Raw genomic sequence first — 140,668 nt, 5'->3', positions numbered from 1 at the left:
AGGCTGGGGTGGTGGCTGGGGTGGTGGCTGGGGTGGAGGCTGGGGTGGTGGCTGGGGTGGTGGCTGGGGTGGAGGCTGGGGTGGTGGCTGGGGTGGAGGCTGGGGTGGAGGCTGGGGTGGAGGCTGGGGTGGTGGAGGGAACAAAAAGTATGAATGAGATTTCCTGGTCTGACAGCGCCGTTAACATTGGAGAGGATAATTATGTCGTCCTATGACAGTGGTAATATGGACTGTGCAGTTCAACACAGTCTCCCGTCTGAACCAGTTCCTCTTGTTTTTTGAATGATGCAAGCATAGTACAGTACGCGCTATTTACTAAGCTTCATTCTGCACACGCATACATGCAAATACACCCTTCCACACATTGCTCACATTCTGTTCATCAGAGACATGAGCCAGAACACATCATTATTTCGGCTACTCCTGAGTCTAACCCTTCCCTTCAACCAAACTCCTCTCCTTGCTCTCATCATCTTCTCTACCAGACTCTTTTTCCCTCCCTTTTCCCTCCCTCCTTCCCCACCTACTCTATCTACTCTGTCTTAGTCCACCCCCCCCCCCCTCCTCCACACACACAAACACACACACAGAATGAGGCGTGTGTGATGTGCGACAGCGGCTCCTCTGTCAAACAAGATGTAATCGCTGCCATGTGAGTGACAGAACAATCCCTTCCCCCTCTCACCCCTCTCTCCCTTTCCCTGACCCCCCCCCCCCGGTTAATAACAGCTCTGAGCATTCCGTGCATTACCACAGGGAGTTATGTTGAGTTATGTCTCAATTAGGCAGAGGAGGTGAAATTTCTGGAGGTCCACAAAGTTTGCCAAATGATGGAGTGTGTCCATGTGGAACATCACGTTTCAGCTTGTAACAGAGTTACAGAGCCGAGGTCTAAAATGAGTCAGGATGTTCTCTCTGTGACAGTTACCCATGTCAGTGTTCACAGTTGAGCTGCTCAATCACTCACGGCGTGTTGTAATCAGAGAGAGGTGTATTTGTGTGTGGCCCAAATGGGAAAGCTGCATTTCAACAATCAAAATGTTTGATATTTGGACAAGACTACTTTATTGCAGTGTTTTAACTATACACAGATAGATGTACAGTCCCTTCCATGGCGACTTTGATTTGCAAGGAGAAGGAAGGATCAAGAAATCATCAGTGTGGTTCTAGTTAAAGGTGTGTGTGGGTGTGTGTGTGTGTGTGTGTGTGTGCGTGTGTGTGGGTGTCTGTGCGTGTGTGCGTGTATGCGTGTGTGTGTGTGTGGTGGTCTAAGGGGATTTAGTGGAGTCTGTGTCGTCCGCCCTTCTCATGTCGTTAACCCCCTCGGGGATGCGCAGAGTGATGCCTTCCAACTCCTCCGTCAGACAAACCTGGCAACCCAGACGAGACCTGCGGAGGGGAAGAGGAGGGGGCAGCATAGCAGAGTAAGCATATTCACTCACCAGAGCAAAGCAATACACTCCATGTCACTTTACACTTTACGGAGCACTCTGGCCTTGACCTGGTAACACAACCCCTTCGATCCTGCACACACACACTCATTCTCTCTCTCACATACACTCTCTCTATCACACACACATCCGGACACACACAAACGCTCTCTCACATGTACAGTCAGAGGCACGTCCGTGTCTTGGGGGAATTCCTTCAGTAACTAAGCTGGACCTTTGAGTAGATCCTTCCAGGGGATGAAGCTCATTCATGCATTCAGTCACTCCAGCTGAGACCACAGTCACGTTTCTAATGACACGCATCATCATCTTCATCCCCTCAGGCGCTATCAGGAACTCTAACTAACTTCACAACGGACCGAATACAGGCTACATTTGAGCTCAACCAATGGCAGAGGACCATTGCTGTACCATTAGGTCTGTTGTGATTGGCAGGGTTTCCAGTAAAGCTCTCTAATCTCACATGGCAACTCTTACCTTTTAATTACTATTGGCTCTGACCCTTGCAGAGGTCAGGTGACCTGTCACTCACATGGCAGTTAGAACCTGGATCCTCCACATGCTCACCTTACTGTGTCTGTAGAGGGGGTTGGTGTGTGTGAATGTGTGTGTTTGTTGAAATGTGTATTTATGTGTGTTAATGTGTGAATGTGTACGTGTGTGTGTGTATGTGCAGGAAATCCGGGATTTCTAATGTGCTTATGTTAATCATCTTCAGTAGATCAGCTATTGCCTTATTATCTGTTCATGTAATCTGTTTTACAGTAATATTTATTCAAATGCATTCCTACTGTAACCTATATTGTGTACAGTGAGGACATACACAGGTCTATGATGTAATATCCGCCTGACTGGATAACAAACATCTGTTTGCTGTGAGTTATCTTTGTTTTTCCCTATTTCCCTACACATACCGACCTCTGACCTCCATGCCGCAGAGGGAGTGACCCTGCTATATCACCGTTTCTCTGTAACTGGTCGTTTTTCTTGTTGGGGTGTCCGTTAACTCTCTCTAATCAGCTGATTTCTAAATACGCTGTTCCAGCGAAGACGAACAAAACCTTTTTTCCACATTGTGTGTGTGTATGTGTGTTAGTGTGTGTGTGTGAGTGTGTGTATGAGAGCGTGTGTGTATGTGTGTGAGTGTGTTAGTGTGTTAGAGTGTATGCGTGTGAGTGTGTGTATGTGTGTTAGTGTGTGAGTGTGTGAGTCTGTGAGTATCTGCATGAGTGCGTGAGTGTGTGTGTGAGTGTGTGTGTATGAGAGCGGGTTAGTGTATGTGTGTTAGTGTGTGAGTGTGTTAGTATGTGTTAGTGTGTGAGTGTCTGTGTGAGTGCGTGAGTGTGTGTGTGTGAGTGTCTGTGTGATTGTGAGTGTGTGAGTGTGTGTGTGAGCCTCACGTGTCTGTGAGTCCATAGGCCAGATCCAGCATGTCCATCTCCTCGTCAGCCACGTTCCCTAGCTGGTCATACACCTGCTGGTCCAGAATCAGGTGACAGGTGGAGCAAGCCAGGGTCCCCTCACACGCGCCTGGACACACACACACACACACACACACACACACAGACAGACACACACACACACACACACAGAAAGACACACACACACACAGACACACACAGACAGACAGACACACACACACACACACACACAGAAAGACACACACACACACACACACAGACACACACACACACAGACAGACACACACACAGCCACACACTCTCTGTTATTTTTCTTTTATCAGTTGAAACTCCTCAACTCCCAGCAGCAGCATACCTGATCTACCCAGTTGAAGCAGTGTTGCCTGTAGGAGGATTAGACACACAGGTGACTGCAGTGTTATCTGCAGTGTTATCTGCTCAAACAGAGTAAACATGACAGAATCCATCCAATAGGAATGTGCTTCCTGTGTGCGAAAGTGAAGTGTTGCCATGCTGAGAGAGTTCAGCCCGTTGACTTCACAATCACAACATTCTGAATTACGACGATGTGTAAGGCTCTCATAAAGCGTTTGACGTCATTCAATAAAATAAATATAAACATTTCAGTGGAAAAGCCACAACCAAGTTGTATCTGTTTCCTGATTGGTCTGTGCTTTCGTGGCGTCTGTTTTTCTCGCTGGTAACGTTCTACTTGAGAGGGATGAGCCCCACTGGACCCAGGATCCCTCTACTGCTGACTTCCTGTCAGGTCGGCCTCGGAGAACAGGGAGCTCTAGAACACTACAACATTCTAGATGGTTCTAGAAGCACGCCTGGACGTATTTGAAGATGACGGGTTCATACAGGCAGCTAACCTGCCTTCTCCGGACAGTTCTTCACATTTGCAAACGCTTGTGGTGAACATGGCACACTGCAACGATTTGGCTGCAGGGACAAGAGGCAATTGAGAAGAGGGCAGGAGGGGAGAACAGGAAAAGGGGAGAGGAGAGGGGAGGGTGGTGAAGCAGAGGAGAGGTAGGAAGGGGGAGGAGAGAAGAGAGTAAACGTGTGGAAGCGAAGGTGTGAGCGAGGGAAGAGAGAGGGTAAGTGATGGTGAGAGGAGAGGGTGTAAGTGGGGAGGAGAGGAGATGGGGAGGAGAGGGGAGGGAGGAGAGGGGAGGGAGGGAATGAAGGGGGAAGACAGCAAGTCCAAAAAACATCCAACTCATGCCTTGACCCGGCCCAAGAACAGGCTGTAAAAATCACCTCAGTCAAACAAACATGTTACATTCCAAACCGTTTCCCAGAATTCCACCAGACTGAATGTGGAGAATATTATCTGAATGGTGTGGTTTCCAAATGGCCTCATGGAGGTCTGAGGGAGATGGAGGGAGAGCAGAAACCCTCTCACACCTTGATTCTGATTCTGACCACCCCGACATTCCTCTCACTAATCAGCTGGTCCTGGTAGGGCAGCTATGTTAGCTGGGAATGCTAGGCTAGCGGCTGTAGGTTAGTTAGCTTAATTAGGTTAGCTAGGTTAACTGGGTTAGCCGAGTTTGCTAATGTGCGTTAGCTGAGTTAGCTGACGTATGGCTGAAAAGGTCACAATTCTGTTGCCTTGTTCGTCATCAAGTCACAGCCTTTTTAAACATTGATTTTATTCATTAAAACCTGTCCGCTCTGGATCTGGTTCTGTCCTGTTTAAGAAACATCTAGATACTTCTCATGTGCAGGAGAGAGATCTGATCTGATCCTAAACCCTAACCTAACCCCCTAGAGGACAGATAGAGAGGGAGATAAAGAGACGGAAAAAAAGACAGAAAGGGAGAGAGACTGAGAGAGAACGAGAGAGAGATATAGCAGTGAGACAGTCAGGTCAAAGGTGTAATTTGTCATGAAACAGATAAAAGCTAGCAGGATGGGGTGGTGTGTGTGTGTTTGGGTGGGACCTGCATATAGAATCACACATTTTTTCACCTCTTTGTCAAGTGAATTATTTAATCTAATTTGTCAATAGGCAATGTTCAGAACAATAACATTGTGTGTCGGTACAAAATTGACAATGGCAAACCTTCCAGACTGAGATTTATAGACTGGCAAGTCATAAAAGGTGGGTTTTGTTATTGTTGGCTAGAAACCCCAGATAAACTGGCAAAGAAACACTGTTGATATTGTGGGAAGAAGTATTGCCTAGGAAAGAATTGGACTAGTACTGACTCAACAAACTCCTCAAAGCAAAACACTCAAACACACACACACACACAGGACTGTAGCAGGTAGCTTCAGATAACCAAATCCACCTTGACATCCCCTGTAGCAGTCCTGTAGCTCAGTCTTGAAAATGTTGCCAAGTCAAACAAGGCAGGACATTAGAAAACAAAACATTTGTGTCAAAGGCCAGGCCAATGAAAATCTGTGGAGGGCAATGTAAGGTTAGCACGTAAAATACCATCTTCATGAACAGAATTCTGTTCATTATTTTATTGGCGTTAATTGGTGTTTATCTTGTACATGTATCATTGAGATAGCTATAAAACTGTCCAAAATGTTGGAAATAACAACACATTTCTGTATTGAGTTCCTACTGGTCATCGTATGGAATGAGACCAATCCTCCTATTGGTCAGAGTCAACCTATCAAGTATTCTACAGATACACCTATCATGGGGATGTTTTTACACTAAGTTTATCTACACAAATACGAAGGCATGCCCACACTTTCTAACCCATTACTGCTATGGACTTAGATTTGGTCCACTTGGCTAGCTAGTAATCTATTTATTACAGTAAGGTAACTAACTAGTAGCTAACCAACATTACTAAACTATCTATATAAACTATTTAAAATAACAAAGATGTTTTGGCTGATGTATCAGACATACCTGCTTGATAACAGGTAGAAGGTAAACCAGGTAAACTGAACGTTGGCACCTTGTCAACAGAGCAAGAAGGTGCAAACAGGACCATGGTCTCCGAGCAACAACAGCTTTGCCCTGAGGTCCTAGAAGTGCCACTTTTCAGCTCAAGTTTGCACTTCTATGTGTTGGTTGCACACTTTTATTTCTGAGTACACAACAGGCTTTTATAGCATAGAGATGTGTGTATCTATTGCTAATACCCAACATTACTCACTTTGCTACTATGTAAACCACACACGGAGGGATCAAGTAAGACATCATCTTTGATGCTGTATCATTTGTTAATATTTATTTATGTTCCCACACACTGTAGATTTGAGAGACTCGGGTTATAATCCCTGTGCCAGACCCATAGAGATAGAGAGAGAGACAGAGAGGGAGGGAGAGAGAAAGGGAGAGAGAGGGGGGGGGGGGGTGGAGAGTGAAAGTGAGAGAGTGTGTAAGAGAGAGAGGGAGAGAGAGAAAGAGGGAGAGATAGAAAGAGGGTGTGTGTGTGAGAGAGAGAGAGAGAGAGAGAGAGAGAGAGAGAGAGAGAGAGAGAGAGAGAGAGAGAGAGTGTGAGTGTGAGAGAGAGAGGATAGAGAGAGAGAGGATAGAGAGAGAGAGAGAGAGAGAGAGAGAGAGAGAGAGAGAGAGAGGGGGGGGGGGTAGGGCTAACCCTGGGCAGGCTCCGTTGAGAGTTTTCTCCAGGACTCTTTATCCCAGTACAAAGGGTTATGGCACCCGTTCTGAGAAAGCTTTAGAAGGCCATGTTGACCAACGAGAAACCTCTCTTATACATTTCTACATGTGTCTACTATATCACCTTAACCAGCACTTTCTGTTCTTAGTTCTTTTCTCTATCACTCTCCCTACCTCTCTCTTGCCCTCCCCCATTTTCTTTCTTTCTCTCTTTCTCTTACACCCTCTCTGATGGATCCCAGGACTGCAGATATTATCAACCCAATACCAAAATAGGAGCGACATTCAGCAGGGGAGAGGAGAGGAGAGAAAAGGAGAGGAGAGAGAAAAGGAGACTTTTGGGAGCATCTTGGATACACCTTTTCCTCCCACCCCAACTCTCTCTGTCTGTGTTTCCACAATGTTCCCCTGCTCTCTCTAGCTCCATCCCCCCTCTCTCTCTCTCTCTCATCCCCCCCCCTCTCTCCCTCTCTCATCCCCCCCTCTCTCTCCCTCTCTCATACCCCCCTCTCTCTCCATAGCTCCATCCCCCCTCTCTCTCCCTCTCTCATCCCCCCTCTCTCTCACTCTCTCATCCCCCCTCTCTCTCACACTCTCATCCCCCCCTCTCTCTCCCTCTCTCATCCCCCCCCCTCTCCCTCTCTCATCCCCCCCCCTCTCTCTCCCTCTCTCATACCCCCCCTCTCTCTCCCTCTCTAATCCCCCCCTCTTTCTCCCTCTCTCATCCCCCTCCTCCCCCTCTCAGCCATGGAACCACTGTAGACCAGGGCAGCATTTTAGTACATTCTAGAACCCCATTCTGACTGACACCAGGTCGACCTCACCACTAGACCTAATATGGGCATTACCTAATGGCTTCCTATGATATCTATATCAACTCCTGATTTCCTGTTGGGAACTGTGTCACCCTGTCCCCTTCCATTGCAGACACTGCGCCTTCTACTTGAAAACGACAGAATGGAACTACAGAAAACAATAATGAGTATAAACTGGAATTATAAACTATATTGCAGATGTTCCTTTGAACTTGAGTCTTCACTAAGTTAACAGTAGAGGAAAGCTGCCTTCATGGTTGGATGATCATGGATGCAGAGCCTTCTTACCAAAGCCATCAAAGTCCAACTTCTGGTTGACCACCACATCCAGCAGTGTGTCGCCAGCGTTGCCCGAGCCTGACATCTTAAATCCGGCAGGGGTGACGAACTGAACTGTCACTTTTTTTGCAGACCTGCCAGCCAGAGAGAGATGGTCACACACATAACTCAGCCAGAAAGCTCATTTAATCAGGTATTTCTGAATGGATAGAATTCTCTTTATCTCTCTATCTCTTACTCCCTCTCTCTCACTCTCCCTCTCTCTCCCGGTCCTGCTCTGTCTGCCCCTTTCTCTCACTCTGATTCTCTCTCTCCCTTTCACCTCTATCTCTGTCTCTCTCTCTCTCCCTCTCTCTCTGTCTCACACTGTCTCTGTCTCTCATATAAACACACACAACACAATTGTGACTTTTACAAGGACAGTGTTTCTGTGTGGAGAGCAGAGATTGTCTGTCTGGTTTACAAAGCTGTAGAGTATACCCTCTCACTCAGCAGATACCTTCATGGGGTTTAATGGAGTTCATACTGAGAGTTTAATAACGGGCATTACTCATGTCCCTTCCCCTAAAGCTAACACTGCCCCCTTTGTGAACAAAATCACAAGCTATACAATACCAATGTGCAATCTGCAGTTAAGCAATCTCAATGTTTCTCAAACCCCAATTTGTATATATTGGCCAACAGATCTATGAGTTAAACAACATGAAATAAACATGAAAACTTCATGAAATCCTTCATCGTTTCTTTTCTCAACAGAGCAAAATTGGAATGAAGCATCAAAGTGATGCTTTGCTGCCCTCTTGTGCCCATTAGTTAGAACTACACTCTGACACGTGACGATGTTGGACAGAGATTAACTGTGCATCGGAAGCAGCGTCTGGTACATTACACTACAAATACTATGGTAACAACATATCAAATCTGTATAATTTGACTGTACAAGCCAGTGTTAATTTAACACCAGGAGTGTTTATAGAGGTCAGTATGGACCTCCAGTATATTTACATTTAGTCATTTAGCAGACGCTCTTATCCAGAGCGACTTACAGTAAGTACAGGGACATTCTCCCCGAGGCAAGTAGGGTGAAGTGCCTTGCCCAAGGACACAAGGTCATTGGGCACGGCCGGGAATCGAACTGGCAACCTTCTGATTACTAGCCCGCTTCCCTCACCGCTCAGCCACCTGCATGACTCCCTATATAAACACTCAGGCCCAGTTTCCCACACATGGATTAAGCAAAGTAAGAGAACATGAAGATCATTGAAAACGTTTTTAGTCAAGGAGAAGGCTTGATCCATGTCTGGGAAACTTGGCCTCAATGAGTAAAACGAACACTCCTGGTTGTAAATGAACAATTAGAAATGTTCCGTGTGCTGTCTGTTGGTATGTGTGTGTGTGTTTGTTTCTCTGTCCTAGAAACTGCAAGTGGCAGCTCGGATCTAAGATGGATTCGAGAGACCGCAGATAGAGTGCGGCTAGTTTGGTTTGTTAAACGTTTTAGATCAACACTTGTATTATTGTTTTTGTTGATTTTATGTAAAGCACTTTGAGCTGCAATTCTTGTATGAAAAGTGCTATATAAATAAAGTCTTATTTACCTACTTACTTACTTACTCCTACTTGCCCTACTCCTACCTGTCCTACTCCTACCTGCCCCTGTAGAGTTGTGTGCACCATGTTCAACAGTGGAGCTTCTCAATCTAAAGAAGGCATTACAAGTGCCAGTCTCCACACAGCCATGCAAAACCTACACAGAACTCCTCCCAGGTTAGGCAGATCATCGTCACATCAGGTAGCAAAGGTGGGGCATTAATCCTAGCATTAACTTGTGCAACCTAACCTTAAACTGAGAAGATCATATAACCTAGAGTGACTCTGTGCTCTGGCCTTGGAACAGCTCAAAGTCCTCAACAGGATGTGTCTGAACTGCTGTTCGGCAGGTCATGATTAAACAACCTATTTTCAATAATATAATTGGTATTTGTCTTTCTCCGGAATGATTTGAACCAGAAAACCCAGTAGAATACTAATTTTACAGGAACAACACGGGTTACATCAAAGTCTAATGGCCTACATAATGAATTATCGAAATATCCCAATATTTCCCAAAGTATTAGCTAAACTGTATCTAGTAGTGTAAATATGTAGGCTATTGCAGGTTAAGTTCAAAACTGATATTTCAAAAGGGATGTGCTCTCTAGTGTGGTATTTTTACTTTGTTTGAACTTTGTCTGAGTTTCCCCTGTGCTCCGCACCTGACGAAGTATTCATGAACTGCGCTGGATTTCTTTATTTCACCCTTGCCCGACGGAAAACAGCTTAGCTTTCAATTCAATTAGATAAAATGTACTCAATTCAAAGAGTTAGCCCACACCAGTATCCAGGAGGTAGGTATTCAAGGGTTTATTGTTCTGTTTGATCAACACTCTTGAATGAGCTCTCTAGAATTGTAGTAATGACTTCTGACCTTGACCTTGGGCTAGATAAGTTTTCATCACAGCTGTAATTAGACGATAAGATTTAACTTACAAATAAACTGTGATATGAAGACCAACGCTTTACAATCCTTGTTTAAATACAGTTGAAAGCGGACTCTGTTTTGGAAACGACGAAATAAAGGCGTCTTTGTCAGATTATCTAACATGTGCACAAAAAAACTGATTAGCGGGTTTAATCCAAGCTTTCACTGCTGAAATTCCAGAAAACAGAACAATGCATGGGTTAGGCTATTAGGTTCACATACTGCATCATCTCAATTCCATTTTAAGGGGAAATTTAACGAGGCCAAATTGCCCCACGCTTGCCGCAATATGAACACTGCTTCATAACATCTGGTGAAATTCCCAAATGCCGAAGTCATACTACTAGCCTATATGTTTGTGAGATGCTCATTATCGGCCAACTACTGTCACTAAACACTGAGGACAAAAAGATGAGAATGGTGAAAGTGGCGCGCCTTTCTGAATTCTATGAACTGTACTCGCGCCTACACTGAGTCCATGCCTGACATATGCTGTCATGACTAGCTTTCACATTCGTACATCTCAAATGGATTATTGTAAACATCGTATACTATAATACTATACAGTGTACACACCATACCTCATAGGATGAACGGATGTGCTTAACAGCACTTGGTTCCCGAGGAAAATTGATTGGAAGTTTGGAGACTTGCTGGAAACTCTAGGCGAGACATTCATAGCTGCGCATTTCCTCCGGCCGCGAAAGAAACCGTTTAAAAGAGGTGAAAGTTTACGTGTAGCTGAAAAAACTGACATTTTGTCACGACTCGAATGATAAATTAAACAGACACATAAAAAAGTCAGAAGTTGTTGCTCTGACTAGAAAGTCTCTCCCGGTGCGTGCGTAATGACGGCGCTGTTATCACTGAGGAAAAAGTTTACTTCTCAGAGTTACTCAACAGATTATATGACGACGCTGCAGTAAATTGTACACTCTGCCAAAACAGGGCATCGGTGCTCCCTCTTAAACCTCTTTGGCATCAAACGGCAGTGTAGGTCTCCATCAGCTAAATCTCGCTTTTACGTAATGCTGAGCACGACCCTGTTCTCTTACGCTCTCATTGTATTTATAACATATCTGCCATGTTATGTATGCTGTTATCACATTTCTATACATAACATGTACTTATTTCCATACCGCTGTGTACCACTACATTTCTATATAGGCCGAGTGTCGGGCACAGGGTAAACCACTACCCTGCCCAGGAATTGGTGTGAGTAAGTGTACCCTTACTGTTCCACATCATGTTTGTAACTCTGTATCAGTTTGTAACTCTGTACTAGTATCATTCATCTGCTTTATAATCCAACAGTTTGGGGATCAAGTGAGCAAAATCTTAGTCTTAAGTGTTGACCTTTGGCACCGTTGTCTAGCCACAGGCTGGGAAACTACGCTAGGATTATACTCGGCATGTTTAAGATTAGGACCCAAAGCCAATTACCTGCAGATGGAAAACTGCCATAGGGGTTAGAGAATTGAAGGAATTATAACGTGTAGTAGGGTAACTTGGAGCTAGATAGTTTAGTAGAGTAGAGCAAAGTAAAGTAGAGTAGTAACACTTGGTTGAGAGTTGATATGGGAACCAGGTTCCCATATCATATAGGGAGCCAGGAGGAGTTAACCCACGGTCCAGAGCAGATTACAGACCATAATCCTCCACGCCACACCCCCTGTTAAGACTACGGGGGTACAGGACTTTACCAGGAACTGGATGTGAGCCAGGCATAAATCAAGGATATCAAGACCTTTTTTCATCAGTATTTCTGAAAGGGTTCAGAAAAAAAGACTGTAATCGTGTACTGTGGTCATTTGCACTGTCCAGTCAACATTCAACAGTAAATTGGGGTGATAAAACTCTTTCTTTTGTATTTGATTTGAGCATGGTGTCCAATATTTTAGTAATGAGGCCAGTGAAGGCCAGAGTCCTCAAAGCCTCACAAGCTTCCTGAGAGAAACAATCTCTCAGTCACAAAGACCAAATTGTTTACCAAAAGGAGCATAGACAAGCATTGACTTTGTTTTCAATGAAATGGTTCAACTGCCATGCTGTGCAGTGCTTTCGATAAAAGCATCAGCTAAACGAATACATCAGGTTACACATTCCTGTGCACCAATAGGTTGATCCCTGCTGTTTTGGGAGTGTTGACTATTTCTGCTCTCACCTGTTCAAACCACCATCACTGCTATATTGGTCCAAACCAGTAAACAGTTCAACAATTTCACATTTTCCATTCAGTTCATATAATTAAATGTAATAATTTGCACGAGTCTTATGGAAGCAATCATGTAATTATTTGATCAAATTACCTATTTGTAAATGAAGTTTCAATGTGTGAAAAGACTGGTCATATGGAAACTGGAGAATGTGTTGTGGCCAAGTGGGGCATAATAACGGCTTCACCGCTAGATGGCGCTGTTAAATCACCTGTATGAGTCACGGCGATGAGAATACGGTGGTCTCCGTGTGTGTGAGTCAGCCACTTCATTACAGTATGGTTACAAGGTGTCAGATAACGCACCACACATGTGGCTTTCAGTCATGACAGTTATGTAGCCTTGAGGTGAAATAACTACGTGAAACCCGTAGACCACAGTGAGTGAACAATGAACCACAGCCAACACCTGGAGATGTGAGTCAAGCGTGAACGTAAAAGCATGAGTAACCCGGTGACAGAGAACCTTGAAATGAGATAAGAGCTCTTTGGTTTGATAAGACACATGGCAAGTTTGGTCATTTGGTTTAACTGCTTCGTCAACTTCATTTGTCTACAATCATTAAGGCCAGTTCATCAATCACTGAATTCATGTGGAGAAAACAGGTTGCGTGGTATAAATAGATCATGATTCAGCAATGTCGTCTGTAGCTTAATCTACATAAAGTTGACAGACATGTAGAGTGCGATGACAAAAACTGCACTCTGCGCACGTGGGGATATCTATCTGGGCATTGACTCATTACATGTAGGCCTATATATATTCTATGTCATGTTTAATGTAGGCTACGTCTAGCCTATGTCTAATTGTAAAAAAAATTTAAGCTTCAGACATTCCTTTATTCATGATATTTGAGTTATCAATAAGCAGCCATCAATGATTCAGTAAATGTATTTCGACGCAAGATGTTTAGGTGATAAACTGTTGTGTAGGTGTGTGTTCCATTCCCAACCAGTGTATAGGTGAGCTGGGTATAGATAAGTCGGACTCACCCCCCCCCCCCCCCCCCCCCCCCCCCATCAAATGAGCCACGCCCCGTACGGTAAGAGTCCGACGGCCATATTGACTATATGCACCTCTTCCCCCGGTGGTGGAACGAGCAGTGGAGTCTCTTCTAACATAGGTTACATCAAGGTGCATACCTTGCCCGGGAATAACGGAGCAGCCTATCTAACGGGAAACTAGGCTATATTTGTTTCGTTGGATATAAAAGTAGGTGCGTCGTTGACCGGGGAACATTTCCCGTTATATCAAGGGAGCTTCGTCTGAGGTGAGTTTGTGGTGCTTTTCGATGGTCTTATACTCTTATAATCTTTAATGTGAGGAAGGTTTGCTGTGGGTTCGGAAGTGTAAAGTCTAGTGGACATTACGATTGTCTCTTACCAGACCAACCATTTGCATGAATGGAGATAGCCTACGCTTTGCGTTAGGCTACAATTATCTACCATGTGAAAGCAAATGTAAAACATTTGACGGATTTACCGCAAAATGACAAACGGTGCCCACAGGTTATTTAGCTTGACTATAATTTGGTATATACACTAAAATACCATAAAAGAAATAGGGGCAATGCAGTGGACGCTGCTTCACGAACGCTAAAATGACCCGTGTTTAATTTTAGCCGACATGGTTAGTTCCCTAATTAATTAGACATATGCTACTTATAGCACAAAGCTATGACTTAGGCTACCACTGTTGCCCTCCTACGGTGCTCACAACAAAAAAACTCATTTGCATCTCATTATTTTTAAACAAGTCATTCTTCCTACTAAACTAATTACTGTTTTTTTAATGACAGTTATGGGTTGTCTCCAGATAAAGCATGGCGGAAACTGTTTTCAGGGTGGTCTGCAACTTTGTTACAAGTGTAGTCAACGCGCCTTTTTTGAGCAAAGTTATTACAGCAGGACGGCACCAGGCCAGGCCCATTAATGTGGCTCATTTGACTAAAGAATCCTTCGAAATGTCCTAAGGTTGTTATAATAGCCAACTGCTAGTAATTGAGGTCGCTTCATCAGAAGCTAGCACACATCCATTCTTCAACTTAAAACGGTTTTGTTAACAACTTTGAGGCAAATTATTATCACCGCTACGTGCGCTAGTGCGCGTCGTGGACTGTCGGGTTCTCCGCGTCTCCATCTGGCAGAAACAGATGCTGTGATGACGTTTGATATTTAGGCCTCTTGATTGGCCCGGTTTGAGGGAGATTCTGTTTTGATGGGCCACTTGCCTAGTCACTCACACCGCCTGTTGCTCAAAGTTCATTCCCCCAGAGCACAGGACTGTCAATGAGATTCTTTCTATTCCAAGTCTTATATTTATATTTTATAAGACCCACAGTTTATACCCAGGAACGCCTCTCCTATAGATGTGTTGATCTACGTGCATTAATTAAATTACTCCCAATATAAATTGTGTGCCTTGTCATAATTTTATCGACATTTAGCCTACCTTTCCAATTCTATTTTCACGATGTTATGAAAGAAGGTTTAGGTGTTGCGTTAGATAATATGCTATGTAACACTGGGTCCGTTATACGCCGAAGTGTGACCCACATTGCAGACAGTGTCACAGACGAATGCTATCTGGTTACGGTGGCGTTGCCTGGTTGGGTTACTCCCGCGGTACGGCCTCGGCCCCAGGGGAAGCCCATCTCCGTGGCTGCGTGCGGAGCGCCAGCTGAAACGGAACAGCGTTCACTCAGGAAATTACTAAGTGTAGGAGGACAGCACCAAGTCAGGCCCAGGTCTGGAGGCTGTGTAGAAGCCGAGTTTGAAGGATGTGTAGAGGCAGAATGGAGGCTGTGTATGCAAGTTGGAGGTTGTGTGGAGGCTGAGTTTGGAGGCTATGTAGCGAATGTGGAGGCCCAGTTTGTAGACAGTGTAGAGAGAACAACTGCAGCATGATGTTGTCACAGCTGCTAGTGGAGGTGCGAGCACACGCACGCACACACACACACACACACACACACACACACACACACACACACACACACACACACACACACACACACACACACACACACACACACACACACACACACACTGACCCTAGTATTGAGAAGCAGTGAGAGTGTGAATGGAGAGTGTGAAGGAAAACAGGATTATCCCGATGCCTGCTATGTGAACTGAGGCCTCATATAACCAGCCTGCTAGAGGTGTGTAAAATACTGCAAAAGGCCAAACAAGTAAGAAAGGAGAAGGAGAGGAAGAAGAGATGAATGAAAGAGAAGCAATGGATGGAGAGAGGGGCGAAAGAGAGGTAAGAGAGCTGAGTGAAAGAGAAACGAGGAGAGAGTTGTGAGCGAGAGTAATCTGTGCTGAACAAAGCCTGTTTTCTTCTGCATGAACGATAACCTGAAAGCCATATCCAATTGAGAGTGAACCTCCGACACACACACACACACGTGCACACACATACACACACACACACACACACACACACACACGTGCACACAGCCTCTCAGCGTTATTAGTGTGAGTGTGCAGTACCTGTGTCCTATTGACTGGTTCTGGATGTTATCAACAACCTGGAAGGTTACAATGGCCTGTAGGTGGGTGTGGAGGCTGTTCCCCCATCCAGAGGTCATTACCTTCCATCCAGACTGAAGCTTCTTGTTCGATAAGGGAGGTTAACAGCCAGGTGATCATCTCTGAGGTTGGATCTAAGTGTGGATCTGTGGGCATCTGTGAAGCCCTCTGACATTGCTTGTGTGTGAAAAATACTTCACAGATAAAATGTTATTGGATTTGAAATAGCCAGTCAGCAGGTCCCTTCTCAAATGCCCTCTCAAAGTTTCTTGTCTTAAATATTGAGAAACAGAGGCCCTCTCAAGTAAATATAGAGCGAGGAGCTAAAGTGGTGTTGTCTATTTGAGACGCAGAGATAATGCACGCCATGTTCCCACCAGAATGTCCTGTATGCTCACTATAACATGAGCAGTGATATCTAGGTAGGGGACGGTGCAGGGTGGAGAGGAGCCTGGTGAACTGACAGCATGCTCCCTAGCTCACAGCATGCTGCAACACCAGGAAGGTGGACAGAAATACTGGAGAGAGAAAGAGACGAGCTGTAGGTCTCACACTGTGACCCGGTATCACATCAGAAGGAGCTTCTGATCTCTCCCAGGCTCAGTGCTTCGTCTGCTCAGGGGCTGGTATTGTTACAGACCTCTGGTATCGCCTCCGCTCAGGTCTATAATGGGGTATCTCTCTCTCGCTCTCTCTCGCTCTCTCTCGCTCTCTATCCCTCTCCCTCCCTCCCTCTCTCTCTCTCTCTCTCTCTCTCTCTCTCTCTCTCTCTCTCTCTCTCACTCACTCTCTCACTCTCACTCTCACTCTATCTCTCTCCCCCACTCTTTCTCTTTTTGTCTCTCTTACTTTCTCTGTTTCTCATCCCCTCTCTGATTCTTCCTCTATCCCCCTCCCTCTCAAGCTTTCTCCATCTCTCTCTCTCTCTTGCCTTTTTTAATCTCTTGCTCTCCCTCTTACTCTTACTCTCCCTCTCACTCTCTCGCTCCATATCTTTCTCTCCTTCTGGAGTCTATTTCCCCAGCCTTGCCAGGGTACCAGTGAGAGTCATTTTACCTTCCCTCAGCTAAACCGGCACCTCATTTCCTTAACACATGCACACGCACACACAGGCTTGCCAGAGCCCTAAGCAATGGTACAGGCTATCACATCGCTGCACAGCCTCCTCTCATTACTGAATTAGGAGACACTATTTCTGGCTCTGCTAGTCTCAGAACTGTTTGAGGGAGGAATACTTCATCCATCCTCCATCCAACCATGCTCTGTCTCTTACTCACTCACTCATTCACCCACTCACTCTGTCTCTCTCTCACACACACACACACTCACACACTCACACACAGGCCCGGGCACAGCGCGTGTTACAGTAATAACACTTCAATAAAAGAAACCTTGGTGAAGTGTCCTTCTCTCTCTCCTTCTCACTCTATCTCCCCTTATTGTTCACTGTTGTTCACCATGTTGACTCAGGTGTTGACAGTGCCTATGTTGTTGTCACCAGCCTGTTGTTGTTGTTGTTGGCAGGCGCTGGAGCCCAGAGGAAGGGGATCGAGACGGAGGACGACTTTTTCTTTTTTTCTCAAAAGGGGACGGGCGGAGAGAGGAGGAAGATGCCCAAACCGGTAAGACACTCTCCCCTCCCTCCTCACCCTCCCTCCTCATCCTCCTCACCCTCCCTCCTCACCCTCCCCTCCCTCCTCACCCTCCCCACCCTCCCCTCCCTCCTCACCCTCCCCACCCTCCTCACCCTCCCCTCCCTCCTCACCCTCCCCTCCCTCCTCACCCTCCTCACCCTCCCCACCCTCCCACCCTCCTCACCCTCCCCTCCCTCAGCACATCTAAGTAGACACCACACACACACACACACACATTATTGCACTTCTTTGTATGGATGCACTGATTAATCGGTCAGCAATTGGTATTGGCAGATTACAGGCCAAAAAAACAATGTTATCTGCCAACAAAATTGCAGAATTGCCAATTGTAAAATATGTTGTACAAAAAAATCAAAAGGAGGCAGTTCATTAAAAACTTTAAACACTCACAGAGGTAAGTTTTCCATTGCAGGAAATAAATGTTTCAGCTTTTTAGACGGGTTTCCCTTTCAGTAAAAACAATAATACACATATGTCCAATTGGTTGCTTTTTATCCTATGTCTGCATGAGGTACAAGTATTTTCTCATTCAAATATATGGAAAAATAACCTGTCTTATTAAAATGGAAGTCTCATCAAATGCAACATTTGTATAAAGATTTTGACATGGTAGAAAAAAAAAATGGTATCGGCCAATCATTTCCTTACTGGGGATCTCCTACTTTTTGGTTTTGCGTCTAATATTTAAATATTTTAGACTTGCAGAAACTGACATCACTAAGACACACACACACACACACACAATGCCTGGCCAGTCGGGAGCTGTACTGAGAACTACTTCTCTGCTTACGGTCGGTTCACGGAAACCATACAAACAAGTCCTTGTTGTCTATTTCTGGGATGAAAGACACATGCATTGTGGCACTCTAGCATGAACACAGGGAGACAGTGAGAGGGCAACCAGGCAGCCCTGCTTAAGTAAGGGCTTTAAAGCCAGCACTGGACACACACAAGCAAGCTTGGCCCTGCACACTCAGACATGTCGAGCTCGGCTGCCCGGGGCCACTTCTCGGAAACAGGGTGATCATGTGACCAAAATCAAAGAGAGGAAGAGGGATGAAAGGGAGAGAATGATGAAAAGCAGGAGTGTGATTGAGGTGGATGGGGGTTGGGGTGTGTTGTGGTAGGGTGGTGTAGGGTGGGGTGGTGTGGTGTAGGGTGGGGTGGGGTGGTGTGGTGTAGGGTGGGGTGGGGCAGGGTGGGGTGGTGTAGGGTGGGGTGGTGTAGGGTGGGGTGGGGTGGTGTCGTGTAGGGTGGGGTGGTGTAGGGTGGGGTGGTGTCGTGTAGGGTGGGGTGGTGTAGGGTGGGTTGGGGTGGTGTAGGGTGGTATAGGGTGGGGTGGTGTAGGGTGGGGTGGGGTGGTGTAGGGTGGTGTAGGGTGGGGTGGTGTAGGGTGGGGTGGGGTGGTGTTGTGTAGGGTGGGGTGGTGTAGGGTGGGATGGTGTCGTGTAGGGTGGGGTGGTGTCGTGTAGGGTGGGGTGGTGTAGGGTGGGGTGGGGTGGTGTAGGGTGGGGTGGTGTAGGGTGGGGTGGGGTGGTGTAGGGTGGGGTGGTGTAGGGTGGGGTGGTGTAGGGTGGTGTAGGGTGGTGTGGGGTGGTGTAGGGTGGGGTGGGGTGGTGTGGTGTAGGGTGGGGTGGGGTGCTGTGGGGTGGTGTAGGGTGGGGTGCTGTGGGGTGGTGTAGGGTGGGGTGGGGTGGGAGGATAGCTGGTAGGAGAAAGCCCCTGAATGGCACACTGTGAAAAGGCTTTATTCCTATAGGGTGTCTTGTGCATGCTGGATCGCAGGTCCGAATCCCACACAGCCCAAGGAAGTAAATCTCCGTTGTGATACTGTCCAGTGTGTGCATTGTTTCATGACTTTGGATCCCAAAACCCCCCTTGCAAATTCGATGCACATACCAAGCACCAGCTAAGATCCATCTGGTTGTTAAAGTACAATGAGATAGTACCAGTTGAGTACCAGGGGTGATAAACCCCTGTGGTGGTCAGGGGCAGGTATAGGTCACGTTCCCTTCATCCAGGCCCCCAGGGGTGGGCTGTTAAAGCAGGCCCGCAGCCTCTCCTCCTCCTGGGCAGGTTATAATGAGGGAGCTCTGGTCCTCCTTCCCTACCCTGGCTGGATGCCCCGAGCTGGGCCTCTCATCCTTTGAGAGCTGCTGCTAAGCACCAGGTCCTGGTGTTTCTCAGTAAAATACCGTTCTCTCAGGTGTGTGTGTCTTAAGTTTGAGTGTTTGATAGCACCTTTTCCTTGTTACTTTGAGTGTGTCCACATGTATCAGTCTGCTTGGCCACGGTGAGAGGCGTGGTTAGAGGCACAGTGGGACTTGATGCATTATTGATTTATTGAGCCGTGTTGCACATGTCGACCCCACCCCCCACCCCCCCACCGCCCCTCTGGACCACAGCGCTACAACCTCTAAATATTTCAGAGCCCAGTTTTCATTAATATAATGGGAATTATCCAAGTCACTAAATCTAATTATAGGGTGTGAACTTCACTAACCCCCAACCTGCCCTGACCACACACACACACACACACCTGCATTCGCTGGCATGCACACACTCTCGTATACACACACGCTACCTCCCTCCTTCTCAATTTTTTTGTTTCTCTCTCGCACACACACACACACACACACACACACACACACACATGTACACACACACACAGACACACACACACCCTAAAGCGAGTGAATTCCCCACGTTCTTCTCTCTTTGACAGTTTTCTTTCTTCTGTTCTCTTTGTTCACCTATCTCTTTCATCTGATCCTTCATTCCCCTTTCTCTACTTTACTCCCTCTCCTATACCCTGTGTCTGTGGGCTGTGTCTTGTCTTGTCTCAAGATACTCTCTCATCATCACTCTCCGAAACTAGAAGCATGGAATTAATTAGCTGGTCTCTCAATGCTATTGACACCATCTTCTCGAAGAGAAGCTCGGGTTCGGGGGAACCCAACTGTCCGGACGGGACGTTTGCAGCTGGCTACACGATGGACGCGTGGGAGAATTGGCGTGTCGTGTGTCTAGCGGCGCTTTCCGTGGAGGACGTTGAAGACATCTTCATATTCGAAACCATGATTACAGGCTTTCTGCTGTTTGGAATAGGCGCTGGCTTTGTATATCGGAAAATTAAGGAAACGGCTGCAGCCATCAAAAGCCCCGTTAGGCTGCCCGATATGATTGATGCGGTGGGCAGAGTTGTTGGAGCTCAGACTGTGAACTTACAACGCAGCATTGATTACAACAGGGATAAGTTTGCGGCTCTGCAAAGGAAGATGGAGGACATGGAGACCTTCCTGAAGGGTGGACGTGAAAATTGAGTTGCGGCTACTCGTCAAAACAACTACCCCAATCTTATCCACTTTCGGCCCCGTAACCAGCACAGGCCTTGGCCAAGGCCGTCGCAGGGAAACAACTCCCCTGGAGAGCGCTGAAGCGAGACTATCTTGCTCCTCCCTTCCTCCCCACCGACATCTGTGGCTTGGTCTCTGCCCGGGTCATGACCAAGGATGTCTCCTGGCCAACACAATCTGCATAGGGAGAATCGGACTGATTGTGGCCTAGGTCGAGGGCGCCAACCCAGACCTACTCACACATTAACTTTCACCTACTACAGATATCACCACCCCCCCACCCCCATCCAACGCCTTCGCCTGCTTGTTTCCCCACGTGTTTTTGTAAATGTTGTTGTGCTTATGTGCTGAGGTTTTTGTCTGTTCCCACACTGTACTCCTCTAGGAGCATTGTCTGGGTGTTGCCTTTTTCTCTCCTCCTCTCTCCTCATGTTATGCTCGTCCTGTCTACCCCCTTGTCATGTTTGTGTATTAGAAACTGCAAGTGGCAGCTCGGATCTAAAATGGATTCGAGAGACCGCAGATAGAGTGCGGCTAGTTTGGTTTGTTAAACGTTTTAGATCAACACTTGTATTAGTGTTTTTGTTGATTTTATGTAAAGCACTTTGAGCTGCAATTCTTGTATGAAAAGTGCTATATAAATAAAGTCTTACTTACTTACTTACTTACTTACTTACTTACTTACTTACTTACTTACCCCTTCATCTCTCTCTCCATCATCCCCTTCTCCTCCAGCCCTCCTCCTCTTTTTCACCACCTCCTCCTCTCCTTCACCTCTTCCTCTACATTGTCATTAATCTGCGCCTCCTTCCGTCCACCTCCTCTCCTTCACCTCCTTCACACACACCCGCCTCTCCCTCCTCCTCTTTCTCCTTCTCTTACCTCTACTGTACTTAATCCCTCCCTCTTTCTTCTCCACCTCAATCTCCGCCGTCTCCTCTTCCTCCTCCCCCAGGTTGTCTGTGCTCCTGGAGAGGAAGGGTTAAGGGGGATTATCTCTCCCGAGGCCCTGGACACAGACTGTCTGTCTGGGGGAGGTGAAGGGGGGATAAGGATGGAGGATGAGGGAGGAGGAGAGAAGTAAGGAAGGTGAATGGAGGAGGGAATGGAGGGAGCAGGCCAGAGGAGGGAGGGAGGGTGGATGGACGAGGAGGAGTGGGGGGTGGGCTGGGGTAGAGGGGTTAGGGGGGGGTGAAGACCCAGACAGGCCCTCTGTGCCCTAAAGCCCCTGCTAAACGGCTTAGCTACAAACAGCTGTGCATTTAATTAGGCTTGTCTGGCTAAACAGAACACACAGGCTCTGCTCGCTGAAACACACACGTACGCACTCACACCCTCCAGTGTTGGGAGCATTCGTCGTATGACGAAAAAATCGGCAATCGAGGGTGGGCTGAATCCATCGCAGTGTGTTGTTTCCTGCTGGCATTTTGCCGATTTAATGTCCTTTGTTTTGGTTATTTAAATGTAAATATATATTATTTTGTAAGTATATGATTTGCTTTTGCTAAATCGTTTACGGTTGATGACTGGGTAACTTGGCCTCTTGCAGTTGAGGTGGCTAATGCTGTTGGTACTCAAGTAGCTTGTTCAGTCGAATGATGTACCTGCATGTAGTTCGGCATCAGATCACTAAATTCACAATTCGGATTGAACCGCGGATTTGAGTCATGGATGGGATCATTGTCCGTATCATCAAATACATTTTACAAATTGAACACTTTGCTTTCCATTTACTTTAATATAATTATTAATAATTATGCGATTTAAATGATGCTAGTGGCGTTTCAAGTTCATCTGCTACATCAGCTAGCCATGACTGTCACTGCTCTTTTTATTTTGTATTCTTATTAGCTTTTTGCTAACTTTTTGGTCGTAACTAATTCACGCTTGTTAATAATCAAATGAACCTTTAGCACTTCAGAGTAAAATACAGCACATACAAGATATATTAATATATCATGTGTAGTCTGTATCTTTTCACTGCAACTCTGCATCGAAATGTTGGGGAATTACAGGGATCCGTATGGGTCACAGATCAACCACTGTCTGTTACTGGCAAATTGTCAAACACCGAATTAGGAGTGCCGAATGCCGAATGCCGAATGCCGAACGTCAAACCCACACAGCTGGTGTGAGTTTGACAGTTGGTGAGGAGAAGTTATCAGTTTGACCACATCTTGCTCTGTCTGCTGCTCTATCTATGTCAGTCTGTCTCCCGCTCTCTCTCGCTCTCTCTCTCTCTCTCTCTCTCTCTCTCTCTCTCTCTCTCTCTCTCTCTCTCTCTCTCTCTCTCTCTCTCTCTCTCTCTCTCTCTCTCTCTCTCTCTCTCTCTCTTGCACACACACTTCACACTTCACACACAAACACTAACTGTCCCTCAAGTAAGCTATTTTGGGTGCAAAGGACATCACAACAGCACAAATACACCAGATTCAACCCATTAGTAATACAGTTCATGGAAACTAGTCTAGTGAACAGGCTGTAGGAGGTCAGAGTGGATTTAGCCTGACCGTTAGCTCCCAGTTAGCTACACTATGTACTGTACATGAGCTACATGACCACGGGCCTTCACTCAGTCTAAACAGGGTTAATCCTGGTTGGTTTATTTTCCGGCCCTTCGGCGTTTAAATCCCTGTGTAGAACCATCACCAGGCTTTTTAGGAAATTAGTTGTGAGGCGTTAAACACTCATCCACCAAGCCACTGGGAACACACTCTCTTTCTCTCTTTCCCTAAATACACACATAATAACGTCAAATCTGTTTTCCGAGTCACAAGTGACACAACAGTGTTCCTTGCTCTTCTAAAAGCAGACGGTTCCATGTCGACAAGCCTTCCTTGGGATTGTGTGGGGCTTTCCTCCCGGAACACACACACACACACATTTAGCCAACATACTCTGGCGGTCAATAAGGTTTGGAGGAATCCCTGATGTAATAGTTATTTTAAGGAACTTGGAAAAGGAGCTTGTTTCTGTCGAATGTCCTTTGAGCCAGAGATGGATTGTGTTCATGGTGGCTATTACGGACACTCTGAGACCATGACAGACCTTTGAGGACATCACAGACACTCTAATGTCTCCTTCGAGCAGGAGGTTGATGCACTCTCCTCTGTAGGGTGGGGGTGGGGCGGGGGGGGGGGGGGCACTCTGCTCACTAAACAGGATTAAGATGGCGGTTTAGTTTATATTGACTGTTGAAATCCTGATGAGGTGGGATGACTTTGAGGCAAAAGAAATTAGGGGCAAAGTCTGAACTGAGGGAAAGGTTGCATGTTATTCCAGTATGGTAGACATTGAGACACTATTGCTCTCTCTCTCTCTCTCTCTCTCTCTCTCTCTCTCTCTCTCTCTCTCTCTCTCTCTCTCTCTCTCTCTCTCTCTCTCTCTCTCTCTCTCTCTCCCTCCCCCCCCTCTCCTATCTGTCTCTGTGTCTCACTGTCTGCCTGTATTTCTTCATTCTCTTTCTATTTTTCTTTATTTATCTCTCTCTTTCTCCCTCCCCCTCCCCCTGTTTTTCTCTATGCCCTGTGTCTACTGAACGTGAAAATTAGCTTTGACCCTTGACTTAGAACCAGCTAATGAAACTTCTCCTCTCACCTCTCCTCCCCCCCCCCCCCCCCCCCCCCCCCCCCCCCCAATACGTAGGTACCATATACAGCACTATGACTTCATTGTATGTAAGCGGGGCACTGCAAGCCTGTCACACTAAAAGTGCAGGGTATTTATAGACATCTGATAGGAAATGGAACACACACACACACCCACACACCCGAGTCAGCTGAGACCTTTACGGTAACGGTATGTTCCTCGAATCACACAGCACATATGGCAGTTCCAATCAGGAGGCAGTGTACATACAACACATCTAACTCAACACAGCACACTAGGTGACACTAGGACACGCTCTGCTCTCTCTCTCTCTCTCTCTGTCTGCTGTCTGTTTTGAGGTGGAGCTGGTTGAATTAGACAGCCAGCTGAGAGGACTGATAGAGCGAGAGAGCGAAAGAGAGAGGGAGATAAGAGGAGAGGACGAAGGGAGGGGCCAGAGGAGAGGGGGGGGCGAGAGAAGCGCACCACGCAGAGTGTCTATGTGTGACGTAGAGGAAAAGAGAGAGTGTGTGTGACGTGAGCATTGCGTGTCTGTTTGGTGTGGTAAAGATGGGTATGTAGATGTGTGTTTGTGTAGGAAAACACTGTTGCACACGGCATACATTGTGTGAACTGGGTGAACTTAGATTAGTAACATTGTAGACATTATGACAACACGAACAACATGATCCATATGTGACTAATATTAATATGCCTCTGTCTTTGTGTGTGTGTATGTGTGCCTCCAGATAAATGTGAGGGTGACCACCATGGATGCTGAGCTGGAGTTTGCCATCCAGCCCAACACCACAGGAAAACAGCTGTTTGACCAGGTAGGATTCTGACCCTGCTTACTGACCTACACTACTGACCTACACTACTGACTTATACTACACTACTGACCTACACTACTGACTTATACTACACTACTGACCTACACTACTGACTTATACTAAACTACTGACCTACACTACTGACTTATACTACACTACTGACCTATACTACTGACTTATACTACACTACTGACTTATGCTACACTACTGACTTATACTACACTACTGACCTACACTACTGACTTATACTACACTACTGACCTACACTACTGACCTACACTACTGACTTATACTACACTACTGACCTATACTACTGACTTATACTACACTACTGACTTATGCTACACTACTGACTTATACTGCACTACTGACCTATACTACTGACTTATAATACACTACTGACCTACACTACTGACTTATGCTACACTACTGACCTACACTATGCTACTGACTTGTGCTACACTACTGACCGACACTATACTACTGACTTATACTACACTACTGACCTACACTACACTACTGACTTATACTACACTACTGACTTAATACACTAGTGACTTATACTACACTACTAACTTATACTACACTACTAACTTATACTGGTTTTGGAATCATTTTCTTTTCTTTCTTCACTGAACTGAAGTGGACTGGAGGGCTGTCCTGGTTAGGGAGTGTGGAGGGACTGGACTGGGCTGAGCCGAGCTGGCCTGGACTGGGTAAAGGACAGAACAGTCATTGTCCCCATGTCAGTGACAGAGAGACAGATGAGCACAGAGAGAGGCTGGTGGAGAATGGTAGGAGGTGGGAGGCATGTGTGTGTGTGTGTGTGTTTATATTGTTTGAGAGGAGAATGGTTATCTTTCAGTTCGCAGTGCTCAGAGACAGCCTGCTGAGAAAAGGAAAAAGCATAGAGCAGTGTGTGTGAATGAGAGGAGGGTACAAGGTGTGTTCTGTTCCTTCAGAGGAGGGTACAAGGTGTGTTCTGTTCCTTCAGAGGAGGGTACCAGGTGTGTTCTGTTCCTTCAGAGGAGGGTACCAGGTGTGTTCTGTTCCTTCAGAGGAGGGTACAAGGTGTGTTCTGTTCCTTCAGAGGAGGGTACCAGGTGTGTTCTGTTCCTTCAGAGGAGGGTACCAGGTGTGTTCTGTTACTTCAGAGGAGGGTACAAGGTGTGTTCTGTTCCTTCAGAGGAGGGTACCAGGTGTTTTCTGTTCCTTCAGAGGAGGGTACCAGGTGTGCTCTGTTCCTTCAGAGGAGGGTACAAGGTGTGTTCTGTTACTTCAGAGGAGGGTACCAGGTGTTTTCTGTTCCTTCAGAGGAGGCTACCAGGTGTGTTCTGTTACTTCAGAGGAGGGTACAAGGTGTGTTCTCTTCCTTCAGAGGAGGGTACCAGGTGTGTTCTGTTCCTTCAGAGGAGGGTACCAGGTGTGTTCTGTTACTTCAGAGGAGGGTACAAGGTGTGTTCTCTTCCTTCAGAGGAGGGTACCAGGTGTGTTCTGTTCCTTCAGAGGAGGGTACCAGGTGTGTTCTGTTACTTCAGAGGAGGCTACCAGGTGTGTTCTGTTACTTCAGAGGAGGGTACCAGGTGTGTTCTGTTACTTCAGAGGAGGCTACCAGGTGTGTTCTGTTACTTCAGAGGAGGGTACCAGGTGTGTTCTGTTCCTTCAGCCGGTGGAACCAGGTCCATCCACTGCTTCAGAGAGGTTTTGACTGGAACAGTGTTGGACCACAGCCCAGAGTCTGACTCTGGGACGATCCTCTTCTGCTGACTCCTCTGGGGCTTTCCATCACACACACACACACACACACACACACACACACACACACACACACACACACACACACACACACATACACACACATACACAACCTTTAATGCACTCGCTCACATAAGCTCTCACACCCATATAAAGAAAACGGTACATCTCTCTCTCTCTTTAAATATGATAAGGGCCATCATGTGATCTCAGATGTTCTAGATAGGGGAATCATCTACATGCAGTCTATTTATGATCCCCATACACACGCATACGCACACACTCACACACACACACAGGTTCGTACAGCTGAGTCGGGCCAGGAGCAGACCGCTGACTCACCACTTGTCGATGTCTGATGCCTGATGCCTGTGCCCAGAAGTCTCCATAGCAACCAGCTCTCTGCCAGTAACTGATGCACGCTGGCTGTGGCTAGACATTCATGTGAACCGCTGTGTGTGTGCGTGTTACTGAATGAGAGAGAGTGATAGGGTGTTTGTGTGTTTGTGTGTATCTCATTCATAAAAGCCGTCAGTTCATTTTTCCTCATGCTGATTTTCTGATCACGGGAAGATTACATCACAGGCTGCTTGCAGAAGTATGATTGGAAGACAAACACACATGCACACACACACATGTACACGCACACATACACGCACATGCACACACACACACACGTGTAGCAGTGATTTGTGCCACCATACTGGGATCACGCCACACTGACACGCGTGTGTGTGTGTGTATGCGTGTGTGTGTGTGATCCAGGTGGTGAAGACCGTGGGGCTGAGGGAGGTGTGGTTCTTTGGCCTCCAGTATACAGACAGCAAAGGATACAGCACCTGGCTGAAGCTCAACAAAAAGGTCAGTGCGTGTGCGTGTGTGTGTGCGTGTGTGTTTGTTTATGTATGTCTACTCTGTGCTCTGTGTTCACTTGATGTTCATATGACAGTGTGATGTGTCTGTGCCTGTGCGAGTGTGTGTATGCATGTTTGTATGTGGATGCATGTGTGGATTTGTGGATGCATGTGTGGATTTGTGGATGCGTGTGTATGTATGTGTGTGTGTGTGTATGTATGTGTGTGTGGATGTGTGTGTGTGTGGATGTGTGTGTGTGTGGATGTGTGTGTGTGTGGATGTGTGTGTGTGTGGATGTGTGTGTGTGTGGATGTGTGTGTGTGTGGATGTGTGTTTGTACTCCAGGTGACCCAGCAGGATGTGAAGAAGGAAAACCCGCTCCAGTTTAAGTTCAGGGCCAAGTTCTTCCCCGAGGACGTGTCAGAGGAGCTGATCCAGGAGATCACCCAGAGGCTCTTCTTTCTGCAGGTACACACACACACACACACACACACTCATGCACACACACACACACATAAACACACACACGCCCATCCTTCCTTCAGCCCTGAGTTGGACCTCTACGTTGTTTCTGCAGGTCAAAAATATATTTTCAGCACCTAAATATGTCATGATGTTTGTAACAGGAACTCCAGTGTCAGTGGAGGTTTCCCTGCAAGTGGAGAACAGGGCTGAGAGTCGAGATGGAGCGTAGAGATAGAGAGTAGAGATGTAGAGTAGAGATGAAGAGTAGAGATGTAGAGTAGAGATGGAGGGTAAATATGTAGAGTAGAGATGGAAGGTAGAGATCTAGAGTAGAGATATAGAGTAGAGATGGAGCATAGAGATAGAGAGTAGAGATGTAGAGTAGAAATGTAGAGTAGAGATGAAGAGTAGAGATGTAGAGTAGAGATGTAGAGTAGAGATGGAGGGTAGAGATGTAGAGTAGAGATGGAAGGTAGAGATGTAGAGTAGAGATGCAGAGTAGGGATGAAAGGTATAGATGTAGAGTAGAGATGGAAGGTAGAGATGTAGAGTAGAGATGGAGCGTAGAGATGCATAGTAGAGATGCAGAGTAGGGATATGGAGATTTAGAGTAAAGCCATGCTGTGTGTTCCAGGTGAAGGAGGCCATACTGAATGATGAGAACTACTGTCCTCCAGAGACGGCCGTGCTGCTGGCTTCCTACTCTGTCCAGTCCAAGTACGCTGACTACAGCAAGGACCTCCACAAGCCTGGATACCTCACCTCAGACAGACTGCTGCCCCAGAGGTCTGCAAGCCTGTCTGTCTGTCTATCTATCTATCTATCTATCTATCTATCTGTCTGTCTGTGGGGTAGAACACTGGGTAGAACGCTGGCTAGACGAGGAGAGATGTTCTCTGCTAGGTTTAACTCTGAACTGTCCTGATGTCATTCTAATACTTGTTTCCAATACATGTTTTGCTGTGGATCAAATCAGCAGCTATGATTGTTTCTCATAGTTTACTAGTCAACGGATCGCTGTAAGTTCACCACGTTAAAACCTCCACCTCAGCCCCAGCACCAAGCGCTAGTTTAGCCTGTCCACTTCCTGCTCGAGTGGGTGCCGTGTTGTCATAGTAACTGAGAGGACCGGCCCCCAGGACCTTTCTGTGTGCTGCTCGTCTCCTCCCCGCCCCCCTCCTCTGAGAGGGGGCCTGTCTGTGTGTACGTGTGTGTACGTGTGTGTACGTGTGTGTACGTGTGTGTGTACGTGTGTGTGTGTGTGGTGTGTGTGTGCTCGGACGGCCATTATTCATGTGGATGGAGACTATGCTCCGCATAGACTAAAATATGCTTTAGGTGCAAACCAAAGGTGTCCCTTTTACAGTAGTGGTATGAGACTTTGTTAGTGTTCTGTGAGTGTGTGTCTCTAGTCGGGTCTAATCTGTGTGTGTGTGTGTGTCCTGCAGAGTACTGGAACAGCACAAGCTTACCAAGGAGCAGTGGGAAGACAGGATACAGAGCTGGCACGAGGAGCACAGAGGCATGCTGAGGTACGTGTGTGTGAGTGTGTGCGAGTGTGTGTGTGTGTGTGAATGTGTGTTTCCTTTGTCTGGGTCTCTCAAGGTATGCGTTGAGATCTTTTGACATCAGGATGTTTATACATGGTCAGAAGTGTGTTTGTGTGTGCGTCACTATCCTGACTTATACACTACATACTTGCTTGTGTGTGTGTGTACGTGTCATTCATCTGACACATACGATGCCTGTGTGTGTGTATCTGTGCGAGCAGGGAGGACTCCATGATGGAGTACCTGAAGATCGCCCAGGACCTGGAGATGTACGGGGTCAACTACTTTGAGATCAAGAACAAGAAGGGCACTGAGCTGTGGCTGGGTGTGGACGCCCTGGGCCTCAACATCTACGAGCACGAAGACAAGTCAGACACTCTCCTACTGCTCCTCTACCACGCCACACTGTCCTACTGCGCCTCTACCACGCCACACTGTCCTACTGCTCCTCTACCACGCCACACTGTCCTACTGCTCCTCTACCACACCACACTGTCCTACTGCTCCTCTACCACGCCACACTCTCCTACTGCGCCTCTACCACGCCACACTGTCCTACTGCGCCTCTACCACGCCACACTGTCCTACTGCTCCTCTACCACGCCACACTCTCCTACTGCTCCTCTACCACGCCACACTCTCCTACTGCTCTTCTACCACGCCACGCTCTCCTACTGCTCCTCTACCACGCCACACTCTCTCACTGCTCCTCTACCACGCCACACTCTCTCACTGCTCCTCTACCACGCCACGCTCTCCTACTGCTCCTCTACCACGCCACACTCTCTCACTGCTCCTCTACCACGCCACGCTCTCCTACTGCTCCTCTACCACGCCACACTGTCCTACTGCTCTTCTACCACGCCACGCTCTCCTACTGCTCCTCTACCACGCCACGCTCTCCTACTGCTCTTCTACCACGCCACGCTCTCCTACTGCTCCTCTACCACTCCACACTCTCCTACTGCTCTTCTACCACGCCACACTTTACGTTAAGGTTACATTAACTACCATGTCACTACATGGCAAGACCTGAAGTCAAAACCATATGCGTACATAGGAATTGCAATGTAATGAAATTGTATTAGCCGTTAGCGGTGTGGATTGCTGCTAAGATGGAAGAAGGCACTGTGTGGGGGAGGGATGGAAGGAGGATGTGGATGTTGTACAGGGGCAGTTGAAGGTTGTTACCGAAACAAGATCAGTGTTAACATCCTCTTACCCCTGGAAAGCCTAGCCGGCCCCATACCAAATTTCACGCAATAACTTGTACTGCTAACACAGCGCACTACATAAGCATTGCAGTGTTTCTACAATGTTAGTACTATAGACATTGCTATGTAGTTACATGGTAGTTCATGTAACCTTAATGTAAAGTTAATAACTGAATCGCATTAACTCTAGCACCTGCTCCTAGTACCTTCCCCTAGCCCCTCACCCTAGTACATTCCTCTGACACCTACAACTATCCCATAAACCTAGCACCTAGCACTAAGTCTACCCCTTCTTCTTACATCTGGTCCCTAATCCTAGTTCCCAGTTCCTGAAGCTAACCCAGCCAGACTACTGTATGTGTATGTCAACCAGATCCTGTGCTTGATCTGTGTTTCTGTGGTAACAGACAGTATCAACCAATCAGAATGCTTCATCACATGCCATGAGGCAGCGTCAGGCTTGCTACCATGGAGACGGCTGAGCACGTTCAGGCCAGAGCAGCTGTGTGACACTAGCGCCCCCTGCTGCATGACAGCAGTACAAACTGGTCCATTCTGCTTAGTAACACAGGAAACACACCACCCTTACATTAACCCTGAAGGGCTGTTGACAGGATTTAAATCATCTCTCTTTCTCTGTCTCCCTCTTTCTCTCGCCTTCTCTCTCCCTCTCTCTGCTGTTCTGTCTCTCTCTGGATCTTCCTCTCTCTCTTTCTCCCTGTATCGCTCTTTTTCCCCTTCTCTCTGTCTCTCTCTGTCTCTCTCTCTTTCTCCAGGTTGACACCAAAGATCGGCTTCCCCTGGAGCGAGATAAGAAACATCTCCTTCAATGACAAGAAGTTTGTCATCAAACCCATTGACAAGAAAGCTCCAGTGAGTCTGCTGTACTTTCTCTTTCATGCTCTGTCTCTCCTGTCTCTCTATGTCTCTTACTCTGTTTCTCTCTCTATGTCTCTCTCTCTCTCTCATACACTTACACACAGAGCGCATAAAACACCACACACACGCTAACGAGAGGCCATCTCCCCAGGACTTTGTGTTCTACGCTCCCCGGTTGCGGATCAACAAGCGCATCCTGGCCCTGTGCATGGGCAACCACGAGCTGTACATGAGGAGGAGGAAGCCTGACACCATCGAGGTGCAGCAGATGAAGGCCCAGGCCCGCGAGGAGAAACACCACAAACAGATGGAGAGGTTACTGGAAGCACACACACACACACATACACACACACACACACACACACACACACACACATACACTCACAAACACACACACATACACATACATATTCACACACACATGCACACACATACACATTCACACACACACATAGACAAAGCACATATGGTGTGCATGCATACACACAATACTGACACACATACACAGTACATACAGAGCCTACGCACGCACACACACACTCACATACACAGAACAGACTAAGGCCGAATCCCAATACTCTGTCTTACCTCTACCCCTAGCCCTTAGTTTACCCTCGCCCTTGTCCCTCGAAACTGAGGGGTAAGGGCTACATAGCCCTATGAAATGAGACACCACTTGGTAACAGTTACGTATATCTGATATCAAACGAAATTTGCTGCTAATGGAGTTTAGTTAAAACTGTAGACATGCATGGAGTCCATTCAAGGCTAATCAGAGAAATGCGGGACTGTTGTGCAAATTAGCACTGTAACGTTAGTGTAGCAAACTACCAATTATACTTCTCCGGCCTTAAGGGGTAAGACAGAGTATTGGGATTCGGCTTCAGTCAAGCTCTGTGATGGAACTATCATGACCAACAGGGGGCAGCATTGTATTTGTAAAACTGTCAGGGACATCCAAACACAAAAGGATCACAGTAGTACACGAGGCCCAGTTTCCCAGGCATGGGTTAAGCCTAAAGTAAGAGAAATATTCTATGAAAATCTCCATTGAAAAAGGTTTTTAGTCTTGGACTAGGCTCAGTCCATGTCTGGGAAACTGGGCCACAGTGTCTGAGCTGTAGAATGGAGAGGCCCATCACACACACATAGATAAGCCAGGTTACATCTGGGTCCTGAGGCCCTCGTTAGATTCCTCTCACGCAGTTGGACATCACGACACGCTTGTTTTGATCACTTGGATGCTTCCGCCCGGCAGAGCCCAGCTGGAGAACGAGAAGAAGAAGAGAGAGCATGCGGAGAAGGAGAAGGAGAGGATAGAGAGAGAGAAGGACGAGCTCATTGAGAGGCTGAGACAGATCGAGGGGCAGACACTCAAGGCCCAGAAAGGTACAGTATATTATATATATACTATATATATATATACATATATACATATATATTATAGAACAGTAGAGGTTCTGTATCTGTGAACATAGCTGAGGTCCCACACGACGGACTGGTGGATCAGGAGTTGCAGAATGGACATGAACATGCCGTTGTTAAAATTCCATCTGAAAGATCAATTGATGTCAAAATGTATCTGTGTGTCTGTACATGTATGTCTGTGGTGACTGTGTGTGTGCCTAAACATGTTTGTCTGTGTATATGCCTACACATGTCCTATATATCTATTAGTGGTGGGCATAGATTCATTTTTTTAATCTAGTTTAATCTCACTGTAATCTTGGCGTTAATCTAGATTAATCTAGATTAAAATGGCTCATTTGAATTCCGCCGAAGGCATTCAGAATATGTGTGCTACCCAAATAATGACTAAAAGTAAGTCTTTGAGAACGGGTTTCTCAAGCCAGGTGGCGCATAGACCAGGAGCTCATCTCCTGTTTAAAAATGCATCACAAACTGCTTGAGAAAGCTGTTCTACTATGATAATTGGTGATGAAAATAAATTATGTTCAATAAGATGTACTTTTGTTTATTAACTGTTTATTAGATTAGTTAGCTTGGCTGATAGAGCTGTGCTGACGGGCTTGCCTCGGTTGCACTCAAACAAAGTAGTTTGAAGACGACTCTTCCCCTGCGCTACATCAGTGCTTGGCCCGGCATCTTCCGCATTAGCTAAGGGATGCTTTGCGTTTAGGTGGTATTTGAGACTGGAAGAACTCCTACAGTAAATTAATTCCGCATAGCACAAGGTGCAAACAACCTTAGTGTTGTTGAGGTTTCCATTGGGAAGCTTCTTAAAAATACATTTTCCCTGAAACAAACCAGGCGGCTTCATAGCTGCATCCATGTTAGCACGTCACGTTTGATGTGATAATTTCATACACAAGGCATACATTTAGTCATTTAGCATTTAGCAGACGCTCTTATCCAGAGCGACTTACAGTAAGTACAGGGACATTCCCCCCGAGGCAAGTAGGGTGAAGTGCCTTGCCCAAGGACACACCGTCATTTGACACGGCCGGGAATCGAACCAGCGACCTTCTGATTACTAGCCCGCTTCTCTAACCGCTCAGCCACCTGACCCCCGCATACACACAGGTTCGAAGACTCGTTCTCGCCCACTACAGTGCAATTCGGCTAGGTATACATCCGCGCTAAAATATCAAGGTGAAAGTCATCATAGCTTGCGTAGTATAGACCCAGCTCCCAACCCAACTTTGAGAATAGATTAACGGCAATATTATTTTTATCGCCGATAAGAGTCGCAGCGCGTTAACACCGATAACGGCCCACCACTAATATCTATATGAACGTGTGTGTCCTGGGTGTGTGTGGGTCCTCAGAACTGGAGGAGCAGACCCTGAGGGCTCTGGAGCTGGAGCATGAAAGGAAGAGGGCGAAGGAGGAGGCCGAGCGGCTGGAGAGGGAGAAGCAGGCGGCGGAGGATGCCAAGGCAGCGCTGGCCCAGCAGGCTGCAGACCAGATGAAGAACCAGGAGCAGCTGGTAACAGCACACACCTGGAGGGGAGAGGGGAGGGAGGGGGTCGTACCTGGTGGAGACACCTGGAGGGGAGGGGGGGGGGGTTGTACCGGGTGGAGACACCTGGAGGGGAGGGGGGGGGGGGGGTCGTACCTGGTGGAGACCACTGGATGGGAGGCGGGGGGGGGTCGTACCTGGTGGAGACACCTGGAGGGGAGGGGGGGAGGGGGGGGTCATACCTGGTGGAGACACCTGGGGGGGGGTTGGGTGGTTCTCATACGTCATACCTGGAGGGTCACACTTGGGGGGGTTGGGGGGGGGACATGGGTCAAAAGTGGGGGTTATAACTGGGGGAGGGGTTATACCTGGGGGAGGGGTTAAACCTGGGGGAGGGGTTATACCTGGGGGAGGGGTTAAACCTGGGGGAGGGGTTATACCTGGGGGAGGGGTTAAACCTGGGGTCCCAATTTAGCATCTAGATAAATAACTTAATAAAGCGTCCAGTAATTGATAAACTCTGACAGCCCAACCCCACCATGGAGCTCCAGCCTTGGGCAAGTTATGTGTGTGTGTGTGTGTAACACTAATAATAACAGTAGTGTGTGTCACAGAAGAGGTAAGTGTGTGTTACAGAGGAGTGTGCCCTGTGCTTGTTGCTTGCAGGCTGCTGAGCTGGGAGAGTTCACAGCCAAAATCGCTCTTCTTGAGGAAGCCAAGAGGAAGAAGGAGGAGGAGGCCAGCGAGTGGCAGCACAAAGTAACGGTTACCCCCCCTCACACGCATGCTGCCCTCTCTACCTTCTCTTCCTGTATCTTTATACATCCCTAGCATGACTGGATGTGTGTGTGAATGTGTGTCAGTGTGAGTGTAAAAACAAAGTTTTCTTTGTTACTTATGTTTAGTATCACCCCTGCCTAGTGTCTGACCTGTGATTGGCTCCGCCCCTGCCTAGTGTCTGACCTGTGATTGGCTCCGCCCCTGCCTAGTGTCTGACCTGTGATTGGCTCCGCCCCTGCAGGCGTTGTCAGCTCAGGAAGACCTGGAGAAGACCAAGGAGGAGCTGAAGACCGTGATGTCATCGCCGCCGGCGCTGGAGCAGGACGAGCAGGACGAGACGAACGGCGAGGCGAGCGCCGAGCTGCGCAGCGACGGGGTGAGCAGCCATCGCAGCGAGGAGGAGCGCATCACCGAGGCCCAGAAGAACCACCGCGTCAAGAAGCAGCTGCAGGTAGGAGGAGCCAGCCCCCTAACCCCTCCCCTTCCAGCTCCCTGTATCTTCCTCTGTGCGTTTTGGTCGGTCTCTCTCTCTCTCTCTCTCTCTCTCTCTCTCTCTCTCTCTCTCACTCACTCACTCACTCACTCACTTCCATGTCATTCCTCCATCTTTGACATCTGTCCCTCTCCCCCTCTCAGGCGCTGAGCTCAGAGCTGGCCGAGGCCCGAGACGACTCCAAGAAGACCCAGAACGACGTTCTGCACGCGGAGAACGTCAAGGCGGGCCGCGACAAGTACAAGACCCTGAGGCAGATCCGCCAGGGCAACACCAAGCAACGCATCGACGAGTTTGAGTCCATGTGAGAGAGAGGGACGCTCGTTCAACATGACGACCCTGCCCCGTCCCCAAACCCCCTGCAGAATAAAGGTCAGAGGGGCGGGGCTCCGGTGTCCCGCCCTCTACGCCTTGCCAAAGCTCCGCCCTCTAGCAGGTGTCCAAGCAAACAGCATGTGGCCTGTAGCCACGTCGGGAAACCAGCTGCAAACTGCAGACGAGGTATCCTGTTCAAATTAACGGGCCCTTCGGACAAGGCTGCTTTAACGCTCGTACTGTCTTATGGAAGAACGGATAAGAAGAAGGAACTGTAGCTGGTTGATAATCTCGCTTTTATTTGAAAATGGCCATTTGTAGCTTTTTGATGTCACTAAGCTTGTATGTAAAGCTTAATTATGCATACCTATTTTGTTTGTCAACAGTTGAAGGATTTAAACAATGTTCTTGTATAAACAGCCTTGTCTCATTGTGTTTCCATGGTTTCACCATCAATAGGGGTTTCCATGGTTTCTCCATTAGGTGCATAGTTCCCAGGGTGAGCAGTATTTTGTCAAGCAAGATGGATCAGATGCAGTCATGTCTGATGTGTCATCCTAACTCTTCAGCCTAACCAGGCTTCTCATTTAGTCCCTGTTTTGGGGTCTCTTCAAATACAGGGCTAAGTAGGACCGATACATTCATGGTCCTTTCAGGACTGACTAATGATATATACATATACAGTATGTGTGTATATATATATAAATGATTTGTACTATAGGCTATATTTTCATCAAATTGTCTACTAAATACCAACCGTCATGACTTCCTGAGGAATACTTGTGTTCATTATTAGCTACCCTCTTTCTGATTGGATGTTCATTGTTCATTGTTAACATTTAAATATTGGTTCTCAATAAAATTTCGATTAAATTTTTTCACTGTCATCCGATGCTTACTAGTAGGAATAATGTTATGAATCAGGTCATTCTTCTGTGAAGCAGATACAGTGTTCTACTGGTTATTTAACTTTCAAGTGTCACATTTATCAACAATAGACATGCTTCTGGAGCAATATTTCCCCACGTGAGGATCAAGAAAGTCTATTTAATCAGTGATACTCCTGAGTCTATCCTACCTGTGACATTATTCCCAGAAAACGTAAGACTCAAGTGCGTTTAAACAATAAACATTATTAATGGAAAGTAAGTGTTTAACACGTTCTTAAAAAAAATACGACCTCTGGCACTATTTCGGAGGGTTTTCTTGGAAAGGGGTGGAAATCAGCACGCTATAATTTCCAGGCCTGGCTAGACTAGCCAGTTAAAGGTTATAGCTCAAGAGGGAGCTTTCTGTATGACATTAAGCTATCAGGGTGCTCGTCCCACACAAGAATGCATTAATTAGACCTTCTGTAAATGTCAGCGTCATGGCCTGTACTCACACGCAACTGCGCTTGGAGCGTCCACACAAAGCCACTCCTTACATCTACAAAGTTATACTCGGTGATGACTAGTTGACTATGTTACTAGTTGGAGGCAACGGGGGACGGGTTGCTTCCATCCTTATTCTATAAGTATAACTTATTTTAGAGTTCTCTTCCCCTGGAACAGATTTCATGTTCCAAATGGGGGGGGCTGTCGCTGTCTTGGTGTGTGGGGTTGCATCAAATTCCCCTTTTTTGCTCCGTTAAATTGCTGCACCAGTCCACACTTGACCGGTGGGGATCTCATTCTATTATGACTGTAACTGTTAGCTGCTCCTGGCATTCTCTAATCCCTGCTCTCCTCTCTCTGTCCCCCCCCACACACATCCCTTGTGGTGTGGGGGGTTTGAGTTGTCAGCACCTGCCTGGTCGTCGGTCAGCCAACGCTGGACCTGGTCGCGAGTCTCCCGGTCCTGTCCTACATCTATAAAGTTGAACAATGGATTTTGGTGTTTTAAAACCCACCGACACTGTATGACTATGTTTAGCCTGTGTTCTGCTCCTCTCTCTCACCAACCGTCTCTGGAGGAGGGGATCCCTCTCTGAATTGCTCCTCCCAAGGTTTCTTTAATTTTTTTCTCCTGTTGAGAGTTTTTTGGGAGTTTTTCCTTGTCTTCCTTGAGGGTTTAGGTTGGTTGAGGGGCAGTTCTATGGGCATATGTGAAGCCCTCTGTGACATGCTTGCGTGTAAAAAGGGCTATACAAATAAATTGATTTGACAGGATTAAAATTAAAATACTAAATATGCTAAAACAAGGAGTTTTTTGTTAGATTTGTGTTCTACAGAGAAATCACGGTACTTTACCATATATAATTCAAATAAATCATTATATTGTTAGCCTCACTAAAATCCATTAAAAACAATCGTCACAACGTCTGAAAGCTTAAGTAGGAATTTATTGCGTAAATAATCACAACACTAAAACAAGTCAACATTTTGGCCCGTTTCCCTGAATGGTCCTATGCTGAACACAGGCCTGTCTGAGAAAGGCATGGCTTTGGGTTGCAGTGCCTAAAGTTTCCCCAGAACATGTAGGAAGAATCCAAACATCCAGTCTGGTCAGGACGTTTTGGTCTTCCCTCCACCCTATACAGGCTAAACTGTGGAGAAGAACCTCAGAAAGCTACAGAATAACTATAATTATCTTAACACAGTCATGTTGCCCATTTGCTTTGGTCTCTGAAAGAATACTACATCCCACCTTTGTCCAGGTTAAACTGGTTTCAAACATTTCTTTCAATATTTAACCTGGTTAAAAAAAAATTTGAAGCTTGACAGACAGCACATTTCAAGTGTGATGATAGGACAGCAGAAATAAACAGCAATGTGCTCTAGTGAACACGGGATATGTTCCTGACTGGGATGTGTATGCATTCCACTGAACTACACTGATATAACGCAGACATGCTGACAATGAAAAAGATTCTCTATAAAGCTGACTCAGCAAAACCAAATTACAACTGAGCTTTCAAACATGACAGGTTTATACCCCAGCACCAACCGTCCCAACATGCATTTAAACAGTACATAAACTGAACACAAAATATCAACCAGATGTATACTATTTTCCAACAGGGTGGACACCCTCAGATGAAATATTTCAATCTCTCAAAAAATACAAAAATAAAACGTTAATGTGGAAAGCTTTATCTTTGACACATCCACATGATCCGCTGGTTGAGATTACAGTACAAAATCAGCCATGGCTGCCAAGACATGGCTTCAGCTGCCCCCCCTCCCCCCACCCACCCCCCCCCCCCCCCCCCAACCCCACCTCCACCAACCTGTCAGCTCACGCTGGCACACAGTGCCTCTACCAGGGGCTCTCCAAGCTTGGTGTTCAGAAAAAAGGCTTATTCCACCAACCCTGTCATCTCAACGCAATCAAACCAGTTTCGGGGATGATGAAACTCAACATGTAACCAAGGGCCATGTCACGTGATACTGTTACCATGCAGACAGACAAACTATGGAAAAGCCTTTTTTAAATCATTGAAAAGTGAATCAGGCAGATCTTTGTGACAAGCTGTTAGTAAACTGGTTCCTGAGATGCCTGAGCTTCTCCCCTGAGCAAGCATCTTTCCTATGTGAGAGGAAATGTGCTACATTCACAAAGCTGACCTCACTGGCATCCCCAAGCAGTGACAGGTTAGCTTGGAAACATGTCAGGCTAAGGTGTATGTAAACTGCCTAAGACTTTTATAAAAGCACCCACAGGCTTCTCACGAAGCACAAGATAACTAACCAGTCCTAACAATCCCTTATGTTCTGAGCACCCAGCATACACACCTCCGGGTCAACGTTACATTTCAATTATGCTGACAGGCTCTACTGGCACCTCCTCGTAAACTGTCAGACAACCCTGCTATTGGAAGAAATAGCATTTGATGCTCTTTTTTTCTCCTCCAACTCAAATGACGTCCTGTATCCTTATACAGAACATGGAAGATATATTCAAATACTTTCTTGTATAAATATTTTCTTATAAAACAATTATCTGGATAAGTAAGAATACAATTTGTATCAACGATAGGAGAGGTGTTTTCTGGAGTGCTGAGCTGGTCACCCTGACAACAGCTCTGTTCTGTAAGGACAAAATAATCCCTTTTGTATGTGTGCCAGTGTCTACACGCAAGTATAATTTGCAGTTTAATTTACAGTTTGCTTGCCGTGAGAAGGTTTTAACTTGGAACGTGTTCCAAACCAGCAAGTCCTTCCAGGAACTGACAGATCTTGTCTGTCATTGAAGTTACACCTGACTAGATGGAAAGACTCTTTTTCTGCAATGGTACTCAAGCCACAGACACAAACATTTACATACGTGACATAATTAACAATGTTAAATTAACAAATTTGCACATCTCCCAAAACCATCCTGATGTGATTTCAATGGCCAGGATGGTTTGAGGACAAAGAATTCATAAATAAAAGTAAAACTCTATGTAGAAATCCCCCAGATTCTGAAGGGGGCAGGGTGCTAGACCAGGAGGGGAAGTCAACTCAGTAAATAGATCTGAAGGGTTTTTTCCTAAAACATTGAAGGGCTTTTTTTGTAGTTTAATTCGGTTTCACTTCTCTAAAGGGGAAATTCATAAAATACATTACCACCTTGGTCAACACAACACCTGGTAAGAGAAATCTAAGGGCTGAAACTGAAACCGGTTCATACTGAGGCCAGATTGGTACATGACAAATTAAATATTTTCAGGAAACGTTTCAAAAGCTATTAAACTAATCATCCTTCCCCGGAAGTATGATTGCCAAAACTAAAATGTTGATAAGAAAGCAACAAAAAGTGCCAGAACAGAATGCTAGCTATTAAAATAACTTAAGAATAATGAAATACTTACTTAAAACATCTGTAAAATATAAATAAATTAAAGCAATGGATCCCAACAACAATAAGTCAACAAAGAACACAATAAAATACATTTTCTGCACACACTTAAACCACGTAGACATTTCCCCATTGTTACACCAAAACATTTCCGCCCATGGAGAAAGAAGTGCTGAAGGTACTCTGAACAGTTACAAAAAAATCAACAACATAGAAAAATAAGGTAGCTAGGATTTTCCTTTACACAGTATCAAGTAACAGACACACCACTTTGATGAAGCATATTATTTGGAAGCTAAGCTAACATCAGTGCTCCTGATGCATGTTTTTCTACAGTCAGAAAAAGTGAGAATGCTTCTGCTACACACAAGCAGATCCGCTTCTCCAGTGTTGGGGGTAGAGAAGCCCGAGTCATCCACCAAGATGGCTGCCGCCAGCATCAAGACCCATTCTGGGTCTTCTCCACCAAGATGGCCGCCGCCAGTTGCTGGGCATCGATCACATGGGGGTTCCTCCCCATCACCACCCTCACCTGCTCCGGAGGAAAGATGTTACACAAGTTGGTGAACACTTTCTCCCGCAGCTCGATGTAACGGCTCTGGTCTGGGGATTCCTTGAGCTGGGTAGCCATCATGGAGGAGTGGGTGGGGAGGGCTGGGGGGGCAGGGGGCAGGGAGGATGGAGGCCCACGGGGGGAGTGCGTTCCCCTGGCCCAAGGGGAGTACCAGGGCTGTGGGTGTCCCTCTGGCAGGCTGTGAAAGGAGAAGGGTTCGTAGCAGTGTTGGGAGGGCAGCTGATAGTGGGGGTCCCAGCTGGCCAGACGCGACTCCTGCCCAGAGCAGCCCCTCCTGGGGCGGTGGGGGGAGTGCTCGTACAGCCGAGGTTCCAACAGCCCATCATCCTGCCAGGCTGTGCCCAGCAGCGTGCGCCCCAGAGGGGATCCCTGTGAGCGGGCGTGGGGGCTGGAGGTCTGGGGTGGGGGGTGGGGATAATCCCCTGGGTAGCCCGAGCGGGCCTGCAAGTGGGACGGCAGGTAGGCCAGGGGAGCGTTGAAGTGGAGGAGGGAGGAGGGAGGATCCTCCAGGGTGTATCCATGCATCCTCCCCAGGCCCTGGGAAAGAGGGTAGCTGTGGTGTGGGTGCTGGGACATGCCGGTTGGGGCGTGAGAGGGCGGTTGGGGGTATCGTCCGGGGCAGGGGTGATGGTGGTGATGGTGGTGGTGGTGGGGATATCTGAGGCCCTCCTCCAGCACTGGATCAGGGGAGAAGGAGTCCGAGCTCATGCTGCCCTCACTGCTACAATCCGAAGGCAAGGAGCCGGGCCCCAGCTCTGCAGGGAAGAACCTTTCTGGGCTCTGAGGCACCACCAGGCTCAGGCTTGAGTAGGCCCTCATCAAGGAGGGGTAGCCCAGCTCTGGGGATTCACACCTGGGGTAAGACTCCCCTGGACCCAGGCCCACCGCTGCATGGCCCCTGGAGGCACCTCCTCCCTCAGGCCGGTCTCTCCGGTCCCGCTGGCCCGAGGGCGTCGCAGCTGGAGGGAGGAAGCTGCCACTGCTGCCCCTACGAGCTTCTATCCTGGTCCGTACCTCCAGCTGCTCATCCAGGAGGTCGTTGTAGGAGTCTGAGCGCCTCTTAGGGTGCCCGCCCCGGGACTCGGACAACGAGTCTATCCTGGAGCTTGCTTGGCTCTTTCCCGTGATGGAGTCACCCAGAGTCTTGGAAGAGGAGGGAGAGTAGAAAGAGAAGGAGGAGGAGGAGTTGAAGAAGGAAGAGGAGGAGGAAGAGGAGGAGGAAGAGGAGGCCTTGGCACTTGCCCGAAGCTCGTCAGCCACAGAGCGCTGTGGTAGGGAGCCCCTCTCAGGGTGGTAGAACTTACACTTGTGCCCGTAGGTGCACTTCTTACCTGAGGAGTGAACAATAACAACAGCCATGAAGCTACCCAAACTCATAATCTTACATTACATTGCTTTTATAAATGGGATGAATATAGCTTAGGGGTATAGCATTTGTCTTCAGAACAAGAGAAACCACCCAGTGACTGACAGGTTTATCCAAAGCGACACTTTGGATAAAAGTGTTTGCTGAACCGATACATTATTACAATGCATTTTTAATGGGATGACATAAGAAAGTTTTATTGTTTTGTATGTTTTTTTCATTATGTTTCATTGTGTATGCCAGAACTGTTTTTATGCTGGTCTATTTGCAGAACCAACTGCCAGACATAAAGAAATTAATGAAATGAAAGAGGGAGGGAGGAAGAAGTGGTTACCGTAGGGACAGGGCTGCTTCCTGTTCTCGGGGATGACAGGTCTTTTCCGCAGGAAGTTCTCCAGACTGGGGCCATGGCGACCCAAAGGGTCATCAGGGGGCATGAACCTGTACACAGGAAGTGTGAGCTTTGTTCTGAAACAACACAACTCAACGAGACCTGGGGGGTATTCCAGAAAGCAGGTTATGCAACATAACCGGGTAAGTTAACCCACCAGCTGATTCACAATGTGGCAGCAACCTACTGGCAATGTTGCTACAACGCTGGGTGTCAGCTGAGGAGTTAACTTACCCGGGTATGTCACATAACCTGCTTTCTGGAATACCCCCCTGGCAGCAGACAGCAAGGATAACCATGACAACAACAACAGTTGCATTGTTGATGTGGAATCAGCCGGAAATCAATGACCCGTCTCTGACAAAGTGGGCGGGGCTTCCTTACTTGTCGTTCACAAATGAGTACATGAGGAGTCGCTCGTCGATGAACTTCTTCCACTCTGGCTTCTCATTGGCCAGGTCGCGGTAGTTGTCGTTGGAGACGATGATGCCGTCCGACTCGTGGGCCAGCTTGACGATGAAGCGGTCGTCGTAGCAGACCACCCTGCGGCCCTGGACGCGGCGGGAAGGCGTGAACACCAGGATCTTCTCCTTCTCCAGGCGGCGAAGAATCTCCTGGTCTGGTGCAGACATGGAGCGAGATTGACAGTGAAGTAGAAGGGTGGTGGTGGTGGGGCAGAAAGAGAGAGGGAGAGAAGGAGGGAGAGAGAGAAAAATACAGAAACACATTAAACAAGCAGTGTATAAAAAAGTCATACTCAAATTTCTTTGTTGGTTTTGTTTGTAAAGCTATACGTGACCTACACTGATGAAAGACTGTATGTTAAGCATACATGCTTATCATCATACCATTACTTTCATCATACGTTTGTTCTTGAAGAGCAGTTCAATGTGTTTCTTTATAGGGCCAATGTGAGCTTTAATCCCCTTTTCATTCCATGATTCCTTGTGTAGCCACTGCTCATTAGATTGCATCGGGAAAAAAAGTTTCACATATTTGCTTTAAATTTGCATGTTATACTAACCTTATGTGAACAAGATTTCTAATTCACCAGATCTACACTGTGTTTTGGGGTCATTGTGTCTGTTACAGGGCTGCCAACTTTTCCAAAAACCTTGGAGTGAGATTTCTCACCCGGAAAGCTCGCCCGAGCTTTCCGCCCCCACAGCTGAGTTTTCAGGGCTTTTAGCGCGTCTATGTTGCCTCGTCCGTTATCGTTTACAACGTTAGCAGGGCTACATGGTTGGCATTGCCTTTTCAGCGTGATATATACAAGGTGTGGCGTGAGAGCGTGTGAAATGGTTGAAATGCGTGTCACACGGCGAAACCGTGAGAGTTGGCAGCCCTGCTGTTAGTCTCTGGAACTGGATCAGATTTATGTGTTGGCCATTCATATAAAATGAGATTGGCCTTTTTCCTAGAAGAACTAGTCAAAACATGGCTGAACTTAACCCATCTGAGGGGTGGTGAAGTCTGTACCCGAGGCAGTGGTTGGCCTTTGCTGTGATTAAAGAGGAAAAAGCCTGAGTAAGCACCTGAATACACATGTGCCATCTCGGTAGAGAAACTCCTTCACTGTGTGTGTGTGCCTGCAAGTGTGCTTGTTTGTGTGTTGCTTACGTGGGCGTTCATGGGTGTGTGTCTGCTTGCATGTGTGTCTGCGTGTGTGTGCGTGTACGTGCGTTCTTGTGTGTGTGTGTGTGTCTGATTGTGTGTGTATGAGTGTGTGTTTGCGTGCAGTGGCGGATTTAATGATTTGGGGGCCCCAGGCGAAGACAGGCATGGGGCCCCCTTAACTCCTATTCTCACTCTTTTCAATCCATATAATAATTATTAATATAATAATAATAACTAGAGAGGGTACAATTTCTGGGGAAATTGTAGGGTGTGCTTGCTAGCGTCGGTTGCTGATGAGTCCGTTTATTAACTGTAATTTTTACAACTGATATTTATGTATATTTTATATAAAAATGCGTACTTAGCCTACTATTTATGAAGATTGCATAGATTTAAAAGCATACATTTGTTGTTGCTCATTTATAATTCAAAATACAAAAAGTGAAGTGTAGAATTAAACGGTTGTCTTTTCATTTCCCCTGCAAGAGGGAATATTGATAAGCTATAGCAGCCTCAGTTGAAAAGTTGGATAAAACGAAGATATTGGGCAATCCGGTGTAAAACGGTCCTAACCTCTATGACTCTGTCACCTTAAGTTTTTCAATGATCAGTGATATTCAGTGATATTTTCAAGCATTTAGCCTACTCATATTGCATTAATTCATTAAGAATCCCCTTTGAAACAAGCTATTGTAACATTGATCACCGGCAGTATTTCAGATGGAATCGCAATTCAAACAGTACCATCTGCTAACTGAAAATATGCCCCCAAAAACGTAGATAAGCTTGACTTTTATTTAGGGGGAAATTCAAAAAAAGTTTGCTGGAAGCAATCATTAGTAACCATGCCAAATTTGGTCTCAGTCTAGAGCCCTGCGTGGAGAAGCTGACCCCGGTAAATTGTGCTACGAGCAAGCTTGCCTAGCTGCTGTTGCTAGCCAAACTTCAATGAGCAGCACTTGTGCTAGCTGCCGCATCATTGGATACCAGTGGAGAGAAAATGACGTTTCCTTCTGCAGTTTCAGTTTGGCAACTACTTGTTTACTCTCCTCTGTTGTCTTTATCTTTTGTGCTCCGTTCGGGGAGTTGCGCTTCATTTAGCAAATTGATTTTTCAATTTTTCAACGTGCACGCCCCTGTGTGCGTGCACGTTCATGGGTGTGTCTACATGTGTGTGTGCGTGCTGCTGGTACCTGTGATGAGTGCGTCGGGTCTCGACTGTTCTTTCCGCCAGGCGGGCACAAACACTGTGACGTCTCTGTGGCCACGCTCCAGGAACCAATCAACTGCCAGCTGTATGCCGTGGCAGGAGAACACTTCCTTATTCCCGTGACTGCGAAGCACAACAGGACGTGATCAGTAGTGTCAGGACGTGCCTAACGTTCTCAGTCATGTCTACAGCAGCTTCAGGATGGCTCTGAGATTGAGCTTGGGAGGGGAGGAGGGGAGGGGAGGAGAGGAGGAGAGGAGGGGAGATGGGGAGGAGGGGAGATGGGGAGGAGGGGAGGAGATGAGGCTCTGAGATTGAAATTGGTGGTCAGATCCCACACAGCATCAGAGACAACCACAGTTTGAACAGCAGGATGACATAGTCTACATATGCAGGCACACAAGGGATTCCAACCAGGGTTCCCCGAATGCCCACCCTCAACTGAGCAGTGATACCTGGTTAGGGGACAGAACAGGGAGGAGAGGGGCTTGGTGAACTGACAGAATGTCCAACACGTTTACACCATGCTACAATACTGGGAAACAAGAGAGCAAATGTGGGGAGAGGAGAGGAGGGGAGGAGACAGGAGAAGGTAGACACAGAGAGGAGGGGAGGAGACAGGAGAAGGGAGACAGAGAGGAGGGGAGGAGACAGGAGTAGGGAGACACAGAGAGGAGGGGAGGAGACAGGAGTAGGGAGACACAGATAGGAGGGCAGGAGACAGGAGAAGGGAGACACAGAGAGGAGGGCAGGAGACAGGAGAAGGGAGACACAGAGAGGAGGGCAGGTGACAGGAGAAGGGAGACACAGAGAGAAGGGCAGGTGACAGGAGTAGGGAGACACAGATAGGAGGGCAGGAGACAGGAGAAGGGAGACACAGAGAGGAGGGCAGGAGACAGGAGAAGGGAGACAGAGAGGAGGGGAGGAGACAGGAGTAGGGAGACAGATAGGAGGGCAGGAGACAGGAGAAGGGAGACACAGAGAGAAGGGCAGGTGACAGGAGACTCACCTCATGGCCACGTTGCTTCCGTCCACCACCACCGGCCTCAGGTTGTCCTGGTCCTCCAGACGGGGAGACTCACACACCTGGCGACAGAAGTCCAGAGACGACGAGGAGGACGAGTGGGAAGAAGATAAAAAGGAAGAGGAGGAAGACGCATAATGGGTGATCACTTCCTGTTCCATCTCTGTCCTGGTTCCCAGTTTGACCAGCTCTCCCAGGATGTCGTTAATGAGCGCACCTGGGCCCAACTTTCCCAGCACCTGCAGCACCAGATCCTCAGAGTAGCCCAGCTTCAGCGCAAATTCCACCTTGGTCTGGCTGTGTGTGAGGACGGCTGTTGTGTGAGTGGACTCCCCAGGGGTGGGGTTCTGAGCTGACGAGGCGGGTGAGGGGTGAGGACGAGGTTTCTGGACCTCAGAAGCAGAGATCTGGACTCGCTCATCTTCACTGTCGGAAGCAGCACTCTCTTCAGAGTAGTTGCTGCAACTACTACTGGTGCTGGTACTGGTGCTGATACTGATACCGTGGGCTCCCCTGGCCACCCCTGCCTCCAAGGGCCCTGCGTCTGCACCAGCCGTGGCGCTCAGGTCTGCCTGCCGCACGCTGCCTTCCACGTGGAGATATTCCAAATCCAGACCCAGGCTGAGGATGCGGCCTGTTTCATCCTCCAGATGTTCCTTCAGGCCCATGAAGTCGTCTCATACATCCAGTCCTGTCTCCTCCGTGACCTCGATGATTCTGGCAATTCCTGGATGACCCCACTGTCACCGCTGTTGCTAGGCTGCTGTCTGACCAATCCTGGCACGGAAGCCTGAAAGAGAAGGCTCGACATCAAACAAATAAGCCAATCAAGTCTCTACCTGAATACATGTGGCCAAATGTGGTCTACTGGGGTAGGAGGGTTCACACACATACACACTCACAGACACACACACACATGCGTTGCTCATTGTTGTGGAAGGACCACCAGGCAATGTCTTAAGATGCAATACAATCAATGCCAAACCACTGGCTCTGTAATGGTATCCAGAACTAGAGAGGATACAATTTCTGGGGAAATTGTAGGGTGTGCTTGCTTGCGTCGGTTGCACAGGGGTCTGTATATTTTATATAAAAATGCATCGGGCCTACTTATTATTTATAAAGATTACATAGATTTAAAAGCATCTTTTTTTTGCTGCTCATTTACAACTCAAAATACGAGTGAAGTGTAGAATGAAATATGATGTCTTCTCATTTCCCCTGCAAGAGGCAGCTGACAGGCTGAATCAAAACGAATACATTTGGCAGACCGGTGTACAAATGGACCTAATCTCTATGACTTAAACGTCCTTTTAAGTTGTCCCTTCTCGTGATATTTTCAGGCATTTAGCCTACTCATATTGCATTCATTCATTAATAAAGAACCCCCTTTGAAGATTATTCTACGACTTTACCGGCAGAAGATAGAATCGCGATTCAAACAGTACCATCTGCTAACTGAAAATATGCCCCCAAAAACGTAAATAAGCTTGACATTTATTTAGTGGAAAATAGCTCATTCATAAAAAGCTCACTGGTAGCGATCATTGTCAGTAACAACTCAAAATGCGATATAGCCCTGTGTGGAGAAGCTGCCCCGGTAAATTCTACTACTACAGTACAGTACTAGACTACTGCTGTGTTCGTCTTGATAGCGATTGCGTTGGTTGAATTCGATTAAACGTTCCGTTGTACGGTTTAGGCTGAAATTAATTATTTTCATGAACAGATTGACAAAGTTTAGGCTGTGGCAATGAAGTTCAGGTTAGTAGTCAGATAGTTTCCCTACGGAAAGACTTTTGAGTAAGGGGAGTGCCGAACATGTTCTGTTGCCGTTTGACTTAAACAGCTGAGGAGTTGTTGTTAGCTACTCACACTAGTGTCTCGGGTACAGTAGGCTACAGCGTTGCAGTGAGCTACACTGGTTTGAAACCACAGGTAATGGTAATTTCACCAACAAATCGTTTACTAATGTCAGAATAAATCCTACAACGAAAATGTATATGTGAGGAATGTTTATTTTAACGATTGAAAACAGATACATCATAGACCACTGTAGTATGTGTTGCCCGGGCAACACAGGCTAATGTCATGATGCTAATATGTCAGTGAAATAGTAGACTACTGTTTCCGAAAGTAGATGTACTTCCTTAATAATATCAGCTTATATTGTACATTACACATCACAATTGTGTGTCATATCACAAAGTAAAATGAGTAAATATTTATCACCCTGGCCTCTTTGTTTGTGGCGTTTCTGCAGCTGCCTTGCAGTAAAGCTATAGTTAGCCTAGCTATCCCCCAAGTTAACAGATGTGAAACGAATGTTCTGCCAAAGGTAGTCACGCGTGTTTTCGTGACATTATTGCAGACCGGTGTAAAAATTGACCTAATCTCTATGATTTAAACGTCATTTTAAGTTTTTCTCTTCTCATGATATTTTCAGGCATTTAGCCTACTCATATTGCATTCATTCATGAATAAACAACCCCTTTGAAGATTATTCTACGACGTTACCCGGCAGTAGTAGATGGAATCGCAATTCAAACGGTACCATCTGCTAACTGAAAATATGCCCCCCAAAACGTAAATAAGCTTGACATTTATTTAGTGGAAAATTGCTCATTCATAAAAAGCTCACTGGTAGCGATCATTGTCAGTAACAACGCAAAATGCGATATAGCCCTGTGTTGAGAAGCTGCCCCGGTAAATTGTACTACCACGGTACAGTACTAGACTACTGCTGTGTTCGTCTTGGTAGCGATTGCCTTGGTTGAATTGGATTTAACGTTCCGTTGTACGGTTTAGGCTGAAATTAATTATTGTCATGAACAGATTGACAACGTTTAGGCTGTGGCAATGAAGTTCAGGTTAGTAGTTAGATAGACTTTTGATTTAAGTAAGGGGAGTGCCGAACATTTTCTGTCGCCGTTTGACTTCCTAAACAGCTGTGTACTGTAGCTAGATGTTTTTGTAGTGTGTCTCGCGTAAGCTACAGCGTTGCAGTGAGCTACACTGGTTTGAAACCACAGGTAATGGTAATTTCACCAACAAATCGTTTTCTAATGTCAGAATAAATCCTACAACGAAAATGTATATGTGAGGAATGTTTATTTTAACGATTGAAAACAGATAACGCTACATCATAGACCACTGTAGTATGTGTTGCCCGGGAAACACAGGCTAATGTCATGATGCTAATACTTCAGTGAAATAGTAGACTACTGTTTCCGAAAGTAGATGTACTTCCTTAATAATATCAGCTTATATTGTACATTACACATCACAATTGTGTGTCATATCACAAAGTAAAATGAGTAAATAGTTATCACCCTGGCCTCTTTTCTTGTGGCGTTTCTGCAGCTGCCTTGCAGTAAAGCTATAGTTAGCCTAGCTATCCCCCAAGTTAACAGATGTGAAACGAATGTTCTGGCAAAGGTAGTCACGCGTGTTTTCGTGACGTTAGTGACGCAGTGACGTTAGTAACGTCAGTGACTGTGGCTAGCAAATTAGCCACCGTTAGCTTCACTTTTCGCCACAAAAACTTAACTTACGCTTAAACCATGCAACGGAACGTAAATTCCAATAGAAGCAACTCAATCGCTACCAAGACGAAACTTTTGACACCTACGTTGTCTATGTAGGCCAAGTATTTACTGAGTTTTAGGGGGGCAAAAAGAAATAAAAATAATAATAATAATAATAATATATATGTGAGAGAACAAAGGTTGTGCTCTCGCCGAAGGCTTGAGCACACCCAATTACACGTACAGTATGTACTCAATGTTGTCGTAAAAAACCCCAACACTGGGCCCTTGGGGCATGTACTGTATGAACACCAATAAATAAAGTAATCTGTCATCAGAACAGCTTTTAGCCTCGCCTCTGACATTCTCAACGCATTCAACATAATCCTACTTTGCAGAAAAGAGGCCTGAGGGTTTCTCCAAAAGAGCAAAAATCATCTCCATTGTCTCTCTCGTCTCCATTACCTGCATGGCCTCATTCTCAACTGCTTTGCATTTAACCGATCAATGTTGTGTGAAGTGTGTTGAGATGCTCGCACACAACTAAATCTCTGCCAATAAGATGATAAATCAATAACTTACGGACTTAATTCAATAAAACGTTTAACCTTTCGCTGTAATATGTTTATTGGCAAACAACTTTTCAACTCAAGCATGTTTCAGACAAAGGAGACTTACATTTAGTCATTTAGCAGACGCTCTTATCCAGAGCGACATACAGTAAGTACAGGGACATTCCCCCCAAGGCAAGTAGGGTGAAGTGCCTTGCCCAAGGACACAACGTCATTTTGCACGGCCGGGAATCGAACTGGCAACCTCGGATTACTAGCTTGATTCCCTAACCGCTCAGCCACCTGACTCCCTGAGACTTGAGCTGATGCGCTTGGGTTCCAGGGGCTTATTGTCTTTGTCGTGTTTTATAAAGACAGGCACCTCATATTTACACAGCACTAAGAGGGAGCCTGTTGTATAAGAAGGAAAACCTGATTGGCTAACACAAAGGAGATCTGTTGAAGCCAGGCCTACCCCGCTAATTGCTCAGTGACCCTTTAAACAAGGGCTTGTTTTCTAGTGTGTGGCGTTGTCCTCGGTGCATAATCTGAGCTTCACAATGTCTGATTATCCACATATGGCTGCTCATCCACATGGACACTTGGTGTGTGTCTGGGCACTGCATGAATGTGGACTGATTTCGTCCACCGAACAGACGCACCGTCAACAAAAGTTGTCTCTCTGTCCAGTCGGGATTCCACAGCTCTGGTGAAGAGCGTGCACATGTGGAGGTGCAGTGAGGAGACTTCCTGCTAGGAGCGTGCACGTAGCGGCAAGAGAGAGGGCCTCTGGACCGGAAAACAGAAGCCCCCATGACCCGCGCCCCTCTCCTCAAGCTGCCACTCCAGAGGGCGTGTCCACGAATGCCAGAAGAAAGACGGAATAATTTAGTCACTCGACAACAAAAGAGGAGAGAAAGAGAGCGAGAGTGTGTGCGTGTGAGCGAGGGGGGATTGGGGTGGGGCGAGGTGGGGTCGGGTGAGGGGGGGGTAGGGGGTGCGTGAAAGTGTGTCTGGCTTGCAGTCACCTCACAAAGCAGCTGCCAGCACAATCTGGAGCTCTCTGACCAGCCATTGTTCAACAGGCCTGGGCTCCAGGCACAGACGGAGGCTGGAGCTATTCAAACAACCCTCCACTTTACACGCTCTCTCACACACACACACACACACACACTCAAATATACGCTTACACACACAGCCACTAACACACACTCAATGAGTGATGCATCTCCGCGTAGCGGGCTTCCTGAGTCACTGTTTAGCAGTCAGCTAAAATACCAGACAAGCACAAATTTGTTTCCTCCACTGTAGTTCAGGAGTGCTCTCAAATATCTGGCATTGTTAAATATATTACCTGACATTATTAAATATAACACCTGTTATACAGACTGATGTTCTTTTTTAAAAGATTCAAGATCTTCACATTTACATTTAGTCATTTAGCAGACGCTCTTATCCAGAGCGACTTACAGTAAGTACAGGGACATTCCCCAGAGGCAAGTAGGGTGAAGTGCCTTGCCCAAGGACACAACGTCAGTTGGCATGACCGGGAATCGAACTGGCAACCTTCGGATTACTAGCCCGACTCCCTCACCTCTCAGCCAACTGACTCTTCAGCGACCATTGCTAGATATAGAGCTTGTACTTTTCCTAGTGGACTGCCCCATTGCCTGTCTGACTACATATTCTGTGTATATGTCTTGTTTATGCATCTATAGGGAGTCAGGTGGCTGAGCGGTTAGGGAATTGGGCTAGTAATCAGAAGGTTGCTGGTTCGATTCCCGGCCGTGCCAAATGACGTTGTGTCCTTGGGCAAGGCACTTCACCCTACTTGCCTCGGGGGGAATGTCCCTGTACTTACTTTAAGTCGCTCTGGAGAAGAACGTCTGCTAAATGACTAAATGTAAATCTATAAGAGTATATGTTCCTTTTCATGGGCACACTTATATACTGTTATGAAACATGCATGGTAGCAGGAAAACCACAGGCAGCAGCTGCTAAATGACATTGGACATTTCACATCCCATGAAACTGAGAAACCACAAATGACTTTAACAAGTCTGATATCCTCTTCTCCAAACATTGAGGTCAGAATAATAATGACACGTGGGAAACCACAAACTCCCTGGAAAACCTTGACTTGACTGTCACCGATATCTGAGCTTCCCAGTCTAACCACTGCTTGTCTGGGAGCTGGATGAGGTCTGGTTCAGAGACTGTAGAACACTGAAAGATGAGGTCTGTTTCAGAGACTGTAGAACACTGAAAGATGAGGTCTGGTTCAGAGACTGTAGAACACTGAAATATGAGGTCTGTTTCAGAGACTGTAGAACACTGAAAGATGAGGTCTGGTTCAGAGACTGTAGAACACTCAAAGATGAGGTCTGGTTCAGAGACTGTAGAACGCTGAATGATGAGGTTTGGGTCTGAGATTGCAGGACACTGAGGTGGAGGATGAGGTAGAGACCAGATGCTGCAGTCTGGGCCCAGGGGTGGGAGGGCAGGGGTGGGTCTGGGTCAGAGTGAGCTCCCCTGGGCATGGGGGAGGGGTGGGACTAACTGGGCCAGAGTTAGCTCCTCTGGCCTGGCAGTGGAGGGGGGGGGGGGGAGGGGGGCTCCCCAGGCCACTGCTGGTTCCCTCGGGGCCAGACCTGAGCCAGGTCCCTACGGAGGCCAGCTCCAGATCCCCACTACAGTCTGGAGAGAGGGGGACAAAGAGAGAGGAGGGAGGGGAGGATCGAGGGAGGGAGGGAGGCAGGCAGGGGGGAATGGGGGGCTGCATAGGCAACAGGGGTAACAGATGCCTGCTGAAGCCACAGGGGAACCCTCTGCAACTGGTGTCCCTGCTCATCCTCCACTGAGCGCGCTCAGTACAGACCACAGATACATATCGCCGTGGTAATGTGACCTAAGTAAGGGTGCGTGTGAGTGGGGGTAGGGGAGGGGGGTAGGAACTATCACCCCTCAGTGCAGACATGGACCCCTCTTACACCCGTCTGGAAATGTGTCCTCACACACACACACACACACACGCACACACACACAGCAGCTGAGTACCTCAGTTACACCTCAGTTGCCTCACACACACTTATTCAAACACACACACACACACAGATGCACAGCAGCTGAGCTCCTCAGCTGAATTCTCTCACATATGTTTCCTCTTGTTCTTTGTTAGTCAACAGTTCAGGTCTTCAGTTCGCTTTTCCACCACTGACCATCCGATCATGCTGAGTCATACACCAGGATGAAAAAACTAAACGTATGTTATGTTTTCAAACTCTAACCTCTCTTTCTGTCAACTCAGTTCATGCTTATGAAGTTACACTTTAGCTTGCACAGTATTCATCATTTGAAAGGCTTCCTTTGGCCTTGAGCAAAATGAGTGCACTTCATCTTTTTATCACTCCGCTCTACATGCAAATGTTTGTGGTTAGCATTGGCTGCCAGCTGGCACGATGTTTCATGACCAGGAGCCAGCAAGTTTTACAGTCATCAAGGTTGTACATTTTATGCCATAAAACTGCATGTTATCAGGTTCAGAAGAGGGGATCTATTCCACAATGTGACTTTGCAAAAGTTCCACTGTTCATTTGACTGTGGCAATTCCAGTAATTCCACCTAATTCATTTACATTTACATTTAGCAGACGCTCTTATCCAGAGCGACTTACAGTAAGTACAGGGACATTCCCCCCGAGGCAAGTAGGGTGAAGTGCCTTGCCCAAGAACACAACGTCATTTGGCACAGCCGGGAATCGAACTGGCAACCTTCTGATTACTAGCCCGATTCCCTAACCACTCAGCCACCTGACTCCCTAATTCACAGTCATTGACAACTCATAAAACAAAAAGCATTTACATTTACAGATATAGAGGGAGGGCCCCTTTTAAATACAGAAACACACACACTGAAGACTTCTCTTTTCCAATACTTTGACTTTGAAAACATTTTTTAACTAAACTTCAAAAACCGCTCTTTCAATAAAAGTGAATTCTCCACAAACAAACTCACCGCAGGGCTCCACAATGAGGGGTGATGCGGGGAGAAGTTAATCCAGCCAAACACACACTCTCTTCTGCAGGAAGTAGACTCCTGAGAGAACACTGCGGGCCATTCCAGCGAGGATGTTGTTTCACTTCCGAGAGCTTCTCCCAGCTTTGCAGTGTCGACGTTAAGGAAACTCCAGACCCAGACTACAGCCCACTCTGCATCCAAGCAGAGGAGGAGGAAAGAGGTAAAGTCCCAGGGAAGCTGAGGGGAGAGAGGGTCCCTGTGTCTGAGTCTATGATCCCGTCTGTGGGCAGCAGGACCCTGGGGGGCAGCTTGAACAATGTGAGAGTTAGCAGATGGAGCGGTGGTGTCAATCTGCTCCTGACCAATGAAAGCCCCGTGACCTCACAATGAGACACTCGCACACACCCACACACTCTCTCTCTCTCCCTCCGTCAAGCCTTCTCCTATGGCACGCGCTTTTTTCAAACACACACACACACATTCACACACTCCCCCCCTTCACACACAACCTCCCCCCCTTTACATACACGCACACACTCTGCTTTACTCACACACTCACACGCAGACACACACACCAAAGGAAACTAAGATAAGAAAGTAGAATCTCCCCACACCCCTCCCGCCCACCCCCCCCCACCCCTCCACCCCCCCCCCCCCCCCACCACATCCAGCCGACTCGAGCCATGAATGGGTGTGTGTGTGTGGGGGGTATGCTGACAATGAGGACATGCACACAAAGGAGGGCCCATGGCAAGCAGCTGCACACAGACACCAGGCACAGGGCCATTAGAGACAGAGAGACATGGAGAGCACCCATGGCTAAGCCCTGAGGAACACCTGGTCTACCATGGGGGGGGGGGGAAGGGTCAGACAACAGATCATGTTGAAAGCAGATCATCCCTAGATTCTGAATTACTGCAGGAAAATAAGCAGCCAAAGATTTAGTGTCAGGCGACAGGGTTAACAACTTTCTATGAATGTTGAAATGGATCTAAAACAAGCTTGGTTGTTGGCAGACATGGCTGGCCTCAAGGAACACGTCAGCCACGCCGAAAAAACAAAGTCTGTTCTTGACTGTTCTCAGATATTTGCATTTAACACCATCTCCAAAAACACCTAGAGCGACATCGTTTTACACGTTCACATTACTTCCAAACAAAAGAAAGTGCTAACACAGACAAAGTCACACTCGGGCTAGCAAAGGAACCTGAACATCAGTCCAATGGAATATACGTTTCTTCGGGAGATTGAATCCAATTGTAATTGGATAAATGCGTTTGTTCGGTTCCCGCCACCGAAGTTGGTTCAGAGGTCTCTGAGACTCGTCAGTACAGCGCTGCTCACACGCTCAATTCAATCCCTGTCCAAGATCTGGAGTCCAGCTCTTTGTTTCACACATACACTTCGACATTAGACAAGTACAAGTATGTACCTGAGAAGCAGATGGTGATGTCATAGCAGAGGGAGAGAGGTGGACTAGGTTTGCAGAGCAAAGGCAGGGTATTGCATTCGGACTTTCCTGTGTGTGTAGAGTGTGTGGAGCGTGTGTCTTTGTGAGTGTTTAGTGTGTGTATGTATGCAGTGTGTGTGTGTGTGTGTGTGTGTGTGTGTGGAGTGTGTGTATGTGGAGGGTATCTCCCTCTCTCTGTCTCTCTGTCACTTCTGTGACTTGCCCCGACTCCTTAATGGAGCCTGAGCTGGCTGCTGGCCCCTGGGGGACTGTGAAGCGACGGCCATCTGCTCGCCAGCCCAGCATAAACAGGTGTCCTCTCCCCTCCGCCTGCACCTTACCAGACCCCGCAGCAATGTTAACAGAGCCCTGTTCCATGCATCCATCCTGCCTCCCAGCTCAGCCCCAGAGCTTCCTCCTCTGGCCTGCACCTGTGAGGGACCAAACTTAACTGATGCTCGTCCGGGGAGACAGCTGCTGGAAGGGAAACGGCAGGGTTTCCATCGTTGGGAAGAATCTTTTCCAAAGTGCAAAACAGCTTGAGAAAATAGCCCCAGTGATCAAAACTGGGAAAGAGAGAGAGAGGAAGAGAGAGAAGGGGGAGAGAGGAGTGCTAAGAAGAAAGGATAAAATAAAGAAAACAAAAAGGAAGGGAAGAGAGGGAGGGAAAGAGGGAAAGAGAAAACATTTAGACTCAATGCTCCATCTCGTCCCGTGCGATCGTAAACTGTGGCAGAGATAGATACACCAGAAAGTTGGACAGAGAAAAAAGATTTGTTAGCAGCCACAGATGTAGAAGACGAACTGAAAGGGGTGTGTAAGTGGAGAAAGGAGATACAACTCCTAATCCTGTTGACCAAAAGACTTGGGGAACAGACGGAACAGAAGGAGTCCCTATGGCCAGGCAGGTCTTGCTTTTCAAGCTCACTGTGTAAACATGTTTGGGGTATTACTTTAGTCCCAGCACTCAAGGCCAGAGCGAGGCCTACAAACTCCAACCCAACAAGGTCAAATCAATCTGTGCCCAAGAGCTCAAATGAAATTTTATCATGGCATCTCTCTCTCTCTTTATCTCTCTCCATTACAGTACACACATCCTTTTCTCCAACGTAATACAGCCCTCACACATGCCTCCTCACCCCCCATAGAGGATCAGCAAGCCAGAGGGACCTAACAGACCACATGGTGTGTTTGTGTTTGTGCGCACACATTGCCTTTAAGTGACCCTGAGGGCATTAGGCCTAAGGCCAATCTTTTGTACCCTCAAAGTCCTTTACGACCCCCTCCCCAACCCCCTTACACACACACACAGTTGCACACACACACACACACATACACACAGACACGCGCACACACACCACCTGCTGTTTCTGTAGGCTACCGGGTATTAGAGTGGAAATTGTGAAGTGAAACACCACATTCTGTGATATCATAAACACAGTCTTAGTCTTCTAGCTAACCACTCGTATTTAGCTAACCATTACTTTTGGAGCTAACCACTCTTTATTAGCTAACCACCAATACATAGCTAACCACCACTATGAAGCTCACCACCACCATGTAGCTAAACCCCAGTATTCTGTATGTTGCTAACCAGCAGCTAACTATCAGTATGTAGCTAACCACCAGTATGAGGATATCCATGTATGCTAGGCTGGGAGGTCACCATGTGTCGGCAGAGTCTGATTAAGTCATGATGGATTACCCAGGAGGGGGATAGGGAGAGGGGGGGATATATGGGGGGAGAGGGGGGAGAGGAAGAAGGATGGGGGGTGGGTGTGGAGCCGGACGAGTGCCATGTCACTGGGGCCAGAGGAGGACAAAGCCAGGGACCAGGTCCCCAGAGGGCTACGGACAGCTGTTAGGACAAACGTCATCACTGGCACACACACGTTCCACCCAGGGATCCACGGTCACGTCTGGGGCTGGCTAGAAGCTAGGGGAAAGGTCACATAGAGACATATGCGAAGCACAAGCACCCACATGCATGAGCCTGTTCTCTCCATCTCTCTCTTTCTCTTTCACACACACATGCGATCGTTCACATACATACACACACGTTCAGCATTCACACATACTACAACAGAATATGTGTTATCCTGTAAACCATCTGTAGATCCGAAGATCTACCTAAAAGGTACAACCCCATGTTTGGCACCTGGCTTTCTGTAATTACACAGAGCTGCGTACTCAGACACATTCAGATTAAGATCAAGGGCTGATGTTTGTATGGACTGCCTTGGTTGGTTTTTAGCTGCAACATTATTGTGATGTGTAAATGCATGTATGTGTGTGACTGTTATTATTTGAATGTTATTGTCGTATTCTCTTTTAGAAAAAAAGAGTTTAAAACACAGTTTAGGAACAGCTGGGATGTATGTCACTGGAAACAAGTATCTGTCCGATAATTCTTGATCTTTTACCAGACCTGAGTCTAGCCATCTGCTTCATCACACACAAACAGAAACAATGAATGATAAAATATAAATATTTTGCCTATTTCGTGTAACAAGTATGATTAATTGCCATAGCATTGAGTCTACTCACATTAACAGGAGCTTATCCAACTGCCAGCTGTCTTTATTGGAACCGTTTAGAACCATAACACTCTCAGTCAGACAACAGGAAGCTCAAACTTGAAGGAGCAGTCTTCAAGAAATGTTTCACCAAACAGATAAGTAAATGTCAGCCTGTCTGTCTCTTGCATTCTCTCGCCCACTGACTGGATTAACCACACAACCAACCACAGCAACTAACACTCCCACCCACCCCATAATGTCCTCAGGTGTGCTTGCTTGCTGTGTAACCCTAGACACTGTATGTCATGAGAACAGATGGCTTGGAGGTGTCAGGTTAGTCAGAAAACTCCAGAGTACACACACACACTACACACACACACTGATACACACCACACACACAGACATATACCACTGACCAAGGAGTATGCAAACACAAGCAGACATCATCATGTTTCTCTTTAATTCCAGACATTATTAACAGAGTTCCAGAGAAGCAGCAGATGCAATATGAAGGCTCACGTTGCAGGTTCCTCCAGCAGGTGAGAAGGAACATTTGGATGTAAGCTGGGACATTTACTTGTGTTGGTTCAGGTGTAATTGCTTAGTCAGGCACAATGAGAGGGGAGCAGCTGTAATTCTAGTTCTGTATGCTTGCAGGAATGTGTGTGTGTGTTTGTTTATAATGGGTGATTTGGTTTTTTGCTTCCCTCTGGGACATTTGTGTCAAACATAAGTGTGAGTATCCCTCCACCCCTTTTACCCTCTGTGAAGCATTGTGTTGCCTAATTGTATGAAATGCGCTAAACAAATAAAGTTTGATTTGATTTGATTTACAAGGGGGAGCGGGTAGTTATAATTCTAGTTCTGTATGCTAGCAGGAATGCATGTGTGTGTGAGGGGGGGGGGAGGGGTTGTGCTAATATAAGTCCTGTGTAGTATCAGGAATGTGTGTGTCTTTTGTTTGGGGGTGAGGGGGGACTTCCATGGTTGTATTCAAAGGAGAAGCGTGCCAGGGATCTTCCTGTCATCTCTGACCGCTGGTGACTCTGGATCAGGGACTGTCAGTCAGGAAGGGTATCTCTGACAGCTGGTGTCCCTGCTGGTGTCTCTGCTTGCTGGCTGGTGCAGCAGTGGGCATCAGGTACCTCACCCGCTTCCAGAAGGCCGATGTAGCCATGGTAGCGCCCCGCACTGCCCCACACCACCTGAGGGGGGCGCTGCTGCGGATCAGCAGCTGCAGGGTGGGGGGCAGGTGTGTGTAGCTCATGTCCCCCAGCTGAATCAGGATCACAGTCACCCCACTCTGCATCAGGGCATGGTGAAGCCCCAGCTGCCAGTCGTACTGCTGCGCAGCACCCGGACCATTGACCTCTGACCCTGACCCCGACCCTGACCCGGAGGTCGGGGTGAGGATGACCATCAGCCTCCTGCTCAGCCGTATGCACCTCTCCGCCAGCTCCATGCAGTCTGGGAGTGGGGGCGGGGGCGGCAGGGGATGGAGAAGGTGAGTAGGGGAACAAGAAAAGGGGAGGAGGGGCAGGGGGAGGAGAAGAGAAGGAGGGGATGGAAGAGAAGAAAGAGAGCAGGAGGAGAAGGAGAGGAGGATATGGTATGAGATGGGGGAGGGGAGGAGGAGAAAAAAGGTGAAGGAGAGGGGGAGGACAGGAGATGCAATAGGGGAGAGGGGAGGGTTCAGGGAGGAGGGGAGAGATAAAGAAGAAGAGAATGTGCAAGCAGAGAAACAGGATTGTGTCTGTGTGTTTCTCACATCTGTCAGGTTGTTACTAAGTGCATTTCAGAGCACAGGGCACTGCACTTACCCCACCCCTAGAATAACCTTCCCTGGTCGACCTCTAACCCCGACCGGCACAACCTCTAACCCTGAACAGTATCTCACCCTCTCCTGGCAGGTTGTCTCTGCCGTGGATGAAGAGGCGGAGGCCACACTGGTTCTCCAGGACATAGGGCAGAACCCTGGTGACAAACAGGCCCAGTCTCTCCTCCGTGGCCTGGTCTAGTCCCTGGCGCTGGTAAGCCACATATGCATCATATACCTTCCCATCTGCAGAACACACACAAAGAGCTGCTCTACCACACACACATGGCTGCTTGACCACACACACAAAGAGCTGCTCTACCACACACACAAACAGCCTATACAAAAGAAACTGCTCTATTCGATTTTCATTTTATGTTTTCTTCGCGTGTACAGTCATTTTTTGTCTTCGAAAGTGTGTCGAATCAGAGGTGAACAAACACCCAGAGCTCGGCGCTGTTCAGGGTTAGAGTGCCCCCTTGTGGCGGGATGAAAACGGCACTCGGCCACCTGCTGTGTTGTCGCTGTCGTCTGCCTCCCCCCATGTATAGTCCTGGAGCATCTGGCAGTGCTCACCTTCAGGACGGCTGTAGGAGCGCAGCAGCCATCTGAAGAAGAGAGCCAGGTCGATGGCAAAGTGTCGGACGGCCAGTGCAGCCAGCAGGGCCAGCAGCAAGACACACACTTTCCCCACTAGAGGGAGCAACAGGGAGGCTGAGGGGCAATACAGCAGGAGGGCATCAGCTAGATTACTGAGGGTGTTCAAGTTTGTAAGTGTCTGTGTGTGTGTGTGTGTGTGTGTGTGTGTGTGTGTGTGTGTGTGTGTGTGTGTGTGTGTGTGTGTGTGTGTGTGTGTGTGTGTGACAGTATTTGCAAACCTTCAGGCTTGAGAAACAGAACAGCAACTGTGTTGCTCTGGTCGGTCATGGCTTTGCATTCAAACTTTGAGTGGAAGTCCTTGGCAGAAACTCTGTCTATGGTTAAGACAGACTTGAAGATATTCAGCTTCTTGGTAGTTACATACTCGCTATATATGTAGAATAAACATATCAGTGAGTTCATCAGCAAACATGAGATACGTACAAGGACAATATAATGTATGTGTGTGTGTGTGGACCTGGTGAGGTTTTGACTGTAGCCCTCCAAGTCGTCAGCCTTCTGTTCATTCACGTTCCACCACACCATACAATCTTCAATGTTTATTCCACAATGCGCAGAGCAGGTCAGAGTCTTAATGGAGCCTGGCATTAATACATAATTACATGATGAAGATTGCCCACTTTTTCCGTGGGCCAGTAATAATATTCTGCTCATGCCCAAGTGTCAGGCTCACCCATCACTGCCGTCTCCGTGGATCCGTTGGCTGGAGTGTTGATGATTGGTGGATAGTATGCCAAGGGTTCTGGAGGAAGAGCACATAACACATGTCCTTCCCAACAGCCTTGTCAACACAGCCTTCTCAACACAGCCTTCTCAACACAGCCTACTCAACTCTCTCTACTCAACACAGCCTTTTCAACACAGACTTCTCAACACAGCCTACTCAACACAGCCTATTCAACACAGACTATTCAACACAGCCTTCTCAACACAGCCTATTCAACACAGCCTATTCAACACAGCCTACTCAACACAGCCTATTCAACACAGCCTACTCAACACAGCCTTCTCAACACAGCCTACTCAACACAGCCTATTCAACACAGCCTACTCAACACAGCCTACTCAACACAGCCTATTCAACACAGCCTACTCAACACAGCCTATTCAACACAGCCTATTCAACACAGCCTATTCAACACAGCCTACTCAACACAGCCTACTCAACACAGCCTATTCAACACAGCCTACTCAACACAGCCTACTCAACACAGCCTATTCAACACAGCCTATTCAACACAGCCTTCTCAACACAGCCTTCTCAACACAGCCTACTCAACTCTCTCTACTCAACACAGCCTATTCAACACAGCCTATTCAACACAGCCTACTCAACACAGCCTACTCAACAAAGCCTATTCAACACAGCCTACTCAACACAGCCTACTCAACTCTCTCTACTCAACACAGCCTACTCAACACAGCCTATTCAACACAGCCTACTCAACACAGCCTACTCAACTCTCTCTACTCAACACAGCCTATTCAACACAGCCTATTCAACACAGCCTACTCAACACAGCCTATTCAACACAGCCTTCTCAACACAGACTTCTCAACACAGCCTTCTCAACACAGCCTATTCAACACAGCCTTCTCAACACAGACTTCTCAACACAGCCTTCTCAACACAGCCTATTCAACACAGCCTTCTCAACACAGCCTTCTCAACACAGCCTATTCAACACAGCCTATTCAACACAGCCTATTCAACACAGCCTACTCAACACAGCCTACTCAACACAGCCTATTCAACACAGCCTATTCAACACAGCCTTCTCAACACAGCCTTCTCAACACAGCCTATTCAACACAGCCTATTCAACACAGCCTACTCAACACAGCCTACTCAACACAGCCTACTCAACACAGCCTACTCAACTCTCTCTACTCAACACAGCCTTCTCAACTCTCCCTACTCAACTCTTCCTCCTCAACTCTCCCTACTCAACACAGCCTATTCAACACAGCCTATTCAACTCTTCCTCCTAAACTCTCCCTACTCAACACAGCCTTAACAAGGGGAAGAAAGATGACGTGGCCCAAGTGAACTCCCACAATATTGGTTTAAAGATCCTTATATTTACCCACAGGCTTGGTAAAGGGCTGAATCTCCAAACAAGAATGGTTCTAGGGCTGTAACTGTTAACCCCATTACTGATAGATCTCCCCACTTGCTTTCCCTTAAAGATCCAAGGAAGATATTTAAAATGTGTATGTAATGACTAATGTTTTGTCGAGGTTTGGAGATTCTTTTATTCCACAGGCAAGGAATACACTTTCTATTCAGCTCTGAATTTATGTCCTCTTCAAGGAGACTGATTATATATTTTTCCACTAGAAAGAGAAAATAATTTCAGAAGAAGGCGGTATTAGAGATACCTCTTATCTTTCTAGAAAGGAAACTAAGTTTAGAATCTGAGAAGCATAAATGATATCTGAATGTGTTTGCATCAGAACACACACAAGATGCGTTTCAATTAACAAACTATTTATTTGCTGATATTAATTTACCAATGATTATTGTTGGATGAGGGTCCCTTCTCAGTGCACCTATCACGCCAGAAGAAGTATTGCACACTATTCAAACATTACCAAATGAGAATGCCCCTGGGTCTGATGGATTTTGCAGTGAGTTTTATGAAGAGTTACTTGAGATGTTTAATGAAATATTAATGGCTCTCTGCGTCTTCCCTAGTCACTGCAGTCAGCAAATATTTAACTCATCATACAAGCCAATAGCACTCTTGTATGTGGACCAGAAAATATTGTCACACACTTTGGACATCCGTTTGAAGCTTATCCTGCCCTTAATCATTAACGGCAATCAAACTGGTTTATTGGTGGAAGTCAGTTATGTAATAATGTAAGACAATTTCTTACTGCAATTCTGGCATTCCAGCAAAGAAATTAAGATGGGCCGGTACTCACCCTAGATGCTGAAAAAGCTTTTGACCGTATAGAGTGGTCCTATTTCTTCATTGCTTTCATGCTTTGAATTAGTTTGACTTGGGTGACTTTTTTATAAACAGGATCAAAAATATTGCATGACGCTCCACTGGCTGCAGTCCTGACTAGTGGTGTTTGTTCAGGCAGTTTTCAAACACAGAGGCACCAGACAGGGCTGCCCTCTGTTTTTGCTGTTATTTGCAATTGCCATAAAGCTTTTAGCAGAGGCTATCAGTTCAGCAAGAGCAGACACTGTTTTGATATTCTTGTCTTCATGTGTACTACATCTGTTTTACAAGGTATGACATCAATTCCTAAACCACCTGGGCCTTGAAACTTCAACTGTTTTGTTAAGTGGATTTCCCTGAACAAGGATAATTTGCACCACCAATTGCATGGGACTCAAGTGTGCTTTTTGGGTAACTGTCTGTTATTGAAATGAACTGTTTTGTGTGTGTGTGTGTGTGTGTTTGTCTAGTGTTGTAATGTTCGCCTACTGATGTTGATTGTTAAATGGCTGTCTTTGTCAAAGTTTTCTTTTGAACACCCTTCACAGCTTAGCCCCCTTCTCTCTGTGTATAGTTAGTATCCTGTGTTACCTGGTGAGCTCTCTCTCACCTCTGACATCCAGCCACCTGGACGCAGAGCTGTTGTATACTTCCTGGTTGTGTGTCCAGGTACACACACACGTGTAGTTGGCCTCGTCAGCCTTGGTGGCATTGCGCACCCACAGAAAGCTGCGTTTCTCAGATGGAAGGAGACGTAAGTTCTGAAAAACAACAGGAAACAGCAGTTGCTCAATCATCCAATGGACTTGTCGACCAATTTACCAGTCATCCCACCAACTAGCCAACAAGCCAACCAGTAATCCAGTCAACCAAACAATCTACTCAACAAGCCAACCAACTACTCAACCAACGAATCAGTCAACCAGTCAACTATCCAGTCCACCAACCATGTTAACTAACCAGCCCAAGGGGACGTACCCTGTACCAGCTGAAGTTTCCTTTACACTCCCCAAGGCGGTGGACGGGCCATTTGATGTCGATGTTGACGGACGACTCGGAGACGGGCGGGAACAAGACACGGGGACGGGGCTCGGCGGGTAAAACGGTCACCTTGGTTACAAACAAGAAGCATCTGTCCGGTGAAGCCCTCCTGGAGACGGCACCGAGCACCAAGGCACAGACACACACACACACACAAGCACGTCTTAGCACGGTAAGACAAAGACTGCATTGGCTAGAAAAGGTACAGGATGTCGTGCCGGGGTCGTCTTGGTCACCCATAGCTGTAATAGTGTTCCGAGTCATTGAGGAGGAGGGGGAGGAAGAGGAGAAGAGAGCCGTGTTGATGCAGACGCTGGCCCTCAGAGGAGGAGATCTCCTCGGTGCCGTTGCGGTACCACCTGGGATCCGTCACGTTGGCGTCGGCCAGGATGGCATTGGACACCTTGGCATGCAGACGAAGACCCTCCCCCTCCAGCACCTGCAGCGAGTCCCACTCATCCTGCAGGCACAATTCTTCTGTTGGGGATTCATCTGGACCTGAGGGTGAACCACAGAAGAAGACCTTCTCTATTATTTAACACAATACGTGTTTGTACAGCACATGTACTTTTCTGTGGGGGTGACGTAGGGCTGTGAGTGTGGGATGTAGCCTTGGGAGTGTGTGTGATGTAGCGAGGTACCTGGAGGTTCGGTAACTTCTCCACAGGTTGACACCCAGGCCAGGGCCAGCAGCAGACATGCTCGTATGGGGACAGACATCTCTCTGGGCTGCGGAGGAGAGCGGGAAGGTGAGGTGAGGGGAGAGGAGAGGAGAGCTGAGGTGAGAGGTGAGGTGAGGGGGGAGGTGAGAGATTAGGGGAGGAGTGAGGGGAGAGGTGAGGGGAGATATGAGGGGTGAGGGGAGAGGTGAGGGGAGAGATGAGGGGAGAGATGAGGGGAAAGGAGAGTGGAGAGGGGAGGGGAGAGATGAGGGGTGAGGGGAGGGGAGAGGTGAGGGGAGAGATGAGGGGAGGAGTGAGGGGAGAGGTGAGGGGAGAGATTAGGGGAGGAGTAAGGGGAAAGGTGAGGGGAGCTATTGGGGGAGGGGTGAGGGGAGATATTAGGGGAGGGGTGAGAGGAGAGGTGAAGGGAGAGATTAGGGGAGGGATAAGCGGAGAGGTTGGGGGAGAGATTAGGGGAGGGGTGAGGGGAGATATTAGGGGAGGGGTGAGGGGAGGAGTGAGGGGAGAGGTGAGAGGCGATATTAGGGGAGGGGTGAGGGGAGAGGTGAGGGGAGATATTAGGGGAGGGGTGAGGGGAGAGATTAGGGGAGAGGTGAGGGGAGAGGTGAGGGGAGAGATTAGGGGAGGGATGAGCGGAGAGGTTAGGGGAGAGATTAGGGGAGGGGTGAGGGGAGAGGTTAGGGGAGAGATTAGGGGAGGAGTGAGGGGAGAGGTGAGGGGCGATATTAGGGGAGGGGTGAGGGGAGAGGTGAGGGGAGATATTAGGGGAGAGGGTTGTCAGGGAGGTGCAGAACAAGAGGACCCAAACAGGACAGGATCAAAAGAATGAAGGTATAGTAACAAAAAAAAACAACTAAACTCTGCAACTAAAGTACACGGTTACAAACTGCTGCTTTTTGTGTTTTTGCAAAAAACAACGCTTAGGGACAGGAACATGAAGGAACAAACTTACACTTGGAAACATTTGTACCTTGTACCTTTATTTACCTGCCTGGATGCTGCAATGCAATTTCCTTCCAGGGAACAATAGAGCTAATCTGCTCTTTATATTTATGATATTCATGTGGAATTATGTGTTGGTAATGCTTTCAAATTGTCTCTGTTTGTAAATAACAGCAAATTATCCATGACAGGCTTTATGTCTTGGACCTTTCAAACCAGGCTATATATTTGATCCCATTGAATGTTTCACATCTCCAAAGAAATGTTACTTAAATATCTGACTATTCTTAATGTGAAGGTAAAATAGTTTGTTCCAGTTCAGACAAGTTTTGTCAACCTAAATATATTGTGTAAGCTACCAAGGCCATCTGAGAGTCTTTTAGCAACACAGAAAGCTAAGTGCAAAAGTTGTCCATTTTTAAAAAATCAGCGGACCACTACTTTCAAGCCAATTAGGTTCCAGTAATCTAGTTACAGCTAATCACTATCATCGAGGTGGCCTTTCGCCATTGGCTTATTTTGTGAAATCACTGTCAATCAACAGTGGGCTGGAGGAAAGTGTGGAAGTTCAGACAATAATTGGGGGAGCTGGTTCTCATACCAGAACTATAATATGACCTAGTGTAGCTTTAATGACTGGGTAAACATAAAATGAACATGATAAGATGCTTTCAATTTTGTACACGTTTTGTACAGTGTTCTTCGTGGTCAATTTGACCTGAGGATGTCTTTATCAGACATATAAGAAATATAAACATTTTACACGCATTTGTTTTGGATGATCTTGAGGTGAGACAACATGCAATTTCATAATCTTCAAAAACTGCTTTAGGTCCCCAACCTAAAAGTTACCTACCTAACCATACCTCTCACTTAATCTGTGAGATGTTATGGTGATTTTAATATTTTCTCATATTTGTGTGATAGGTATTATGGATGTGTATGGAGTGAGTGGGGGTTAAGTTATTTTAAGGGCTATATGGGTAGTTAACAAGGACTAAGTACCTAACAGTACCTGACAGTACCTGACAAAAACAAATACCTGACACATCATTTTTATCATAATCATTTTCTGGAGGTTTAAATTGCTGGGGTCAATGATTAAAATGTTTAGTACATTTGAAGAACACAGGACGGTTGAAGTTCTAGCTTTTAATTAAATTATAGTATATATAATAGTGTGTCACCGTTAAAAGAATAGATACAGTATAACATACTGTACTGGATGGCCTGAAATATGCTACATGGTGGACTGAAATGCCTTACCAAAGGAGAATTATGTTGAAAAGATTCAGCTTGTTGGAGTTTTAAGAACTGATACTTAAACGTTCTGTCAGCAGTGATATCATTAAGCGTTTGATATAGATCAAATTCAGTAAAAGACATTTAATTGAAGGTCTTAATATCCATTAAAAAAATTACTCTATAACCAGGACATAAAAAGCAATACTCACCTTATATGCAACCTTGACCAACACTAGATAACCAGAAGTTGCTTCCTGCTAACTGTGCTCTGTGCTTCATTTGGTCGAATTATTATAGACAGGGTAGGTGCATTCTGTAGATTCTAATTTCAGATATAAGAATGTGCAGCTGCAAACAACCCACAAACTAAACACACACAGGGACACACAAATACACACATGTACGCTCACTAAAACACACATACACAAACATGCAGGAACACACACATACAGTACACACAGAATCCAAACATCCACATGTAATCCAAACAGCCCTACACTGCTGTAAGTGAACAGCCATGACTCTACATTGTTGTTGGTGAACAGCCCTAAACCTACATTGCTGTTGGTGAACATTTACATTACATTTAGCAGACTCTCTTATCCAGAGCGACTTACAGTTGCTAGGAATGGACGACCAATGGCGGGTTGGGATGCCTGCTTTATCTGTGGACAGATGGGACATTGGAGACGAGACTGTAGAGAGTCTTTGGAGGCTGGGAATTGACTAGGTGTGGGCCGCCGAGAGGAGAGTGAGTTGCGGACTGAGACAGACGGAGAACTTCAAACTGGTGACGTAACAGATCCCGATTTACACACACAAATTGTAAACACTATCAGACGAATTGAAGAAAGTGAGGTTCCGTTAGAGGGAACTTATGTTAAATACTCTTCAGAACCTTTTAGATGTTTGCCGGTTATAACATTGTTGGTACAAGGACGAAGAATTGAATTTTTAGTTGATTCAGGAGCCACTGTGTCTGTGTTAACAGAAGATAGTTTTTCTGTTCCTCCTAAATTGAGTGGGAGGAGTACTGAGTCGATAGCGGCTTCAGGTACTTTGACTAAAGAATGGTATATAGTGCCGTTGACTTGTAAAGATTCTGTAGAAGGGATTGTGAAACATTCTTTTTTGTTTTCCACTTGAATGAATGAATGAATTTGTTAGGATGAGATTTGATGTGCAAACTCGGTATTTGTTTGATTTCTACGCCAGAAGGGATTACTTTGTTGAGGAAAAATGAGGTTGAATTGAATATGTTAAACCATTCATTTGTGAAATATGGCATGGGTACACCGGAATATGTTTACAATTGGAAATTGAATTTGTTGGCTGTGTGTTCACTGAATTCTCAACTTGTTGACGAAGCGCGCATGCGTGTCAGTTCAACTGATGTCGATTGTTATGATGTGAAGGACCTGCACGTGGTAGCTCGTACCAGTGAGGGCAGAGATGATGTTTTTGAAGAAAAATGGTTTAGACAAGATCATTTGAATGAAAAATTTACGTTGAAAAATATGTTTTGGTCAGAGAACAGATGTGCTGTTTCTGTTTCTTTGTCAAATATTAGAACAAATTGTAAATTGTCATACTCTCGTTTTGGAAAAGATATCCAGACAAGTTTACCATATTGCGAAGTTGATTCGTTTCCTCATGTTGCTCTTGTCAAAGACAGACATGATGCATGGTCAGATTTGGGTTTATGGGTTAAGCAATGTGAGGGACAGCAATTTTGGCAACAAACACAGGATTCTTGCGTGACCTACAACCCAGTGTTAAATGTTTACAAAAAGGTTTTATGTTCAGTGGTACAGACAGTGAGGTCTGTTTTGTTAGAAGAGAAAACACTTCAGTTTGCGCATGTTGAACCACAATGTGATGTTACTTTGATACCTGCATTACGGGATATACCAAAAACGCTCTGGGCTCAGGGTAAATATGATGTGGGTTTAATTAAAAGCATGGAACCTATTGTGATTATGCCTAAATCAGATTTTAGGCCTTGCGTGCACCAATATCCTTTGAAAAAGGAAGCAATTGATGGCATAACGCCAGTCTTCGAGACACTTTTGAAAGCAGGGGTGATTGTACCTTGCAGGGGTTCTACAGTTCAAACACCAATATTTCCTGTAAAGAAAATTAGAGATGAGGGGCAGCCTACTGAATGGAGATTTGTTCAAGATTTAAAAGCAGTAAATAACGCAGTGTTTCCAAGAGCTTCAAATGTTGCAACCCTTATACAATTTTATATCAAGTTCCAGATAATTGTGGTTGGTTTAGTGTTGTAGATTTAAGCAATGCATTTTTCAGTGTGCCTGTTCATACTGATAGCCAATTTTGGTTTGCCTTTTCATTCAACGGTAAAACTTATACATGGACTCGAATGCCACAAGGCTTTGTGGACAGTCCCACGTATTTTCACGAGGCGTTGAAAAATGATCTTGATTTGTTGAAACTTACAGAAGGTACAGTAATATTACAATATGTTGATGTTATATTATTGACAAGTCCGACTAAAGAGCAATGCGAAAAGGACACGGTACAACTGTTGTGTCGTTTGGAAAAATGTGGCCACAAAGCTAGCGCTTCAAAATTACAGTTTGTACGAGAAAGGGTGATTTTCTTGGGTCACAAATTGACGAAAGAGGGAAAGACTCTCTCTCAAAAGAGAATTGCTGCTGTGCAATCGATTCCTAAACCTATTACTGGTAAGCAGATGAAAAGTTTTCTGGGATGACGTCTTATTGTAGAACGTTTATAGTAAACTATTCTGTGGCGGTGAATGCCTTCAGGGAGTTGAATTTAGCATTGCAAACGAGCCCTACTTTGGGGTTACCTGATCAAGAAAAACCTTTCACACAGATGGTTGATGTGAAAAATGGCTTTATGGTTTTAGTTTTGTTACAGAACCATGGTGGAAAGCTGAGACCAGTAGCATACTTTTCAGCAAAGTTGGATCCTGTAGCAGCAGGATTGCCTATTTGTTTGAGAGCCGTGGCAGCAGCAGAAAAAGCTGCACGCTTCACGCGAGTATGTTGGATATTCTGATGGCTGAGGTATAATACGTGTTTGTTGGATATGCCAAACATTACGGTTAAACGTTGTAATGTGCTTAATCCAGCTACTCTCTTGCCGATTGAAGGAGATGGGGAACAACATGACTGTGTGGCTACAGTTAATGAAGTTTGTTCACCAAGAGTGGATTTAAGGGATACACCTATCCCTAACGCTGAATGTGAATATTTTGTTGATGGTTCGGCGTCTAGAAATCCAGATACAGGGACGAATCAAGTTGGGTATGCAGTGGTCACTTTGCATGCCAATGTGAAATCAAACTCATTACCAGAGAATTTATCTGCCCAGGTTGCGGAATTAATTGCGCTGATTGAGGCCTTCAAGTTAGCTAAGGGAAAGGTAGTTAACATATTTACTGATAGTCGATATGCATTTGGTGTTACACATGACTTTGGCATGATATGGAAGCATAGGAAGTTTCTTACTTCCTCGGGAAAGCCAGTGGCACATTATCAATATGTGTCGGATTTGTTAGATACTTTGCAATTACCAGAACAGATTGCTGTATGCAAATGTTAGGCTCACACTAAAGGCTTATATATGCTTCTGCATTTTCGAAAAACGGACACATGGGAACGCCCTCTTCTCCGAGGAACGCCCTCTACGAGCTCTCCGTCAACCCTCGGAGAGCCCCGGAGAGCTCGACGTGCACCTCCTGAATTTTCTAACTATCCGTCGTGAGCGACGGAGAGCTACGGAGACCCCCTTGGCTGTGATTGGTCAGTATTAAGAATCGCTTGCATCTGGGGCGGGGGCGGGGTTGCCGGGATAAACAGGACGAACAGAATCCTTTGACCGCCATTGCTGTAAGTTTTCACAATTCATATTTCAGCTAAACAGTACATGTAAATCAGCATCTGAATTAAAATGTGACGAGAAATGGGCAGTGTAGTTGCTGAAAATGTGCGTATTTTATTGATGAAACGGCTAATTTGTAAAATTGCTCCGACTTCTCCATAACCTAGGTAAATAAACACTCCACGACGATTTACAAAAAAACCTTGCGCCACCTACTCTTCTGGCGGTGAATTGTTTTCAGCACCCACAGCCTACGGAGAACCATAAACGCAGTCTATCCGTGCGTATCCGTGCGCCCGCCCATCCGTAAATGGAGACGCAGAAGCATATTGCAGCCTTTACATTTCACAGGGAAACGCCAGAGCAGACGCTGCGGCTAAAGCAGCTTCTAGATTACCTGTATGTAATGATGTGATGACATGTATTCGTTTTGATGTTGGTCTGTGTTTACAGGACGTGAGAGATGGGGATATGGCATTGCCATGTCCAGTTAACCCTAATTTGACAGCTTTAAGTTTGCAGGACATTCAAACTTGGGCCAAACCACCAGAAAAAGCCCTTTGGAAAAAGGAAGGATGTGTGAATAGAGATGGGGTTTGGTATGGTCCAGATGAAGGTCGCGTGCTTAAACCATGTTTACCTAAACATCTGTTTCGATATTTTTCTCAGTTGACACATGGGAAAGATCATGCCTCTAAAGGTGGTATGATATCAAGCATGCGTCAATTTTGGCATACAAGAGGATTTGCTATGTATGCACAGTCATTTTGTCAGAAGTGTCTCATTTGTGTTACGAGTAACATAGGCAGAGGAATTCAAACACAACAGTCTTCACAGCCAAGTCCAGAGAAGCCATTTGAGTATTTGCAGATGGATTTTATTGAATTGAATCCTAGCGAGGGGAAGAAATATTGCTTAGTGATTGTTGATATGTTTTCTAAGTGGGTTGAAGTTTTTCCAAGCTCAAAGGCTGATTCAGGTGCAGTCGTGAAAGCTTTGATAACTGAGATAATACCAAGATGGCGTATTCCTTCGAGAATAAGTAGTGATAATGGTTCACACTTTGTTAATGATGCTATTCGTAAGCTAGGCAGTTATTTTGGTATCGATTTGAGACAACACTGTGCTTATCACCAAGAGAGCGGGGGTGCAGTTGAGCGAGAAAACGGGACTTTGAAAAATAAATTTATGAAATGTTGTAAGGACACGGGATTGGCATGGACGAAGGCTCTCCCGATTGTCTTATTACAGATGAGGGCTAGAGTTAGACCCAAATATGGATTGAGTCCATTTGAAATCCTGTTCGGCAGGCCGCCGAATACAGGGATTGGGCCAACAAGAGGTCAGTTGCCTACGACTGACCAATGTGAGGATGTAATTCTTAATTACTGTGCAACCTTGTCGTCTGCTTTATGTGATATCCACAGACAGGTGAAGGAGGCTATTCCTCATCCGGTGATCGGACCACTGCATGATTTGATACCAGGGGACTGGATTGTGGTGAAGGACCTGAAACGCAAGTCCTGGAGGAACCCAAGGTGGACGGGGCCATACCAGATTCTCCTGACGACCAATTCAGCGGTTAAGATCGAGGGAAGAGCAACGTGGATACACGCAAACCATTGTAAGCGTGCACCTTGTCTGGAGACGGAAGCAGAGGATACGCGTTCTACGTAGTACCAAGAACATTTCCGAGCTGTACGCAAAGTGCAGTGTCGTTGAAAGTTGCCCTGAGCAAATTTGATCGTCGTTTGCAATCGGTTCGACTAGACTACACCGCCTGAAAGAAGTTTGCCTGCAGCCAACTGAAGATGGTCACTACGGATGCACGACCATGGCATCCGTTCCGACAACCTGGACTTTGTGGTGTACGGGGTACAATGGGTTTTGTCTTGAGACTAGCATTTTTTATGTTAATGTTTGAATTTTATTTTTCTTGATTAACTGTTTGGGTTTATGGTATTGTAAAAAAAAAAAAGAGTGGAATTGTGGTGGAAATTTGGAATACAGTTATAATGTGTGTGTTTTATATATGAGGAATGTGTTTTAAGGGAAGTCTAAAAGTTGGTTAAGAAGCTTGATACAGTGAAAGTTGATTCAACTCATTTGGTAGAGATGCCACCTGTAGTTTTATAACACCTAACTAGGAGACGTGAAGTCTAGGGACGGGAAGTCTGGGTGACCTGGGAGAGTTTTTGTCACCTGGGGAGGAAGAGATAGCTGGGAACTGATAAAGCTGCTCTGACCCTTCCTGTTGCATGGGTGGTGTTAATTAAATACTTGTTTGAAGTTGCCCACACAAAGGACAGTTGACCATTTGACTGATCAACTTCTGTGGCTTTAGTATCTACTGGTTTGGGGAGAGATGCCACATCAAAGAACTGTGGAACACTTGGTATGGAGTCAAACTGTCACTGAGCAGTGCTGACCAATCACAGAGTTTGCTACATTGATGGATTGACCATCAGAAGAACCATTTGATCTAAAGTTTATATAAGGTAGCATTTATGATTGTTCTTCATCACTCTTGTGAACGATCTGTGGCTAGCACCTCCTTCGTTAGACTGATCACAAAGTACTTTGTTAAATCTTATGCTAATGTACAAGCTAAATAAATTAAATTGAAACCGCCATCTCTTGACTATTCAAATCTACACAGTGCCACTAGAATTCTTCCACTACACAGTACAGGGACATTCTCCCCGAGGCAAGTAGGGTGAAGTGCCTTGCCCAAGGACACAACGTAATTTTGCACAGCCAGAATCGAACCAGCAACCTTCAGATTACTAGCCCAATTCCCTAACCGCTCAGCCACCTGACTCCCGAACAGCCATGGCTCTCTACATTGCTGTTGGTGAATAGCAGCTGATGGCCTTCAACACCAGGCCATCCAGCTCACTGGCATACTGTACCATGGTCTCTCTTACCTAGTCTATGAGAGGAGACAGAAGGTTCTCCTACAGAACTTTGTTGGCCTGACATTTACTCAGGGGTTGCAGTGTTTTAATGTCCTAATTTGGTTATTGGATAGAGCCCATGAGTTCCTTATTACTTGCCTATCAGTTATAAAAGGCCTCCAAAGCCTTGGGCAAAGTTCATGGTATGAACACTTATTCCATAACTTTCCATTTAGATGGATACTATGTTTTTCCAACGTCAATCCTTCTCCCAAGGATGACTCCCAGATCAGCCTGGTTCACCTAAGGACAATCATGACATATTTAAAAGCAATCTTAATTCACTAGGGGCCGTCCTCCAGTTTTCTGCTCCGAAAGAACCTTGTAGAATAACCATCCTACAATCCAAGCAAACATACATATTCTTATTGTAAAGTAGGAAATATGTGTACGAAATCTTTCACATAGTAATAACCGAGTAATTTCATTGTTATTACTACACAGTAGTGCTAAACGTTTCAACATAGCAACAAAGTAACAGTTGGATTTAAGTATTCTTTAGGTAATCTTTAGCCTAGTACTGACAGATTCGTTAAACCATAATAATAAAGTAACAGTAATGTTCAATTATCTATGTTTGAGTAAGCTTTATCACCGGAAATGTTGTTTGAAGGATGTTTATCTGTCAATCTGCTAGCGTCACCTATCCTGTTCAAGACAACCTGATTGTAGAAACTGATTGTTCAGAAAGTCAGATACAGTTGAGTTTTTCTCGATTGCTAACACATAAAAATAGTATGTGTAAGCCATCCTCACAAAATCATTTGCCAATTCCCATTAGAAAGTGTACCCCAGTCTTGAAACCCAATTTACCCTTTTTGACACATTACTCAGGTTCATTCACACTTCTTTGCAAAAGTCTAAACACACCTCTCACTTTACAGTATTTGCATGCAAAATGCATGCTTTTACTAAACCCAACAAAACAAAAATGTAGAGAGGCTTCAAAAGAAACTGCATTGCAAAACACAATCTATGATCCATATACTGTAAGACCTGACACATATATAAAAGAATGCAGTTTCTGCATGTAATTCCATCTGATGTTCGTGTTTTTATGACATTGTGCTATGATTGACTAAATGTTCCTGTCGAAAGAGAACGTGTGTTAGTGTTTTGGTAGACATGGTGTATTGTTTAGTGTATTTTTGTGTTATGAAAATTAGTGTTTGAGTTTAGTTTACAATGTGTGATTTTGAGCATGAAATTAACCGTTTGCCAATTGTGTGTCGTAGGTGTGTTGGTGCGTTAAGAGTTTAGGAAACTTGTTAGAAGTATTGAAAAAAATGTCATAGCGATTGTAAAAAACTGTAAGACACAATTGTTACCATTATGTCATTTAGAAAACACTGCCGTTTGATAAGTAAATTCACCCCACCACAATTCAAACACCCTTAACAACCAATTATCCATGTGTAAGCACTAACAAGCAAAAATACTCAACAAGCAATCAGGGGTTTGGAATGAATACAAAGTTAAGCTCATCTGTACTTTGAAATCATGGATGCAAATATCAGAGGAAGAGGCAGAATTGTCAGAATGAGAGGAGGTGGATAAAGGAGAGGAAAAGACTGAGGAAGAGGTAGAAGAACAACAATCTCAAATGAGATCCATGCCACACTATGACAGAAATCCCTATGTCATGTCATAGAGTCTTGTCAGGGATGGCTCAGGCATTCATTTTCCCCTGCTGTTTGTCTAGAGAAACATTGCCTGTGATGTTGAGGAAAATCTCTGGCCTGTGCCTGGTCAGAGACAGGATGATGACCCAGAATGAACAGTACTGTAGCGTATTCAAGCCCTGTTAACCAGGTGAAAAGGTGTTTATTTCCTTGTTTTCTTAGCCTTTGTTTCCCAAATTAAGATTTACAGTAATAAAAAATGTGTTGTTGAGTAACAGTACTACTATTTGTATACTGGGACCACTACAGTAACAAGAGCTCAAAATAAACTAATGTAAATAAACAGCCTGTAAGGACAATTGCAGTATTTGTGAGCTTTATGATTTACATCATGTCAAACTCATGAGGTGGAACATATCTAAAAATCAGGGACAAGTTATAGTCAATGGTTCATGAAAACACTATTATAACAAGGTTTTCAATTCCTCCCAGCAGTGTGTAAAAGGTATTCAGAAGGCTGAATTTATTTGAGGGCTTTGTGTCTATTTTGAATGCAAAGTTTGGTTTCTATGACAGGTAATATGGTTTTGACTACAGTGTTTGATTTTGGGTCAAAAGTCAAGGGTTTGGCCAAACAGTCTAAGTATGAAGATGTGTGTTTAGAGTTTGGAGAAAACAGTACACATTCAAGAAATGTGTCTTAGCAATTGAGAAAAACTGTAATACATTGTCACTCCCAACACTCATTTCTGGTACGACACATCCACACACAAACCAACACACGCCTGTAAAATGATAAGAATGTTCTTTTTTAAATAACACTATGGGCACTTCAGTAGTCATACTTCATAGACAATATGTCTACAGAAATTCACATTTCTATCATGATATAATGAAACATTTCACATTCAAATACAAGTGCACTTCACTTTTGAATAATACATACAAATGTAAACATACAGAACATCCACTTATTATTCTGCAACAAAGATATTTTAAGTTATAATTAGAGCTCAGTATAAATCCTTCATGTCAGACTTTGTCATGATCATGTCAGCTTTTAAAGATACATGTTTCTTTTCTTTGAAAATACAATGACTTAAACCCCATCATGGCACAGCAGATTAGGGATCAGTAGCAGGGAAATGCTGCCAACAAGGCTAATCAGACATGGAAATTGGCATGAGACCAAGCGTGTCCCCTGACTACTAACTTTGATATCCCTGAGCTGTGTGAGAGAGGGAGACAGGCTGGGTGGGAGAAAGAAAGAAAGAAAGAGAAAAGTTGGGTAAGAGAGAGAGAAAAATAGAGGGAGAGAGGGAATACGCGAGAGAGAGGGAGAAAGGTGTTGGGAAAAAGAAAGAGAGAGTGAGAGAGATGCTGGATGAGAGAGGGAGAGAGGGAGACAGAAAGAATATGTGAGAGAGAAAGAGAGAGAGAGAGGGGAAGATGGAGCGTGGGGATGTGAGAGACGGAGAGAAAGAGAGACAGAGAGGGGCTGGGCGAGAGAGGGAGAGAGGGGCCAGCCCTCAGACTGTCCCCGGGGTGCTCTCTCCAGGCTCAGAGGGCATGTGGTATCTTAGACATTTCCAGAAGCGTCCACTGGGGGGCTCCGTGGGGCTGCCTGCAGGGCTGGGCTTCCACCTCAGAGCGCCTTGCTTCGTGTGGATGTATCTCAGGGACTCTGGCAGGGCAGAGTAGTCCACGTGGGCGTCAGCCTCCACCAGGATCACCCTGAGGCTGCTGTGGACCAGGGCCTGGTGCAGACCCATCCTCTGGCCATAGTCCTGTTGCCATAGTGACTTCTGCTCCACGCTGGAGATGCTGCTCCCTGACAGGACGATGATAAGTCTGCGGCTTCTCTCCATCGCCTGGGCAACCGCGTTGTGCATTGCTGTGGAGGATTGTGGACATGGAGAATCAGTAGGTTGTACTTGGGCCAAATAGAGTATTTCTTATTTGATACTTCGAATATAAGTTGTATTCTAAGTGTTTGTGTGTGTGTGTGTGTACCTTCCCCAGGGGTGTCATCTCGTCCTATGATGTACAGCGTGTACCCGTGCTGTCTCTCCAGGACTTCAGGCAGCATGTGCAGGGCAAAGGCCATCGCCCTGGACGAACACATCGCATCGCCATGGAGATAACTCACAAAGGCATCAAAGAGCTTTCCATCTGGAGCTGCAGAGGAGAGAAGAGGACATGGAACAGAATGTAGACTTGACCTTGAAAAGACAACATCCTCTTTAAAGGAACAGATAAACCAAGCTTGTTTTCTCACTTCTCATCCTCCTGAACACACGGGGGCGCAGTTTCCTGTAGACCAGCACCAGGTCCACCTTGAACAGGAAGCCAAAGACCATGGCCAAGATGACCACAGGTAAGACCAGAGGCAGGCTCACACCAGTGTAGAAGAACCTGTGATCGGCTACATGTTGAAGACAAAAAGCGAGAGACAAAAGTGAGTCAATTTTTTAAGTTGTTTTGTTTAATGAACCAAAATCTGGATGTTTGTTATATAAATAATCAAGCGGAGCTGGTTCATGCAGGGGGACGCGAGACATAGCGCCTCATTAGCAGCGCCTCATTAGCAGCGCTATTTAATCAGGATATCGCTGCACTCTGCATTGCTGAGTGCAACACAGGTTGCTTCTGTTAATCTGCTGCCTCCACCTCCCCGGCCTCCACCCTTGGTTCTGTTTCCTGTCGTAAGGGGAATGCGTCGCTGCTCTCTGCTCGGAGGTCGAGACGGTGTCTCCGTTGGGTGCAGCAGGGAGCCGATGCAAGCAGAACCATAATGCCAAATCAAGTGGTACAATCATGTGTTGTACCGTGTGAAATAAAGTATCAAGTACATACTATACTAAGTCCTCCTGCCTGAACCATTACCCGACCAACTTGAATCTTTTAGTGGACTTTTCTTTTTGGAATAGCATCCGTAGATACAATCCCTACTGTAGGGAAGTTGCAAGTCAGCCACTTGGCTGTGTGTGTATTGTATGTGTCTGTGTGTGTATTGTATGTGTCTGTGTGTGTATTGTATGTGTCTGTGTGTGTATTGTATGTGTGTATGCGTGTGAGCATGCACGTGTATGTGTGTGTAGCTGGTGTGTGTGTGAGGTGTGTGTTCAAGGTTTGTTTGTGTGTATATGTGCATGCATGGGTGCATGGTGATTACCAGGCTGTAGCCACACCACACCGGTATCCTGGCCCAGGGGGTTGATGACCACGCATGTCAGCGGAACGTCCAGGAAGTCCACCAGGACCTCGGAGATGTTGAGGGTGGACTGGAGGTAAACATTTGCCCCCTCGCGAACACTGGGGACCAGGACATCACAGACCAGTCACTGCCTGGGGGCCAACAGCCCATGGCTCAGAAGCCACATGTGGCTCCTTGACCATTTCTGTGGCTCCCACACAATTTTAGGATTAGTTCTACAATTTATGGTAAGTAGCCTAAAACCTCAGAGAGTCGCAAATAGGGGTTTTGGAATGCAGCCCTAGTGTGTCCGAATAGCATCATGAACGTGCACATTTTGTTTAATAGGGGACATGGGTCGTAAGGCTTTACAAACAAACTGTTTTTAAAACCAACCAGTGTCAGTGCCATACAACTCTACCAGTAGAGCCTAGCCTAGTCTGCGTAAAAGCAAACAACATGCAAAAAGAGTGAATCAAGCGGGATGACAAAATGTTTAAATGGCATAAAAAAGTGAGAAAGGCAAGACAAATGCAAACATTTCATTGACGAATGGACCGACTCTTATGCAGTCATAGCTTATGTGGCTGGGGGGCCAGTATGTTTGATCGGCTGTGAGAAGTTCCCCCATCTGTGTTTTTCCCCCACTGGGACTCCCAATGTACCCTATTTTAATAAAAATGTCTCAACGTCACAAAGATTACCGACACCTAGACTAGATGCTAGTTGTGCTTCACACAACAGTTCACTGTGAAGTTTGCTACTCACATACAACACCCAAACACTCGCACACATAAAGACAACTCACAAATCCCAGGAGTCTGTGAGCTGTTGAAACTCGTCAATGTGTTTGCCATCGATATTCCAGTAACCACGGCTATCCTCCACATCCTCACCAGCACCAACCAAGGCAAGGCAGGTTAGCTGCTGACTGGAACCTGGGACCAACACAGTAACACACAGACATCCTTTACAAGATGCCCAGACACAACACGTATTTGAGTCTGTGAAGCTTCAGCAAGGTGTGTTAGTAATCAGTACTAGCCTGGTTCAACTATGATAATTTCCTGCTTGGGGTAGGTCACCTTAGGCATCTGAAGAACTTCATCTAGACACACACACACACACACACAGTGTTGACAAAGTTAGCAGTTTGAACAGGATTAAGAGTAAACATACTGCATCTAACAGAACTTCATCTAGACAGACACACTAACACACACATTATACACACGGGAGTTTAAATTGAATTAACAGTAACCATAAAGTATTTCTCCCTAATATTACCACGGCATTAGAAATTGATAGGATGTATGACATAGTATGTTCAGTTAAGTTCAGTCAATGTTGTTTAGCGTGTGTTACCATGGGTAACAGAGAGCCTCATGCTTCTGGAGGCATTGTAGTTGTGCCCCTCCAGAGAGAAGTCCATCATGCAGGTATACACTCCAGCAGCCTCTTGGGACACTTCAGGGAATCTCAGCACATCTCCAGAAACATCCACTGGCCTGCAGTTCTGACCAGTCAAAAACAAGGAGAAAGTACAGAAAGGATTTTGAAGTCCCTTTCTTCATTTTCCTAAACAAGGTCATGTTGATGATGTACTGTAGTGGATATACAGCTCTGAAAAGAATAGAGAGACCACTGCACCTTTCTCTTTCATAAAAAAATAAAAAGTAAAGAATGACAATTTTGAGTGAGGAACTGAAGGGTAAAATGTGCAGTGGCCTCTTAGATTTTACCCTTCTTTTTTATGAAAGAAGAAGGTGCAGTCACCTCCAAAGAAAATTCAGAGCAGGCTTTATGGAGTCTCGGGTAGAAACTATGCTGTGCATTTGTGGTTGTCTGTAGGTGTTCTGTGTTACTTTAATTTGTGTAGTGGTGTGTGAGTGAGTGAGTGAGTGAGTGAGGGGGATTTCCAACCTAGGGGATGGTTTTGGAAAGGGTTCCTGTAATTTGAGAGGTACTATTAAAAGTATCTGAAAGATATAACTTGAAAAACAAGACATTGTTTGACAAAACAAAGAGTGTGTATGTGTGTGTCAATGTGAATAGCTTTACAGTGTAGATCAGGACAGTAGGCTATACTAAACGCAGTCAAACATACGGCCCACCACAACCGGCCCACCACATGATCCAATCCCACCCACTAGATGACATGGCAAAGTGTGAAAGTTGTAGAGAAGTCATTCATTCTGAGTTTTCAATAAAATGCACTGCTATTCCTGATTTGTTCACAGTCTGTTTGAGGGAAGTTTAGCAACTCTAAGCAGTGGCTGTAGCCTACGTTAATCGTGTGCAGTGAGTTTTTTTTTATAATACCTCCACAGTCTTAAGATGTGTAAAACAAATTGGGTTCAAGGAATCCAAGTACTTCACACATATTCAGAGATCTAAGCTAGGACACAAACAAGCACTCTAACTGTGTAGCTCCAAACTAGCCAAAATGTGACCAAACAAACCAGGGACAGCAGCAAACTTAAACTAACAGGCCACATTTACCAGGTTAAGCGTAAACACTTCCATAAATAAAAGAGGCCTATCTCAATTATATAAAACACCAACATAAAGAGATACCATGTTTAACAATAGGCTATTACAATTAAAAAAAACTAACGTGAACAATAATCTTGAAAATGTCATGTAACTTAGAAAGTGACTAATCACAGCCAAACCACATGTGGGCTACAAGTAAACTGCTTCCCACAACCTACTTAAATGAAAATACTGCTTCAGAAGCAGTATTTCCACCCTGACAGTTCTCTGAAAAACAACTGACTACTTATTGTGGTCATGTTTAAAGACATTGAGCATTGTGCAAAATATTGCAAAAAAGTTAAATACCAAAAAATAAGTTAAATACTATATAGTATGTATAATATACTATATGCTATATGGTATACACCGATCAGCCATAACATTATGACCACTGACAGGTGAAGTGAATAACACTATGTCTTTATAATGGCACCTTTCAGTGGGTGGGATATATTAGGCATGAAAGTTGTCTCAGTCTCAGGCTGTTCATCTTCTGGTTTGTAAATGGATGGTTCATTCCTTATGAATGTTTTTAGAATGTTCTTTACATTTAAATAAAGGAAAAACAGGGAGTGTTGTTTTACTGGTTCGGCACACTTGAGATCAAGTTGGCTGTATGTGACCCATGAACTAAACTGAGTTTGACAGCCCTGTAAGTGACTCTGTGAAACACGTTAATAGTTACCCATGGTGTTCTAGTTGACAACAGTTAAAGGGTTGCCAGATTTAACCCCTACCTTAAACCACCTTATACGTGCATTTTTGTCCAGGTTAAAGACATGGTCCTGCTTGCAGAAGATTTTATCGTTTGTTCCCTGGGTTAGAGACCGGTTCTCGTCAGGCTCAGGGCATGGTCCTGGGTCCACAGACACAGAAAATCCATGTTCCCAGGATTCATTGTCGTTCCTGCTATTACAGATACAAGAAGGATTAATGAATCCAATTTGACCCAAGTTGAAAGTTATTGGTATACAGTAAGTAACCCCTTGAAATGCATTCAAACTACTCAGAAACCTTAATGATGTCCAGGGTAGGTTTAAATGTGGTTTGAGCTGTTGGTTTTCTGCATACAGATACTGTGCTCCTCTGGTACACGGATCCTGCTAGTACATTCTCACCTGGCCTTACAGGTGTACAGTCCACCATGGCCGTGCTGGGCTGGTAGGAACCACAGTGAGTCTTGTCTGACCTCCACTCCAAGGGGCAGCCCTGGGCCCGGACCGCCCCCTCTGGTCCAGTTCACACTGTCACATCCCTCACTGCAGCCAACACACGAGAGCTGGAAGAAGTGGCCTGAGGTCACATGGTAGCTATCCAGCGCTCCCTTGTGGCCTGTTGAAGACAGAGCAGAGACAGAGCAGCTTCAAATCAGCTAATGATGTGGGACAACATGACAGCACAAAGGAGAAGTACAACTGCAATAACACTTCCAAGAAATGACACAATGGCAATAGCACGCAACAACAGCCAATAACTACAACAGCAACTGCGTGTGCAAACCAGCACCAGCATTAAGACAAGAAAGCCCACCACAGTGACAGTACCAGAGTGATTGACTCCTTGACTGAGGAGATGGTGATAAAACTGTTCTTGAGATCTTTCTGAAACTCTTTTGGTCAAGGTTAGCTATAGCGTATATAATATACAGAGTATCGTATCCTGTATGTGTCTGGCAAATCACAACAACAACAAAAAATCTGCTCAAATGCTGCACTAGTTCACACTTGACTGATGGGGACCTGACCCTTACTGTTATTGTAACTGTTATTTGTTCCTTTGCATTCTCTAATTCCTGCTCTCCTCTCTCTGTCCCCCCTCCACACCTCCCCTGTGGTGTGGAGGGTTTAGCTGTCAGCATCTGCCTGGTCGCCAGTCTAACATCGTTGGACCTACAGTAGTCGCCAGTGGACATTGGTCTATGACGGTCTGCCAACGTTGGAGTTAGGAGACTGATGTCCACTTGGTGACTACGACGGACAACTGAATTGCTCCTCCCAAGGTTTCATCTATTTTTTCTCCATTAGTTTCATTGGGAGTTTTTCCTTGTCATCTTGAGGGTTATGTGAAGGAATCTGGGACATTGCTTGTAAAAAGGGCTATACAAAGGTCACAGGTGTCTCCACGTCGCTTGTCAGTATCGCTTCCTCTCTCGATGCCCAGTTTGGGGATCATCTCCGCGTTGCCGTCAGTATTGCTTTCTCTCTCGATGCCCAGTTTGGGGATCACCTCCACGTTCCTCGTCAGTATCGCTTCCTCTCTCGATGCCCAGTTTGCGGATCACCTCCACGTCGCTCGTCAGTATCCAGGGGCGTTGTTAGACCCTTTTACCGCAGTAAAATCTAATGTTTGAGTTTTAAAAATTTACTTTATTTGTAAGTGCATTAATTTAGATAGATAATCCCAGAAAAAATAAACGCAGTATCCCAATCAACGCTTGAAAAATCTAAGCAGTTTAACCGAAAACACAAACCGATGCCCACAGAATTCCATTTCAGCGCGCTCTTCTGAACTTGCCAAATAGCCACTGCAGCACGCACATAGGAGTCCAGGTGTCGCAAACAAGTCAGCATTGAGAAAAGCTAAGAAAACATTACAAAACTAAAGAAAGTTTCTAAATGATAGGCCTACCGATCATAATATTTTGACTAAAACATAAAAACAATATTACATGAAGCTCAAAAAAACAGTAGGCCCTATTTGTGCTCAAATGAATGCGAAAAAAATGTGAACGCTCGCATTAAATATTGATGCCCCTGCCGAAGTACTTGTGTCCCTGAACTGTTGTATAGTGGGTTAAGCAAGGGGAGTTTCTATAGCCCAGTAGCGCATTGTGCGCAGCAAGCTTGAAAGAAAAAAAGGGATATGAATAGGGGCCTGTGCCCCAGTAGAGTTTTATGTCTAACAATGCCTCTGTCAGTATAGCTTTCTCTCTCAATGTCCAGTTTGGGGATATCCTCTCACGCATGCACTGGCCACCTTTCATAAAGGCTGCTGGCTAGAAGACACTAGAACAAATCCAGGAATTCCAGGTGGATCATTTAGCAGAATATGCCTGGCTGAACAGGTTTGATGTAAAAAGGGTGAGGGTGGAATGAGATGATATGCTCATAAGGGAATTGAGTTATTTGATCATGTTTGATAAACATTAACCAATGAACCTTGGCATGTAAACAGAAGTCCAACATGAAGTACCACAGCATCTAGTGATATGTTCTGAGTTATACCTGATGAGTATAGCTCAGTGGTATTGCATTTGACTGCAGATCAAGAGTCCCAAGTTCAAATCTCCCCCTGTAAAGTGCTTAGGTGAAAATGTACAGTGTTTGTAATTCCAGGAATCTGTGTGTGTGTCTGATGTTGCTTAGTTATTAATTAATAGGTTTTAGTTTAGTTGTCTGATAATTATTTGTTATGTATTGTGTGTATTGTTTGTATATTATTTATTGTTTATATAGTACACTGCTGGTCCTGACTAAATATTTAGTTCTGTCAACATGTTCAGAATGACAAATAAATTAATTAATCTCAGTTATCTAAAAAACTGGCATTATATGAAGTTGTACAATGTACAACGGCCGCATGTATGGCCAGATGAGCACTGCTGACTGACAATGATGGTACAAAAGTTTGAATTAACTTATTTTAAAGGGTTTTCTTTACGGGTGAAATTCTAGCCAGCCAACTATCAGCAAGACAATATCCAATATAAAATAAAGTGGATAGTTCATTTTCAGTATCAATAAGTGAGCATTTGTTTTGTTAATAGCAGCATCAAAGGGAGAGCATCACAGGCACAGCACAGTACTAGTATATTACAATACAATACGTTTTGGTGGTGGCTTCCAAGCACACTGTAGGAAACCCCAATGTGTGAACGTAAACCAACACAACTATAACACCACAATTACCTCATCTATAGCAGACTCAAAACAAGATTAGGCTAAATCTCTGTAGTTGACTACATTTGAGAAATCATTACGTGTGTCAGTCCAAGAGAGATGCACTGAGAGGAGAATATGTGGGCCTGTACCATGCATTAACTCATGATAACGCATGCAGGAGCTGGAGGCTGTGTCGATCAGCAGTATCATGACTACTCTTCGGAATTTTTGAAAATGTCTGCAGTTCTAAGATGTGGGTGGGTGACATTGAAACTGGTTCATCTTGGTTCGTGAAAATGAGGCCAATAGGTTAGGGCAGCACGATATGTGTGTGTGCGTGTGTGTGTGTTGCATGTATCTGACCTATTTTGAGACAGGATGTATACGAAGACCACCAAATCGTTTTTTTAAGGGACTGAGGCTAAAGTATCAGTAAAATGTGTAAGACAAACATCTAGGGCTGTGAAGCACCTTAACTATACAATCTAAAATAGGGATACAATATTTTCATTTTATGTCTTCCCATTGTTACCATGCAAGAAGACATAAGAATATAACAAGGTTCCTGAAACCTTCCAGAAAACAGCCCAAGAAAAAAAGTAGCCTACCTTTAACAAAACATCCCACGGTTTGACAAATCCAAATACCCTACTACACAATTTGACCCTCAGTGAAGATGTATTTAAATAATGTTTAAATCATACGGCTATAGCCGAGTATACTCTTTCATTTTCTCTGCCAGACTTCTTACCGTCTTCAAGAGTTGACGGGATCATTGACGGCATCAGTAGAAAAAGAATGCCGATGTAAACCTCCTGCATTATAGTCAACACCTGTGGAAGGAGACAATATCAACCGATACCATTGTTCATGTGTGTAATTGTGAAGACTACACCGTCTGTGTCCGATCATGTGTAGGCTACCGAAGGATTTGGACATTTCCTGTCAGTTAACTTATGTTCGGCAATGTCGAGGTCTTCCCAACAACAACAAAGGGGAAGTGAAACCGCAAAAGACGGACTAATTTATTGTCCTTATGCACTCATGTATTGTAATTTAAGCTATTACTGAAAAAATACAAACAAGTTATGATTTGTGGAAGTTTTTTACAAAAAAGTAAAATCCAATGACCACCACAACCCTAACTCTACCGATGCACATAGACTACAAGGTGTTTTGTAGTGTTTGAAATACAGTACACCAACAGACATACAGTGTAGAAGGTAATAGCTGTAGGCCTACTAGAATAAATCTGGTTTGTGATCAGTCAGGTTTGTGGTACCGCCGTGTTCATAAGAACCTCTGGAAATACTGGAGTGGTTTATTTAACAAAAAAAACACCGCACCTGTTGAACACAAAAATCATTTCTAATGAACTGTATAGTGAAAAACAGTAGCCTATAGGTCTACACTCAATGGAACATGCGGAGTCACCAAAAAGTAATCAAGTTTATATAATCCAATATATCAAAATCAAATTTACCTGTATGACATTCGTTTTAGTTAGAGTTAATCTTCGGTTTCGGAGTTTTCCATCCTCTTGTGAAACCGTGGTGTAGGGTATGATACGCCCAATAAACGTTCCACATCAAGCTTACGCTTAAAATTAGCGTCAGGTGTTGTAGGATACCTTTCACAATGTAGCCTTTATGTTTATGGAACTTGAGGTGTGACGGAGAGAGATATAGTCTATTGGTTCTCAACCCAGTCTTCAGTGACCCCAAGCCCTGCATGTTCCAGTGTTGGAGCAGGGAAACATAGAAGATGCAGGGCAGAGGGGTATTCTAGAAATCTGATTATGCGACATAACCGGGTCAGTTAACTCCAGCTGACACACAATGTTGCAGCAACTTACTGGCAATGTTGCTACAACGCTGGGTGTCAGATGAGGAGGAGTTAACTTAACCGGGTATGTCGCATAACCTGCTTTCTGGAATACCCCCCTGGGGAACATGAGAACCTGTGTTAGTCCGTTGGCCTAATCAGTATAAATAAGCATTCTCTAAAAACTATTGAGTATTGTGTAGGAATGAGTGTGCTCAAATCTGTCTGCTAAAATGATTTAATAATCTACCTGCAGTACATTTCTATTCAGTCTGACTTTATCAGTGAACTTAAGTTATTGCTAAAATTACCCAATCAATGTAGATTCTAGATTAAGAAGCCTACATGTTATAATGTACTTTTTCATGAAGGTTTTAAAGTTCCTGATGCTCATAAACTGCGAGGCAATATATTTTTCCATGTTTGAAAATAAACATGAGATCAGTGTAACCCACTCCGTCTGTGCGTCTGCCGCCTGGTCGAGCCCCTCGGCGCTGCTGGTATACTCTGCGTTGTGTTCTGGGTAGGTCGCCGCGCTTATTTAGAACTTGTTGTGCTCCATTAAGGTAGGCAGGTTAATCGGCGGCGTGAACCATACAAGTGTGAATATGTACATTGATAATTACCCACTCACCTAATTTGTTCATATATCTTTGGATAGTGTTAATATTTTAACTCCATAAGAGTGTTAAAAATGTAACACTCAGTGTTGTTTCTTAACACATTTAAGAGTAGTTTTTTACACTAAACTCGTGTTAGGAATTAACATTCAGTGCTATTTTATGACACTTTAAATAGTATGTTTAACTCTTAATCGTGTAACTCCCTTACTCTTAAGGTGTTAATTTAAATCATTCAGTGTTATTTCACAACAATAAGTGTATTTTTAACTCTAAATCGTGTTACTCATTTACTCTGTAAGTGTTAATTTAATTCGTTCAGTGTTATTTTATGACACTTTAAATAGTATTTTTAACTCTAAATCGTGTTACTCCCTTACTCTGAAAGTGTTCATTTAAATCATTCAGTGTTATTATAACACTTTAAAGTGTATTCATGACAGTTGTGTTACATTCAATGTTCTGAAAATGTTTTTTTCACTACAGGAAAAAATAAACATACAATGAATTTGTCTTTTTTAATGAAGACAACAATATCCAAGCACCATACAACTTAAGTCTATGCACATTTACAGAGAAAATAATGGTACAATATAAAGGCTATCATCACCACCATAAGCACTTTGTAAGTCAAAAGGCTTATAAATTTGAATACAGTCTGCTTTCACCACATCTTTTTCATCACTTTCAAACACATTGTCGGCATGAAAGTGCTCACTGAAATGGTCAACCATAAGCTTGTTCACTATGAAGTAGATCACACTGTTAACTAAAAGTACTTTTTTAATTCTGCAAAACAAAGGTATTTCGTGTTCCGTGCCACTACAAATGACTAACCCGGCTCTGTACTCGACCCCACTGATCCTTACCCAGTTAGTAGAGAAGATGTCTTTTGCTACAGCGGGCAGGGCTTGGGTGAACATTTCACCATTTTCATCATTGTCCACATTAAATGTTTTCAAAGGTGAAGAAAAGTGTAGAAATGGACCAGGGACTCATCATAAGACAAGTTGAAGATGTAGTGGGATTTAAACAGTTCATCAAAAGCACCCAATGAGCTGGTGGCTTGGCAGAGGATGAGCTGTTTGTCCACGACGATGTAGAAGGTATCAACTGCCTTCTGGGTTCGGCCAATGGCAAGGATGTATGGTTGGTTACCCTCTCTTTCCTGAAGATATTCATTGATGCTGCAGCATGACTACAAGAAAAAATATATATTGTAAATGTGTACACCTTCAAGTGAATCTGGTATTTGCTGGTCCATGTTAATGTAATACACTGTGTATACTGCCCCTGTGATTTGAGATAATTTGCTTCACTGGAAAAACATTCCTCCCAAATAATTGGGACACACTGGCCTGTAATACCCATTTATTTGGAAGGAACACACTTAAAAGCAACATATGGACAGGAAAAGCAAGCAAGTGCATAAAACAAAAAAATTGTCTTGTGGAATTTTGGCATATAATGTACCTTATGAAAGTGCACCACTTTGTCCACTGCATCACTTGGACTTATTTTGGTCCTCTTCCGTCCAGCTGTGGGTGGCAAGAGAATGAGAAGCAGCAGCATGGAAGCGATGTCACTGTCCCAGTCTATCAGGAGAAAAAAAACAAGACATTAATGTCTAATAGGAAAAGATAAAACTAGCTAACTAATTTGTTATATGAACCATGCATGCTGTGTAGCTTACCCGTTTCATCGTTCTCTGTGAGTTTCTCAGCAGCTTTTAGACGTCGGCACAGTTCAGTTGTCTGAGTCAGTTGTTTGACTATAAAAGAGGGAATGTAACCAGATAAAGTCAACTTGAGCAAATTGTATATCATCCTGCTTAACTTTGTATTTCCTTATCTTGTAAATGTTAAACAAAAAGAATCTGCAGCAAAACGTATACTGCCATGTACTACTAATGTTGATGATTCCACTATGTACTGTCATTAAAAGTAAAGCCCTAAAATTAAACTAAAATTTGATACATTTTAATAAACTGTTAAATACAGCCAAAAATATTTAAATTGTTCAGCCACAGAGAATCTTGTGCTGTGATTTGTTACTAAAGAGGCTACATATTTTGTTGGGCCTTTAAAGGATAGCTATTTACCTTCCCTGATGAATTCTGAATAGGTGAAGCCTGAGTGCAATTTGATGTACTTCTTGATACTACGGTATTTCACCTTCAGCAACATGGTACATCCTGAAACTGCACCTAGTGAAGAAGAAGAAACAACAAGCAGTGAGATGTTAGCTTATATTTAAGTGGAAACCAACAACAGTGAAGATTGCTTATCATATGCAGGAAAAAAATCTAGTAATCTAACATCATCACAAACACCACCACCATAAAAAAAAGCCGCCTACTTCACTGCACGCGGACGTGCACAAAGCATTTTGAACCTTACGACGACGCCACATTAAATGACTTTCATAAACGTTAGCTACGGTAGTGTAAAACACTGACTAGACCAGAGATTTTCTTAAACATCGTTAGCTCTAAACACATGTTTTAACGTTATATTAAAACATTCTAACCTCATTTTACCGTTTTACAGTTGCTGTACTAACTTAACTTAGACAGTTAGGTAAAGACATTCTTTATCATTTGATAAATGTGGTTCTCACCCTTTAAACCGAGTATTCCTGACAGAAATGTTCTCACACACACCAACCGTCCCCATATTTAAAAAAGGCGACGATGACGCCCCACCCCCACATATTCAATTAGTGTAGCTAAACCCTGACTGGTATCTTCATAGAACCTTAGTAAATATACTGTTAGGAACTTTTATTACAAAACACGTATATTTTACCTCTAACGTTAACGTACAGTTGATTAACTTTTGGAAAAATGTAGCGTTATGCTAAGAAAAGTTACTTATAGCTACGTTAGCAACTAGCTAGCTAGCGTTAGCTAACTATAAGCTAGCAAGTACAGTAGCTAAAATCCACACGTTGCCACATATCGACTGCATCACACCCCACTTAATGTTCAAACATGATTTAAATAACGACTAACAAGCTTTATAAATTGATAAATGTGGTTCTTACCTTTTAAACTGAATATCCCAATCCCACACAGTTTTCTTCTGGGCGCGCTAATTCAATGGCAGCTGGCACGGTAAATCAGTGACGACAAATGTCCTTCTCGTCAATGAGCGCGAAAAAACCGGATGTGGAAAGTAACTCAGAATGAGTGTATGCTCCTGACTCCTTGAAATGACGCCCCCCACAGAGCCTTTTCAGCACTGCGAGTGTTAAAATAACACACAAATCAACACCCATTCACTCGGAATAATTTACACTGGGAATTTAACTCAAATTAACACTACAGATTTTGCTGTGCAAATTAATTTTTATGTACTGGTGTACAAAATTGTTTTGTACAAAACTATCGTGGCTAGCCGGTGGGCTAACATTAGCTATTCTGGTAGAGTGCTATATTTCATATAAGATCGCTTGTTTGTGCTCCCTTTGCTGCCTAAGCCAACATTCCAAACATTCCATATGCTGTTGAAATATGATATTCATATTAATATGCAAATTTTATGAATTTTCATATTAAATCATACACCTTAACTGTTGACACCATATTGAAGAACAGAACTAGGGGATTTTTATGATGTGAATAAATATATGATTACTTAAGGCAAATCATATTTTATCAAGGTGATTTCAGGCAGCCATTTTTTACAAAAACTTCTCCATCCACCATACCTCATCAGACAACTTCATTTTTAACCACTTTAATTACAAGATGGAGGAAAACTTTGAGCAGGTGGAATATCCACACATCTGTGGGCAATGTGGAACAGAAGACAGATTAGAAATATCATATTTTGATTAAAAGTTATGACCATTCTAGTGACTACATGGAAACACGTGGAAACATGGGGGAAACCTACATTTCTCTGCCCCAAAAGTAGCTAGCGCTATGGCTGGATACTCCTCTCGATAACTAAAAAACGTTGGAGTTTCTTCCACAATCGACCGAATTGGCCAAACAAGGCATGTACATTTAGCTTACAGTGTATATAATCTAGCTAGTTAATGTTGTTTTTCTAAGTTTTTTAGAAATCTGCTCAAATCGAGGCTAAACAGTGCTACTAACGTCATTACTGCCTGTCCTGCCGGACACGGCAGAACGCGAGTTTTTTTCTGGAAAAAACTCGCATCACTCCCACAAACAAATTCTTCGTAAGTAAAAAGTTTAGACTTTTAATTGACAATATTGACAACACATATTAATAAACTTGTCTTTACTCAGAATATCGTCTCAGATTTCAATTCGAAGCTGTAAATCTAACACTGTAGGCAATCTCCCATGGTCTCCGCTCTGGCTCCGCCTCGAAAAACAATGGCTGCCGTTGCAGACGATACATTTATTTTCCCCTCCCAGTAACCCCTTAACCAATGATATGTACTTTGAGCTTAACTTGTCATGAGTATCTGGCAGTTTTCAGAAATAAAATCGGTGATTGGACGGCAAAGATATTAAGGCGGGTCTTATGGGTCTTTTTCGACCCATATTTGAATGGGCCGGCTAGATAGGGTTAAGGATCGAACCAGCCTTATCTGTGACAATAAACCCCGATGGTCTCAGCCAGTCTTCGACCCCAGCGTCCCGTGCCTCCTTCTCTCCGCACTGCACCCCTAACTATAACAAGTGCAAACTACGGTGGCTCGTAAGGTAGGCTACAACAACTGCCACCTACTGGCCTTCTTAAGGCTACTATTTTACATAAGTATACTATAATTACAATAATCTGTGTGTGTGTGTGTTTATGTGTGTGTGAAAATTCTGTAGTGGGATTTTTGTCGAAACACTGAACTCGAGAACCGTGCACTGTGCAAAGTTTTAAATTTGCACGTACCCAGGGGGGTACTGCTGGTGTTTCTGATGGGCTGGTAGGTGTCATTTACCTTTGTATAACTCAAAACAGCTATCAACTTGTCAGAAAGCTTTTTCAAAGACATTTTCAAAAGTTCCAAAGAGTAGTCATGATACTGCTGATCGACACAGCCTCCAGCTCCTGCATCCACCAGAGAGGTTTATTAACATGCGTTATCTGAGTTAATGCGTGGTACAGTCCCACACTTTGTCCTCTCAGTGTATCTCTCTTGGACTAACACACATAATGATTGCTCAACTGTAGTCAACTACAGACATTTAGCCTAATCTTGTTTGGAGTCTGCTATAGATGAGGTAATTGTGGTGTTACTCTATTAATCAAACCGGCAACCTTCTGATTACTAGCCCCATTCCCTAACCGCTCAGCCACCTGACTCATGACCTCATGTTGCATTTCTCTAGGTCAGGAACTCATAGCACCAGGGGTTGACTAGGCCTGTAGGGTCCTTTTCAAACAAGTGTTAATTAATACAAACAATGACCTGATCAGTCAGTAATGTCAGCCTTTATCACCTTTCACTTAACAGTTGATGTTGGCTGACATGCTTGTACGGATTCCCCCCAGGTCAAAGTGCAGGTGTAGAAGCCTCTGTCCTTGGGCTCGACACGCTTCACAGTCAGACTGGTTGTCATCACGATACATGAACTTGTCCTCTGTTTCAATAGGCTGACAGTCCTGGAGAAGTCCATTAAAGAAACTATCAAATGGGTGTTCAACTGAAACTGAGACATAAATACTAATGCAAATAAAAGAATCGCATTTGATTTATTTATGCAACTTGCAATGTGTGGCTACTATGTATTTGTGTCTGGCTACTATGCACTATACATTTCAAGATCATGATTAAAAGTCATTACAGATTTTCTAGAAACTCTTGTGCCATGTTAGAAAGGCAAATGGTCACCTCTCCTTTGTAGGGTCCTTTTCAAACAAGTGTTAAGTAATACAAACAATGACCTCACTATTCTTCACAATGGATCAAACAGCTGTTTTATTAGCACATGACTGTATGTCAAGGGCGTAGCCAGAATAATCTATTTGGGTAGGCCTAGAAAAATAGGCATAGATAGGATAGGCATATTTTCGTTTTTGGGTAGGCCTTAGAACAAATTGGGTAGGCCTGTGCCTACCCAGGCCTAACCGTGGCTACGCCCCTGCTGTATGTCTCCTTCTGACCCTTTCAAGAACTTCCCTTCCAGGTCATGAATATAGATTGAAAGGATGTAGGAAGTCTCTCCAAGTCATGCAGTCCCTTTTGGCGGCAACAACTTTACATTCCTTGGAACTCAACTTAATTATATCCCCTTCCTTTATACAGCAACAACTGTCAGAGCATGTCTCTTACCAATGAACATAGAAGCTTACAGTTTAACCACTATTGAAACATATTCATCCTAAATGTTCCATAGCAAAGGTCAACAGTGAGGTGTGGTTAAACCCAGAAGCACACCCTGTCTAGTTGTTCCACCCAGCTACTCTGCTGTGTTGGGTGTAGAGGAAGTGTCACTCTAAGAGGAGAGTGTGGTACAAGATTGAGTCCTGTCTCTGTATTTCCTGTGAAACAGGCTGAATATGCTTTGCTAGAGGTAATTATGCATGCACACTCACTTCTGTCACACTCACTTCTGACAACCATGTGGTCACCATGTGTATTTGTATCAGAGAGTATGTAGGTCACCGCCACAGCCATGCCCGTTTACGTTCTTCTGGTCTTCCCTGAAACTCGTGTTTTCTGTCTGTGTGTGTGTTCCAGTCCTGGTTTTGTCTCTCTTCTGGTTCCCTGTCTTGTTTCAATCAGCTGTTGTCCATTCATTGTGTGATCCCCCTGCCCTGTATAAATGTCAGCTCCCTATGTCAGTCCATGGTCGCATTGTTGTTGTGCAACGTGAGTAGCTCCTGAGATTCCGTTTGATAAATGCATTTTTTGGTAACTTGGATCCTGCCTGCATTTGGGTCCACCTCCTGCCTTACCACTTGACACACTTGTCACAGACACACACACATACCTGCTTCTGTGTAGAGGAAGGGGAAGACTCCTCGGAAGCAGAGCACAATGTGGATCTTGAACAGGTAGTAGAAGACCACAGCAGCAGTGAAGTTCAGAGCCAGGCAGCCTAACAGCAGGCCGACAGGAAGCATCAGGTTGGGATCTGTAGAGACGGAGGTTTAATAACTAGGATCAATAAAGAAATAGGTCAAAGGTGAGGTTACACACTCATTGTTGTTGTTGTTGTTGTTGCATGAACAGAAGTGAGGTTCAAATACTGTTAAAGAGGATTGACAGTCATCAGTGAGGTAACACTATCATAGTTGGTGTTACATTGTCACGTCAGTGGGTTCTGACCTGCCGGCAGGAGTGTGAACTGTGCCCCCACAAAATTATGGGAACTGATAACATCACATGAGTAGTTGACATAGAAGTCTTCCTGCTTCACTTCAGAGAATGTCAGCAGGTGATTCAGCCACACACCCTTTTCCCCGTCAACCTGTCTCTGGTCCCTGGCAGGGGAAAAGGAATACACGTACTTATGGATGGATAAATAGATAGATAGATACATGGATGGATGGATGGTTGGGTAAATAGACAGATAGATGAACCTACGGTTGTGTTTGGTGGAAAACTCTCTGTGTGGAGTCTTTGGGGATGTAGTCATCAGCACCGCTGGCCAGCCATAACACACTCACCCAGTGTTCTCCCACACACGGAACAAACACACGACACTCCTTGCTGAACTTTGACCCTGTAAACACATGAACCCACATGCAAACATACATATGGTACAAGACAGGGGAGCAAAACGAAAGCATATCATTGCACAATGCATGTTGAATGCAACTCACCTAACTCTGCCTTGACCGACTCATTAGTAGGCACCACTATTCTGGGTTGAAGAACATATTCCTCTGAAATGACAAGGAAGTAAAAAACTGTTATTTTAGCATGCGTAGGAAGACAACTCTAATGGTTAATGTAAAAAAATGATGACCTGGCTATCAAAACGATGGACAGTTTGCGTACATGTCTGCATTTTTATGATTAGTCATTAATGTAAGCATTTATCACCTTTCACTTCACATTTGATGGTGGCTGACATGCTTGTAGGGATTCCCCCCAGGTCAAAAGTCACAGTGCAGGTGTAGAAGCCTCCGTCCTTGGGCTCGACACGCTTCACAGTCAGACTCTGGTTGTCATCACGATACATGAACTTGTCGTCTGTTTCAATAGGCTGACAGTCCTGGAGAAGTCCATTAAAGGAACTATCAAATGGGGGTTCAACTGAAACTGAGACTTAAATACTAATGCAAATAAAAGAATATTTATTATTTTTATTTGCATTTACTATGCACTATATATTTCCAGATCATGATGAAGTCATTACAGATTTTCTAGGAACTCTTGTGCCATGTTAGAAAAACATGTTTAGTTGCAAGGTTCATACCTTGCAACCTTACACGGCTAAAAGACAGTAATTTTTTAGTAAATATAACAACAACAAAAAATGTTTCACCATAGGTCTCACCTTGTACCACTTGAAGGAGTAAGAATCTCCTAATTCCGTTTTCATGTTCTTCAAGGGACAGACCATTTTGCCAAAGACACTGTTCGTCAGGTACTGGATGTGTGTATCTGGACGGTCACAGTGTGAGTTGGTTTGGTTTACGATCAGTGAGGTGGTCTGAGAGAAACACTGGGTTGGAGTTCTGTTGACCAGAGAACACACAATACTCCATTAGATCATGTTGATGCAGAAGTCCACAGCAATCTGATCTGATCTAATGAGTTACTGATCTCCTTCACTAGATTTGATGTCTTTGTCTCACACAAACATACAGTACCAGTTCATTTCTATTTACATAGCACAACATGTCCACCATGAAAGAAAATACTATTTAGGTTTGACGAGGAGGTGTTCAGTAGGTACCTCACAACACACAAGTATTTTCCTGTGTCCTGCGGCAAAGCATTGAGGAACCACAGAGTGGTGCCCCTCACCAGAGTGCGTTCTGTAGCCTGGCCCAGCTCCAGTGTCTCCTTGCTGTACCAGTGGATGTTGTACGAGACATTCCAAAAGTCAAACACCTCAGGGGCTACCAGGGTGCAGTTCAACATGGCAGCCTCCCCTACGACTGAGAATGACCGCTCAAAGTACAGGCCATACTCCTTACAGCCCTCTGCAGAGAGGCGTCAGGGGAGATAGAGGGAAGGGAGGTCATAGATGAGCAAACACACATGGACCAGTCAACTGACACAAGAGGGCAATCTTTTGAATTTGTCAAACCTTATGACAATTTCACTTTCAATCCTTACTGTATGAGGCTTCAATCACTTTCTCTGTTTCTGTCTCTTTCTCTCCACTGTTTATCAATGTGGTATTCACTGTATTACAGTCCTTTATGTCTGTATTACAGTGGTGACTTGAACAGGTGATTGAAATGATGGTCCTACTTACCACCTGCTGCTGAGGAGCTGCTGATGAGGCTGAGGGCTGAGAGGAGGAGAAAGTTCTGGAGCCAACCCATGTCTGGAAGACAGAAACAGCAATTTCCAGTAATAATGGAATCACCTTAAGTCACACATGACTACAAAGAAATCTGATTTAACACAGTGAAGTACATTATTTCTTGCGTTCTTCCCAAAACACAGATTGAAACACCTTTGTAAAAATCCTGTCTCAGACAAGAAACCATTTACTCTCAATAGAGATGCTGTATGCTACGTCCATCATTAATAAAACACACTTATAAGTCGGTAGTAGAATGCCTGTATGAGCCTCTGGCAGGTGAAAGTCCATGCATGAGCTCTTCTGAACCAGAGCCATAGAGGGAACGAAGCCACCGCTTCTTGTTAAAGACAAATCTCACATTGCCAGAGAAGCAGCACAAGGCATCGCTCGAGTTTTTTCCATGAGTCATTATTATTTAACCAAATCCGTATTGTAATAATTATAAATCCGTGCACTTGAGTGTTGTGTTGTATTTCATTGAAATGAAACGTAACATGATAGGACTAGGTAGGTCTATACAGTGCCCAGAAAACAAATGTTGATGATTCGTCAACATTGGCAACAGTAATAATAATTTGTAAAAATAAAGTCTCCCTGGTTCACAATAGGCCTACATATCACAAATGTTAAGAATAAGAAACAATCTGTGTAATCTAGTTTAATTGATATAAAAACCGTATCGTATAAAGTCCGTCCACCCGTATCGACAAGTAACGGCTTTTTCGGTGGTGTAGCTGGTTAAAGCCTTGAATGACAATGTATTAATAATGCGAGTCTAGATATTCGAGTTCTCGCCCCAGTGCAGGCAACATCGGAAGATATTCTTTAACTTTTACTGTGAGAAAATGACTTAATTCTAACGGCCTACTGATGTATCACAACATTTTAATGTGTGAGCACTAATATCGGATAAAAATGAACACATGCAGCCTTAATTAAAATATTAAATAACGTAGGGTAGTCTACCGTCGGAGACAACCACTACGCCCCATTCAGCCAGTTTAAACGGCTGCTAGATGACGCTGTTCATTTTAAATGCGCCGATAGTTCGGCTCTTTGGGCCGGCACAATCCGGAAGAAACCACCAAAGCTTCACAAGGCATCGTTCGCCCATCCCTACGTTAAATCCCCCATTTCAGCAGATGTATAAAATACCTTGAAAGATGTCCTTAATAAGTCTCAGCGTCTTTACCAAGTTATGACAGAATAGGTTACTAAAGAATGCAAATCTAAATAGGAACCCAAGTCAACTATAGGCTACCCCAATGACTTTTATAATGTAGCCGATAACATCTAGTTTGGAAATTTCCACTAGCCTGGCTCTGCCCTCCTACGTACGTCCGCTCAACTTTGATAATAGGTGCATTCGACATGAACTGACTTCATGCAGCACTGCAGCCGGCTGCAGGCGGCTGACTTGAAACAGTGAATTCTGGTTAGACTTGTTGTCTGACTTGAGACAGCGCCGAGGCTAGGTCACTGTGACGTGGCCATCAAAGTACCGTGACATCGATTCGAGAACTGCCGGCTGTGTAGCCGAGCGCATTTTCTCAAGAGCAACTGCAAGGGTTCTAATGACGACAGCTATTTCATGATTGGCCAGACTCACACACGACAACTTTGACGCGTGTTTTGTCATTATTCTGACATCTTCAGTTTCGCCAACGCTCAAATCCGGACCAAACAGTTTAATTGAATAAAAAATGTGTTGAAGAAAGGGTTTTAGTCCGCCTCTTCACTAACGGAAAGAGTACGTTTAATTATAAATAAAGTAAAGTAAGCAAACAGCGCTTGATTGGCCATGACTATGGAACGCCAACTGTGCCAAAACGTCAGAATTCTCGTTTGTGTACAGACGTTACATTCTAACGTGTACAGACGTCAAGTTTTATTGAACGCCGATTGTGCCAAAACGTCTGAATTCTCGTTTGTGTACAGACGTTACATTTGAACTCACATAAGTCTATGGCTGCTCACCGTGGCCAAAATGAGCGCCCTGTTTTTTCCGCAACAGAGCCAACAGAGCAACAGCTTGCTCGAAGGTTACTCCGAATTTGAAGATTTTATCAGAACGCCAGGGAACACCTCAAAGTCTGCAAAATCCAAGAAAGAGTGCTGGCACGTCAAAAACGGTGTGTACAGACGTACACATTTTGACGTCTGTACACGCCCGTTTTTGACGTCTGTACACGTTTGGACCATCTATGCTTCCATGCTATTGGTTGGGACCAACATAGCCACCCCCCATTTTGACCTAGTGTCTGCGCTAGGCTGTACGTAGTTCTACTTTGATCATGTGGGCTCTTATCATTTAGTATTTGGGACAGTCCATTTGTGTTGGGAAGAAAAATTGCGCGGTTTATCCTGTATCACACTTCAGTCCAGTAGGTGGCGATGATGCACCTATACCTTGTTTGCTAACCGCCAATAAAAGAACCAAAGAAGAAGACGAACATGTGATTTCGAATTCTGGTGGAGGCAAATAGCAGAAAATGAGACCACAAACTTTCGGAACTTTTGAAGCATGTACCCGACATTTGTCTTCAGATGACCAGGATTCTATACAGACTGTTCTAACCAGGGGCCTGTTGCACAAAAGTAGAATTAAGACATCCGGGATAAATGACTCAGCTGAGCTCAATGAAGCCAAAACATGTGCGTCCAGGCTTAATTGGTTGCACAAAGACCAAGCCAGGATGAGCAGACACGGATTCATTAAGCCAGGTGAAACCAATCCTGGATAGGTGCGCGCTCACGGCTCACTCAAATAGACCCCGCCACAGATCACAGATTAACTGATTTACCATGGCAACTAGAGCCGCGTACTTTTCCCCGTCGGAAGCACAAATCCTCATGGAGGCATACGAGGAGGTAAAAGATATAATTAAGAAGAAAGGCAACACCGCCACAGTGATAAAGCAAAGAGAAAAAGCGTGGCAAAGTATTGCAGACCGCCTGAATGCGTAAGTAGTGCACAATTACATACTCACCGCTCCGCTGAAACATCACAATTACAATTCAAATATTTAATTCACATCTCCAAAAATGCAGTTGTACTGTAATTATGAAACGGTTAAATTTTTTATTGAAATGCACTGCAGATATGAGTGAAATTGTGTAAAGTAACTCCATCACACTGTATAAAGCTATGATAAATTTTTTGATATTTTTACTGAAAACAAGACAAAAATACCAAGTAATTTTTTGCAGTGTGACTCCATTAAATATGTGTGTGTGTGTGTAGATTAAACATGAACGGGCCAAAACGGACATGGCAGCAGGTCAAAATCAAATACAAGAACATTCTGCAGAATGGTATGGTCCCTGACTAATATTTAACAAAGCACAAGCATATATTGTACCCAGAAGGTGCCTGCTCACACATTGTCTGTACTGTTTTAGCAGTGAAAAAGAATACCCACAGACAAGGCACGGGTGGTGGGTCACCAAAGGCTGACCTTACCCCAGCAGAGGACATGGCCTTGGAGCTAAATAAAGGCAGGCCCGTCTTAGAGGGGATCCCTGGGGGGAAAGAGACGAGCATAGGTTCCTCCCAAGATGCCACCCGCTTCATTCAAGGTATGTCCTTCCATCTCTACATGGGATACAACCACATTCATATTGAATCAATTTGGACTGTCTGACTTTGGTTTACCTATTGCCTTGCAGTGTCTGGCAGCACTGTGTTCCTGTTAGAGCCACCAGCACAAGCACCAGACGATGCTGATCCAGTGAGTACTCCATCAAAGGCATACTGTAGGCCTGGCATGTCTTGTCTACTAGCTTCAATATGAATCCGATTAAATGTGATAGGGTGAAGGCCCCAGTGCAGCAGCAACAGCACATGATGGAGACGATGATGAGGAGGAGACCATCTCTCTGGATTCCAGAAGGCATGAGGTATCATGTTAAGACTGTGAAAGTACTATTTACTCTACAATGGTGAGGAGTCCTCATCAAAATCAAAAAATCTAATTTCTTTTACAGGACCCAGATGCTATACAGTGGGAAAACCAGCCTGGCAACATAGTGCGTATTAATAAAAGGACACCACATCCTGCCAAATTCCAGCTGCGCTAATTGTATTGTGTTCACAGAGCTCACAAGCTATCAGAAAGTTGTATGGCAACCACCTCCGGCGCCAAATAGAACTGGCAGACATAGACATTCAGTACAAGAAGAAAAAGATGGAAAATCTTGCACTGGAGTCCGAAATAAAAAAGAGGACAATTAGGAAACTGGACCTTGAAATAAAAAAACTTGAGAGGGAGGTGAGATATGCCTTCAATGTACACTGTATGCTAACTGTAACACAAATGTATTAATCATTATTTTTCTTTCCTCCCCCAGCTCCAAGAAGATGACACAGCTGAAAATAAAAATTAGGTATATTCTCGTAAAGTCAAGTGAGCCATGACATATGAGCTCTTATTGTGAGCACACAGGACGGTGGCATCTTTCTAAGGTTTTTTTTATTTTCCCAGCAATCAGTACAACCAAGTCATCGTTATAAGGCATCGCCCTCTTTTGCCCACCCCCCCAGCACCAGGTGTGGCCACTAGCCTATATGAAGGCCCAAAATTGTGTGTTCCTTTCTGCTCTGACAATGGCATGCCCATTCGTGCGAGATGTGGTGGATGAAGAAGCACTTGTGCTGAGGAGAGCCTTCAGGCGAGAAAGGGTCTTCAGGGACCGGTTGGACCCACTGGCCTTCCCTGATGACCATCTATATGAAAGATACAGGTTTTCTGCAGATGGCATCAGGTATCTATGCAGACTACTGGGTCCCAGGATTAAGCACCGCACTGCACGGAGCCATGCACTGAGTGTGGAGCAAATGGTTTGTGTGGCCTTGCGCTTTTTTGCTAGTGGAGCCTTCCTGTACTCAGTGGGGGATGCAGAACAGCTGAACAAGGCCACAATTTGCCGCACAATAAGGAGTGTGTGTCTGGCTATCAAAGCATTAGCAGATGTCTTCATCTCCTTCCCTGGCCACAGAAGACTCTGTGACATCAAAGAGGAGTTCTATAGGATTGCAGGTAAGAGGATCTACAAATTACAGGACAACTGTTAACACATAGTAGGATACTCATTACTTTGTGTGACAGGTTTCCCCAATGTCATTGGTGCAGTGGACTGCACACACATAAGGATAAAAGCCCCCTCAGGTGCCCATGAGGCCGATTTTGTGAATAGGAAATCCTTTCACAGCATTAATGTTCAGGTGAACATAACTTTTTGATATTGTCCATTGACGAACACTCTGCATTGCCAGTGATGTGCATTGATTGGTGTAATATTCCTCATCTTATGATTTCAGATGGTCTGCAATGCTGACTGTGTGATCAGCAATGTTGTGGCAAAATGGCCTGGCTCAGTCCATGACTCCAGAATCTTTCGGGCCTCTGAAATCTATCAGTGCCTATCACAAGGTAAGCCACACAACCCCTATTTATAACCATCATGGCTGTGTCAAGAATATCACTGTGTTTATGAGGTAGTAATGATGAGATTTTGTGTTGACAGGTGAATTCTCTGGTGTGTTGCTGGGAGACAGGGGGTATGGCTGCCAGCCTTTTCTCCTGACACCTTTCACAGACCCCCAGGAAGCACAGCAGGCCTACAACCATGCCCATGCCAGGACCAGGGCCAGAGTTGAAATGACCTTTGGCCTCCTGAAGGCACGCTTTCACTGCCTTCACAAATTAAGGGTCAGCCCTGTTAGGGCATGTGATATTACTGTGGCTTGTGCTGTCCTCCACAATGTGGCCTGCCTGAGGAAGGAGAGGGCCCCCAGAGTGCCACCAGCCATGGACTGGGACAATCCGGCAATCTTCCCTGATGACGACAGTGGTCGGCTGCTGAGGGACCAATATGTGTTGAATTATTTTAGTTAGTATGTGTGCTTTCAATTTTGGTTAAATATGTCCTGCGGTGGCAGAGGAATTTGGGTTTTTTTGGGTTCGTTTTTTTACGAATTTGGCCTCTTATGATGTTTGTGCGGTATACTGTGTGTAATACAAGGCTGCAGGGAGGCTACTGCATCCATTCATTTGTCTGTTCAGTTGATGTGTATGGATTTGTCCTGCATTTATTTTAGTGTGCAGACATGCAGGGTGTGTTATATACAGACCTTTGAATGTGTATGTATCATTTTGTATAATATGCTTGGATTCTGTGCTTTCCATCTTGTAGAGTCACTGTGACTTCAGTTTCGAAAGGAGCTGATGGTTTACCTGCTTTGTTTTGTCCTTATTCAATAAAGGAACATAATGTTACACATTGTGTTTTTATATTCATATGGAATGTGTATTTGTTTATATGACAGAGTACTAGGGCCACACTGAAGAAAAAGGATAAAGTCATAAATTTATGAGGCTGGTTCTTTCTGCAGAAAAGCTACATATTGTTTTTACAGTTTTGATACTTATGACAATGTGATACTTAATATTCTGGCACATCAGCATGTCTTTGTTTATGAAACCATACTGAAGTACAATTTCACGAAATGCCCCACATCTGTCATTTTAACAACTGTCCTCCTTTAAAACAACTGGTTACAATATTATGACTTGTGTTTTTTTCCCCTCTGTGGCCCTAATATTTTATCATTTTATATATAGCCTTATAGTCTATGGGAAACTGTAAATTATCTAATGATAGCAACATCATCTAAAAATCATTTTTTATCCAAAATCATTGAAATTAATGATCACAAACGTTTAAATAATGACAGTGGGTCTAGTTATATGTGATAACAATGTATAGTGAGCAGTGAAATAACTATTGGTTTCCATTTGTGGTGACTGCTGACTGACATTAGGGATGAGATTAAATAGATCCTGGAATTTAGCCTGGTCTGGAGCAGGCTAGCTCCACAGAATAAATCTCCATGGTAATTTATACCATAACATATCCTCCTGCCCCCTATCCATCTTTAGTGCAACCGGATTACGGATCAATTGAGCCAGGATCACCAAGATATCCTGGCTTAATCCCTTATCCTAGTTTTGTGCAACAGGCCCCAGGTAAGCTATCAATTAGCAACGTTAAGCCAAGTTACTTGTTTTGTATAGTTGTTTGGCTAGTCCTGTGCTCTTGGGGCCCGTTCTCCGTACGTCTCTAAGTCAGTTAGCTGGATTTGATTGTTGACGATTTGTCATTATCTTGGATTGTTCGGTTCTTCGAAGCTCATCCTGGACTTGCTGTCATAGCAACAGGTCCGTAAGATTAAACCTGCTCGGGAGCAGGTTTATTTTATGTAAACACGATTAGATTGAGGGTTTACAAACAGAGGTGATACAGGAAGTCTGTCACAGACATGTCTTGTCCGTTTTTACTACAGGAACCTGTTGCAGAAGGTGCAAGAATAATTAGCAGAATTGAACATGAAACCGAATTAATTGCCCATTGCGTGATAGATAGGCTCTTTAAGCACAGCGCGATATTATGCTGAGAGGATAGCCTATCGTTTTTTTGTGAGGGTGTCATTTACATAATACATTTGTTGAAACCACATCATATGACATTAAAGATGATAAATGAAAATATGAAAAAAAAAAAAAACATAGGCCTAGCTTACTGTAATAAGCGATAAAACGCGTCACTCCTCTACATTTAATTTGGTCTGCTACTTTTTGCCAGCACTCTTTCTTGGATTTTGCAGACTTTGAGGTGTTCCCTGGCGTTCTGATAAAATCTTCAAATTCGGAGTAACCTTCGAGCAAGCTGTTGCTCTGTTGGCTCTGTTGCGGAAAAAACAGGGCGCTCATTTTGGCCACGGTGAGCAGCCATAGACTTATGTGAGCAGCCAATAGCATAGTGATGGGCATTCCGGCTCTTTTTCGTGAGCCGGCTCGTATGGCTCAGCTCACCAAAAAGAGCCGGCTCTTTTGGCTCCCGAACGGCTCTTTAAAAAATACATGTTTTAACTATGAATTTGACTATGATGGGTGTGAAAACAATTTGAATTAAATTATTAAATGAAATCATACTTGACCGTAACCACATATCTTTAAAAATGCATTGATTTGTCATGGCTCTCCTCCGAGTTTTGACTACTCTCTGACTGTGTGTGTTGGCTCGGCCCTCCCTCATGCAGGATTGACAGGAACAGAATGTGAGGATGATCGTGTGCACCTTTAAGCCTACAAGTATTTTTTTGTTGTTCTTTGAATTAGTCAATTATTTTAAATACAATTAAAATTCATTATTTCATAATCATTTAGTTTTTATAGGCTGTATTCATCTATTAAAAATAGAGTCGGCTCTTCAGATATGCGAGCCAGCTCCCGACGTTCACCTTCAAGGGCCGGCTCATGATAAGCAAGATGATGTCATCTTGGATGTGTCATTTGATCTCGGATGTAATAAGCGACGTACGGAGAACGGGCCCCTAGGCTCCTGACTTCTCATCAACACACTTACTGCTAACTAACTCTTAAATAATGAGCAACTTCAAATTTACGCCGCTAAACTAGACCTAATAAGACTTTGAATATTGCGTTACTGAATGCGGTTATGTTACTGAAGCCAGCAATCTTAAACAGTTGTTTAACAAGCTTTGTTGTAGTTAGCCTACCACTAATATATTTTGTCATGCTAACAGTTTGGAGATCATGGCGACGAGCGTTCGCTGGAGCAGAGGGCGACTGCTTCAATCTGAAGTGGTTGATGAAATGCTTTTGCTCAGCAAGTTAATTCGGGAAGCCAACGATCAGCAACAACAACGTGGTAATGTACTCGTCATATTTAAACATGATCTGAAGAAGCAAGATTCAAAACACGATGCCTCTAACATTTTTCTCTTGAACTGCAGTTGCTCCTGGTTTCACCGTACCTCGAATGGGAGGACATACTGGAGGAAGGCCGGTTTACCAAATCGCCCAAGAGCAGTTGCAGATGTTGTTGTACTAACTTCTCTGCTAAACAGATTGCGGAGATCTTGGGTGTCTCAAGAAGAACAGTGAACCGACTGTTAAGGTATGTGTCAATTGAAGGACTAGTTCAGGAGAGATAATAATGTCACCCCTTTCTCACTGAGCCATACACAATTTTGTTTTTCTTTACAAAGCACATGAAACACTGCAGAATTACCCTTTCTATACATTTCATAAAGAAATTGATATACTGTGATAGCTAGAACTCTTTCATATCCCATATCTTTGGAGAAAAAAACAGTCATGCGCATGTACCACATAGCTGCCTTGTCACTGTTCCTTAAACACATTGTTTTGTTCAGAGTTACTATTACATTTACATTTAGTAATTTAGCAGACGCTCTTATCCAGAGTGACTTACAGTAAGTACAGGGACATTCCCCCGAGGCAAGTAGGGTGAAGTGCCTTGCCCAAGGGCACAACGTCAGTTTGCATGACAGGGAATCGAACTGGCAACCTTCGGATTACTAGCCTGATTCCCTCACCGCTCAGCCACCTGACTTAGGGATGAATGTAAAAAATGTATCTAAGTTCTAATATGTATACATTGTCTTCCATAGACAGTACATACAATTTCTCTTTTAGAGGTAGCTACACAGACCAGATGATGCACTTGATCTGAAGGTGCTGCTATTCGGAGTATGTCCCACAGGCTTCGGAGGAGAACATATCGAGTGGCAGGGTCAAATTTGCTGTGGCATCTTGATGGCAACCACAAGCTCATAAAGTAAGTGGCTTGTTTTACTGTGATTCGTTAATTTGCCCTAACTGTGTCCCTAGCAAATGACAAGCTGATTTTATGAGTTTTGAATTTAAAATAAGATTTTCAGCTTCACATGAATGCAATAGAGGTTAGGACTTTTCTTTCTGTTATACGCCCAACATGTTGCACAGAAATGTATACAAATCATTTTAGCTGCATTCAAGCCATTCATTTTTTTTTTTTTTTTTATAAAATAAGATGTGCAAGTGAAATCTTTTATTTTCCCTTCCTTCATCTCTTAGGTGGAGTATTGTAATCCATGGAGGAATTGATGGGTTCAGCCGACTGGTGGTTTTCCTTAAGGCTTCTAACAACAACAGAAGTGACATTGTAATGGACCTGTTTTCGGAAGCAGTCGCCCAGTTTGGTGTCCCATCCAGAGTCAGATGTGACTATGGAGGGGAAAACGACGCCATTTGTCTCTTCATAGATGTCTTCCGAGGATCAACCCGAGGGAGCACTCATAATCAACGCATTGAAAGACTGTGGGGCGATGTCTGGAGAGGCGTGACAAAAAAAAACGCAAGGTTCTACGTAGTGTGGTCAGGTCTGTTGAGTTTATCATTGACAGGAAGTTCCCAGCCCTACAGGACACCTACCACACACGATGCCTCAGGAAATTGACGTCATAGGGTGTGTTGAACTCGTCTCGATCCAGGGAATCCAACGGTACCTCAGTTTTGAAAATCGGTCATACGGTTCAAAAGTTACGTGTGTAAACACAAGTCCAACTTTGACCAGTTGGTGGCGCTAGAGTGCTCCAATGAGAGACATGAAACTTGGTGAATATAAAGAGGGGACTGTGCTTAATGAGTGTGCCAAAATTCACAACTTTTTACTATATGGTTCTAGGAGCTGCCATAGACTCCAATGGCAGAAGAAGTGTAATAATAACTAGAGAGGGTACAATTTCTGGGGAAATTGTAGGGTGTGCTTGCTTGCGTCAGTTGCACAGGGGTCCGTTTTTTAATGACATTTTTACAACTGATATTTGGTATATTTTATATAAAAATGCATAGGGCCTACTTATAATTTATAAAGATTACATAGATTTAAAAGCATCTTTTTTTGATGCTCAGAACTGCTCTTTTTCAGAGCTCCTATCAAATTGGGAGCCTATCAATTCGACGTGTGAGCGTATTCTTTTGTTTTCTGATTGATTATTTACAACTCAAAATACGAGTGAAGTGTAGAATGAAATATGATGTCTTCTCATTTCCCCTGCAAGAGGCAGCCTCATAGCTGAATCAACGAATACATTTGGCAGACCGGTGTAAAAATTGACCTAATCTCTATGACTTAAACGTCCTTTTAAGTTTTCCCTTCTCGTGATATTGCAGGCATGTAGCCTACTCATATTGCATTCATTCATGAATAAAGAACCCCCTTTGAAGATTATTCTACGACGTTACCGGCAGTAGAAGATGAAATCGCGATTCAAACAGTACCATCTGCTAACTGAAAATATGCCCCCAAAAACGTAAATAAGCTTGACATTTATTTAGTGGAAAATCGCTCATTCATAAAAAAGCTCACTGGTAGCGATCATTGTCAGTAACAAGGCAAAATGCGATATAGCCCTGTGTGGAGAAGCTGCCCCGGTAAATTCTACTACAGTACAGTACTAGACTACTGCTGTGTTCGTCTTGGTACAGTAGCGATTCCGTTGGTTGAATTCGATCTAACGTTCCGTTGTACGGTTTAGGCTGAAATTAATTATACATTTTTATTAATTATTTTCTTGAACAGATTGACAAAGTTTAGGCTGTGGCAATTAAGTTCAGGTTAGTAGTCAGATAGTTTCACCTATTGAAAGACTTGATTTAAGTAAGGGGAGTGCCGAACATGTTCTGTCGCCGTTTGACTTCCTAAACAGCTGTGTAGATGTTTTTGTAGTGTGTCTCGCGTAGGCTACAGCATTGCAGTGAGCAACACTGGTTTGAAACCACAGGTAATGATAATGTCACCAACAAATCGTTTACTTGTAATGTAATGTCATAATAAATCCTACAACGAAAATGTATTTGTGAGGAATGTATATTTTAACGATTGAAAACAGATGCATCATAGACCACTGTAATATGTGTTGCCCGGGCAACAGAGGCTAATGTCATGATGCTAATGCTTCAGTGAAATAGTAGACTACCGTTTCTGAAAGTAGATGTGGGCCTACTTCCTTAATAATATCAGCTAATATTGTACATTACATTTCACAATTGTGTTTCACATCACAAAGTAAAATGAGTAAATAGTTATCACCCTGGCCTCTTTACCTGTGGCGTTTCTGCAGCTGCCTTGCAGTAAAGCTATAGTTAGCCTAGCTATCCCCCAAGTTAACATGCGAAACGACTGTTTTGCTACAGGTAGTCACGCGTGTTTTCGTGACGTAGTGACGTTAGTAACGTCAGTGACTGTGGCTAGCAAATTAGCCACAGTTAGCTTCACTTTTCGCCACAAAAACTTAACTTGAGCCTAAACCATGCAACGGAACGTAAATCCCAATAGAAGCAACTCAATCGCTACCAAGACGAAACTTTTGACACCTAGATTGTCTATGTAGGCCAAATATTGACTGAGTTTTAAGGGGGCGAAAATAAACAATAATAAATATATATGTGAGAGAACAAAGGTTGTGCTCTCGCCGAAGGCTTGAGCACACCCAATAAGAAAAGGTAGAAACACTTAAGTGGCTTCGCCGCTTCGCGGCTTGGCCACCAATAAGAAAAGGTAGAAACACTTAAGTGGCTTCGCCGATTCTCGGCTTGGCCACCAAAAATCTACAGGCGAATGCCACAAAATGTGCCAAAATTTCGAACATGTTTGGGGGGGGCGTTAGCTGCTTCAACATCAGCATTACCTGTAGAGGAAGGAGGAGAGGTAGCTGGCTCAGAGAGGCAGAAACATACTGACAGGGTCAGGGAAGAAGCCGAGGGGGAGGAGAGTGACCATGACAGGGCCATGGGAGCGAGTGAGGAGAAGATGAAAGAAAGAGTAGTTGACGACGTGGTAAGGAGTGGGCAAATTAACAGAGACTCAAGAAGGGAGGGAGGCTGGGTGTGTTTTTCTGTATTGTATTTAGCCGACACTTTTGCCCAAAGCGACAAAATATGAATCTTACAATAATGAAAGTTAACAGTAAACAGTTTTAAAAGTTGATAAGCCAATATTAGGCAAAATAGTAATAATAACAATACAATATCAATATACATTTTTTAATACCTTAAATATCAGAATCAGTCATCTATGACTGATGTGAAATGTTTGATAAAAATCTTTGTTATTTTTTTACAATCGCACAAAGTTCTTCATTGACAGACAAGTACACCAGATTGATGCATTTAACTTAATAAGAAATTCAATAATGTACAATTTATTTTCTCCAGCGGATGCATGCCCCAGGACCCCCATGGAAAATCTGAGGTTCTGTGACTATCCAATGCAGACTGTGTTATGAACACACATTCACAGTGATTTAGTGATTAGTAATCCAGGGATCTTCAGGAAGAATTGCTGTCAGAATCTCAATTCGTCCATCCCTCCGTCTGTCAATTTGTCAGTCCATCCCTTCATTACTCCATCTATCCGTCCATTCATTTATCTATACCTTATTTCAGTCATCCATCTTTCCTGCTCCAGTGTTCTGGCACGGGGGGATTTACACGTTCCCTAGTGTTTCCCTCTCAGAACATGGCGTCCTCTTGCCCCTGACTGGCATGTGATACCTCAGCTCCTTCCAAAACCGTGACGACGGACACAGAGGGGGTGTTGCCAGGCCTTGCACCCCCTCCTGCCGCTCCTCCTCCCCACTTGCCAGACTCCACCCCCCCGGCCTCCTGGTGGTCCTGCGGGCCGTGTGGTTCTTACGGACACGAACGACGCCCTGCTTCTTCCGTAGCTGGCGTAGCGAGGGTGGGAGGACGGCCAGTTGGGCGGGGTGGAGCTCCTCCAGCTCCAGCAGCACCACACGCAGACTGCCCTCCAGCAGGGCGTGGTGCATGGCCGTCTCTCGCTCGTACCAATGCTGCCACGCCTCAGAGACAGCGCTGACATCACTGCTGCTGAATGCAGAGGCGGAATAGAGAAGCAGGAGACGCCGGCTGGCCCGTATCCTCTCCTCCACCAAGTCTACCACAGCTAGACGGAAGGAGAGATGAAAAACAAAACATGTTTTATTGGGTTTATTTGAAAGGAAGATGTCCTGTAATGTTGTGCTGTACCTGAAGAAAAGCAACAGAAACTCCTCTGACATAACGTGACAGAATTGGTGTACAGTAGTGGTATAATTTAGGTATCAGACTCCTGATTGGTCCTTGTTCTATCCCACATGACTTACCCTCCCCTGGTAGGTTGTCTCGCCCCGGTATGAAGAGTTTGTAGCCACACTTCCCCTCCAGCACCTGGGGCATCGTGTGGAGGGCAAACCCCTCCACCTCCTTGTTGGCTCTGTCTCCAAACAGCCGAGGATACGCCACATAGGCGTCGTACAGCTTCCCATCAGCATCTAACACAGAACGACAGGGGGCGCCAAACACACTGGAGGTTAGGGACTTCAGGGTGGGGAATCATGGTTTAACTTGCGGCCAGTGATTTTGTACTGAAAACACCATGGTGCACCCATCAGTATGCAACAATATGGGCAAAGTAATACCTATGTTACCGTGTACAAGGTCAACAGTGAGGTGTGATGCATGCACGGCTAAACCCAGAAGTACACCCTGTCTAGTTGTTCCATCCAGCTATTCTGCTGTGTTGAGTGTAGAGGAAGTGTCACTCTAAGAGGAGAGTGTGGTACAAGATTGAGTCCTGTCTCTGTATTTCCTGTGAAACAGGCTGAATATGCTTTGCTAGAGGTAATTATGCATGCACACTCACTTCTGTCACACTCACTTCTGACAACCATGTGGTCACCATGTGTATTTGTATCAGAGAGTATGTAGGTCACCGCCACAGCCATGCCCGTTTACGTTCTTCTGGTCTTCCCTGAAACTCGTGTTTTCTGTCTGTGTGTGTGTTCCAGTCCTGGTTTTGTCTCTCTTCTGGTTCCCTGTCTTGTTTCAATCAGCTGTTGTCCATTCATTGTGTGATCCCCCTGCCCTGTATAAATGTCAGCTCCCTATGTCAGTCCTGGTTGCATTGTTGTTGTGCAACGTGAGTAGTTCCTGAGAGTCCGTTTGATAAATGCATTTTTTGGTAACTTGGATCCTGCCTGCATTTGGGTCCACCTCCTGCCTTACCACTTGACACACTTGTCACAGACACACACACATACCTGCTTCTGTGTAGAGGAAGGGGAAGACTCCTCGGAAGCAGAGCACAATGTGGATCTTGAACAGGTAGTAGAAGACCACAGCAGCAGTGAAGTTCAGAGCCAGGCAGCCTAACAGCAGGCCGACAGGAAGCATCAGGTTGGGATCTGTAGAGACGGAGGTTTAATAACTAGGATCAATAAAGAAATAGGTCAAAGGTGAGGTTACACACTCATTGTTGTTGTTGTTGCATGAACAGAAGTGAGGTTCCACAATCATAGATGAGGTTCAAATACTGTTAAAGAGGATTGACAGTCATCAGTGAGGTAACACTATCATAGTTGGTGTTACATTGTCACGTCAGTGGGTTCTGACCTGCCGGCAGGAGTGTGAACTGTGCCCCCACAAAATTATGGGAACTGATAACATCACATGAGTAGTTGACATAGAAGTCTTCCTGCTTCACTTCAGAGAATGTCAGCAGGTGATTCAGCCACACACCCTTTTCCCCGTCAACCTGTCTCTGGTCCCTGGCAGGGGAAAAGGAATACACGTACTTATGGATGGATAAATAGATAGATAGATACATGGATGGATGGATGGTTGGGTAAATAGACAGATAGATGAACCTACGGTTGTGTTTGGTGGAAAACTCTCTGTGTGGAGTCTTTGGGGATGTAGTCATCAGCACCGCTGGCCAGCCATAACACACTCACCCAGTGTTCTCCCACACACGGAACAAACACACGACACTCCTTGTTGAACTTTGACCCTGTAAACACATGAACCCACATGCAAACATACATATGGTACAAGACAGGGGAGCAAAACGAAAGCATATCATTGCACAATGCATGTTGAATGCAACTCACCTAACTCTGCCTTGACCGACTCATTAGTAGGCACCACTATTCTGGGTTGAAGAACATATTCCTCTGAAATGACAAGGAAGTAAAAAACTGTTATTTTAGCATGCGTAGGAAGACAACTCTAATGGTTAATGTAAAAAAATGATGACCTGGCTATCAAAACGATGGACAGTTTGCGTACATGTCTGCATTTTTATGATTAGTCATTAATGTAAGCATTTATCACCTTTCACTTCACATTTGATGGTGGCTGACATGCTTGTAGGGATTCCCCCCAGGTCAAAAGTCACAGTGCAGGTGTAGAAGCCTCCGTCCTTGGGCTCGACACGCTTCACAGTCAGACTCTGGTTGTCATCACGATACATGAACTTGTCGTCTGTTTCAATAGGCTGACAGTCCTGGAGAAGTCCATTAAAGGAACTATCAAATGGGGGTTCAACTGAAACTGAGACTTAAATACTAATGCAAATAAAAGAATATATATATATATTTTTGGCATTTAATTTAATTATGCAACTTGCAGTGTATGGCTACTATGTATTTGTGTCTGGCTACTATGCACTATATATTTCCAGATCATGATGAAGTCATTACAGATTTTCTAGGAACTCTTGTGCCATGTTAGAAAAACATGTTTAGTTGCAAGGTTCATACCTCTTACATGGCTAAAAGCCAGTCATTTTTTAGTAAATATAACAACAACAAAAAATGCTTCACCATAGGTCTCACCTTGTACCACTTGAAGGAGTAAGAATCTCCTAATTCCGTTTTCATGTCCTTCAAGGGACAGACCATTTCACCAAAGACACTGTTCGTCAGGTACTGGGTGTGTGTATCTGGACGATCACAGTGTGAGTTGGTTTGGTTTACGATCAGTGAGGTGGTCTGAGAGAAACACTGGGTTGGAGTTCTGTTGACCAGAGAACACACAATACTCCATTAGATCATGTTGATGCAGAAGTCCACAGCAATCTGATCTGATCTAATGAGTTACTGATCTCCTTCACTAGATTTTATGTCTTTGTCTCACACATACAGTACCAGTTCATTTCTACTTACATAGCACAATATGTCCACCATGAAAGAAAATACTATTTAGGTTTGACGAGGAGGTGTTCAGTAGGTACCTCACAACACACAAGTATTTTCCTGTGTCCTGCGGCAAAGCATTGAGGAACCACAGAGTGGTGCCCCTCACCAGAGTGCGTTCTGTAGCCTGGCCCAGCTCCAGTGTCTCCTTGCTGTACCAGTGGATGTTGTACGAGACATTCCAAAAGTCAAACACCTCAGGGGCTACCAGGGTGCAGTTCAACATGGCAGCCTCCCCTACGACTGAGAATGACCGCTCAAACTGCAGGCCATACTCCTTACAGCCCTCTGCAGAGAGGCGTCAGGGGAGATAGAGGGAAGGGAGGTCATAGATGAGCAAACACACATGGACCAGTCAACTGACACAAGAGGGCAATCTTTTGAATTTGTCAAACCTTACGACTATTTCACTTTCAATCCTTACTGTATGAGGCTTCAATCACTTTCTCTGTTTCTGTCTCTTTCTCTCCACTGTTTATCAATGTGGTATTCACTGTATTACAGTCCTTTATGTCTGTATTACAGTGGTGACTTGAACAGGTGATTGAAATGATGGTCCTACTTACCACCTGCTGCTGAGGAGCTGCTGATGAGGCTGAGGGCTGAGAGGAGGAGAAAGTTCTGGAGCCAACCCATGTCTGGAAGACAGAAACAGCAATTTCCGGTAATAATGGATATCACCTTAAGTCACACATGACTACAAAGAAATATGATTTAACAGCGAAGTACATTCTTTCTTGTGTTCTTCCCAAAACACACGATTTAAACACCTTTGGAAAAATCCTGTCTCAGACAAGAAACCATTTACTCTCAATGGAGATGTTGTAGCTACAGTACGTCCGTCATTAATAAAACACTTGTAAGTCGGCAGTAGAATGCCTGTATGAGCCTCTTGCAGGTGAAAGTCGAAGCATGAGTGCGGGGCTCCTCCCATTGAAGTCTTAAAAAAATCTTACCACAACCGCAAGAGTCGGATATGTAATAGAAAAAACTCACATTTTATTGTAAAGTAAAATCGTATATTACATTTGGTCGGGCAAGTGGATTTTTAAATAGGACAGTAGCCTGCAGACGCCGGAAAATTATTAGCATCTGGCATACTAGCAGAGCCGTACCTAATCATAATATATATCCCCCCAATATTCAAATCTGGTCAAAATGTCACCCCCAATATATTAATACAAATATAAATGAAATATAAATGTGCTACGCTACGACAGGCAACGACGCACGCGGTCCGAAATTATCATAAAAATGTTAATCATATTCATAACTAATCGTAAAAGGTTTTCAGGGGGGGACCTTCAGACTCCCCAGCAGATTTCTTCCCCCCCAATATGGAGTCAACATTGGGGGCTACGGCCTTGCTTATTTCTCTTTCAGTTGATCTTTATAAACTGATACGACTGCCGTGGAGGTGGTCTCCCTTTCTGGTCCTACGTTGTCAAGTGCAAAGTTCAGTATAAAATACCTTGAAAGATGTCCAGAAGTCTCAGCGTCTTTACCAAGTTATAAAAGAATAGGCTACTAACAGACATCCCAAGGCTCCCGGAAGGTCCGGGAGTCTCCCGCATTTGAATAGCGGCTCCCTGACTCCCGCAAATGCTGTACAATCGGGGATTTTGTATTTCGAGCGAGCGAGACTGTCCAACGGTCATTTCTGGTAGAGATAGGTGCATATCGCGCGTCCCGATTGTGTCTTGGCGGGGGGGGGGGGGGGGGGGGGGGGTCTGTACTAATTATGGAAATCTTAATAGGAAACCAAGTCACTGGGCTGACGTGTGTAGCCGATAACATCTAGTTTGGGAGTTTCCACAGCATCAAACAGAACTCAGCGGCCGATGATAAACTTTCCACTTCAAACATAGCATGCAGCTAATGATTGATGGTTTCGACGTCTAAAGCTACGTGAAGCTGAGGGGATAAGGCTGTCTCCCGTCGCACGCTGTTTCTTGACACCCGATGAACTGCGTTTGTTTCGAACTGAAATATTATCATTGTAAATCATGATAACAGTTCCAGTATTTAACTTCAAAATTGTAAGCGCTTCAAAAGCGCACCTCGGACTCCTACCTATAGGTAGGCCAATGCTTCTTATTTGGCACAATTTCGGTTTGTGTGTTTGAAAAGGAAAACTTTTCAGGTTTGGTCCATTATTAGACTAGCTTAATGCCGCTTATGTCAGTGACGGTGTCGGTGAAGTACAACGAGAATAATCACTGAATCTATGTACAGTCTTTATTACATAACTGTTGCTTAACCTTATTTACAACAGTAGAGATGCACTACAGTGGTAGAGTGTGTGTTACAGATCTATTATGTGGACACTGATATTGACACCACCTGTCATTGACAGTCTATGATGCAGAAAGTCATAACACCTAGCAACCATGCAGCTGAGAGTCTACAGTCCTTCTCTAGGGAAGAAAGTAGGCCTACAGGATTGTGACTGATATCCAATACAGATTTAGTAATTGGTAGTCCAGGAATCTACAGGGTGAAAGGCTGTCTGAATGCCCATTTATCCATCCATTAACTAATTCCTTTATCCCTCCGTTCACCAATCCATCCATATTTCTTTTTACATTACAGTCTTTTTACAGAGATTTACACGTTCCCCAGTGTTTTCCTTTCAGAACATGGCATCCTCTTGCCCCTGACTGGCATGTGATACCTCAGCTCCTTCCAAAACCGTGACGACGGACACAGAGGGGGTGTTGCCAGGCCTTGCACCCCCTCCTGCCGCTCCTCCTCCCCACTTGCCAGACTCCACCCCCCCGGCCTCCTGGTGGTCCTGCGGGCCGTGTGGTTCTTACGGACACGAACGACGCCCTGCTTCTTCCGTAGCTGGCGTAGCGAGGGTGGGAGGACGGCCAGTTGGGCGGGGTGGAGCTCCTCCAGCTCCAGCAGCACCACACGCAGACTGCCCTCCAGCAGGGCGTGGTGCATGGCCGTCTCTCGCTCGTACCAATGCTGCCACGCCTCAGAGACAGCGCTGACATCACTGCTGCTGAATGCAGAGGCGGAATAGAGAAGCAGGAGACGCCGGCTGGCCCGTATCCTCTCCTCCACCAAGTCTACCACAGCTAGACGGAAGGAGAGATGAAAAACAAAACATGTTTTATTGGGTTTATTTGAAAGGAAGATGTCCTGTAATGTTGTGCTGTACCTGAAGAAAAGCAACAGAAACTCCTCTGACATAACGTGACAGAATTGGTGTACAGTAGTGGTATAATTTAGGTATCAGACTCCTGATTGGTCCTTGTTCTATCCCACATGACTTACCCTCCCCTGGTAGGTTGTCTCGCCCCGGTATGAAGAGTTTGTAGCCACACTTCCCCTCCAGCACCTGGGGCATCGTGTGGAGGGCAAACCCCTCCACCTCCTTGTTGGCTCTGTCTCCAAACAGCCGAGGATACGCCACATAGGCGTCGTACAGCTTCCCATCAGCATCTAACACAGAACGACAGGGGGCGCCAAACACACTGGAGGTTAGGGACCTCAGGGTGGGGAATCATGGTTTAACTTGCGGCCAGTGATTTTGTACTGAAAACACCATGGTGCACCCATCAGTATGCAACAATATGGGCAAAGTAATACCTATGTTACCGTGTACAAGGTCAACAGTGAGGTGTGATGCATGCACGGCTAAACCCAGAAGTACACCCTGTCTAGTTGTTCCATCCAGCTACTCTGCTGTGTTGGGTGTAAAGAGAAACTCTAAGAAAAGAGTGTGGTATCAAAGCACAAGTCTGAGTTTTGCCTCTGAGTTTCCTGTCAAACCTGTGAAGCACGCTGAACATGCAGTGCTAGAGGAAGTTCCATCCGCATACACACTCACTTTGGTTTTCACATGTGGTTAGGAGTAGAGGTGAATAGATGCAATGTTTACAAACTACGCGTGTGCGTGTGAGTTATATTTTGTGTGAATGCTTGTTTTTTGTACGTGATGCATGTTATGGATTTTCCATTTTCTTAACCTGCCATCGGGTCACATGACCCAAAGGTTCACAACGAACCATCGTTGTGTTTACCCAATTTTACCCAATACAAAAACAAATAAATAGCATTTTCTTTTAACCTTCGCAATGTGGGGGGTCTGAGACAGCCCGACGGTTAAAAGAAATGCTTCACTTTGTTTTTGTATGCGGTAAAGTTGTCGCAATACGACGGTGGGTCACAATGACTGATGGGTCAGAATGACCCGAAGATAACACAAGGGTTAAACTGAATCTGCATTTGTTTTAGAGAGCAAGGAGCCAACAGACACACACACATACCTGGGCTTTTGTAGAGGAAAGGGAAGACTCCCCGGAAGCAGAGCACAATGTGGATCTTGAACAGGTAGTAGAAGACCACAGCAGCAGTGAAGTTCAGAGCCAGGCAGCCTAACAGCAGGCCGACAGGAAGCATCAGGTTGGGATCTGTAGAGACGGAGGTTTAATAACTAGGATCAATAAAGAAATAGGTCAAAGGTGAGGTTACACACTCATTGTTGTTGTTGTTGCATGAACAGAAGTGAGGTTCCACTATCATAGATGAGGTTATAATACTGTTAATGAGGATTAACCATCATTAGTGAGGTAACACTATCATAGTTGTTTTTTCTCTGACCTGCGGGTAGGAGTGTGAACTGTGCCTCCACACTACCACGGTAACTGTAGACTTCACATGAGTAGTTGACATAGAAGTCTTCCTGCTTCACTTCAGAGAATGTCAGCAGGTGATTCAGCCACACCCCTTTTTCCCCGTCAACCTGTCTCTGGTCCCTGGCAGGGGAAAAGGAATACACATATGGATGGATGGATCGAGATACAGATGTTACTCACTGAATTTGAGGATTCTTGCTTTAAGATAGCAAGCAATGCATATTGGGTATAGCTACAAATGTTATCCTATAGAGGTTGAATGCTTAGAATGCCAATTTAGTTTTTAATAACATTACTTCCAAGTGTTCACTGCCCACTCATTATATTGATTACAATCACATAATAGCGGTTTTACACAGATTTACATTCCAAATTCTTGACTTTTAAGAGGATAGACTTCGGGAAAACACTCTTTAAGCCTCTTTGTCCACTTAAACATAACTCATTAGATGGCCTGGTGATGGTGAAGCAGTGACAGTGAAATAATAATTAACTGAATAAATTGTATAATTCCATCTTAACCTAAGTGGTTTTCTGGTCGCAACTTTATAACAGTTACATTATACAACATTATTAGTAGAGCACTTGACTGCAGATCTAGAGGTCCAAGGTTCGAAAGTCCCCCTGAATGTTATACTTTGGATAAAAGCAATTAAACAAAATTGTAGATATTTTTGTCTTTTATTGAAATACGAACCATGTGTTACATTAAATTTATATTTCGTACATTAAATTTACTAAATTGAGTGGTATTTGGAGTACTGAGCTGGTAATAAACTCCGATCTTAACTGGATCTCGTCTAACAAGACTCTCCTCACACCATCATGTGTGGAGACTGAGAGTGGGGAGATAAGCAGCGTGAGGGCAGAGCTGAAATGACCCATGTCTATCCCCCCATTCACATTCATGTCATCCATTGGGTGTGGACTTGCCAGATCTTAAGTTCAAGATGCGCTGCATACCAAACCGTGAGGATAATTACTTTACGGGACAGTGTAGATGTAGATTTAAATTGCTATTAAAAACCTGGGAAAAACAAATGTTGCAATTTAGTAGGCCCTTCTGGCATTTACGCTGTTTGCTGCACTTTCTATACTGTGTTATGAGAACTACGAATTGACAAACTTAAGGAACCAGTATGGCTACTAGGCTTATACAAGGTCTGCTCTGAGATGCTAGGTTTTAGCAAAGTTAACCCTCAAAAATAAATCTTGGGTAAAAAACGCCATCATGCAAGTTCCAAGATGAGCTTAGCCGCACCAAAGTGATGATCCAATTAAGTGAATAACATCTGTAGATAAGACAGACAGACAGACAGATAGATATATAGATAGATATACGGATTAACCTACGGCTGTGTTTGGTGGTAGACTCTGTTGGTGGCGTTATTGTCGAAGTATTCGTCAGCAACCTTGTCTAGCCAATACACATCCACAGAATGTTTCCCCACACACGGCACAAATACATAACACGCCTTGCTGAAGGACGAGCCTGTGCACACAGACATGTATACAAACACACACACATGCATACACACACAATATTTAGACTCCTAGGGACTTCTCAGACAATAATTGCATGATAAGATAACTGTCATTAAACACACAATGAAAGTCCAATGAAAGTCCAACTAACATTACACATGGTCCAAATGACACAAAACAGTACAACATTACAAACACTGTAAGGTGTACATGCTTTAGGTGGCTGGTCAACTGAACTCACCCAACTCTGCCTTGACCACCTCGTTAACAGGCTCCACTATTCGAGGAAGTAGGACATATTCCTCTGAAATGACAACAAGGATGCAGTTAGGATCTGCTGCTACCACTCTAAACAAAACAAACCTTAGTTAACATTGGGGTGATTAATCTGGGTGCGAAAACAAACCTTAGTTAACATTCGGGTGATTAATCTGGGTGTGAAAACAAACCTTAGTTAATATTCGGGGGATTCATCTGGGTGTGAACATTTGGTTGAGCATGTGCAATACAGTTAATTCTGAATGGTCGTTTATAACAATGCATGCACTTATTGCCAAAACATTTTGCCCCTAAAACACCCATCCTGGGCTGCCCCTGTGCAAGCCCCTCTTCCTGGTGCCCCCCTTACCTTTCACCCCACAATTGATGGTGGCTGACATGCTTCTGCGCACCCCACCAAGGTCAAAGGTGACGGTGCAGGTGTAGAAGCCTCTGTCCTCGGGTCGGACCCCTGCCAGCATGAGATCCTGGCCCCCACGAATGTAGGTATACTTTTTTTGGTTTTCAATGAGCTCACAGCCCTGAAATGGTTTATTGAAGAAGCTATCAGACAGGGGTTCAACAGAAACTGAGACATCAATGCTAATGCAAATAAGACTTTTAAGTACTTATACTAGTACTAATACTAGTAAGATACTTAACAAATACGTTAAACTTATACAATGTATTTGTGTATGGCTACTATTTATCAATACTTGTTATACAGTACCAGTCAAAAGTAGTGACACATTTTCCCAATCAATTTGTGTAAACGGCAGTGTGTTGCAGTGCATCTTATTACAGTATTGCTACAATGTATCTTTCTATTGCTCTTATGTATCTGGGCTGCGTTTCCCGATAACGATGGATCGTAGCAACAATCGAGCAAAAAACGAAACCATCGATATTTCTTACGTGCGTTTCCCAAACATGCTCGTAAGGAGTAGGCTAGTCTATGCACTTTCAAGAGTTACGAATTTTCAAGAGACACTTTAGCTACGATGTCTTTAGGAATGGCCAGTAAAACTAAGATTCGTCCTACGATGGATTCTACGATCAATTTAGGCTTACGACGCTTTCGGGAAACGCACTGGTTAGTTAATAGGTAATTCTGGGTCATTTATAGGCCTTTTTAGAAACCTCTGATTTGGAGGTATTACTGATATCAAAAGTCTATAAATGTTTTTGCATTTCTATATTCAATGAATTACTAAACAAGTTTCTGAAGCACTTATTAACCAGTGGCATTTCAGTGCAGACACATTCCTCACCTCAGGCATCGCCTTGTACCACTGGATGGAGTAGAAATCTCCTATTTCATTTAACTGGTCCTTCATTGGACAGACCAGTTTGTCATTGACCAAGTTGGTCAGGGTCAGAGGGAATTTATATGGATGGTCACAGTGTGAGTTGGTTTGGTTCACGATCAGTGAGGTGGTCAGAGAGAAACACTGGGTTGGAGTTCTGTCGACCGGAGAATGGTGGTAAAATGGTCAATGGACAGCATTTACAAAGTGCATTTATCAGCACCGAGCGGCACTCAAAGCACTTTACACTTGCCTCTCATTCATCCATCCATTCACACACACACACACACACACACACACACACACACACACACACACACACACACACACACACACACACACACACACACACACACACACACACACAACACACACACACACACACCCCGATGGCAGCAGAGCTGCCATGCAAGGCACTGGCCTAACCATCAGGAGCAACTTGAGTTTGTGTCTGAAAACACAGTGCACACTCATTTGGCTCATGTTGATGCAGAAATGGTCAAGTCCACAGCACTGCTCTGATCTGATCAAAGCTAGGCTATATGTATACTGAATCAATTTAATGGACATCAGCTGGATGATTAGATCATCTAGATTAGATTTGTCTCTTTGGAGAGTATTTCAAAGCGATAGTTAATTTTTGATAAGCCAAAACAAAGAACACACAAAGTCAAACATACTGATGCCCAAACTCTCCCAGATACATTCAGTGTACAACATGTCTATCATGAAAGAAAATACTAGTTAGGTTTGACGAGGAGGTGTTCAGTAGGTACCTCACAACACACAAGTATTTTCCTGTGTCCTGCAGCGAAGCATTGAGGAACCACAGAGTGGTGCCCCTCACCAGAGTGCGTTCTGTAGCCTGGCCCAGCTCCAGTGTCTCCTCGCTGTACCAGTGGATGTTGTACGAGACATTCCAAAAGTCAAACACCTCAGGGGCTACCAGGGTGCAGTTCAACATGGCAGCCTCCCCTACGACTGAGAATGACCGCTCAAACTGCAGGCCATACTCCTTACAGCCCTCTGCAGAGAGGCCTCAGGGAAGATAGAGGGAAGGGAGGTCATAGATGAGCAAACACACATGGACCAGTCAGTCAACTGACACAAGAGGGCAATCTTTTGAATTTGTCAAACCTTATGACTATTTCACTTTCAATCCTTACTGTATGAGGCTTCAATCACTTTCTATGTTTCTGTCTCTTTCTCTCCACAGTTTATCAATGTGGTATTCACTGTATTACAGTCCTTTATGTCTGTATTACAGTGGTGACTTGAACAGGTTATTGAAATGATGGTCCTACTTACCACCTGCTGCTGAGGAGCTGTTGATGAGGCTGAGGGCTGAGAAGAGGAGAAAGTTCTGGAGCCAACCCATGTCTGGAAGACAGAAACAGCAATTAATACATGATATCACCCTAAGCAAGTCACACATGACAAAGAATCTTGGTAGAATTACACAGACACCGACACTGAAGAGCTCACTCTCAATTGAGTTGCTCTAGTACGTCAAAAAGTCTGTCACACACAGAATTCTGTCTGGTGGTCGGGTGCTGTTCATGTGAGCCTCTGATAGACTCTGATAGGGCCCTATCTTGCACCCAGCGAAATTGACTTTGTCAACGACGCAAGTATAATTCCTAGTTTGCACTTGACGCAAAGCGGACTTTTCCCTCCACAGAAGCACGTCGGTAAATTAGGGAATGACTTTGCGCTCCCGGGGGCGGTTCAGCGAAAAAGGAGGCGTGTTCCGGCGCAAACGTTCCCAGGTACTATTTTGCAGTTTCAGAAAAACAATTCCGCCACAGACCTGGAAAAACGTAGTCTATGGCGCGGTATTCAGATGCTATTTTAAGGGCGCAAGCTTGGCCCGTGCGCACTGCTGGTGAAGCCAGGGTCTTCTTCATTGTTTTGAAGCTAATTTGGGTAGGTTTCTTCTCCCATGCCCATCAGAATCAGAATTCGGTTTATTCGCCATGTAGCCTATGTTACACAAACACGGAATTTACTGTGGCAGTAAGGTGCAAACAATAAACATATACGGGTCTTAAATTAAGTAAAAAAAGTACAATAGTTAAACTAATTCTAAGAACTAAACAATTTAAAAATATAACAATTTAAAAAATATATAAGTATAAGAATTTGAATGAGCAGCATGAGTGGGCAACTAAGTGCAATGAGAACTGCTCTGCCTTTCCCATACAATGTCACTTCTCTATCTTTTACGGCCCTGACGAGAACGTCGGTCTCCTCGGCTGTAAACCGCTCCTGGCGTGCGCCTGGCAAATCCGCCGTTATAATAGCAATCCGCCATGGAACAAGCGCTGCTCTTAAAGGGAATGTGAGATCACTCTCTGATTGGTTTATTTGGGCGTAACGTGCGAAGAGTCAGGTGGCTGAGCGGTGAGGGAATCGGGCTAGTAATCCGAAGGTTGCCAGTTCGATTCCCGGTCATGCCAACTGACGTTGTGTCCTTGGGCAAGGCACTTCACCCTACTTGCCTTGGGGGACTGTCCCTGTACTTACTGTAAGTCCCTCTGGATAAGAGCGTCTGCTAAATGACTAAATGTAAATGTAAACCACACCCATTAGTAATGTAGCTACTTCAGCCATTTTAGACTTGCGCTTTGCGTTTTGATACTTGCGTTTCAGATCGTTACAATAGGGCCCTTGGACTCTTATACTCTGCTGGAAAAACCACACACATCCCACTGCCAGACTCTGAAATCTGACCAGAAAAGTCCGTAACTCTGATCTGATGCTAATAAATGAATTGGGTTGTGTCACTTTTTATTCATTTTAGAAAAGTCATGTACAGAATTATTGACTCACACACTGTCTTAAATCCTGTTCTTTCCCACTACCACAAACCAGACTACAGTTTTTCCCTAAGCGATTCACTGACAGAGTATAAAGGTTGCAAATAATTCCACCTCATTGAGGTGATCACTCAAACTGAAGAGATGTAACGGTATAACTGGCAATTCTTGTGGTTAAAAAGTCATTTCGCACACATTCCCTTGGAGGTGACACGTCAGTTCACAACATTCCTTGTGGTGAGTAATCTCTCCACCTTTCTCTGCTGAGGCGATGCATGGGCGAGCCTGCACACAGAGTAATATCAGGATTCTGCAGATCTGTTCAACAGGATGTGGAAAACAGAGGCCAAGCACCAGGCTACAAATAGCCACAAAGCGTGCAGAGTACGAGGACAGGAAGCTCTCATCTGAGCCACCACATGGTTGTGAACCAAGAGGCTTGCTTCTGATGTCCAGAGCCAGCAGGGTGCAGTGGTGGGACAAGCCAGGGTTAGGAGCGGAGAGGAGCGTGGGAGACAGTGGGGCCAAGTTGTGGGGGCCGAGGGAACATAGCTGAACCCCCCAGGGTTTCACATCCTCTCCCTTCCACTTTTTTTGACTTTTCACTCACAATCCCCCGAATTGTCTGTGTGTCAGTCGGATCAACAACCCAAAATGCTGACAAGACATAATGTTTACCGCAGTCGTGGCGCAAGAGGTCCATCAAGAACAAATTTGTGAAATGTGCACTCAGTCTTTTGCAACAGCCCAATGCCAGCGAGGGTGTTTGGATGGGTCTTCACTCTGAGTGCTAGTGTGATGTTGACTCAAACACAGCCATCTCAGGTCGTCGATCTTTGACCATCTGTTTTGCCTCTAAAATAGTAAACATGTTGGAACAGTAAGTCCGAGTGGATGGGCCCTCAACAAGCTACCGGGGCAACACAACGCTGAGGCAACGTCCTGCTTTCTAAAGTTGAAACGCATGGCGTTTGCTAGACCTCACCCTCACACTAAAGTTGCTGCTAGCTTTCAGACATCCACTGAGATGGTGAAGCTAAGGTCCTCATCAAGCAGACATAAGTGAACTCTTACTCTGTTAACTTGATGATCTTCTGACTTGATTTGGTGTAAGTGTTATGCAAGTTGTGGTTGAATCACACTGAGCAATAGCAACCATACTGTTGTCACTGTAAACATCTGATCACAATGCCTTTGATAAAATGTAGCTCACCATCGGACAAAACTAATGATGTTCTTTATTAAGTATTTGAAGGAAGAGTATATTTGATCCACTTTTATAAACGTCTTTAAGGTTAAATATTTTCATGTTGTGTGGGTGGAAATGTTGATCTACAACAAATAGGTGTAGCAGAATATAACATATGAGCATAACCCCACAGACAGAGAAGAGAGAGACAAAAGGAGAGGGGAAGAGAGAAAGGGAGGAAAAGACTGCTAATAGTCACAAAACTAGAAATGTGTAAGGTAATGCTATAGCCCAATCCAAAAAAAATCTCAACCTGTCCACACTTGTAGTCAGTATTCCCACTCTTCACAGTAGTGTGGGTGTGTCTATGTCTGCAGAATTAAAACAACAAGGAGTGTCTCCATGCATTTTTCCTAACAGTCATATTGAAGAAGTTCTGGATGGCTTCCATTACAGTCATTGCTAGCTGGACAACTCGATTATTCACATCAACATGCACAAAACTACTTCTTATGTCAACTCTATCTAACAAAATAATTAATTCAGTATAACTGCCATTCAAGATGGTCTTTTGTAACATCATGTTAACGTAATTAACCTATTAATTTTAATTAATTTATCCGTGGGTTATCTCTGAATGTGGTTTTGTCTGATTGTGGGTTAGTTTTGAATCTAAATAATGGTTTTATTGTGGTGATTTGTGTGGGAACATTCTGATTCGGAAGATGGAACTCCTCCAAGACTGACAGCCTCTCTGAAGGAGTAGAGCTGGGAAAACACAAAGGTATAAGGTGAATTAGTTGTAATTTCAGTAGAAACGGATGCTGATGGAGAAACTGTTACTAAGGGAAGAACAGTAGCCAGGCAGATCTGAGTCACAACCACAGGAAACCTCAACCAGGTCACTGGAGGCAGACTCAAAACGCAGAACAAGATAACCTACTATGATAACAACAAGAGTCCAGATTCAGTACAGTAGTTTTAACAAATCTAGCAGAAGTTCATATCAATGAATGTTAAAGCCCTCTTTCTGCCCCTCCAGTACCATAGCATGAAAACTTTAACAAGTTTAACACCCACTTATCTAAACCAACAGTCCTCAAAAACAGGATGTGAGTAACTTACAGTGAGAGTTATGACATGAAATCACATATTGATTTGGCTCCTTATCAGATTAGAGGCATATATAAAATCACATTATCCGGAGAGTCTCTCTCCCAGAATCCCTGGAAGACCCCTTGTTGTAAAATTACAACGTCACCTTTAGCTCTTTAATTGCAAATTTCTTTTTTTTGAAAGACCAAATGTATCCAATAGCATTGCAAGGCAAGACAATAGGACCCATTGGTTATGTAAATGTTGTTGTTCCAAAAAAATCTTATTTGCAAATGTATTTTTTGGGGAGCTAAAGGTGATGTTGAAATTTTAAATCGGGTCTTACAGGGATAAAGCAGTCTGCTTCCGTCAGAAGATAGGTGTAGAGAATAGGTAGCGCTCACCTAGAAACAGCAGAGGCCCAGGAGCAGTGACGGAGGGACGGCCAGAGGGAGAGGCAGTCGCTTCTGACCACTCCAGGCATCTGAAGATGAAGCCAGGCTAGCCAGACACCAGAAAATACTGGAAAGCGGTTTGACCAATGAGAGGACAGCCACGTCACAACTCACAGACTGCAAGCTGGCCAAGCAGGAGGCCCTCCTGTTAGAGTTGCATGGTGGGGAAGATGACATGTTTCTTATAGTGTATGAGGGGTTTTATTTATTTGCTCTTTGCAGCAAAGAGCTTTGTACTGCATCGGGCTGTATGAAATGTGCTATATCCAATTGATTTGAATTTCTACATACAAAATTACTTAACTGCCTATAACACTATACATAATTTCATGTCATACCTCTCACCCCAAGCGACTCACATCCTGTTTTTGAGGACTGTTGGTTTAGATAAGTGGGTGTTAAACTTCAGGTTTTCATGCTATGGTACTGGAGGGGCAGAAAGAGGGCTTTAACATTCATTGATATGAACTTCTGCTAGATTTGTTTAACTACTGTACTGAATCTGGTAGGGGTGGGGGAAAAAATAGATTCACATTTGAATCGCGATTCAGTCTTCTAGAAATTCACATCGATTCAGAATTAGTTTTTTTTCTGTATTTTTGTAATTATAATTTTTTATGATAAAAAATCGTGAATCGTTTTTTTTTTTTTTTTACTTTATTGCCCATGATGAACATTGCAGGCAATTTTTGCAGTACAACATCAATCATAAAATAAAAAGACACGCCAAACAAAACAAAAACAAAGTCACCTTAAGGTTGGGCTTCAGTCACCACATACAGTTGGAGGAGTCAGATGGCTGAGTGGTTAGGGAATCAGGCTAGTAATCAGAAGGTTGCTGGTTCGATTCCAGTCTGTGCAAATTATGTTGTGTCCTTGGGCAAGGCACTTCACCCTACTTGCCTCGGGGCAAGTCCCTGTACTTACTGCAAGTCGCTCTGGATAAGAGCATCTGCTAAATGACTTAATGTAAAATGTACAGTACGTTGGCTACATACAGGTAGGGTAATTTTACAGAGATACATCACACACTAGACAGATTGATATTATTAATTCAGGTAGAGAATGACAGGTGTCCATCTTCGTACGAATATAGGTACATTTAGCTGAAGGATAGCAGTCATATTTTCCATTGTATGGACTTTTTGTATCCATTGAGCTATTGTAGGAGGGCTAGGCTTCATCCAGTTAATAGTAATAATTTTTAGCAATTTAACAATTTATTTGCAATCATCAACAAAATATGTAAAATAGCACTGGTCCTTAGTAAACAATTCTTCTTGTGTCTTTTCCAGTACAAAAAATAAAGGGTCCAGGGGAATATCAGTCTCAAAGATTTTTTCCAACTCTTCCTTGATGTCTTTCCAGAATGTCTGTATTATGGGACAGTCCCAGAATAAGTGGGTATGGTCCCCAATCATACCACAATTTCTCCAACATTTATTAGTGGCATTATCCTTAAACATTGACACTTTCAGAGGATTCCTAAAGAATCTTATCTTTACCTTCCAATCAAATTCTTTCCACATCTGACTACCAACCCCCTTGTGACACGCAGTACAAATATCTTCACATGAGTCATCATCTATAGTTGTGTTGAGTTCCATTTCCCATTGCCCTTTAATATGTAAAGCGTTATCTGATGTGTCTATCATCAACCTTTTATACATATGAGACACTTGGTGCTTTGTTGACACAGTTTGTTGAAAACTATGTATGAAGTGGATCTTAATATTAATAGGGTCTCTTTTAGTACTATCCCAGTCGGAGTGCTTTGTAGTGTAGTGTCGTATCGGTAGATATATATACAGGTCACTTGAGGGCAAGTCAAATTTGTCTTGGAGTTGTGAAAAAGATTTTAAAGTATTCCCATCAAATAATTGATTCATAATTTTTAGCCCCTTCTCAGCCCAGTAACTTAACTAATAACTAATACCTTCTGTAGGTATTATCAACCAAAGATGGGAGAAACTCTATGTTTCCTAGTATGGGCACTGCCCTTGACAAGACTACAGACCCCTTTAGTTGCTTTTTGACATTGTTCCAGACCTGATTTTTTTCTGAGACTGCTGACTAAGAAATGGAAGAGTAGATAATGATATCCCTGGTAAAGAGTTCTGTTCAATAGATACCCACCCATTCTCCTCATCTTTGATCATCCATGCCACTATTGCTCTAAGCTGGGCTGCCCAGTAATACAGTTTTAGATTAGGTAGACCCAGTCCTCCTTTCTCTTTGCTTGCCATCAATATTTTCAGACGGATTCTGGGTCTCCTGTTTTGCCATATAAATTTAGATATACGTTTTTCAAACATCTTAAATGTGGATTGTGGAACTAGCATAGGTAGAGATTGAAACAGGAAAAGGAGTCTTGGTAGGATATTCATTCTCACGGACTCCATCCGACCAAAAAGTGACAAGGGCAATACATCCCATCTGGTAAAATCTTGATTTTCCTGTTTGCTTGAAGATTTATTTGTAGAAGATGTTGACATCGTGAATTCACTGTATTTTGCTGAGTTTTCAGTAAAAGTTAGGTTGTCTTATTGTTATTGTTGAGTTTTGTGTTCTCATCTGTTGTTATTTGTATTCCTATTGTGTCATATTGTGTCAATTATACTGATTGTATGTGTTATGTAAGTTAAGGGGAAATTAACTAATGGGACTCTTATTTTGACATCTGAGAAATCTATAAATACCCCTGTTAGTTTCCTGTGTATCTCATCCGGTTACTGAGCCATGCCACAGACACTGATGTTCAGACAGTACTGTGAGATTAAGTGTAGTAAGATAATAAACAACTGTTAATGTACATTTATACTTTGAGTGATCTTTTTACATGAATGACGGAAACATACTGAAGTATCAACATGGATAGAGGAGAACAGATTGTAACAGTTATCATAGTAGGTTATCTTTTTCTGCGTTTTGAGTCTGCCTCCAGTGACCTCGTTGAGGTTTCCTGTGGTTGTGACTCAAGAGCTGCCTGGCTCCTTTGTGTATTTTCCCAGCTCTACTCCTTCAGAGAGGCTGTCAATCTTGGATGAGTTCCATCAACCGAATCAGAATGTCCCCACACACATTTTTTCCCACACTTATTTTTCTGTATTTTGTCATTTTGCTCATGCACTCTAGACTAATATTTAGGCTATATTATTATTTTTTTAATTCATGCTCTTCGTATTCAAGGCAGACAGGAGCTTAAAATGGCAATTTAAATTAGATTGACATGAACCCAAATTCAAACAGATATTGGTGATCTCAGTAATATCTCCATTTACCGGTATTTTCTCCAAAATAAGAATTCATTGATAGAGTCGGTGCGGGGGAGAAATCTCACTTGGAGTCCCCCCTATTTTCGCAGACCAGGCACACTTTGTAGCTACAAGGTTTACTCAGAGTCATGTGCTTTCAAACGTGCAACACCGTTCTTCTGCAGTTTTAAGTGTGAAGCTGCACGTTGCACGCCAAGGATCACAGCTCAGTTTCTCGGAAAGCCGAAGAATTAGCAGGAATAAAAACGAAAAACAGCTATACAATTTGGGGGGATTTCCAAATAGTCCTACCATGTTAAACCGCATGCACGCCAACCACGGCATAGTGTAAACTTGTATATTTCAGAGAGGTTTATTTTACATGAGAAGTAAGCACCTGTGGTTTTGTTCTTAAGTTACATTAGAGGTAAAGTAAGTAGCCTACATTTCAAAATAAATTGGCAAAGTAACCCATCCACACCACGTCTTGCTGAACACCGTTTACACCAGGACTACCGGAACATTTAAGGATTTCAGTTTGCTATAGGCTATACAAAATGGGAATCCGAACAAACGAGCTTGTTGAATTGACACTCAGTAGGCCTATATGACTATGACACAGAAGGTATAAGGTAGCCTATATTTATCACAAACTTGTTTAACTTACCCGTTAGACCTACTTCTCTTTTCGTTTATTCAAGTTCATATTAGTATCCAAAAATAAATGCAGAGGAATAAATACACTCGCTAAATTAGCTTTTCCCCATAGCAGTGTTTTCTTCGGAACAAAAATAATTTTAGTCAAGGAGATCTATGTTGCAATTTCCTGCACATCGTTGGAAAGCTGACACGGAGGGTGTTGAGCAATTGTAGGGAGGGAATATTTATTATGCTATAACTGACCTTCATGTTTAAAACAATTTGCACGTTTTGTTTTGTTTATGTTATTTAATGTATTCCAAGTTAAAGTTAGTAAACATATAACTACGTCAAAATTATGGGTGTTGTTACATGCGATGGTTCTTGCATTAAATATTGCCTTCAGTCTTTCAATAAAATCGTACAGGCTTAGCTTATAATATTTTACGATCTCATGTGATCAATAGGATGTGTGCCCAATGCTGACTCAATCGTTCTTGTACTCGGTGACTGACAAATGACAGCGATAGCTATAGCCTACTTTTAGTTTAGAGGCATGATTTACTTCAATGAAAAAAAATAGTATTACGTTGTAATTTATTGCCGCCTAGTGGCAGAGCGTTACAACAGATAATCGGAAGCATCAAACCAGACATCGTCTTGGTCTAACATGGCTTAAAACTCAATGTACTGTTGTGAATTGATTGTTTATTTTTTAAAGTTTTTATTTAGCAACATGCTTCTCTAATGACACAATTGTTACATTTTTATTGAATACATCAGTTGGGAGCTCAGCTGAACTCCAGTATGCCCAGATTTTGAATTCCACTCCTCCACCTACAGTATCTTGCCTGGACTCTTCATTCGTTCATTCATTCATTCATTCTCATTATTCCTTCAAGTAAAACTACTTTGCACGTTCAGTTATTGGTATGGTTTTCGAACTCGGGAGTACGGTTAAGCTACAGTATTAATGTAGCTGCCTGCCTACAGAGGAAATGAAGGACGTTTGTGGAGGTGTTTAGTGCAGTTCAGTTCCAGGTGTGACCGCTAGAGGGAGCTGTCCTGTGCAGCCAGGACGTAGTGCTCCTTCCTCCAGGGCCGGAGCAGGTGACACAGCAGCACAGAGATCACCAGCAGGAAGACGACCACAAAGCCCACCGTCCCCACCAGCCACGGCGTCTCTGAGTCTGGGGGAGGAACAGAAGGGATAGAGGGAGGTGAGGATGGGCGCTGGCCTGCCAAATCGATCACTTTCTCTGTGTCTATCTCTCTCTTTCACACACGAACGCCGATATTTGTGAGTGCATCTGTGTTTTATCAGATACAAATGCGGGAGTCATTGATGACGATCTGTGTCAGAGGCGCTCCGTGACCGAACCCACCGTCTAGTCTGATGAGGGCCTGGACCTCCTGCCCTCCCGCCTGGTTGTGAGTCACACACGCCAGGCTTCTCCTGGAGTCTGCCCCAGTCAGCCCCCGGACCACCAGCCTCACCTCCACATGACAACCCTCCGCCACTCTGGTCGTCCTGCCAACACACGGTAAAACTCATTCAGGGGTCAGGGTCATGATGGTCTCGACCCAAAGCAACCAGAGAAGATTGTTTCTTTCAGATTGGTTATGGGCTATGGTTTATAGCTAAGTAGGACAATGACGCAGATATACTTTTTGATACATTTCTGTATCCCAATATACATAAACTGTTTTAATCAACAATGTATTCAAAGACATAAACAACTGTTTCATTTTAAACTAAAGTGGTCTTTAAATGTATCCCATGATTGAATTAGAGATTGAAATGCAGTTTTAGATACCTCCTCTCACCCTGTAGAGCCCGCCCATTAAGGTAGGAATTCTCCAGTAATTGGCCATCCACCAACCATGTGACCACGGTGGAGTTTAATGATTGGCAATGCGTCAGAACCTTGCATAACATCTCCAGTTCTGCACCTGATAGTAATGGGTGAATATATGCATAAGAAGGTTAGGGCAATAAATAGATGTGTTGAAATACTCCTGTGATACAGCCCACTAATCATAGAAATCTAGGAATCTACTGTAATCAAAATGTTTCCAAAGTCAGGGGTACATGGAAATGATTCTCACCAGAACGGCCTTCAAACACGGCTCCATGTAGAGGGAGCACGATCCTTGGGCTCTGTATCACTGTCGCTAAAACACAACAACACGGCAAATAAGAAAACACGACAACAAACCAGTCAACATCCTGCTGGCATGGCCAGTTTACTTACGAGTTATCATCTATCTCTCACACTATTCCCATCCACTCTATCCCATCACTTCTCACACTATTCCCATCCACTCTATCCCATCACTTCTCACACTATTCCCATCCACTCTATCCCATCACTTAAGGCTTGTACCCTCAACTGTTTTTGAGATGAAATCTGTATTTTAACATTCTGTGTTCCCAGTCTGAGTGTTTGAAAGACTTACTGTGGACTGTGCTCTGGAAGGTCTTGCCAGTTGGGGGGGAGGTTGGGGTGGTGGCCAAGCGTGAGGTTGGAGTTGAGGCAACACCTGAGGTTGGAGATAAGGCCAAGCCAGTGCTGGGCTGAGTGGTGTGGCTATGTGGGTATATCTTAGGCACTGGGGGGAGAGACAGACACACTTCTATGAGTCCCAGCCTCTCATGAGCTTAACGAACAAACTGTATAAACTTGAACCCCAGTGCTGCATGATTACTACACATCTAAGGTAAACATACAGCCCTGGAAAAAACTGAGAGACCACTGCACGTTTTCCTTTAATTTAGAGGTTAAGAAGGACAATTTTGAGTGAGGAACAGAAGGGTAAAATTTGCAATGGCCTCTTAAATTTTACCCTACCGTTCCTCACTCAAAACTCAACTTTTTAAAAAATGAAAGAAAAACGTGCAGTGGTCTCTCAGTTTTTTCCAGAGCTATATATCATTTTGAAAGAAAACATGTCATGTTTAGAAAACGATGGCAGCTAAAAGCAGAGCTACTTGTAACCGTTAAATGTTGGGTGAGCTATGCAGCATGGTTGATGGCTGATGACTGATGATGAATGTGGAGTAACAAACAATTACAGAGCAGCTTACTTTCTACGTGGAGCTTCGTGATTCTGCTCACTGTGTACAGGTGGTTGTTGGCATGCACTTGCAGAACACACGTATAGAAACCCTCGTCTGATTGGCTCACATCAATGATGACCATCTTGTTCCATCTCTCCCTATAGTAGCGACCACTGCCCATAGGGAGCGCTGTGGGTCTGGAGTCCTAGAGTAGGAAAGCAATGGAACATAAACCAGCTGAATAATGATAAACAGGATGTTCTGTGGTGTACTAAACACACACAGACAGACACACAAACACATAAACAGACATGGCCACACAATAACACACAAACACACCCACACACTCAAATACGCACACACGCAAACACACACACACACACTCACACACAAACACAGCAAGGCAAAGGGCATGCTACTATTCTCCTCATCTCCTACCTTGAACCACTGTATCTTCTGTGTCATGTTGAAGGCTGAGATGTGTGGACAGGTGAGTTCAACATCTTTTCCTGCTTGGTCGAATATAGGGTAGTGCATTTTGTCTATGCCACTCAGCATGTTCTCATACACGTGTAGAGTGATGTCGCCTGTCATGCAGACGGAGCCCTTTCTGTAGATTGGAGACAGATACAGAAAAATGTAGGCAAGCCATGTCAGAGACATGGTAATCACATTTCAGTTTTGTTCAAATAACCATATCCAGCCAAGCTTAGCACCATGAGAAGGTAACTGTATCTCAGCCCGGGTATTGTGTAGGTTAACCACCTGTAGATGCAAGTGTACTCTCCAGAGTCTGACAGCCGAGCTGGGAGGAGCCACAAGTTCTGTTCTCGCTGCAGAACCCGTTTTTTCTCTGCCTCCTCTTCCTCCTCCAGGCCAGTCGCTCCGTTGCCTTTGACAATGAGGAAGCTGTAGCCGCCTGAGGTGGTGAGGTGGTTCCGTTTGGTGAGGTACCCGATCAGCCCGGGGAAGCCCAGAACCACAGCCTCACCCTGGACACGGAACTGGTCCAGCTCCTCAGACACGCTCACACAGCTGTCTGGGGGACAGACAGAGCTTCAGAATCAATAGGAGCAAATCACATTCATTCATACAGCCCGGATACATCAAACTGGAACTAATCCAGTCCTGTTGTACTGTGATATCAGTGAAAACTAGAATTAAGTAACATGAGAGCAGAGAGAAACACAGACATCGGTCACTGATTAGATACGGAGGTTCATGCTCATGTGCTGTAGACCATGCAATTCATTTACTGTATGTCTGCTACAGTGAACACTGGTTTTGGGCTACTAATCTTGCAACCATGCTGCTCTTTGTATTTATTTTGTTGTCCAATAGAAAGGATATCCTGGGCTTTCTAATGATGTCACAAATGTGAACACCCATGCAGGCCTGGACTGGTAATCTGGCATACGGGGCAAATTCCCGGTGGGCCGACGCACTTGGGGCCAATATGATATGATATTTAATATATCTATAAAAAAAAAAATAATAATAATAATCTTAAAATTGGCCAACGACCGGCCCATAAAGCAGGGACAGCGGCCCATTGGTTAATTTTCCATACTGACACTGGGACGGTGTCCGACCGATTGTGGTGGGCCGGTCTGAGCAAAAATGCCAGGGCCATTTTTTGTCCCAGTCCAGCCCTGCAGCCATGTAATTCTAGTTAGTTCTTTAAGTTACAGACGCATAACTGTAACATATGAAAACAATATTGTGACCTTTCTGTTAAATTAAAATATGTTTGTTAGCGAAACACTCATGTTATGTCCAAGTTACAAAGATGTTAATGTTACAGTAAAAGCTTTTTATGTTAAAATGTTTTTGCAGGTCTCAGGAGGATAGTCTAGGACTAGTCTTGACTCATTATCAATAGCAGAGTAACTGAAAATCTCAACTTTTTATAACAGTACACACAAACACACACACTCACCTTTCAGGAGCTGAGAAGGAAATCCATCAACTGGATCAGAGATGAGAAGAGCTAACAGCCATACTACCGTGGCTATGGAACACTGCATGAACAGATTCATACTTTATAATGATTCACTTACAACTCGTAAACCGAGACACACATACACATACATGTCACCATAGCACATGTTCTATCTCACCATATTGCCCTAGGTACTGTGTATTATCCGTTTACTGGCGGTGGACCTATATAGGTTGTAGTAAAATGACCAGAGTGACGTGGTCACGACGCATTAAAACACGCCCAGAAACCCTTCCAGAGTCAATCACACCCTGAGGAGTCACCAGGGTAGGACTAGGGAAAAGGGAATCAGGGTAAATCCCTTTGTTTGAGATCACACGATTTCATGATGTCACAGCCTCACTTTAAAAGTAGCTTGAATGGTGTCTTGTCACCAGTGTTGGGTGTACAGTAGTCAGACTACTGTACACGAGTAACTTAACACGTTACTTATTTAATTGAATGAATCCGTTACTAGTTTCTTGTTCCAAAAAGTAACGCGTTACTCAAGTTAGTCTTTTGGTCGCGAGCCCTCAGCATGTAGCTAAAAGTCTAGGAAAGTTGATGCTATTAGATAACTTATTACACTTGTATGTTTACGTTACAGAGCGGGATTGTTTGTTTGTGGTGTGCAAGCGCAGTGCATCTGTCAGTGTTCGTGCAAGAGCTACAGGATCACATTTTACACAGTAGGGTGACTTGAACTGGAAATATACGTTTTCAGTTCTGTTTTGGTTTCCTGTGTTGTCATTCCAGGTCAGCTGACCTCTTGTGTGTACACTTTCCATGTACTCTCTCCCAAGATGAAACATGGTGAGACATTGTTTCCGTGTATTACCAAATATAATCCAATAAAGTAACTGGAACAAGAAAAAGCCCAATCTCACTAACCCTCAGTATGACAGTGTTGTACGAAGTATGACACAGTGGCATGTGAAGTATGCGGATTAATTAATACAATTTTGAAAAATAACGAATCCTGACACTTACCCAAATGTCCATGGTGATAACAGGAAGAAAGTCAGTGGGGGCAGAGAAACAGACGGAACCTCTGGACGTGAGGCAGTGAGGAGGCAGAGACAGCAGGAGGCTCCGGACGTGAGGCAGTGAGGAGGCAGAGACAGCAGGAACCTCTGGACGTACGGAGGTAGAGACAGCAGGAACCTCTGGATGTGAGGCAGTGAGGAGGCAGAGATAGCAGGAGGTTCTGGATGTGAGGCAGTGAGGAGGCAGAGACAGCAGGAGGTTATGGACCTGAGGCAGTGAGGAGGCAGAGGAGGCTCTGGACGTGAGTCAGTGAGGAGGCAGAGATGGACACTGAGTAGATCCGTCGAGCCTTCGTCTTTATCTCTCAATGACCACAGGAGGGAACTCAACACTGTTTTTAAACTTTCCCTGCAGACCAGGAAACTTCTGCTGTTTCTCAATGAAGTGTACTGATCCTCCCAACGTGAACCCACACACACGCACACACACGCAACACTCCTATGTCAACAGGATAGGATCATAAGATTAGTTAGTAAGGTCTACATGTTGCAGTAAAAGTAACTGTCAGAACACTGCAGGGTCTATCCTCTCCCCTTTAGCATCTGGTCGTTCAACACAAGAAAAACAAAAGGAATATGTTGACTTAAACTTTGGCACATTAGCATGAACATACACACACTCACATAGAGGAAGTAAACGAGACATTGATCCATCCAGTTTCCTGATGTTCACAGAGGGGGTTAGGCTTGATGGAATTCAAGCAGCTTAGGACAATGCTGAGATTTAATGGAGCACCAATATTTCTGTTTTTTCTGTTTGAATCTTTCATAATGGAGTAGATGTCCAGGAACTGAGTTAAATGTTATTGAATTTGACCTTCAGCCATTCAGTATGAACAGTGCTGACCTGAGTGTTTCCAGCGGACACTCACCTGTAAAGTCAAACATGAGTCAACACAATTGAGCAGTTGTGCTTTTAAAGCTTTCGTCAATATCGGAAATCCCCTCAGCTGCGGGGTATGCGTAGTGTGATGAGTTTTTGTGTCTTCGCGTTCCTGACTACGGAGCTGCACACACGAACCCCAGATGACTAAACTAGGAAGGTTTGTGTCACCTGTCCATCCAATCCCATAATCCTCTGCAAGTGAGGGTTGAATCCAGCATGCTTCTGGTCTGACTCACCATCTGTCTCATTGTTTACATGGTTGTGTTCATATCCATTGTTGTATCTGCAACAACATACTAGATATATAGGCCCTTTACTAAGCCCATCTTTAGTCCAGCCTCTAGGCTAGTCACTTCAAGTCACTGTTTGGGCACATTTTGAAACACCAGCTGATGTTATATTCATCCAGAGGACTTGTTAAGGTGTGCAGCGAGGTAAGCCTATGTGAAAAATACAAAATGTAAAAAAAAGACCTCCAGGTTTGGAGCTCCAAATTTAGATAGAATATTGATGAGGAATAGCTGAGTGAGATCTTCAGCCAGTACGTTATGGTCAGACCAGAAGTGTCAGTGTCACAACTGATGACAAGGGAATCTCCCTTGGTTTGAGTCATTTCCAAGAGATGTAAAGGCTGACACCTGCAGGCTGCTGCTGATAAGGGACAGAACTCAACAGCAGGCGCTTGTAGGTGGGCCGTGCCCAGAAATGGTCAGAGCGACAGACCGAGGTCTTGCACAAAATCCACCTGAAACAAAAATCCAGCTTCTCTACAAATCTAGAATTTGTTCTTTAGCTGTTGTTATTACCGCTGTCCCATCATTGATACATTGTGTTAACAATACGACAATCTCTCCTCCTCCAGCTTG

The 140,668-nt window shown here is 44.5% G+C and overlaps 10 protein-coding genes across 20 annotated transcripts; 2 read left to right on the top strand and 8 right to left on the bottom strand.

Moving 5' to 3' along the window:
• Nucleotides 1-1,268: 1,268 nt before the first annotated feature.
• Nucleotides 1,269-10,775, bottom strand: fdx1 (ferredoxin 1). Its single transcript, XM_067254558.1, has 4 exons — nucleotides 10,670-10,775; nucleotides 7,577-7,701; nucleotides 2,852-2,981; nucleotides 1,269-1,389 (listed from the first exon to the last, which is right to left on the bottom strand). The coding sequence occupies exons 1-4, from the start codon at nucleotides 10,765-10,767 to the stop codon at nucleotides 1,269-1,271; spliced, it is 474 nt and encodes a 157-aa protein (XP_067110659.1). The 5' UTR covers nucleotides 10,768-10,775.
• A 2,623-nt stretch (nucleotides 10,776-13,398) lies between these two features.
• LOC136959787 (radixin) lies at nucleotides 13,399-36,512 on the top strand. 2 transcript variants are annotated; one of them, XM_067254019.1, is made up of 15 exons: nucleotides 13,400-13,574; nucleotides 17,359-17,456; nucleotides 25,183-25,266; nucleotides 27,787-27,882; nucleotides 28,222-28,344; nucleotides 28,976-29,127; nucleotides 29,790-29,873; nucleotides 30,113-30,259; nucleotides 31,882-31,978; nucleotides 32,136-32,299; nucleotides 33,243-33,373; nucleotides 34,774-34,934; nucleotides 35,574-35,666; nucleotides 35,929-36,138; nucleotides 36,324-36,512. In XM_067254019.1, the coding sequence occupies exons 2-15, from the start codon at nucleotides 17,445-17,447 to the stop codon at nucleotides 36,486-36,488; spliced, it is 1,719 nt and encodes a 572-aa protein (XP_067110120.1). In that variant the 5' UTR covers nucleotides 13,400-13,574; nucleotides 17,359-17,444; the 3' UTR covers nucleotides 36,489-36,512. The 2 variants fall into 2 exon arrangements, with proteins under 2 accessions (XP_067110121.1, XP_067110120.1); XM_067254020.1 differs by lacking the exon at nucleotides 35,574-35,666 and having other exon boundaries at nucleotides 13,399-13,574.
• Nucleotides 36,513-41,698: 5,186 nt separating this feature from the next.
• LOC136966613 (probable ribonuclease ZC3H12C) lies at nucleotides 41,699-48,109 on the bottom strand. Its single transcript, XM_067261066.1, has 5 exons — nucleotides 47,427-48,109; nucleotides 46,401-46,540; nucleotides 43,975-44,209; nucleotides 43,534-43,640; nucleotides 41,699-43,164 (listed from the first exon to the last, which is right to left on the bottom strand). The coding sequence occupies exons 1-5, from the start codon at nucleotides 48,107-48,109 to the stop codon at nucleotides 41,699-41,701; spliced, it is 2,631 nt and encodes an 876-aa protein (XP_067117167.1).
• A 12,447-nt stretch (nucleotides 48,110-60,556) lies between these two features.
• Nucleotides 60,557-66,699, bottom strand: LOC136967838 (interleukin-1 receptor-like 1). Its single transcript, XM_067261802.1, has 10 exons — nucleotides 66,621-66,699; nucleotides 66,216-66,471; nucleotides 65,917-66,088; nucleotides 65,549-65,699; nucleotides 62,655-62,723; nucleotides 62,439-62,562; nucleotides 62,200-62,348; nucleotides 61,898-62,035; nucleotides 61,403-61,567; nucleotides 60,557-60,972 (listed from the first exon to the last, which is right to left on the bottom strand). Exons 1-10 carry the CDS (start codon nucleotides 66,697-66,699, stop codon nucleotides 60,557-60,559), a joined length of 1,719 nt encoding a protein of 572 aa, XP_067117903.1.
• A 10,953-nt stretch (nucleotides 66,700-77,652) lies between these two features.
• LOC136956811 (interleukin-1 receptor type 1-like) lies at nucleotides 77,653-88,444 on the bottom strand. The gene is made up of 11 exons (XM_067250810.1): nucleotides 88,400-88,444; nucleotides 87,668-87,749; nucleotides 84,154-84,367; nucleotides 83,773-83,944; nucleotides 81,863-82,013; nucleotides 81,543-81,605; nucleotides 81,306-81,435; nucleotides 80,477-80,616; nucleotides 79,580-79,726; nucleotides 79,315-79,479; nucleotides 77,653-79,195 (listed from the first exon to the last, which is right to left on the bottom strand). The coding sequence occupies exons 2-11, from the start codon at nucleotides 87,735-87,737 to the stop codon at nucleotides 78,831-78,833; spliced, it is 1,617 nt and encodes a 538-aa protein (XP_067106911.1). The 5' UTR covers nucleotides 87,738-87,749; nucleotides 88,400-88,444; the 3' UTR covers nucleotides 77,653-78,830.
• A 6,310-nt stretch (nucleotides 88,445-94,754) lies between these two features.
• LOC136956817 (interleukin-1 receptor type 2-like) lies at nucleotides 94,755-100,028 on the bottom strand. Of its 3 annotated transcripts, none has more exons than XR_010878242.1 (10): nucleotides 99,928-100,028; nucleotides 98,719-98,790; nucleotides 98,191-98,440; nucleotides 97,789-97,969; nucleotides 97,332-97,503; nucleotides 97,109-97,171; nucleotides 96,870-97,008; nucleotides 96,612-96,766; nucleotides 95,876-96,417; nucleotides 94,755-94,942 (listed from the first exon to the last, which is right to left on the bottom strand). XR_010878242.1 is itself a non-coding variant. In XM_067250835.1 (10 exons), the coding sequence occupies exons 2-10, from the start codon at nucleotides 98,786-98,788 to the stop codon at nucleotides 94,926-94,928; spliced, it is 1,191 nt and encodes a 396-aa protein (XP_067106936.1). In that variant the 5' UTR covers nucleotides 98,789-98,790; nucleotides 99,928-100,028; the 3' UTR covers nucleotides 94,755-94,925. The 3 variants fall into 3 exon arrangements, 2 of the variants coding, with proteins under 2 accessions (XP_067106936.1, XP_067106923.1); XM_067250835.1 differs by having other exon boundaries at nucleotides 96,274-96,417; XM_067250822.1 differs by having other exon boundaries at nucleotides 94,755-96,417.
• A 1,332-nt stretch (nucleotides 100,029-101,360) lies between these two features.
• Nucleotides 101,361-105,073, top strand: LOC136932789 (putative nuclease HARBI1). 3 transcript variants are annotated; one of them, XM_067228065.1, is made up of 13 exons: nucleotides 101,361-101,735; nucleotides 102,017-102,087; nucleotides 102,175-102,351; nucleotides 102,442-102,503; nucleotides 102,586-102,672; nucleotides 102,760-102,801; nucleotides 102,870-103,043; nucleotides 103,123-103,145; nucleotides 103,492-103,536; nucleotides 103,642-103,811; nucleotides 103,881-103,996; nucleotides 104,093-104,204; nucleotides 104,299-105,073. In XM_067228065.1, exons 1-13 carry the CDS (start codon nucleotides 101,578-101,580, stop codon nucleotides 104,667-104,669), a joined length of 1,608 nt encoding a protein of 535 aa, XP_067084166.1. In that variant the 5' UTR covers nucleotides 101,361-101,577; the 3' UTR covers nucleotides 104,670-105,073. The 3 variants fall into 3 exon arrangements, with proteins under 3 accessions (XP_067084166.1, XP_067084159.1, XP_067084149.1); XM_067228058.1 differs by having other exon boundaries at nucleotides 103,492-103,811; nucleotides 103,905-103,996; XM_067228048.1 differs by having other exon boundaries at nucleotides 103,492-103,811.
• Nucleotides 105,074-111,712: 6,639 nt separating this feature from the next.
• Nucleotides 111,713-117,269, bottom strand: LOC136956800 (interleukin-1 receptor-like 1). Its single transcript, XM_067250800.1, has 11 exons — nucleotides 117,150-117,269; nucleotides 116,245-116,316; nucleotides 115,717-115,966; nucleotides 115,319-115,499; nucleotides 114,816-114,987; nucleotides 114,593-114,655; nucleotides 114,354-114,492; nucleotides 114,096-114,250; nucleotides 113,744-113,887; nucleotides 112,808-112,975; nucleotides 111,713-112,608 (listed from the first exon to the last, which is right to left on the bottom strand). Exons 1-11 carry the CDS (start codon nucleotides 117,250-117,252, stop codon nucleotides 112,130-112,132), a joined length of 1,926 nt encoding a protein of 641 aa, XP_067106901.1. The 5' UTR covers nucleotides 117,253-117,269; the 3' UTR covers nucleotides 111,713-112,129.
• Nucleotides 117,270-117,472: 203 nt separating this feature from the next.
• Nucleotides 117,473-132,996, bottom strand: LOC136956772 (interleukin-1 receptor-like 1). 4 transcript variants are annotated; one of them, XM_067250772.1, is made up of 12 exons: nucleotides 132,857-132,964; nucleotides 128,885-129,080; nucleotides 124,686-124,757; nucleotides 124,154-124,415; nucleotides 123,342-123,534; nucleotides 122,441-122,612; nucleotides 122,054-122,116; nucleotides 121,681-121,819; nucleotides 120,293-120,447; nucleotides 119,959-120,102; nucleotides 118,964-119,131; nucleotides 117,473-118,764 (listed from the first exon to the last, which is right to left on the bottom strand). In XM_067250772.1, the coding sequence occupies exons 3-12, from the start codon at nucleotides 124,753-124,755 to the stop codon at nucleotides 118,286-118,288; spliced, it is 1,845 nt and encodes a 614-aa protein (XP_067106873.1). In that variant the 5' UTR covers nucleotides 124,756-124,757; nucleotides 128,885-129,080; nucleotides 132,857-132,964; the 3' UTR covers nucleotides 117,473-118,285. The 4 variants fall into 4 exon arrangements, with proteins under 4 accessions (XP_067106873.1, XP_067106881.1, XP_067106864.1 ...); XM_067250780.1 differs by lacking the exon at nucleotides 132,857-132,964 and adding an exon at nucleotides 129,281-129,292; XM_067250763.1 differs by lacking the exon at nucleotides 128,885-129,080 and having other exon boundaries at nucleotides 132,857-132,996.
• Nucleotides 132,997-133,138: 142 nt separating this feature from the next.
• On the bottom strand, nucleotides 133,139-139,192 carry LOC136964742 (interleukin-1 receptor type 2). 3 transcript variants are annotated; one of them, XM_067258779.1, is made up of 10 exons: nucleotides 138,861-139,192; nucleotides 137,829-137,910; nucleotides 136,655-136,928; nucleotides 136,328-136,499; nucleotides 135,917-136,094; nucleotides 135,289-135,372; nucleotides 134,938-135,003; nucleotides 134,646-134,781; nucleotides 134,214-134,359; nucleotides 133,139-134,018 (listed from the first exon to the last, which is right to left on the bottom strand). In XM_067258779.1, exons 1-10 carry the CDS (start codon nucleotides 138,870-138,872, stop codon nucleotides 133,879-133,881), a joined length of 1,290 nt encoding a protein of 429 aa, XP_067114880.1. In that variant the 5' UTR covers nucleotides 138,873-139,192; the 3' UTR covers nucleotides 133,139-133,878. The 3 variants fall into 3 exon arrangements, with proteins under 3 accessions (XP_067114880.1, XP_067114879.1, XP_067114878.1); XM_067258778.1 differs by having other exon boundaries at nucleotides 135,289-135,441; nucleotides 138,861-139,186; XM_067258777.1 differs by lacking the exon at nucleotides 138,861-139,192 and having other exon boundaries at nucleotides 135,289-135,441; nucleotides 137,829-137,928.
• Between the last annotated feature and the right edge of the window lie 1,476 nt (nucleotides 139,193-140,668).

This window comes from Osmerus mordax, chromosome 2 (genome assembly GCF_038355195.1).
Source record: "Osmerus mordax isolate fOsmMor3 chromosome 2, fOsmMor3.pri, whole genome shotgun sequence".
Lineage (NCBI taxonomy): Eukaryota > Metazoa > Chordata > Actinopteri > Osmeriformes > Osmeridae > Osmerus > Osmerus mordax.
The sequence above is the reverse complement of the archived record's forward strand: the minus strand, read 5'-3'. Positions and strand labels throughout refer to the sequence as shown.

Bases quoted from the DNA above. Each gene is read 5' to 3' on its own strand.
- LOC136956772 (XM_067250763.1), bottom strand. From the start codon at position 124,755: ATGGGTTGGCTCCAGAACTTTCTCCTCTTCTCAGCCCTCAGCCTCATC. The intron at 122,613-123,341 runs GTGAGGAATGTG...AAACCATTTCAG, and splicing joins GGTACAAGGCGATGCCTGAG to GGCTGTGAGCTCATTGAAAA. The intron at 118,765-118,963 runs GTAAGTCATGTG...CCTTCCGTCTAG, and splicing joins AGACAACCTACCAGGGGAGG to CTGTGGTAGACTTGGTGGAG.
- LOC136956817 (XM_067250822.1), bottom strand. From the start codon at position 98,788: ATGGGTTGGCTCCAGAACTTTCTCCTCCTCTCAGCCCTCAGCCTCATC. The intron at 97,970-98,190 runs GTACCTACTGAA...TCTGGTCAACAG, and splicing joins AAATACTTGTGTGTTGTGAG to AACTCCAACCCAGTGTTTCT. The intron at 97,172-97,331 runs GTGATAAATGCT...TTGTCATTTCAG, and splicing joins CATCAAATGTGAAGTGAAAG to AGGAATATGTTCTTCAACCC.
- LOC136967838 (XM_067261802.1), bottom strand. From the start codon at position 66,699: ATGTCTGTCCCCATACGAGCATGTCTGCTGCTGGCCCTGGCCTGGGTG. The intron at 62,563-62,654 runs GTGAGCCTGACA...TATTAATGCCAG, and splicing joins CACGGAGACGGCAGTGATGG to GCTCCATTAAGACTCTGACC. The intron at 61,568-61,897 runs GTGAGCACTGCC...TGTGTTCTGCAG, and splicing joins CTCCTACAGCCGTCCTGAAG to ATGGGAAGGTATATGATGCA.
- LOC136956811 (XM_067250810.1), bottom strand. From the start codon at position 87,737: ATGCAGGAGGTTTACATCGGCATTCTTTTTCTACTGATGCCGTCAATG. The intron at 84,368-87,667 runs GTAAGAAGTCTG...TGTCTTCAACAG, and splicing joins CCCGTCAACTCTTGAAGACG to GCCACAAGGGAGCGCTGGAT. The intron at 81,436-81,542 runs GCTAGTACTGAT...TGTTGGTCCCAG, and splicing joins AATTATCATAGTTGAACCAG to GTTCCAGTCAGCAGCTAACC.
- LOC136964742 (XM_067258777.1), bottom strand. From the start codon at position 137,928: ATGAATCTGTTCATGCAGTGTTCCATAGCCACGGTAGTATGGCTGTTA. The intron at 136,500-136,654 runs GTGGTTAACCTA...TCCAATCTACAG, and splicing joins GAGTACACTTGCATCTACAG to AAAGGGCTCCGTCTGCATGA. The intron at 134,782-134,937 runs GTGAGAATCATT...CATTACTATCAG, and splicing joins CGTGTTTGAAGGCCGTTCTG to GTGCAGAACTGGAGATGTTA.
- LOC136966613 (XM_067261066.1), bottom strand. From the start codon at position 48,109: ATGGGCCTGAAGGAACATCTGGAGGATGAAACAGGCCGCATCCTCAGC. The intron at 46,541-47,426 runs GTGAGTCTCCTG...TGTGCTTCGCAG, and splicing joins GGAAGCAACGTGGCCATGAG to TCACGGGAATAAGGAAGTGT. The intron at 43,641-43,974 runs GTAAGGAAGCCC...TCCTGTGTACAG, and splicing joins TACTCATTTGTGAACGACAA to GTTCATGCCCCCTGATGACC.
- LOC136932789 (XM_067228048.1), top strand. From the start codon at position 101,578: ATGGCAACTAGAGCCGCGTACTTTTCCCCGTCGGAAGCACAAATCCTC. The intron at 102,673-102,759 runs GTATCATGTTAA...TTTCTTTTACAG, and splicing joins TGGATTCCAGAAGGCATGAG to GACCCAGATGCTATACAGTG. The intron at 103,146-103,491 runs AAATAAAAATTA...GGCCTTCCCTGA, and splicing joins CAAGAAGATGACACAGCTGA to TGACCATCTATATGAAAGAT.
- fdx1 (XM_067254558.1), bottom strand. From the start codon at position 10,767: ATGAATGTCTCGCCTAGAGTTTCCAGCAAGTCTCCAAACTTCCAATCA. The intron at 2,982-7,576 runs GTAAGAAGGCTC...GTGTGTGTCCAG, and splicing joins GTTGGACTTTGATGGCTTTG to GCGCGTGTGAGGGGACCCTG. The intron at 1,390-2,851 runs GTGAGGCTCACA...TCCCCTCCGCAG, and splicing joins GCCTATGGACTCACAGACAC to GTCTCGTCTGGGTTGCCAGG.
- LOC136956800 (XM_067250800.1), bottom strand. From the start codon at position 117,252: ATGCGGGAGACTCCCGGACCTTCCGGGAGCCTTGGGATGTCTGTTAGT. The intron at 115,967-116,244 runs GTAAGTAGGACC...GCCTCTCTGCAG, and splicing joins CAGCTCCTCAGCAGCAGGTG to AGGGCTGTAAGGAGTATGGC. The intron at 115,500-115,716 runs GTACCTACTGAA...TCTGGTCAACAG, and splicing joins AAATACTTGTGTGTTGTGAG to AACTCCAACCCAGTGTTTCT.
- LOC136959787 (XM_067254019.1), top strand. The intron at 31,979-32,135 runs GTGAGTCTGCTG...CCATCTCCCCAG, and splicing joins CCATTGACAAGAAAGCTCCA to GACTTTGTGTTCTACGCTCC. The intron at 36,139-36,323 runs GTAGGAGGAGCC...TCCCCCTCTCAG, and splicing joins GCGTCAAGAAGCAGCTGCAG to GCGCTGAGCTCAGAGCTGGC.